This window comes from Canis lupus, chromosome 5 (genome assembly GCF_011100685.1).
Source record: "Canis lupus familiaris isolate Mischka breed German Shepherd chromosome 5, alternate assembly UU_Cfam_GSD_1.0, whole genome shotgun sequence".
Classification (NCBI taxonomy): domain Eukaryota; kingdom Metazoa; phylum Chordata; class Mammalia; order Carnivora; family Canidae; genus Canis; species Canis lupus.
Window position 1 is genome coordinate 43,640,860 of NC_049226.1, and position 144,179 is coordinate 43,785,038.

The 144,179-nt window shown below is 36.8% G+C and overlaps 2 protein-coding genes, 3 long non-coding RNA genes and 2 other non-coding genes across 21 annotated transcripts in view; 4 read left to right on the top strand and 3 right to left on the bottom strand.

Annotated features, from left to right (window-relative positions):
* Window positions 1-941: 941 nt before the first annotated feature.
* Window positions 942-66,386, bottom strand: IL23R (interleukin 23 receptor). Its single transcript, XM_038537159.1, has 11 exons — window positions 66,165-66,386; window positions 64,952-65,054; window positions 61,197-61,493; window positions 53,711-53,834; window positions 39,887-40,047; window positions 34,980-35,125; window positions 27,736-27,892; window positions 15,207-15,296; window positions 12,379-12,484; window positions 9,817-9,907; window positions 942-6,196 (listed from the first exon to the last, which is right to left on the bottom strand). Exons 2-11 carry the CDS (start codon window positions 65,019-65,021, stop codon window positions 5,543-5,545), a joined length of 1,896 nt encoding a protein of 631 aa, XP_038393087.1. The 5' UTR covers window positions 65,022-65,054; window positions 66,165-66,386; the 3' UTR covers window positions 942-5,542.
* LOC111095914 lies at window positions 12,072-50,246 on the top strand. The gene is made up of 3 exons (XR_005359623.1): window positions 12,072-12,146; window positions 16,453-16,519; window positions 49,971-50,246. It is a non-coding gene; the product is annotated as an uncharacterized LOC111095914 (long non-coding RNA).
* Window positions 43,906-44,012, bottom strand: LOC119872047. Its single transcript, XR_005360250.1, has one exon. It is a non-coding gene; the product is annotated as a U6 spliceosomal RNA (small nuclear RNA).
* On the top strand, window positions 54,981-55,122 carry LOC119872093. The gene has a single exon (XR_005360278.1). It is a non-coding gene; the product is annotated as a U4 spliceosomal RNA (small nuclear RNA).
* Window positions 66,387-96,981: 30,595 nt separating the features above from the next.
* Window positions 96,982-101,348, top strand: LOC119872018. The gene is made up of 3 exons (XR_005358886.1): window positions 96,982-97,039; window positions 99,971-100,143; window positions 100,297-101,348. It is a non-coding gene; the product is annotated as an uncharacterized LOC119872018 (long non-coding RNA).
* An 8,168-nt stretch (window positions 101,349-109,516) lies between these two features.
* LOC119871871 overlaps window positions 109,517-144,179 on the bottom strand; it is a 47,456-nt gene continuing 12,793 nt past the window's right edge. The window contains exons 3-7 of one of the 2 annotated variants that reach the window (XR_005359624.1): window positions 131,238-131,384; window positions 130,746-130,809; window positions 129,767-129,834; window positions 122,685-123,007; window positions 109,517-109,910 (exon numbers count right to left, since the gene is read on the bottom strand). This is a non-coding gene — a long non-coding RNA (uncharacterized LOC119871871). The remainder of the gene's footprint in view (window positions 109,911-122,684; window positions 123,008-129,766; window positions 129,835-130,745; window positions 130,810-131,237; window positions 131,385-144,179) is intronic. The other variant, XR_005359625.1, reaches the window with a different exon arrangement.
* Window positions 113,359-144,179, top strand: part of C5H1orf141 (chromosome 5 C1orf141 homolog) — a 36,184-nt gene continuing 5,363 nt past the window's right edge. The window contains exons 1-8 of one of the 14 annotated variants that reach the window (XM_038537164.1): window positions 113,359-113,502; window positions 116,437-116,548; window positions 119,631-119,722; window positions 124,029-124,092; window positions 124,904-125,061; window positions 133,467-133,579; window positions 137,968-138,035; window positions 143,188-143,293. In XM_038537164.1, the coding sequence (XP_038393092.1) occupies window positions 119,685-119,722; window positions 124,029-124,092; window positions 124,904-125,061; window positions 133,467-133,579; window positions 137,968-138,035; window positions 143,188-143,293 (547 nt within the window). In that variant the 5' untranslated portion in view covers window positions 113,359-113,502; window positions 116,437-116,548; window positions 119,631-119,684. Of the gene's footprint in view, window positions 113,503-114,092; window positions 114,199-116,436; window positions 116,549-116,795; window positions 116,983-119,630; window positions 119,723-124,028; window positions 124,093-124,903; window positions 125,062-133,466; window positions 133,580-137,967; window positions 138,036-143,187; window positions 143,294-144,179 lie in introns of those variants that run through there. The other 13 variants (XM_038537160.1, XM_038537165.1, XM_038537162.1 and 10 more) reach the window with 13 other exon arrangements.

Below are 144,179 nucleotides of genomic sequence, written 5' to 3' on the forward strand. Positions count from 1 at the left end.
GTTTGTCTTTTTTTTTTTTTTTTTTTTTTTGTGCATTACAATTGCTTTTCCACGTTGCTCAGGGCTTTAGTAAGCTCCCTCCCATCTCTCACAGGGTTCTGCATAGGCTTCCTCTATTCAATCAAATGCAATCTCCAAAGTGGCACATTGAAGGGAATGTGCAATGAATACTAAAAAAGGAAAAATGAACCTGCAAATACGTGGCAGCTGGCAGCTTCTTAAAATCCTAATCTCATTTAATGAAATACAAATGATTTTCAGTTTCAGCAACAGAGACCAAAAAAAAAAAAAAAAAAAACACAACTTCTATATTGAATACCAAAGGGCCAAAATGAGGGCCAAACTTCATTTAAATCCAGATAAGAAGAGGTTTGGGGTGAGTATCACATCCTTTAGTATCTAGTGAATATCAAATTTTGCATGTTTACTAGGAAGTCCTAAACACCGAAACAAAAGCAGATGTACAGTGGGAATTGAGGGTCAGTGCTGCTTAGTAGGTGGACAGCACTGGTCCTGCACTCCCTCCCTAACAGTGAGTTTTGACCTTTGCAGGTCCTCTAGTGCTCTTTCCTCACCTCCTCTTTACTCCACACGTCTACCAGCTACCAACATTCCTTGCCTCTCTCTACTGTCCCATACCTCATATTCCCATTCTTGCTGAATCCATTTAGGCATCTATCTCTCCCTCCCCCACCCTAACCGCCAACTGGTTTTCATGTGTCTATAAGGATTTATATACAAAAGGAATTATTACAGGAATTTTTTAAAAAGATTTTATTTATTTATTCATGAGAGACAGAGAGAGAGGCAGAGACATAGGCAGAGGGGGAAGCAGGCTTTCTGCAGGGAGCCTGTTGTGGGACTTGGTCTGCAGAACCAGGATCATGACCTGAGCCAAAGGCAGACCCTCAACCACTGAGCCACTCAGGTGCCCCCAGGAATGGGTTTAATAGTGAAAAATTGGAAACAATCTAAATGTCCATTAACAGAATAGGAAAATATATTAAAACACATTTATTCTATGGAATACTATTCAACTGCTGAAAAGAATAAGACAAAGCTATATATAACAACATGTGAGGATTTCTAACATATATTGCTAGGTGAAAATAGCAAGTCACAGAGCAATACCATATGTTAACCATTTGGGTTAAAAAAAAAGGAAAGAAAAACATTAACTTGTTGAGAGTCACTACTTGAGATGAAGGGGGTGGGGCACAGGAAGCAGGGGTGTGAAGAAGTACTGTCACTTTTCATCCCATTTACAGTTTTTTAAAGTGTTTTTTCATGAATTACCATGTAGCTTAAAAATTAAGTTTAGAAATGTCACTGTTGTATTCTTTCTCACTTCTAATAATATTCTCAAACAGGATATGAACAGAAAGAAAACGGTCAGGTTTATTGACTTCCGTATCTCACACTTGGGTTCCAGGGCTTGACTACGATTTCCTTCCTGTGCTCTGATAGAATCACTAGCTTTAGGTATGCCTTTATGGTAGAAACAGCATTTTGTTTTGCTTGAATTTTTGACCCAATAATCTCGGGAGAGAGCTATGTTTCTGTAATACTTGTGTAGTATCGTGGGCTTTGTTTTTTTCTTTTCGTAAAGTTAGGCCAGAATCCTCTTACCAACCCAAACAAAAAATAGACCATTTAAGAAAAAGTTCTTAATGTGCTGCTAAATGCTAATTATAAATATTAGAGAATAGGTTGTTTTCCTGAATATAAGCATAAAGGAAATGCAGCTTCAGAAAATTGATGGAAATACGAGATATAAAAGATGCAGAGTATTTATCCTAAATTAAGTTGAAAAGTGAAATTAGCACAATGGCTAAAGGAGTTTTAACATGAAACATTAATTGGGATTTAATGATGTAATTTTAGCAGTGAGGAAGAGACATAATAACATTCCGTCAATCCTTTGTTGGAGCTCCTTGTAATATTGCCTTAACTGTAGCTTCCAGGAACGAGGTACACAATCCATTCTATGAATCAGAATCCAATTATTTTATATTGGTTTCATGCTTTTACCCAAGAGAAATCCATAAATTGTTTTTAATCACTTCTTTTATTTTAAATCAATAGTGTCTGCCAAGTGGATAACATTTCCCATTAAAACATCACCTTCTGTAATTGGTATAATTACTTTGTAAAGAGATAAACTGCAACACTTTGACAATCTTTGGGTTTATAAAATCTAATTATGTTCACTACACAATATTTTATTCTCAGTGATCACAAAAAGAGCATAAACTTGAACAAAACCCAAACATTTATGGTAAAATAATTGGAAAGAAACAAGTTAATTATTACATGTAGAACTGGCTCCATTACTCTCTGAGAGGAGCTCCTTTTTATGCAACTGTTCAGGAAGGTTGTTTGAGGGTGTTCTGATCCCTTTCACCTAGGCTGGCAGTCTTGTGGTTGGAGATGGAGGGTACAATTCCAAGATACGGGCCTTTCAAGAAGGGCCAGAGCCCAGGTCACCCAGGTTTGGAAGAGAGAATCCCCAGACTGGGATTTTCATCCTACAAGCATAGGCTGATGCAAAAAAAGGTTGTTGGGGACAGGCATGACCTTCAACGTCTGTTTCAGCAGATTTGCTTTCACCTATTTTACATTTTGTGCTTCTGCAACAGATTTCATTTGGAGAAAGGGTATGAGTTGCTAAAATTAATTTTTGAAAACCTCTGCTCTATGCCAAAGTCACGTGCTGCCTCTATGTCAAAGGGAGGATGACTGAAAAAATAAAAAAAAGGGGGGGGGGAAAGCTGGAAAAACCCTTTGATTGAACCAGCAGGGCAAACAGCAGCCCACATTACATGAGAACCACATGCTAAAACTCAAAAGCCTTTTTATATCATCAATTGTTCTCTAACTTTGGCAAAAACACATCCCTAATTTTAAAAAATGATAAAACACACATGTAAACCAAGAAAACACCCCCAAACTATACCTCACTTGTGCCTACCCCTATTGCTTCAAGATAAGAAAAGGGAGGTCAGATGTGAAGAAGATACTAGAACAGGAGGGAATTGGATGTCCCTTAATCAGCTTTAGCATTGTCTGAAACTGGGGTTCCATTTTGCTTCAGCATCATTGAGGATTAATCTGCTTTTCTTTCTTTGCATTTCTCTCCCCTTCTTCCTTCTTCCTTTTCAACGGTTTCTTAAGGGACTTTTCCTGCCTCTTTCTCTCTTCCTCCTGCTCCTTAACCCATATACCAATAAGCATGACATCTCCATTTGGGAAGCAACAATTTACAAACTCAGAGACTCAGAGAAAGAAAGTTAATAATAAGCAGAATGGAAAGATAAAAAGATTTACACACTTGTCCTCAAGTCTACAGAAGATTCTGGGTGAGAAAGGCAGGTCACGGAGGGGTGGGATGAGAGCCAACTTGTACAGGAGACAAAGAAGTAGAGATATTAGGTACTGGAGAATTTTTCCATAGAAGGAATTTAAAGTGGCAAGCTGATTCTCGCACACTGGCTCCTACCTGTGATTCAGATGGCAATGTCAGTGTCCCTTCCTGGGAGAAAGCTTCCCTGACTGCCCAGCAAAAAGTGGCCACCAAATCACTCTCCACTATATTACCTCATTTTACCTCTCTACACAGATTTATTTATCTGGAATTTTTCTTCTTTATTTTTTTATGCCTCTTTCCAGCCCATTCTTATCCCCTTCCCCTAAAATATAAGCTCCTTGAGGAGCATATATTGTCTGTTTCTTGCTCCTAGAATATAAGCCCCAAGGCTTCAGGGACTTGGCTGATTTTATTAACATCTGTATTGCTCAAAGTGCCTTGCACATTCAATACTTCAATGGATAGTTGTTGAGAAAAAAAAAATCATAGATAGAGGGACACCTGAGTGGCTCAGTGGTTGAACATCTACCTTTGGTTTGGGGCATGGTCCTAGGGTTCTGGGATCGAGTTCCTCATCGGGCTCCCTGCAGGCAGGGAGCCTGCTTCTCCCTCTGCCTATGCCTCTGCCTCTCTCTTTCTGTCTTTCGTGAATAAATAAGTAAAATCTTAAAAAAAAATCATATAAAGAAAACCCTTTCTCACTGATGATGTTGCATTGTGATGAAGCAATGGAAATTTTCCCTGAGTTGGAGCAATGGCAGGCACATTGCTTCCACGATAGGTATAGCCCCAGTTTTTAGTCCATTGGGACCAACAAGAGCTAATGGCAAAGATGGAACTAGAAGTATCTTCTCTGTACTGAACAGTAATGTGGGTATGGAAAAGACACCATAGGAAGAGAAAGGAGCCTCCTATCTCCAGGAGACAAGAAGAGTTCTAAAGGAGGTGCTCACTGCAACGGAAGCATACATAGATCAATTAATGCTGCAATCCCTTAAGCTTAACAGAAACTTTTTTTGTCTTCATCAGGTTGATAAACATCAAAGATTTGTCTCCATCTTTTGCTGTTTCTTTTCATTTTTTTTGGAAGATTTTATTTATTTTATTCATGAGAGATACACAGAGAGAGGCAGAGGAAGAAACAGACTCCCCATAGGGAGCCCGATGTGGGACTCAATCCCAGGATTCCAGGATCACGACTTGAGCCCTGAGCTGGAGGCAGATGCTTAACCACTGAGCTACCCAGGCGTCCCTCTTTTGCTATATCTATACCAAGTACTACCTGCCTTTTTGCTTCACTCTATTCCCCATTCAAAGAAACTAAAGGAAAGGCATATGATCATTTACAAGTCAAGATATTTGATATTAACATTTCATTAGTGATTTAAAATATACTTTTAGAATATGTAAAGTACAATAAACACACATATTTTAAGGTAAACAATAGAAATTCATAGCAAGGAGTACGTGTTTTAGACTGTGAATAGTAATGTTTCATTTTGGAAATGATGACTTTAGTAAATGATTAAAGTAAAGTAAAGATTGTTAACGCAAAAAAAAAAAGTGAATTATAACAAATTGTTATACCCTGGACATTAAAGTCTTCATAAATAGAGTGACTATATGATTTATCATCCAAATGGGATGGTTCTAAGAGTGAAAGCATGCACTGGTTATAATTAACACTCTAACAACGGACCATAAACCAGCATAAACCAGAGTGTATGGTCATCTTCTTCATGGGGACACTTAATGATAACAAAACTGCTTTTAGGTTTTTTTTTTAATTTTTGAAAAAACAAAGCAAAATAGTTATGAAAATTAAACTTGCTTCTCTCCTTGCAAACAAACACTAATGTCTCAATTTTTAAGAAGTATTCTCAATGTTTATTTCACCACCACATGCCATGTATTATTTATCTTTCGTACAATAGAGAGATCTGTTCTGTGCCCTGTAATGAGGGGAAATAAAAAGGATATAATTATTGATACTTTTTTAAAATATAGAAGGTGTACCTAATATTAGTGCTTCCTTTGTGACTGTGAAGTATGTTCTATCTTTGGATCTTAGCTCTCTAACTTTAAAAAATAGGATAGAATTAAATTTATGTTGAGCAGGAGATCCAGCTACAGATTGCAAGGCAGCTTTCCCATGTTAGCTTTGACTATGCAGCTTTACTTTTCCAAGAGTGAAATTGTATTGAAGTGGTTTTCCAAAATGTTTTGTGGAAAATAAGAATTAATAGATGGCAACTCCTCATTCATGATCCCCAAACAGGAAACAAATTCATCAGGCAAAAGGGTCTGTTCTGGAATAGTTTCGTTGGGTGAAGCATTTTCCAAGAGCATGGTTGTTTCTCCCTCAACTGAATTTTGCATGTCCAGAGGACTTCTTTCTCCTTGATTTAAAATGAGGCTTAATTCTTCAAGAAATAGTGTGTTGCTTAGCGAATTCATACTTGAGACAGAAAAAGCAAAATTAGGGTATTTTTTAAACCTGGCATTTCCCCCCAGGTCTGAGGAATCAGCCAGTGGTTTGAGAGTTGAGGAAGATGTTTCATCTTTTTTGCTGAGATGGTTTCCTCCAGTGAGAAAATTCGAAATCTGGGGTTTATACCCAGTGCTGAGACCAGGAATATACACAACTGTAGTGTTGGTGAGTAGTGAGTTTTGCAGGCAGTCTCTTGTCTCCAGGGATCCTGTATTCTTTTCCGCCTTGTAGTCTGTGGGTTTGTGTTCTTCTGGGAGAAAGATTTCTATCTCTGTAATCACTGGATCAGCATATAGGACCTGTTCACTGGAATTATTATTCATAAATTCACTTTGTTTCTAGGAAGAAAGATTTTGTTTTTATTGTACAAAAGGCATTTAAAGGAGCTAACTGGATAATTAAATAAAGACTGGAATTCTGTTTTTTTTTCCCCTCCCTCTTCTGATATTGTTTCTCTTCCCATACAATTTCCTCCTTTTGTTATCCTGCTCAATTCCAAATCTTTATTAAATGTTCCCACAATAAGACTAAAGAGAGAAATAATAAAAATAGTCTCTGTTTTAAGAACGTGTCTTGGTTTAAAAATTTTAAAGAGAAAGACATATCTTGCACATTAACTTGCATATTTTTTCAGTACCTTTTAATATTTGGAAGTTTAATAAGTTGGAATATTTCTTAATATCATGGAGCCTTACTATGAGAAAATATCTCTGCTTAAATAAAAAAAAGGAACATGGGATAATCTTGTTTTGTTTCTATTTTCAAATAATGTAGTAATAAATGCTTGGTGCTGAGGTTCTCACAGTGTGCAGCTACTCACACTTCAGATATGAACAGGAGGGTTGGTAAAGAAAGTTTTTATCTGTTTAAAACCCTGATGACTCTTCTGGGTGAGAAAATGACTCAAGGCCTTGCAGCTGGTGGCTGGCAAATAACTCCCACCCAATGCTGTTATAAAATTATAGCCACTTGCCATGGACTGAGTGTTTGTGTTCCTCCAGAATTTCTGTTGAAGCCCTAATCCCTAGTGTGATGATAGTAAGAGGTGGAGCCTTTGATGAGTAATTAGGTCATGACTGTGGAACTTTCATGAATAGAATTAGTGCCCTTCCAAGAAGACACATGAGATTGTGATGTCTCCTGCCCTGTGAGGATACTGCAAGATGGTGGCCATCTGCAGGAGAGCTCTCACCAGGAACTCAGCCTGCCAGTGTCTTAATCTTGGACTTAACAGCCTTCAGGACTGTGAGAAATAATGTTTGTTGCTTAAGCCATCCAGTCTCTGGTATTCTGTTATAGCAGTCCAAGCTGACTAGAACACTACCCCCTTAGTCTTTGGGCAGAAAACAAAACTTCATCTGAAGGTTCATTTCTAATTCCTAGGAGCCCAGAATGGGAAGGAAGTTTGGCAAAAAGGAAGAGCTTGACTAAAGCAGAATGAAGTGTTGTTCAAATTTTCTTCAGGCTCAGCCTCCTTTGGGAACATGTCAGGTTTGGGTTGGAAAGGGCAGACAGGTAGTCAAAGGTCAGATAAAAGCCAAAGAAACTAGATATGTTATAAGAAATGAAGAATGCAAGGTGGCTGTGTTCCATAGAAGGAGGCGTTTTCCATACTTGGGACTGGCCACTGAGTGATGTCGGTGGAAGTCAGAACACAGTGAGGGACACAGAAGAGCAACAGGGACCATTCCAGAGTGAAGACAATAAAGGAAGAAGAGGATCTGACTATCACAAGGTCAGGGACCATTCTCTGAGCCACAGATAATCCCCAGTTCCCTTGGATAATAGTGGGGGAACAAGATAGAACTACCAAGTGGAAAGAATATCAAGATTACAGTATTTATTATCTGTAGTTTGATGAATATATGCTTGTCCTTCAGTTACTTGATAACTATGTACTTTGTTACATATGTCGGTCCGGTTGTTCTAGATCATGCCTCCACTACTGGTAGGCAACATTACCTCCTTCAAAATCAGCCACGTGCACACCCTTTCTCATCTTCAAGTATCCAGAAACAGGAATCCTCCCTTTGCCTAAGACAACCCTTTCTACTTCATCCCTTTTGACCATCCCCTCCCCTCTTCTTCACAGTCTTGTTTGATCAATATTCCCTCTTTCTCTGTAGTCGTAGCTGTTCTTAAGCCTGTCCAATTTAGTATAAACATACTTCTGACTCACATCCCTCTGAAGCTACTGTTGTTCCTTCATTGCATAAGGATACAAGAGCTGACCATGTGTCAGCGTAGCTTTTCTACTTCCCTTTTAGAAGAATGTTTTCATTCTCAGCTTCTGCTTCCTCACTTCCTAAGCATTTCTGAATTCACCAGTAACCTCCCCCTTGTTACATTCCGTGGAATATAGACCCTCTACAAAGTGGCCAGCACCATGGATCCTTGCTTCTTGATGCATTGCTCATTCTCTGACCCTCTTCTTCTGCCTCTCTTGTAGATCCTGGTCTATTCCAATGGAAAAGCCCTTAGTTAACTCCTCATTGTCATTAGCAGTAGTTTTCAACCCCTTAACAGTGTTCTCAACCTCAGCTGCATAGTGGAATCACTTGGAAAACTTTGGATAATACCGATGCCTGCATCTCCCCATGCCCTCCCTCCCCTAGAGATCCTGGGATGTGACTGGGGCATCAGGATTCCAATAGGCAACCAAGGCTGAGAACTACTACCTTAGGGACTTCTCTGGAGTTTGGTAAGGAATTGGATAACAGGCTCATCAGAGTCTCAAACAAAACCACTTTTATTTGTTTTATAAATACTTGTCTTTCTCACATCTTTAGAACAAAGGGTTAAGTGTCCAACTCTTGGTTTTGGCTCATGATCTCAGGGTTGTAAGATTGAGCCCCATCTCATTGAGCTCATCTCATTGAGCTCAGCTCTGTGCTGAGCGTGGACCCTGCTTAAGATCCTCTCCCTCTCTCTCTGCCCCTTCCCCTCCACTCATGAAAAAAGAAAAGAACAAAGGGTTTCTAGGCTGAAAAAAACTTTTTAAAAGTTTGAACACTGTTGTTAACAGAATGAAGCCTGGGTTCTATAATGAGACCTTCTGTGATCTGATCACCACTCCAGCAACATACCAGTCACTCCTCATATCAAGCGTTTCAGTAAAGCAACACCTAACATGCTCTTCTCGCTCTGTGCTTTTGCTCATGCTGTCCTCTCTTTTGAATGTTTTTTGTTTCTCCTAAGCAACTCCTCATTTTTCTATATGCTTCCTCTATATCCCTATCATGTTTGGTCACCGCAGTTACATCACTGCACTGCAATGCTTGGGTGATGAGTCTGTCCCATCAACTGGGTTTTGAGCCCCTTAATGGTGAAAGCAGAGTACCAAAAAGTAGAAAGAGCACACAGAGCAGAATCTTTCCCCTCCTCCATAATCAGCAGCAGTTCCTCCATATTTGGAAAAGTCCCCTGTAGTCTCCAGTATTTCCAGAACATCTTTCTCTTCATTTTGTGTTGGAAACCTGGCCCAGCCCTGGTAACATTATCTCCCACAGTCCTCTCACACTTATTTTCTCCAATCCTTTGAACCTCAGGACTGAAGCAGATCTCACCTGATTCTCCAATCTTATGTAAAACAGAAGCCCCTTTGTGTCTTTGAGCCTCATTTTATTGAACTTTTCTGCCCTTCTCCTTCTGTCTCTCCCTGAAGTCATCTATCAACTATTGGCCAGCAGGTGACTGACACCTGGCCCACAAACTTCCCCTCCTCTTTTCCCTTTTCGATAACATTGTTTCTTTCTTCCTTCTCTTTCTTTCCCTAAACTTTATTCCCTCATCTCTCTTAAGTATAATTTGAAATGTGTATAATTCTGTTTTGACATATGTTTATACAATTATACTAAAATGTACACACATTTATTTAAACAGAAATTCTATTCTAATTATTGGATTGCACTCTTAGTCTTAGCAGCCACTTAGGTTTTATGTGATGTTGTTTGGTTACCTGTAACATTTCTACAACTTTACTATTTTCCATATTAGGAATATCTTCATGAAGCCACTTTGGTATTAGCAATAAGATTCTTCTTTTAATTCTAGGAAATAAAAATGACACATTAGAAGAAACATTTTACTTAAAGATTGGTACAGGCAATCACATAAGAGACCAGGAAATCAACTGGAATGGAATGCATAATAAAGATTAAACTTCCTGAGGCAGATTTCCACCTCTTACTTTAGAAAGTTAAGTGGGAAGTTGACTAAATATCTTTTCAGATTTTCCTCCTCTCTCTATTGCTCTGCTTTTCTCTAATGAGCCAGAACATTTCAAAACACTCACACTAGATTCAAGGTAAGTGGGAGAACCACCCGGGAAGTAAAACTGTATGCCTGTTACATATGGCTAACCATTATGAGCAGATATCACTGTGGAAAGGTTTGGAAAATGTAGGGGATATTTTATAGAGCTTTCCAAGTCGACCATAGCCACAGAAGAATATTGAAGAAGAGAATACCATATAATAAAACTGTATAATTCTAGCTCCTCTAATTCTGAATTTGTACTGATTCCATATAGGGTTGAAGGGATTAGGGGTAGCTCCAAACATTATGTGGTTAGAGTAGGAAGCTGGAGAAGTTGTCCTGCAGTTGTATGGCACAGTGAGAATACTGGTTTTTACTTAGGCTTGTGTGCTTAGTAAGGACCACTGGTTTGTGGTGATGTAAAGAAAAGAAAGAAGCCGTGAGCACCCCACTTCTTCCCCAAGCTACCCTTGGCACTGCCACTGTGTTAGGAGCACGTCCTGCATTTATAGTACAAATTGATTTGGGCAGAGGTTGTAATAGGGACTTAGACTACACTGATCTCTGGCACATTTTTACCCGTAAACAACGTGAACAGCCTTGTTTATCTGTATAAGCAGGTTTTCTAAGGACTTTTACTGAGTAAAAACCAAAATGCTAACTGAACTTTGCTCACTCAATTTGACCTTGAACTGTAGGGTAAAAATAATTTCTTAACACATATTTATACAATGTTTTATGATTCAGCTTTTTTACTAATTCACACTCTCCTTCTATACCTAAAATTAGACCAAATTAGTAAGTTCATGCTGTTACAGAAAAGTTTTTATACAGCATGCTGATATAGTGAGAACATTTATGTATACACACACACACACACACACACACACACACACATATATGTCTACCCATTCTTGGTTTCATTTTAAAACATTTTGCCCTTGGTTTTCCAGTTTTGTTTCTGAAGTAAGGCATTTATAAGTAATGTATAATTATAGTAAATAACAGTGTCTGCTTATATATAAAATAGTTGCATTCAAATTATCTCGTTTCATTTATCTTTTTAAAAGGAATGCTTATTTAAATAATTAGCAAAAAATGGTCCTATTTTCATTGTCCTATTTGTCATTGCCAACTGAAAATTAATTTTTAGGTTATTAATAACAAACTTAATGCTATTTAAAATTTCAAAGTATCTTTGAATAATAACAAATTTAATATTTTTATGTCATACAAGTTCAAACATTAAGATGTTGGTAGGGGCCTTATAATCAAGTATATTTTTAAAACAGAGTTTTGTATTAGTTTGCCCATCTCATAATGATATCAGGGATATATTTATTAATGGGTAAGTTAATTTTGAAATATTACTAACTTCTGAGAAAAAGCCTAATTTTAAAGCCTAATTTTAAAAAAATCACAAGTGTACCTTACTTAGACTTGCTCATTCTATATCTTATTGCATTTTGATTATACATTTAAAAGAAAGAAAGAGTATCCTCATGAAGCAAGTAATGGCAAAAAAAGAGAAACTCAGTGCCGGTTAGGCAAAGAAATTTGTATGATTAAAATTTGTGAGTCATTAGCTTACAGTTGTTTGCCACATCAAACAACTCCAGTCTATTAACAGATTAGAAATACTCAACACATCTAATAAACTTAGGAAATTGAAGGCAAGGTCTCATTTATCTATAGTAGGCATAGATCTTTACTAATTCCATATTGGAAAACAGCGATTGAAAGAGGCCAACGAGAATGGACCTGGGAGCTGAATGCTAAAACACCCACACAACTGGTATCAAAGTGACAAATTCAGAGGTTGCCACACTTCTCTTCATTCATGCTGATTCAGAGGATTTGTTTGGGTAGAATTTGAGGCCGGTTATGACCTAACCATTTAAAAGAATCCAGGCACAGTGAGCAGGCTGTGTAGTGAAGGAGAGAACATGGGTTGTGATGTCAGCTGGGTCTAGGTTCCTGGCTTAATGCTTAGTGACCATGGGCTGACCAGTTAACCTCTTGAAGCCTAAAGTAAGTGATCTGTAAAATAGGCCTTTGGGTTTTCCTGGAGGTCATCAGGAGGATTAAACGAACAACATGGGTCAGGTGGTTGGCATAAATTGGTAATCATTGAACACTGTTCCTTTAATTTTTTTCTTTCTCTGATTAAAAATGTTGATGGGTTTTCCTAATAAATAACTGAATTGACTAGATTGGCTACATGTGGTCTAAGTCAGAAAACAGAAATTCTACAGAAACCTACCCAGTTCGGATTGATCTGTTAAATATCCCAATCAAAGAAAGAATTGACAACATAGCAGCAAAGAAGATCATTCCCAATAAAAGTCCAATGTCTTGTTGCCTGTTGTCTGAAGAAAAAAAAATAACTTTAGCTAAGGATTAGTGTCCATGGGATGTCAGAATCATTGTTTCCTCTACTCCTCACAAAGCAAAAGTCATTAATCTCAAAGGAAAAAGGGAAGGGGAGAACATATTTAGCTTTTATGTTGGGTTGTGTTTACAGTGACTGTCCTTCCAAACTGCACAACAATACCTTTTTCCTGAGAAAATTGGGCCGTATGTATTTGGTATCAGTGGGTTTCTAGAAATGCAGCTCTGGCAAATGTGGTTAACATCTCCCACTTTTTCTGAGCTTGTGCATGCATATTTTATATAAAAGGGTTTAGTGATGTACCTCATTTGTTTTGTCTGACACAAGTGAGAATTCCCAGTTGCTGGTAACAGAGTCTAAAACTGGCCACAATCACAACTGAGGGTTTTTTTGGGGGTTTTCTTTTTAACCTTTTGAGTAAGATAGAAGTTATATAGAACTTGTCACCATTCTTCAAAATTTATTGTTCATGAATTTTCTTCTGCTGAGAAAGGATATTTGCTCTACTTAAAACAATATATAAGAAGGAAATTTAAATTGCTATATAACTTGCACTTACATTTTATCTTAAAAACAATTCTTGCATTTTGAAGCATCAATTAATCACCTCTAATCTTTAAATAATTAACATGATCTATTCAACACATGTTACCTATGAGTCTCCCTAGTACATGAAAAAAAATCTTGTTTTCTATTTTCAAATATAGACTATCATTGAGACGTAACTATCATGCTGGAGTTTGTTCTGAGTGATGATGGGTATTGGCCTCCTTTCCATCCTTATTCCTTTCTTTCTCACTCCCTTTACCAAATGTTTATCGGATACTTACCATGTGGCAGACACTTCACTGGCTCTACCCTCATTATTTCCCACCTGTACCCGACAGACACTTGGGGGTCTCCAAGCTGCCTGGTCCCTCTACTAAAGCCAACTGATGTGCACGGACCAGGCTACTGTAGCTTAGCTTACACCAAAGTCCAGGGGCCAGGGATGGGGAGTGGGGACTGGGTGCCTCAGTCGGTTAAGCATCTGACTTTGGTTCAGGTCCTGGGATCTCAGGGTCCTGGGATCAAGCCCCACAACCAGCCCACATCCAGCCTGCACATTGGACTCTGGACTCCGTGCTCAGCAGGGAGTCTGTTTGAGGATTTTCTCTTTCTCTCTCCCTCTGCTCCTCCTTCAGCTCACACTCCTCAGCATGTTCTCTCTCTCTCTCTCTCTCAAATAATTAAGACTTAAAAAAAAAAATCACCAAAGTCCCAAGGGAGATATGGAATTAGTGTTTTTCTAGAACTAAAACTCTATTGCTAAAGATTTCACACAACTAATGGGAGGTAGGGGGTGTCACATATCTTTGGGTATTAATGCCTGGGAGAGAATAGAGAATTCCCACAATAAAATGGGGCCAGGAGGCCAGGCATAGGGGTATAAAGATAGATACAGCAGAGTGATCAAGAGACAACTGGAGATACGTGGGTTCATATTGGGTTCTGCTCTTTAACAGCCCTGTAGCCCCAAGGCATAATTATAAGCTTGCTGAAACTCAAGTTTCCTCTTCTGTAAAATAGAGATCATAGCACCTATCTAATAGAGCTGCTGTAAGCTCCTGGCCTCCCTAGTTCCCACAGAAATATCAAGGTGCAGGCCTGGGTAGGCATCTGTAATTAAGGATCTGAACTGGGCCTAAGTATTTGGTTCATTGATTTTCATGTACACATTCAGAGCGGCCTCACCTTGCTTCATGTTTCTTTATAATACTTAACTTCCACCTGATTCTTGTCTTCTTGTTCTGTTTATTGTTTTTCTCCCCATCTGTCTAAAATGGAAGCTCCATGAAGATAGGGGCCATATTCTTTTTTTTTTTTTCACTGCTGATTCCCCACCCAAAACAGTGCCTGGCACACAGTAGTTGTTTAATGAATATTTGTTGAATAAGTGAATGAAAGTCTGAAGAATGTCAATGTAGTCTTCAAAGATTCTGATACTATTCCTCCCAGATTTCTATGCAGGGAGATAAATGGTCTACCAGTGGTCAGAGGTGAAATAGTTATACCTAAAGTTTTTCAATTTGAAATTTCTATTTATTTTTTTTTGAAATTTCTATTTAGAGTTATATTTGTCCATTGCACAACCTGATCTCATAATTTTTTATGCCTAAAACATTTAGGTAAGATCATCAAAGGAAAATACTGAATCCTACTAACAAAACAGGAACTGATTTGTACAAGAGAAAGAACACAGATTTCAGGATTTGAAAAACAGGATTTGAATTTTAGTCTGTCACTTAGTGTGACCTTGGACAAGTTTCTCAGCCTCTCTGAGCTCCAGTTTTCCTATCTATAAAATAGATATATAATACTTTTCTCCCTTGGTTGTTTTGAAAATTGAACAAATGATGTATACAACTTCCTAGTACATGGTACATACTCAAATAATGTTTTTTAAGAAGGAGTTTTGGGGTCTTGAACCTCAGCACCCATTGAAATGAAAATGTATCTACCCCATATCAAAAGCTGGCAAAGTCCACCTAAACCATTCCTGACATTCAGTTTTAAGTGGATCTTTATTATTTCTCTATAGTAAGCATACGGCATATCTTATTATCAAGAAGTTTATGCCTGACATGATTTTTCAGTTGGAAGATTCAAATGGATAATTAGTAAAGACTACTCAGAAAACCTAAGTAGCATTTTCTTACCAGAAGTAAGATGTCCTTTAAAGATGGAAGCAATCAGAAGCTCAGAATTCTGAGTATCATGTTGGAATGATTTCACTGTAACCTGGGGAACTTAAACAAAAAGAAAATAGGGTGAGCTTCTTCATTTTGCATTCAGGTTACCCAAATTCCTAAAAGAGTTTCTTCACTTGTTTGGAGATGATTAAAGTATACTTTAATAGGCTTGAAAGTGGAATAAAAGGAAAGGCCTTCGAGTATGTGTGTCTTTTCATCTTTTTATTTAATTGGGAAAATCCTAAAGAAGGAAACACTGAAAGGACAATAAAAACTACCTAGAGTTTGTTAAACTTCATGGTGTATCCTCTAATTTCATGAGGCTTCTAGGCAAAGAATACCAAGGAGCTTTATTTAATTCACTGACCAAAAAAATGCACAACAGGTCTCTACTTGATTCCTTCCAATAAATGATGCAATAAAGTTTAGGTTTCCTTAAGAGCCTCCAAGATACGTCACTTTTGCCTTTGAATAATCTTTGAGATACTGCTGGCGAACAGTATCTTGGCTCTATATAAGAAGCCCAATTTTGATTAGCAGACACTTTGAGGTTATAGCACAGGGGTGGAATGCTATTAATGACTTCCCTCTGCTCCTTTCCCACTGGCGAAGATCCTGGCCAGCCCTGTCTAGTCATAAAGACTGTCAGGACATGGCTAATGAAAGCTTCTGACCAGGGTGTGGTGAGCAGTCTTGGCAGCTAACTCACTTTCAGTCTGAACCCAAGAGACCTGGAGCTTTCATACCCATTTCCTCCCTCCTGATAATTAAAAGCTCCCAGAGGTGACTTCAAGGATACTGTTCTTCCAGCTGACAAAAGATATTCCTGAAAACAGTTCTAAGCTCTGAATTCCCAAGAATGCCTCAAACCCTATTTGTTCAGTTATTCTGATTTCAGTGTTCACATTTTTTCTTTTTGAAGAATTACTTGGGGGGGGGCAGGGAGAAATCATATCTTGAGGGAGCCTTGATCGCCACCGTGATATCACGGCTTATATAATAGGCTGTGTGGCCCAGATAACTCTCTTTGAGAAAAAGATCATGGGGTTTCAATACAAAGGTTCCTATGGTCTTTGGAAACTTTTGGAAAAGGTCCATCTGGGTGCAGGCACAGGCTCAGTAGTTTTCTAAGACAACGGGTAGAGAATTTTAGAAGGTGAAAACGCAAGAAGAACCAAAAGTTCTTTCCTGTGTTTTATTGTCTTCTTTACAGCAAGAGGAAGATGTTGCACTGTGAATTGTGACAGATTGGAAATTCTTTCTGGCTTCTTAATGCTTCAGTAAGTCTCTTTTGTTCCCAAGTATTTGGTTCCATCAAACTCTGGGAGCAAGCTTATGCCCCAATGGTCACTGCCAGATTCATTCATCTAAATTAGTATTTTGTAGGCTGAGGTTCATTCTTGGGGAGCCCCAGCAGGAGTCTGCATCTGAAATTTTAAGACTAGAAATATTATATTAAAATGTACATGATTTTCAACTTGGCAAGATCTTGGTTTTATATCAATGTTGCTAGATTATTTTTGTTTTCACTTTCATTATTTTAAAATTAGCATTTTTATTTAAAAGTAATATGTGGTGCTGTGGCTTTTAATGCAGGTTAACTCTGTTGTATAAACTACAGGTGATTATTTAGCAATGAAACTTCAGTTATTAATTTGCTTCATATAAAAATAATGTTCATATCTAACTAGGGCTTTATTAGCCCTAATAGGAGAATAAACACAATCACCCTTCAGGGTCTTTTTGTTATAGTTTCAAATCAACCAGGTGCATTAATTTAAATTAGATTAAAGTCATTTAAAAGGAGATGGTTAATTGTTAGAGAGTAATTTCCCAAAGAATCAGATATCTGAAGTGAGACAATTTATAAACAAGATTGTCAGAGAAGAAATCAAGCCAATGACAAAATTTTTAAACATAGGACTGGAATGAAACCATGTAGACTATATTCTTCATGGTATACTGCCTCCAAGTGGCTAGGTCATTTGTTTTAAATCATATGTAATATTTATCATTATAAAAGCAGTAACCTTAAGAGAGAAAAGTATTTTAAGAGGAAAAATGGTGAGAAAAAGAACCATCCCTAATTCTATCCCCTTAAGCCACTTGCTGTTACTATTTTATAGTATTTCCAAGTATTTTGACACAGAAAAGCGTTCACAAACACAGAATGATGTACACACACTCAGAACCTTTATAACTAAAAAAAAAATGGTTTCTATTAGCTCTAATCATCAGTGTGTTGCCTAATGTGCTAGAAAAATCTCATAATATTTTCATTATTAAATTAATATCTGTGGCCTATCTCCATAATGAGACAATTCTATCCCTGTTTCTCTCACAGCATATACCTCCTGAAGATACTCAGAAACTCAAATATCTCTAATTTGAGATATCTCTAATAAGAATTTTTATATACCATATATAAACTGGTATTGGACTTTAGAATTAGTCTTTCCAAAGATAATGTGTTTAAACAAAATTTAGAGGGAATTTAAAATAGTTTTAAACAAAAAAAGTAGTTTCCATTCTTGAACAAGACTAGAAACATATAACATAACTACATTCTGTGCCCTATCAGATGCCAGCCTATTTTAATCAAATCTGTTCAAAAGTGCTTGGTTTTAGTCATAATGTATTTCATCTGTTTCTGAGGGATGATACCAAATCTGTCTCCTGAGTCTTTCCTTCTATGCCTATACCATGGGGCAAAGTGTGTTTTATCATTCTTTTTTTTTTAAAGATTTTTATTTATTTATTCATGAGACACACAGACACACACACACACACACACAGAGAGAGAGAGAGAGAGAGAGAGAGAGACCCAGGCAGAGGGAGAAGCAGGAACTTAGGCTTAATAGTAATAATAGCAATAACTAATGCTTCATGCAGGGAGCCCGACGTGGGACTCAATCCCAGGTCTTCAGGATCACACCCTGGGCTGAAGGCAGCGCTAAACTGCTGAGCCACCCGGGTTGCCCTTATTATTCTTTTTAAGTGACCATTCATTGAGTACTGATTATGCTCCAGGTAATGTACTAGACTTTACATGCTTTCTGTCATTTAACGCTAAACAGGTAAAAAATACTATTGTCCACATTTCATGGATGAAGAAACAAAGGCGTAAAAAGGATAGATGACTCAAAGAGTGAAAATTCCCATCCAGTCCTGACACTTAGCTTGTACTAGTCACTGGCTCTATTAATTAATGACCTCACTTCTGCAGCAGCATGGCCTCAGATGGGACAACTCAGTCAGCCCTGCAACCAGCTGCTCCCATGGTAAGACTTAGCCATTGCTCCTCCAGGGGCTGGCCACGGTTTATTAGAGCTGCCTGGCCTTGCAGGACTCCAGCCCACACCACAGTGGGCTATAGTTGGCCTGACCCATTTAGCGCTGATTCGTAGAATCTTCCAGCCCACAGTTATTTCCTTCTACAAGTCAACTATTTTCTTTGATTTTACAAGCAAGGCACACTAATTATAGGATGCTTGAAAAGTATGGAAGAGTATGGAGAAGAAAGTACAATTTTATATTTGTTCACAAACTAGAAGCAATCATTTTTTTGTTAACAGTCTTGTGTGTATATATTTGTACCTAGTGGAAATCGTGCTCTTTATTAAATGTTGTGTCTTAGTTTTTCTTTCTTTCAATATTATGTCATGAATATTTCCTCATTTTATTAAAAATTGTTCAAAACTGTCATACTGATAGCAATTTAATATTTCATCATGTTTGTACTATATTTGTATTTCATTTGTTTGTACTATATTTGTCCTATTGAGAAACTGTATAGCTTAGTGGTTTCAAATGCCATCTTTAGATTCAGATAAGACTCAGTTCAAATCCTGGCTCTACCACTTGGAGTTGCATGGCTCTAGGTCAGTTGCTTAACCCCTCTTCATTTGTAAAATGGGATAGTAACAGCACTTCCCCCCTGAGATCTAATGGGATAGTTCATATTAAGCACTTAGTACTGTGCCTTACACAAATTAAAAGCTTAACAAGCATTAGTTATTGCTATTATTACTATTATTAGATTGTTTCCAAATTCTTACTACTATAATTAGTTTTTGGATAAATATCATTGTACATAAATCTTTTTTTCCATATCTCTCTTTATTTCCTAAGGCTAGATTTCTGTTAGTGGAATTACTGGTCTAAAGGGTATGAACATTTATAAGTCTTCTTTATTTACTTTTGCTTTTACCAGTCTTGGTGTCATGCTACCTGAAGCCTACATCTTAAAGGCTTTGACCAAAGTTGGTACAGAGATCTTTCTAGATCTTTCTTTCACTAGGTTCTAGATACAGGAGGAGTCATATTAAAAGAGACAAAGGGTATGTTTTTCAAGATATTTTTCTTAAAACATAAACATCTCCTTAGGTTCTCTCTTTCTAATCTCCTTCTTCTAATAATCTCAGCTGTTTCACAGTGTTTATGTGCTATCTCCCCAGATTAATTTGGTTCTAGGATTGGAATTCAACATTATTGGGCTAAGGGTAAGGATTTGACACTAGTCTGAGTCAGTTGGCAAAAACAGAAGAGAGTGGCCAGACCTATCAAATAGGCACCCAAAGCCCAGGGCAGGGAAAATGATATGTCAGAACAAACTCATTACCACACTAGAAAAACAAGTTAGACGATGAATCATTTCATGAGTTACAGTGTCATCCTTGTATATTAAGGATAGGAGGGTGCGCCTAGGTGTATTCAAGGGATTATCTTCTTGCTTATGTTCCTCAGCTCTAAGTACTTGGTATGTACAGGGAGAAGGTAAGGAAGATAAATATATGTATTGTGACCACATGTTTTAAAAAAAAGATTAAGAAGAGGTAAGAGTAAAAAAGCAGCAGCCAACCCAGGAAATTTTCCTAAGGCACATGGAATACATAGAGGAAGGGGGTCTGAAGGGGGTCTAAAAAACTATGTGCACGGGCAGCTTCCAAGTCCTACTCAGTAGTTTAAGATTCTTCAAAAGTGCAACTTTGCTCTCAAGCATAGCACATGCCTATTCCTCAGTCTGAATAGTCTAGTAGACATTTGCCATTTTTAAGTTGTCCAACACCAGGACGTACTTCTTTGTGGGCATTCTAAAACAGGGAAGAAGCAGGTAAGGCTTCCCACTGTAGAAGCCTCAATGGAACAAAGACTTCTCTTCATTGCCAGAAAGTAGCTACAAGTGGATGACCTAAACCTACCTGCTCAGATGCTTTCCTTCCTCCACTGGCACAGAACACTCAGCTCCAGGAAATTACTTATAGTAGCAGTTATATCCAGAGTCTGGTAACAGTTGCACCACGGGGCATCCAGGCAGGGCAGGGCAGGCAGTGGCGTGACCACAGTGCCAGCTGCAGTGTCCTCACCGGATTCTTTCCAGGCTCCAATTTTGGCTGTGGTTCTGGCTTCTGCTGTCCCTTGTATCCTACTCATGAACATTTTGCTGGCCCTCCTACTGATTTTTATCTATTTTTCCAATAATTCATTTTTTGCTTAAGAGAAACAGTTTGATTTCTTTGCTGGCATCAAATCACAATGATTAGTAAAAATTGCAATAATAGGTAGTGGGGTAGATAGGTGAGGAGATGTGGTAGGACAAATAGTGACCTCTCTACCCCCAAAAAATGTCCATGTCCCAATCCTTGGAACCTTTGAGTTTATATGTATTTATATAATTTATATAGCAAATATTTGCTACATTTATATTTAGCTATATTTATATGTAATTGTTATAATTATATTAAATTCACAAAGGAATATTTATGTATGAATTATATTTATATAGCAAATATACATTTATATATATTTATATAATTTATATAGCAAAAGGGACTTGATTGAGATAGGGAAATTGTCCTAGATTATAGGGGTAGGTCCAAATGAAATCCTAAGAGTCCTTACAAGAAGGCAGGAGGGTCAAAGTCAGAGAAAGAGATTGGAAGATACTATGCTTCTGGCTTTGAAAATGGAAGATGGAGCCACAAGCCAAGAAATGAGGGCAACCTCTAGAATCTGGGAAAGGCAGTGAAGCTGATTCTTTCCTAGAGCCTCCAGAAAGAACATAGCCTTGCTGATATCTTAACTTTAGCCCAGTGATACTAATTTTGGATTTCCCACCTCCAGAATTATAAAATAATAAATTGTATTGTTTTAAGCCACATGCTATGTGGCTCAAGTTTGTAATAACTTGTTAAAGTAACAATAAGAAAAAAAGTAACAATAGGAAACTAACACAGAAGATTATTACTTCCTCACAGAAAAGCATAATCTTTATTCTTTATTAGTGAATATTGTGAATCTCAGAGAGATTATAAAACTCTTACACATTATTGTTTTATTCTACAGAGCTATGATACTTTATTAGGAATAGGACATGAGGAAGATTAAAAGGATCCAGAGGACAACTTGAAACTAATTAGTATTTCAGGGAACATTGTGTGTCTGTTTAACCTGGTTTAGTAACCATGAATCTACACATTTATAATTCATCTAAATGTGAAGGAATCAGAAACCCCTAATTACAAGTAATGGAATTTTTGAAAAGTACAGTTCTGTGTACCAGCCTTTAATCTGCATTCTTTTTAATATCACTGATATTTAGTTCCACTGACATAACATTTGTTTTTTCTCTTGTACTCCCTAAAAGTTCTGAAAAATTAATGTGAATCTTTAAAGTCATTGGTAGTACAACAGCCAATGGTGATTTGTGAGAACAAAACACACTGTGGTTTAAAATCTTGCTCATACTTGCCTTCCTCTGGAGAATTGTCAAAAAAAGAATAATATGATTTCTCTGGGAATCTTTCCTACTTCAAGTAGCAATTCAAGCAAGTTAATTAATCATTATGAAATGTGACTGCCCTTCCCTCAGGCCTCTGACTTGTCATTAAAGGGATTATGGAGACTGGGCCTTTCTTTCATTGCAAAGAGACTTGTATTACAGCAAAGTTGGACAACACCCTGATCAGAAGTCATCTTTTCACTTTTTTTGGTATCAGTAGTAGTGAATTTAGGAAACTGACTTTCACATGTTCAGTGTTGGTTTTCTATACTCACAAATTATCTTTTCGTCTTTGGGGCTTTTTCTGTACTGCTTAAAGACCCCAGGAATTTTTTTTATAGTGACTTTCCAGGTTGGTGGTTTAGAAGCTCCAACTTTAGCAGCCCTTAGTGGTTCTCATAGCCTCATCCAAAGCTTTACATCCAGAAGCAGGGCAGGGTCTAGGCAGAGGGGGTCATGTGGGACATGATGGCACAGTGGTCCTACATCCTGTGATTCTGGGAATCCGGGGCTGCTCAGCAGACTCAGGGTGGGTGGGGTGCTCAGCAACTTCAGGAAGCGGTGGGCAGGAGGAAGAGGAAGCCAAGAGGTGACCAGATAGCACTAGAGATAACAGCCTGAAATTCTCATGTACCCACCCTGTTCTGATCCCCAAAACCACTATTACTAAGGCTATGGCTTCGGCAATCAGGTCTCCCCGATTCTGTTCACATTTCCTGCCCACACCCTATGTCATTTTTCATGACACTTCTCTCTCTTAAAGGGTGTGTCTAACCCCTAGAGCAGTGGTTCTTACACTTTGTTTCAGAAATATCACTTGACTGGAGGCTCAGCAATCTGCATTTTAAACTAATATCCAAGTTTTTCTAGTGCAGTTGGGCCACAGACCCCACTCTGAGAAGTACTGCTTTCTAGACATTTTATTGAACCAAGACCAGCTGGAAAAACACATTATGAATTTCCCAGTGGAGGTCCTGTCCTTAAGAGAATCACCTTTTCCACTTATACTTTGTCTTCATCTCAGATTGTCCCATCCTATTCCCTATTCTCCTCTCTCCTGTGGTTTTATTTTCATTGCCATAACCCAAACCTGCTTCCATACCTTATATTCAGGCCCATATAAAATTAGTCAATAGCATCCTGTGATTCCCTCTTTTCTCATGTTTTTGCATTTTCCTAACAGACATTACATTAAAAGTGAAGTTCTCCTGGTGTTGTTTTATTATTAGCTAATGTATAAAGGAGGATTTGGTTCCATGGCTGAGGGGAGGTTGACACAGGGCCCAATTAGTCTCTGAGGAAGACCAGCAAAGTTATAGCGAGGTTGCTGGTATCTCACAGGATGTGTTTTGCCCTGGCTTTACTGTTACCAGCTTTGTAACATTTGGCAAAATTGCTTAATGCCCCTGGGCCTCATCTTCTTAATCTGTACAATTGGAATAAAACTTTTATAGGGCTTTAGTGATGAGTAAAGAACAATATGTACATATGTAAAACATGTACATTTTATATATAAAATGCTTACCACAGTACCAAACACATAGTAAACATCCAATAAATGTTAGCTATTGTTTATTTATATTATTTATATTTATATATTTTATATATAACATAATACAATTTATGTAATATATTAAATTATGTGTACTATGTAAATTATATTTAATATAAGTTATTTTATGTGCTATTATTTGCATACACTATTTATACCAGGATAAAAAATATGGATCTCCAAACTAGAGAAACTTCTTCAGTGTGTTTCCTAAGCCTGATATTATATTCTGAGGTTTATTATTTTCCTTTTTTAGTATAAGACTTTGCTTTCCATTAAAGTCCAAATACTCTAAGGAAGGAAAACAGAATAAGTTTAATAAATCACCTAATTCTTATTATAAATGGGTTTGTTCAGGTTATTTGTTTTTTTGGAGATCAGGTTTTTATTTTTTATTTTTTTTAAAGACTTTATCTATCTATTTATTTGAGACAGAGAGAGACAGACAGACAGACAGACAGACAGAGACACACAGGCAGAGGGAGAAGCAGGCTCCATGCAGGGAGCCCGATGTGGGACTCCATCCCAGGTCTCCAGGATCAGGCCCTGGGCTGAAGGTGGCGCTAAAACCACTGAGCCACCCAGGCTGCCCGAGATCAGGTTTTTAAAGACCAAGGAAAGTGATACAGAAGAATGCTGGGGTCTGCAGGGGAAGCCATATCTACTGCATGATTTGTCCAGCAGTACTATCTAGGCATAATTTTGAAAACACATTGCTTTGAGATAAATCACTTCAGTGAAACATCCATAAGGATTTTAGAGAGTAAAATAGCAAATTCCTGCATGAAGGGATCATTGTTGCCTGAATTGTCTTCATAAATAAATGAAACTTTAATTAGTGGAAAAAATTGGCTGGCCAAAAGCCCCATTATCAAACAAGTTGGTTAACTGAAGTATTATAGAAATTGTATATCTTTTAATTCTTTTGATTATGACACAATTCAAACAGTTGTGAGGTTTGATTCTTACTGCCTTTATATTTATAGTGCTGGCATTTATTTTTTTATGATTGCTTTTATCGACTGTCTTCTCTAAAAGTCAGAGATCTTTGTCTCCTTTGTTAACAGAGATTCTGTGAGTACGTAGCAAGTGGCTGGTGCATGGTAGAGGCTATTTGAATATTTCATGTATGACTAAATGAATGGCTGTCTTTTCCTAGATATCTTTTTAAAAAGCAATTAATATTAAAGATTTATTAAAAAGCAATTTGGCAACTTGCATCAAGCATTTTAAAATGTGCTTAAGTCTTGATTCAATAAGATCTAAACCCTTAAGGAGAGTTTATATAAAGAGCTATTTCAAGAAGTTTATTGAAAATGGAAAAAAATGGATAAACCTAGATATTGTTGAAATAGGGAAATGACTCAATGTTTTACAGTACATCCATACACTGTGTAGCCATTAAATAGGTTTTTTAACTCAACAAGATAGACTAAGTAAGAAAATCAGGATATAAAACAATATACACATCACAACATCAATCATTTAAAAAATGACAAAGATAAGATACCTATGATTTTACTTATATGTGGAATAAAAAAAAACAAAACAAATGAACAAACAAACGACTTCTCTTAAATACAAAGAACTGGTGGTTGCCAGAGGGGAGTTGGGGGGGATGGGTGAAATAGATAAAGGAATTAAGAGGTACAAACTTCCAGCTATAAAATGAATAAGTCATTGAGATGAAAAGTATAAGATAGGGAATATAGTAAATAATATTGTAATAACATATCATGACATACTAACTACTTATCATGGTGAGCACTGAGTAATGTATAGAATTTTGAATCAGTGCTGTACACCTGAAACTAATATATCACTGTATGTTAATTATACTTTAATAATAAAAAATATGTGAATAGGAAAAAAACTAGTGTTAAATTCATTAAAATGTAAACAGCAGTTATTTCTAGGTTGTATACTGCAATAAATTTGCATTGCTTTTACAAACAAAAAAAGATAAATCTTTCTTTCTTTCTTTTTTAAGATTTTATTTATTTACTCATGAGAGACACAGAGAGAGAGAGAGAGAGAGAGAGGCAGAGACACAGGCAGAGGGAGAAACAGGCAGAGGGAGGAGCAGGCTCGGTGCAGGGAGCCCAACGTGGGACTCGATCCCGGGCCTCCAGGATCACGCCCTGGACTGAAGGTGGCGCTAAACCGCTAAGCCACCCGGGCTGCCCCCCCAAAAAGATAAATTTTCAAAAAAATTTAAGAATAGCACTTTTCCTACACATAGTCACCGTTTCTCATTTAATGTGTCTCGGAAGAAATTTGTACCAGAAGAAAAATTTCAGGTTCCTCTTAGCTAACATATTGAATTTGGATAGATGCAAGTTTTCAGGGATATTAAATTTTAACTAGCATTTTTTGCCCTTAAGTGATTTATTTTTCCCTTAGGCAACAAAGACTTTCATTTATACACATTGTAGGGTGGCTATGGTTTCTATTTTCTTCTGAGGTTTAAGACATTTGGCTTTAAAAGAGAACATTTGTGGTCCTATACTTGTAGAATACTTTAGGAAGCTGCTCCTCCACTTTGAGGTAACTGGTTAAAGAAAGAAATTGATAAAATTGCTAAGAGCTGGTGATGACTAGGAAAACCTATGTTCTTGTTTAGGTGCTGTTAGCCACTAGCAATGGGCTATTTAGCAAGTCATGCCTCAGTTTTCTCATTTATAAAATAATACCAAGTAGACTACCAAATATTGGTTGTGTAATGATAAACAAGCCTTTACATAGTAGTACTTTGCAAGTGGTAAGTAAATATTAGTTATCTACTTGAATCCTCTTGCTAGACGATTCTAAATTTCATTTAAAAATAACTGAGTTATCAACTAAATTCTGTTTATAAAATGGTATCTAAAGTCCTAAGTATTTTTAGCAGCATGAGCTTAAGAAAGAATATCTTAATTTAAAAACTAACTTTTAAAAAGGAACTGATAGGGGCAACTGGGTGGCTCAGTTGTTTGGTTAAGTGTATGCCTTCGGCTTGGGTCATGATCCCAGGGTCCTAGGATGGAGCCCCGTGGAGCCCCACATCGAGCTTCCGGCTCAGCCGGGAGCCTGCTTCTCTCTCTCCTCCTTGCTCGTGCTATTACTCTTTCTCTTTCTCTCTCGAATAAATAAAATCTTTTAAAAATTTAATTAAAAGGAACTGATAGCATTGCAATTAATTCCCTTGGTAACGCATTTCTAAAATTTGGACATTAGGGGGCGCCAAAAGAACTGTTTCGTTAGTCTGCCATTTTCACTCCCTCTGCTTGTGTTGCAGCCATCAACATTTATAATGTATGCTAAAGTGCTCTAAAAAAAAAAAAAAACTCAGTTCCAAGATCCTATATTATAATAAAGATGGTATTAACACTCGTGTAATTATAATTAAGTGCTTCAGCTCTGAAAAGAAAAATTTCAATCTAGGATATAAGCTACCTACAATAGGGAGACATCAGGAGGTTAATGGGAGCTTATTATGAAGTTTGCTATTTACAATAGATTCACTTTATTTGCTTACTGTTGAAGTCTATTTAGCCAAGATTTTATTGAATGGCATGTGTAAATGGATGGAAAATTAAACTAATAATCTTAAGAGCAGGGAAATATCTAAAGATAAACAATAGGTCAACTAGATTTTGCTGAGAAGAGAATTAAATAATCCCATGTTTAAGTGTTTTAGCTTTCTGATTGCATACAGTAGGTAATCAATATTTATTGATATGATTTGATTTGTAGCTGTCTTAGAAGAATATATTTTATCAAAATGGCCTAAAGAGCTTAACATAACTCTTAATAATGTGTTTCAAAACCAGGTCTTAGATAATTATATGCCTCACCATCAGTCCAGATGGTTGTAAGAAAGGCTTACTCTTGAGCACCTCCCACTCCCACTACCTTAGACCCATGGACACAGACCTTCTGGGAGCAGAGACAATGAACATGCATACCAGGTGGTTTTAATTGGCTTTTATGCCCAAGAATGTTTGAGAACCATTACATAAATTGTAGTCAGCCTTAACAAAATCTAAGCAAAATGACAATTTAAATGTAACCACCTGCTCTATGATAGTTTTGTCAATTTTGATACAAGAAACAAATATATATATAGAAGAGACACAGGTCAAAAGAAAAGCCTCAGAGATTAAATATATAAATATACTCACCTGTTTCAGCTGTTTTATGAAAAAATGGTGAACTCCAGGGCTGCCAGTACCTTTTACCTGTTTCTTGGCATCTCACTTGAAATATATACTTAGTGTTTGGCTCCAAGTAGAATTCTGACTGTTGCTCATATGGAAAATTGGTGTCAAATTCTTTAACCTAAAATGAATGAATAACAATGATGAAACAATACAGTGTGCTTTGAAAACAATTATTCTATTTAGGCACATTAGGCATATGCCTATTATGTTCCAGGTGCTCCTCTAGACCCTGGGAAAACAAAAAAGAATAGGGTACTTTATATAAAACATGACCATAAATAATCAAATACATGTTATTTAACATTAAAAGTGAAATACACATCGCTTTGTGTTTGACAGTACTCTCAGGGTTTTATATCTCAAGGTCCAAAATGTAATATATTCTTAATGTTAGAGTAGCTGATTTTAATGGGATGGAAGAAAAGGGGGACCTGAGAGCAATTGTTTTAATCCAGACTTTCTTCCACTGCACCTCCTCAATCTCTCTCTTGCTCTCTCTGCAGTTGGATATTTAGATCAATAATTCTTCATGAATGATGAAATAATTTCACTTGCTAATGATGACTTCTGGAAAAATTATTCATAAATTAAGCTGTTAAATTGATCCTTATTGCAGACTTTCACCAATTCTACATAGCCTATTATTATATATAGGTTTGTATGAGAGAGAAAATAGAACATTTAAGAATGTAGAGCCATGAAAACCCAATGGAAGATAAGCATGCACACAGCTGATGTCTAAACATACAAATCATTTTCTGGGGCACTATGACTTGCTATAAAACAATGAAAAATGACCCTCTAATAAGCTGGTTAAATGGGAGAGAGAAACCAAGGCAATTACATACCTTCAGTATGTTGTGATACTGATTGACTGAAAAAAAAGTGAAGTATGATTGAAAATAACTATAAAACATGCCTTGAAATGCACTTGGGCAACAACCAGGAGGAAACAGTTACCAGACACTTAGGAAAAAAGAAAGTTAAAACTGTCAAGGTTAAAAAAAAGAGAGAAAGCAAAGTATAAAGGCCACTGAGGGATTCTTTTGTGAAAACCCAATCTTAACATAAATCTTTAAAATGTTCAATGTATTGAAAATGTAAGATCCATGAAAATATGTGCTTGGGGGATGTCATGAGCCATCTAAAGTATCATTCAGAGTTTCCATAATCTGTGTCTCCACCCTTGGCCCTTGGTATTTTCTGCCATGTAAATATGACCAACAGGCATCTGGGGTCTCCTGGGATCCAGGAAAGATTTTACTTGTAGTCAAAATTTGACTTTCAAATGCACTTAGCTTCTATTTGCTTCTCTTGGAAGGCATTTGTTATTCTCTAGTATTTCTCTTGCCATTACATGTAAAGATAAGTCCCTTTGTTTTTGTTTTTTTTTTTGGTTTTTTTTGTTTTTTTTAGATAAGTCCCTTTGAAGAAGAGGAATACACTCAAGCACAGCTAGAATTCTAAAATGGAAGAATTTTACAGAATTGTTATCAGACTTGTCTCTACCATGAGGCAAGCCAGGTGACTGCTTAGGGTCTTGTAAGCATATAAGATGATACCTCAAGGTATTTTCAGAGGCTAAAACAAACATTGAGAGGTAATTGAGTACCTATGTGAAGGGTATGATCTCAAGAACAAGAAATATGACTTTTTTTTTATAGTAGTTAATTTCTTTTTTTTTAATGTTTTATAATTTTATTTTTTTTAATGTATTTATTTATGATAGTCACAGAGAGAGAGAGAGGCAGAGACACAGGCAGAGGGAGAAGCAGGCTCCATGCACCGGGAGCCGGACGTGGGACTCGACCCTGGGTCTCCAGGATCGCGCCCTGGGCCAAAGGCAGGCGCCAAACTGCTGCACCACCCAGGGATCCCAATATAGTAGTTAATTTCTATTTAAAGCTTCAATTAAGGAGCACCTGGGTGGCTTAGTGGTTGAGCAACTGCCTTTGGCTCGGGTCGTGATCCCAGGGTCCTGGGATGGAGTCCTGTATCCGGCTCCCCGTGGGGAGCCTGCTTCTCCCTCTGCCTATGTCTCTGCCTCTCTCTGTGTCTCTCATGAATAAATAAATAAAATCTTAAAAAAAAATAAAGCCTCAATTCTGAAAGGAGGTGAGGCATGGGAACTTAATCTCCATCAATCTGAGTTTCCTCTTCTTTTAGAGTAACATTAAGTTTCCAGGAGCATCCTTGGGTGGAGGGAAGGAACCTCCCTCCTTGGGTGGAACCAGCCTAGTCAGGCAGTTCTCTAATCCCCACTTCCTCCAACTCCCTACCTGGGGCAAGACCCGGGGTGCAGGGGCCCTTCTCAGGGACCTACCACTGTCTAAACTCTTTTGGTTCCTCTTCCTTTTTTTTTTTTTTTTTTTTTTTGCTTTTTGCTTTTATTTTATTTATTTATTTATTTATTTATTTATTTATTTATTTATTTATTTATGTTTTAAATAATAAATTTATTTTTTATTGGTGTTCAATTTGCCAGCATACAGAATAACACCCAGTGCTCATTCCGTCAAGTGCCCCCCTCAGTGCCCGTCACCCATTCACCCCCACCCTCCGCCCTCCTCCCTTCCACCACCCCTAGTTCGTTTCCCAGAGTTAGGAGTCTTTATGTTCTGTCTCCCTTTCTGATATTTCCACCCATTTCTTCTCCCTTCCCTTCTATTCCCTTTCACTATTATCTATATTCCCCAAATGAATGAGAACATATAATGTTTGTCCTTCTCCGATTGACTTATTTCACTCAGCATAAAACTGTGGAAGGAGCCTTGGCGTCCATGGAAAGATGAATGGATAAAGAAGATGTGGTTTATGTATACAATCGGTTCCTCTTCCTAACTCTCTTCACCCTCCTACTTACCCCTCTCTCTTCCCAGTTAATCTTTACCTAGTGTTTGGTGGAGGACAAGTGGGGTGATGATTGAGAAACTCAGTCCTGACTAATCACAATTCTTCCAAGTCTTCTATCTTATACCAGCATTTACACTTTTGAAATGCAAAGGTCAAGGGTTTGACCCTTTGCTATCTGTGTGCTGTGTACTGTGTACTGTACTATTCACACTCTATACTGTGTACCTTTACCTGGAAAAGAATAAATGCTTGGTTTTATGTACTCCATGAACTAAGAATCATTTTTACATTTTTAAATTATTGTATGAGAGTCAAAAGAATACTTTGTGATGCATGGAAATTATGTGAAATTCAAATTTAAGTTTCCAAAATTCAAATTTTACCATGCCCGTTCATTTATACATTGTCTATGGCTCCTTTCACACTACAAATGTAAAGTTGAGGAGTTGGGTCAGAGGCCTGTGGCCTGCAAAGTCTAAAATGTTTACTCTCTGGCCCTTGAATAAAAAGTTTGCCACTTTCCATGCTGATAATATCTTGCAAACATGGTGAATGTTTCTAAAACCCACGGAATTTTCTGTAAGAAGTATTGCAAGCACCAACCCCACAAAGTGACACAGTACAAGAAGGGCAAGGATTCTCTTTACACCCAGGGAAAGTGGCATTATGACAGGAAGTAGAGTGGCTATAGTGGGTAGATGAAGCCAATTTTTTTGGAAAAGACTTAAAACTTCAAAGAAGATTGTGCTGAGACTTGAATATTTTGAGCCCAACTGCAGATCTAAGAAAAAGCTGGCTATCAAGAGATGCAAGCATTTTGAACTGGGAGGAAGGGCCAAGTGATCCAGTTCTGTTTCACACTGTTTTATTATGAAGACAATAAAATCTTGAGGTTATGTCACAAAAAAAAAAAAAAAAGGTTGCCAGTGCTCTAGCTTAATTACAGAAATAAATCACCATTAATCCACGTTCTTAAATTTACAGCAAAGACTTCTCTGCTTTATCATCACTACTGTTGGGCACTTATTAAAGGCTAAGGTTTCAGATGTTATCCACATGAGCCACATATTGTAAAAATCAACAGAGATACAAAAAAAAAATGATTATAGAACACCCTGTTTTCCAGGGGCTTATGGTTAAAGGATAGAGACACAGAGGTGTAAACAGGTAAATAGATAAGCAACGTGGTAATACTCCTGAGAGGGGGTAGGCAGAAATGTGCAAGGATTGCTGGTGAAGATTGTTGGTGGTGAAGAAGCTCAATTTTTAACACTAGTTTGAGGTGCCAAGGAGCTAGCCCATGAAGATAACCAACAAGTAGATAACTATTTTCCCCATGGTGTCAGCCTTCAGGATTACCTGCAGGACTGGCTGGTTCCCTTCACTGCCTCAAAGTCTAGATAGCTTAGTTAAAGCGGTATGAAAAGCAACACTAATTCAATAATTTTGATTTTTCAGGGGGGTTTTCTCTGCTCTACCAGACTCATTGCATGGCTCTCCTGGAGGTTAAAATGAAGAATAAGGGCAGCCCGGGTGGCTCAGCAGTTTAGTGCCGTCTTCAGCCCAGGGCCTGATCCTGGAGACCTGGGATCGAGTTCCATGTCAGGCTCCTTGCATGGAACTGCCCCTCTCCCTGTCTCTGTGTGTCTCTCATGAATAAATAAATAAAATCTTAAAAAAAAATAAAACGAAGAATAACAACAGCCAGTAATTGCTGAACTTGAGCTCTATTTCAGGCTCTGCACTAACTTCTTACATTGTTTGATCATCCCCACAACCACATGAGGTAGGTGGTTGTCTTATTCCTACTTTAGGCATGGGAATACTGAGATACAGAGAAGATAAGGAAGTTGCCCGTTACTAGAAAGTGGCAGAACCAGGCTTTAAATTCTAGAGCCTGTGCTCTCAGCTCATGGCTTTGCTGCATAGCTGCCTGTCTCTTTGAAGTAAAGAACCTCCCTCAAGAAATATTGATGGAGGCCGAGGGGAGGTAAAAGATCAAATCTGTAGTTCTTTATAGCTTCTCCTCTTCTTGCCTCTATATTCCTGTCTCCCTACAAGGAGGCAAAGACAACACTTTATGGATGGTCCAGATGAAACTGATAAGGTAACAAATGTTAAAAAAAAATCGAAGTTTCATTCTGAATCTTACTAACTGGACTCGGGTCATCTGGATAGAAATGGGAATTCATGCTTTTCTGTGTGAATGGCTGTATTTAGAGGAAGCATGGTGGAAGGGATAGGATACAGATTTCAGATTGAAACCTGTTCTTTAATTTCTCAGATATTCTTTGGGTGCCCAAAGTGATATAGGGTCTGTGAAAGGCATTTAGTTACTAACAGTGTAAGTTTGAAAAACCCAGCTTGAGGTCTTTTGAGCTCTATGTCCTCATTTCTGTAACAGAGCTGATACTTACCTATCCCAAAGGATTGTTATGAAAGTTAGATAACATACTCTTTCAGCAACTTCATTTGCCTGCTTCTGAATTACCAAATCTCACAATGGCATAATAGCACCAGCAGGGGGAGCAGAAAACAAGAGTTTCAACCAGAAAACGGTTTCTGAAAACCTATTCAGAGATACTGATAGTATAATTACCTTCTATTTTCTAAACATTCTCATAGCCTATAATCTCCTCCTAATGATGCCAATAAGGGAGTTCTGTATTATCAATATCATTCTATGATCATGACCCTAACCAAAAGGCCCCAGGTGTCCTATTAGAATAAAAGCCTATTGACTCAATATCTAAGACTTGAAAGATTTCACTTGGGTTATTATCCAATTTACCTAATTTCCACATTTGCGAGAGGGTTGACTGTGGAGTTGTGTTTTGTTTGTATCCTGCTTGTCCCAGGCTTTAAGCATAGAGCTGCTGGCCACACAGATGCCATAACTATTTAGTCAGTGAGTCCAGCAGGTAATTGGCCAAATGATGTGGAACATGGGCTCACATCTAAATGTAATCTAAACCATAAAGTTCATATCACATTTCTGATTTAAATGAGCAGGGGTAAATAAGCAAGTTAATGTCAGGAATTTATTTTTAGAATACATTTTTAAAGTATGTCATAAAATCAGTATAGTTTTATCCTCATCTTCTTGACACTAACACATTGCTCTGCAGCAAAATTGATATTCAGGATGATGAAGGAGTAGAAAGCTTTGGAGTCACACTAACCATCAAAGATTAATGTTAAATACATATCATTGTATTTAACTCTCTGAAAACAGATAATGTTATTCACGATACATAACTCTTAATTAAGCAAAGCCAGAAAATCCACTCCTTGATTAGTTTGACTAAATGGCAGTTTATTGTACTTGAAAATAATAAAATGACATTTCTTTTCAAATACACCAAAAACTGGAACTTTTTCTCCAGTGAGACTAGTATCCTTCCATAATTCAAATTAGTTTTTATTATAATGTTCACAGGTGCTATGACATGATGTGATTTCATTAATGAACCTTCTACCTATGCCTCTCCATATCAGATAGTAACTTATCATTGATATTTAAAAATGGTTAGTTTGTCTAGACATTCACTTTTTACCTTAGCCTCATAAGACTGAGGTCTATATTAGTAACAAATCTTATATTTTGAGTTGCATTTTTAATTTAAAAAGAGACTCATAATACTTAAGTTCTTCTTTTTGAAGTTATTACCCTAGATGCCTTTAAATTTCAGCATAGAATCCTCACATTTTATATATCATCACTGATGTAAATTTCACCCTAGGAGGTACTGAATTACAAGGACCCAAATAGTTGGGTCCCTCTTAGTTGGACATTTGTCTTCTTAGCAACTTACAAAAGGTAAGAAGACATTTCAGGAAACATCTCTCTTTTGGGACGCATATGATAATGATGATTAAAACTAGTCATTTAGGGCATCTGGGTGACTCAGTCAGTTAAGCCTTGACTCTTTGCTTTGGCTTAGGTTATGATCTCAGGGTTGTGGGATTGAGCCCTGTGTCTGGCTTGCACTCAAGGCAAGAGGCTACTTGAGATTCTCTCTCCTTCTGCCCCTCCCCCAGTTGCATGCGTGTATGCACTCACTCTCACTCTCTCAAATAAACAAACAAATAAAATCTTTAAAAAAAACAAAACACAGAGTGGTATAAGGAGTGCCTGGCTGGTTGTTGGTAGAGCATACAACTCTTGATCTCGGGGCCTTGAGTTGGAGCCCCAACGTTGGGCATAGAGATTACATAAACCCAACAAGCTAGAGTGGTTTGAGTATCAGACAAATAGATAAAAACACGTAAAATAGATCATCATGAATCCACTGTGGGTTGGCTTTTATTCCATTCACTTACATGCTAAAGAATAGTGAAAGTTAGCTTACCTTCCACGTTTGGTTTGTTGTAGTCTTATGTCTCATTTCACAGGAAACGTTTTCAATTGTTGTTTGACTATTCCAGTGGATTATGGTCTTGGGAATTGTAGTATTTATATCCTCAGCCCTGGAGATGATAGCTGCAGAAGGTATCACTAGAAAAATAAATAAGTTAAAAATCAGCAGTTTAAAACTTGCCTTGAGAGAAATCAATATATTTTCATCAATATATAGACATGTTAAAACTCAAAATACTAAAAAACAATTTCATGATCCAATTAACAATTAAAATGAATTTTTTCTTACCTTTTAAGCTATTATATAGGAGAAAACTGCTGCTAAGTGAAATTCTATTCAACCTATTTTCCATTTCTTTTAAATGAGATTCTTAGAGTCTACCTTTCCCCTACCCCCTCTTCCCTTATAATCCTAGCTAATGAAATTCCAAAGCCTGGCCTAATTAACAAAAGAGAGTGAAAAAGAGACAAAGGAAATGTCTCTTCCTGCATTTGTTTAGGGGAAAATGATGTGTTGCATTCTAAATTTAGTTCAGGGAGTCTGATTTGATAAAATATTAAATTGAGACATTTCACAATAATATTTTTATTCTCTTATATCATAGGGAAACATATGAATAATTAAATCTATTGCTAACTTATTTTGTTATCTATTAAAATAAATCTGTACTTGCAAGTATGATTGAACAAAGCAAGTAAGCAAGTCTCACAAGACTCTAAGACTTTACAAATTATTGCCATGCTCTGTGATAATAATTTTCAAAAGGAAACTGAAATTCTGATAGGTTATCTTACTATTGGTTTTGTTATACTAGGAATAATGATGTAACTGGGATCCCTGTATTTCTAAATTGTATTAATTCTTGTATGTTTGTTCTGTCTGAACAGAATAAAATCATTGGCACTTCCCATTTCTCCTATGTGCATGACAGAACAATGAAAGCCTATGACTTTGGGGATGCCTGGGTGGCTCAGCGGTTAAGCACCTGCCTTGGGCCCAGGGTGTGGTCCTGGAGTCCCAGGATCGAGTCCTATATTAGGCTTCCTACATGGAGCCTGCTTCTCTCTCTGCCTGTGTCTCTGCCTCTCTTTCTCTGTGTCTCTCATGAATAAATAAGTAGAATCTTAAAAGAAGAAAGTCTATGACTTTGTGAGACATATTATTTAACAAAGAACTAAGGAGCCTATGTATGTGTTTTTAAGGACTATTATTATAGCTTAATATTCTCTATGAATTAGTTTCCTTTTCATTTATTCTAGGTGGCTAAGTATTCTTTAGGAATATGATTATTTTATTATTAATGATTTATTATCTAAATTATATGCCCAGGTATATGATTTATAGAGAAATACAAAAATTAAAGACTTGCTATTTAGTAGTACAGTCCTATAATAGTATCATTGGGCTAAAGCTAACATCAGAAGAAGTAGTAGCAAAATCAGTTTAATCAAAGAGCTTACTGAACTTTTATCATCTGGATGTCACAGTTGATTTCCTTTGCTAGTGTAAGCTTCTTGTAATAAGGATCAATATTGCAGATTTCTATAGTCAGAGAAGTGTTTCCCAGGGCTCTGAGACCACTTGGGACCATTTAAGCACCCTCAGGCTAAATTACCCACCCACTCTTCACTCTCATCTCAGAGTCCAGCCTGCCATTGGTAGAGTAGCACAAGCGTTCCTGAGAAAGAAATATTCTGGAACAGAAACAAAAGTCTGTTTAGGCCTATGAGAAATGTAGATGGAACAGTAAGTCAGATTTAAGATAGAGTCTTAGCACAGGGCAGGTCAATGCAGCAGAGAGCTAAGCCTTTACGTTTGTATGACCTCATATGATTTCAAATAAACATGTTATATAATAAATACCTGACTATGTACTTTGTTAAATGACTCAAATGTTAAATGTTTGCTCTCATTGCTTAGGTTTCAAATGTTCCCATCATATCTTAGGTTTTTAAAAAGCTGTCATATCGTCATGGAGGCCATGTGTTTAGTTTTCACTTGTATTGAAATGAAGAACCAGATCTGTTGTCATTTGGTATCTTTCCAACAACATATTTTTCCCTATGTGAGAATTAACATTCAAAATGCAGCTGGAAGGCACTGCACTTTCTGCACTGGCATTTATTTCTTCACAGGAGAAGCCGAAGCATCCATCTCACAGCCACTTGGGCACAGTATTACTGCACTATTAACTCAGGCTTGCCTTTCAGCATAACCTCCCTAACTTAATTAAAGCCCAATCCTGTAGTTGTTCTCAGGAGGGTCCTCTATCCTCAGTTTCATAGAACAGTTCATTTATCTAACTTGCAATATCTCATTCTTAAAGTGTCATAAATGAGTGTAACTCATCCGTTAATTATCTGGTGCTTTATTGGGTGGAGCCTCCTACATAGTCAACCTGTGTTTTTCTACCTGAGTTTCTAAGAATCTGTTTTGAGATTTAAAAAAGAAAGGAAAAGAAAAGAAAAAAAGAAAGAAAAGAAAAGAAAATGGGTGCCTGGATGGCTCATTCCGTTAAGTGTCTGCCTTTGGCTTAGGTCATGATCCCAGAGTCCTGGGATCAAGCCCTCCATCCCCCCCCCCCCCCGCTCAGCGGGGAGTCTGCTTCTCCGTCTGCCCTTCCCTGCCGCCCTGCTCATGCTTTCTCTCTCTCTCTCTCTCATAAATAAATAAATAAATAAATAAATAAATAAATAAATAAATAAATAAAATATTTTTAAAAAAGAGAGAGAGAGAAAGAAAGAAATGAAGGAAAAGAAAAGAAGAGAAAAAGGAAAAGAAAAAAAAAGGACATGAAATAACAACTCCAAACAAGAGGTTCTGTGGTTCACAGTGTGAGAAGTCAGATCTGCTGGTGATGGCCAGAGGAGATTTTTCCCTTTGTGGGAGGTGGGATGGTGATTAACCTTTGCAAGTTAGCAGGCCTGGAATAAAATCTAGCTCTCCTCCTTACTAGCTGTGTGACCTTGAGCAAATTATTTTCTCTTTCTTCTTTATCTGTAAAATGGGCATAGTAGTACCATGTATGATTGTTTCCAGAATTAAGTGTGATTTGCATGTTAATTGTCTGGAACACTGTAGGCATTTGATAAATGGTGATGATAGTAAGATCATAAGATCACAAAGATAACAATAGCAGTAATACTACTAATAATTTAGTTCTAAAAATGATATTGCCAAATGATACAGGTAGACTTTAAACATCATTAATCCACTGAGAGAAAACTGTTTTAAGAAAAGACATTTTATGACATCCTACCTCAAACTGTAAATTTACAAAAACACATGTAACATGGTCAAGAGAACTATAACTCCAAAAATATATAACACAGTGAAATGCATCACCAGAGTCAGCAGTGTTTGTTTTCAAATCACGTATTCAGAGCATAAGGACAGACTTTTTGGACCAATCCAGTTAGTTGGAATAGTTGAGTTTAGCTGAAACAAAAGTTGAGAACTGAGATATTAGTTTCAATAAAAGACCCCAGTTGTCCCCAAAGGAAATCCATATTCAACTTCAAGAGAAGGTGTCACATCACCTTCTGTTGAAGTCCCTACATCATTAATCAGCAGGGAAGTTATCAGACACATAGCAACATACTTTTAAATAAAGACGGAAGATAAAAGTTGATATTGGAATTAGAGCTCCCTAGCTCCCCAATCTCAAAATTTTTAATGCCACCTAGTTTTGGCTCCTTTAAGTAGAAATTATAATCTCTTCTACAAAGTAGGTTTGTCGTGGTCATGTAAAAGCAGTTAGCACTGAAGAAAGTGCTCCATAACTGTGAGCTTACTGAAATCATCCTTAATAATAAAAACAGAAATAATTGTCACTAGGATATCCAAATAGAGGATAATTCACTTGGTGCTCTTTGGATAAACTTTGGCTTTAGGACTGAGATGTAGCTGCTGTCAAAGGCTCAGGGGCAATTACCTTTTGGAATTTATCTTAAGGAAAATTTTATCTTATCTTAAGGGGCACCTGGGTGGCTCAGTTGGTTGAGCATTTGCCTTTGGCTCAGGTCATGATTTCAGAGTCCTGGGATTGAGCTGCATTGGGCTCCCTGCTCAGTGGGGAGTCTGCTTCTTCAGCTCCCTCTGCTCCTCCCTACCCCATACTCCTGCACATACTCTCTCTCAAATAAATAAATAAAATCTTAAAAAAAAAAAAAGGAAAAAGAAGACAACTACTATGAAAAAATTTATCCAAAAGGTTGTTTATGGCAGTGTAGTTTATGTTGGTAAAAATTTGAAAACAGCCTAAATCCACAACAATAAGGGACTAATTAAAGATATTCATTAAAAATAATATTGTAGATTAAATCAATAGTAATATTTATTCTATATTATATGTTTTAGAAGGCAAGTTCTAAAATTTCTGAAGCAAAAAATGTTAACATTTGTGAAACCTGGCTGGTAAAAATAGAGATGTCTACATAATTCAGCATTTTTTATGTTTTTTTGTTAAATTAAAAAAAAAACCCATAACTTCCAAAATAGTATATATGTAGAATTCTTTAGTATGCTCTACTTCTCGCAATGTAAGACTCATCACAGCTTATTATAATCTTTCTTTAATTCCATTTTCCCTGGTAATTTGAAAGATATTTAGGGCACCAGATACCTTGCTTATCTTATTCTCCTTATGCTTGAACATAAGAAGGTCTCAAAAAATATGTATAAAACCAGATGCACCCATGTAGAAATAAGACTGGAAGGATATGCAAAAAAGTGGTAGCAGTACTTATCTTTGAGTTGTCTCAGGCTGGTCAATTATAGGTAATTCTTGTTTTCTGTATCATGACCTACAGGAACTTCAGGGGAACTCAGATCTTCATTTGACTAGGTCAGCATAAATTAGCTGTTTAGTTGTAAAGATACTATTTCTCATCCTTTACCTATATCATCCAGATTAATTTGCAGTTGTTTTGACTTCTCCATGCCCAATGCATTTGCAGCTTGAACCCAAACCAAATATTTCTTGCCACCTTGCAATGAATCAGTGGAGATGTTAATATAACTTGAAGAAAGATATTGTTGCTCTTCTTCTTTCTCTAAACTTAAAAAAAAAAAGATTATGATGACTAGTTATGTTTGGTTTGAATTGGTTCTTCCTCAATTTTTTGATGCTACTTTTTTAGCCTGCTTTTGAATACAAAATTGGTCATTTGAAATTTTTTTTTAAAATAAATTCAAGACTTTTCAGGGCCAGATTATGACTTTCATGGGCCTTAAGCCCCTTTCCCTTCATGGACTTATTCTTCTGTCAAGAGAAAAATAGTATCTATGTGTGTGGGTGTGTATATGTTTATATAGATACATACATATTCATATAGATTATGTTTTACAACTGTTGATATAAGAGTAAATATATTATTACATATTAAAACATTTTTTGGCCTAATGGTTTATTTTTTATGTATAATACAATTTTTTAATAAATATGATCATTTATATTAGTATATATCAGAAATCTCAAATACAAAAACAATTGCATTCCTGTAGTTAAAATTCTATCTGTAGCTCCCTCCTTTGTACACTTTCTTTAAATGCAGTTTCCTTTCTGCCTTTTAACTTTTAGAATACTTCATTTTCTTTTTCTATTTTTATTTACTTATTTATTTACTTAATTTTTTAAGAACAGAAATGCAGACTTTTTTTAAAATTTTTTCTCCCAGCTCCCCTACCCACCTCCCCTCCAGCAACCCTTAGTTTGTTTCCTACGATTAAGTACCTCTTAGGGTTTGTCTCCCTCTCTCTCTGATTTAGTCCTGTTTTATTTTTTCCTTTCTTTCCCTATGATCCTCTGTTTTATTTCTTAAATTCCACATATGAGTGAGATCATATAATTGTCTTTCTCTGACTGACTTATTTCACTTAGCATAATATCCTCTGGTTCCATCCATGTCATTACGAATGGCAAGATTTCTTTCTTTCTTTCTTTCTTTCTTTCTTTCTTTCTTTCTTTCTTTCTTTCTTTCTTTCTTTCTTTCTTTCTGGCTGAATAGTAGTCTATCTAATAGTTTATTTTTTCTTTTGATTTAAAATGAAATTAAACATTTTCATGGACTCCTGAAAGTATCATGGGCCCTGGGCACTGTGCCCACTATGCCTACTGGATAAGTCAGCTCTAGACAGAGCTTGAAATAAATGAATACCTTCTGGGAAAGAGCATTGCATAGCAGCTTGGTACAAGAGCTTTGAGTCAGATATTTCTACCAGATATAGTGAGGGGTAAGGATGGCATGAACCATCAGGATAGAATGAGAGATCTGGATGCGAAGAGAAAGACCAACCTTCCAGAAAAAAAAAACAAAACCAAAAACAAAACTAACAACAACAACAAAAAACCCACCCAGAATGTTCTAAAACAAATGGTGAGCCACTTTCACGAAACTTCAGCAAGTTCATACTCTGGAGCATGAACGTGCAAGAAGTAAAGTAAAGCAGACAAAATCATTAAGACTTCCTGTGGACTTTGAAAACAGAACTCACTGGATCTGGTGGCCGATTAGGTAAGGGGAATGGAAATAATTTACTGCCAAAGAAGCTGGAGAAGATAGAGGGGAGAGGCACACTTTGGAGTGCAGATAGAGCTATTAAATCATCACTTCAAATTATGTTTATCTAAGTTTTTATAGTTGAATGAGTGAGGATTGCTAATCAGCCAATTTAACTTTGTGGAATTTCAAATGTTATTTTTTAAGGCTAAAATTTTAAATCTTATGAATTTCCAATTTCCACTGGCTTTGGTCAGCAAGTTTGAGCCTCTCTATTATGTTTGGCAAAAATTTCTGGGGTGCCTAGCTGGCTCAGTCGGTAGAGCATGTGACTCTTGATCTGGGGTTCCTGAGTTGGAGTCCCATGTTGGGTGGAGAGATTACTTAATCAATTAATTAATCAATCTTAAACAATTCTACTCCACAATATTTTGGGGGGAGATTGGAGGTAGTGGTGAGGAGGAATACTGGGAAATGTCCCCCCCCCCCTTTTCTGATTTCTGTGAGGAGAAACTGTCCTCAAAACTCCCCCATTCTGGGCAGCCTGGGTGGCTTAGCGGTTTAGCGCTGCCTTCAGCCCACTGCGGGATCCTGGAGTCCCGAGATCGAGTCCCACGTCTGGCTCTCTTGCATGGAGCCTGCTTCTCCCTCTGCCTGTGTCTCTGCCTCTCTCTCTCTCTCTCTCTCTCTCTCTGTCTCTCATGAATAAATAAATAAAATCTTAAAAAAAAAAAACCCAAAAAACAAAAACCTCTCCCATTCTGTCTTCCCCGCCCTTCTTCAAGTCTCTTGAAGGTGGGAGTGATTCTACTTACTAAGAACTGGACTGTGCACCTCTGTCCCTTTCTCTCTCCCACTTTCCCTTGGGGAGTCAGAAGACCAGAGAAATGATATTGTTTGGTCTTCTCCAATAAGATATAAGATTTAAGGAGTTGTCCCCTAGGTGGGGATGTGCAGCTGTCTATACTGGATGTGATTGAGGGCAAGGGCAGTAAATCTGTTTATTCTGGGAAGAGCAGTATTAAAATGTTTACTCTTGCCACATAACAAAGCCATGCTCTCCATTAACAAGCTTCATCAGTAATATTATAAAATATTTTAAATGTTTAATTATTTAAATAAAGATTTTAAAATATTTAAACATAGCTATTTTATATATTTTTAAAAATATTTTATTTATTTATTCTTGAGAGACACAGAGAGAGGCAGAGAGGCAGAGTCACAGGCAGGGGGAAGAGAAGCAGGCTTCATGCAAGGAGCCTAATGGCGGGATTCAATCCTGGGACTCCAGGATCACATCCTGAGCCGAAGGGAGATGCTCAACCACTAAGCCACCCAGGCATCCTGCTATTTTATATTTCTATTTTCACCTGTTGGCTTTTTGATTTCTCTTAGTTGGTTTAGAACTCTTCAGAGATAAATACTGAGCCACCTCAGACTCTTACACCCCATTATCTCTACTCTGATCTATTCATAACATGAAAGTGGTTTTCACTAGACTTCACTAAGCTTACATTTCTTGATCCCTTTGAACTACCAACTCTTTTTATTTCCTTTTCTTAAGCTTCTCAGTCAGATTTTCTACATCCTTGGTAACTACATCCAAATTACCATTTCCACTTGTTCTTTAAGCTTTTTGTTGTGATTTCTGTCTTTACTTTTCCCATGAATCTACTCTTCTAAAATGACATCCTTTCCAAGGTGAAGTCCTCTGAATCCTCTTTGTAGCATCTGTTCCTCCTAGTAACTTACAAGTCTTACTTCCTTTGCTACCCAGACCCTGTCTTCTGAGTGGGAAGACATCTTTTTCTCACACCTGCTTAGTGACACCTTTTCTCCTCCTGCCCTCCACTTGGATTGCCCTCCCTACTCCTCTAACCCCACCACAGTGATGGTCAGCTCTTGGTGCTTGCCTTTTCCCTCAGCTTACTCACATTCCTGGCTTCAATCACTATTCCACACGTACAGCTACTGACTATCTGAATTCTCACTGGGAGCTGCATTTGGATATCTGCCGGAGACCAAAACTGTAGCATATTTACAACTGAATTGTCTTCCCATGCGCATCGGGGGCATCGGGCGCTTCTTGCCAGTTTCTCCATTGTTGTCAACAGCATGCTGCCTTTCTGATGTCCTCTCTTTGCCATTTTTAACAATTTTTTCTCTATCATTTAAGAACCAACCAAAGAAGGTGGAAACATTTAACTATTATTTTTTTATTTTATCTTTTGTTCCTATAGCTGTGGACATGGTCTAGGCCTTATCTCTATGTTATCTGTTTGGTATATTACTTGTAAATTTCTACATTAATTGTAGTACATTGTGGAAACTAATAATATAGATCTGCTAATTTGGAGAGAAATAAGCTCAGAATTTGAACAAAGGTGAAAAAACAAATACCTTACAATCTTATATTTAACAAACAGAAATGCTTCACAAATTTGGGTGTCATCTTTGACTAGGGGTCATATTCATTTTCTCTGCACTGTTCCATTTATAGTATTTGTGCTACTGAGACAAGCACCGCTTGGTTTCTTTATCTAATACCATCAATTTTTTTCCTGTCCTGGGGGGAATGACTTGATAGAATTGGTGGGAAAGGAAGAGTTTAAAGATCATGATCATTTCATCTCTACAGCTGTACTTCAGGTCCTGTTACTACTATGCATCTCTTCAGCAACTCCCCAAATTTCTCCAGCCCCACAATACCCCAGCTAGGATTATAACTTGCCAGCCATTACAATCTATTAGAATCCAGAGTGGCATGCTTCCTGAGACAAAGAACTCCAGGGAGGAAAAGAGGAACCAGCCTCATTCTACCAAGCAATAAATGCATTTTTAAAATCAAAATACTACAGAAATTAAATATCTGTATTTTAAACTTATTGCCACGACCAGAGCAGGTAATCTCACCAGGCAACCAAGGAATCTCTCAAAGGCTGACAGAGATACATGGGTAAGGGTGAGAGGTCTACATGGCATGCAGGTGGTAGCAATTACTTTAGTTCAGCTCAGGTTTTTAACCTTCAGTGCATATTTTCCAGTGCTGCCTCTTTCCTCTCAGCACCAGGCAGATCACTATGAACACCATGAGAGGATAAGGACATGTCATACTGATGAAAAGCAGAAATTTTAGAAAAAACCTGGATTCAAATTCCAGCTCTGCCCCTTGATGAAATGTGGGAGTTGGAGCCAGTTACTTAACCTCTATGTACTTCAGTTTACTCATCTGTACAACAGAAAGAATAGCATCATTGTGATCATGAGTAATTAAGATAAGTGAATAAATGAGATTAGGAAGCATGGAACAGGTGGCTTCATAGGCAAAAAAGGGCTTATTAAAACACACAATTATTATTATGAATTAAAAGGTATTTATGATGACTTTTACACATTCTAAAGATTACAACTGAAACCTTAAAAGGGACATCTGGGTGGTTCAGTGGTTGAGCATCTACCTTCAGCTCAGTGCGTGATCCCAGAGTCCTGACATCGAGTCCCACATCAGACTCCTCATGGGGAGCCTGCTTCTCCCTCTATCTATGTCTCTGCCTCTCACTCTGTGTCTCATGAGTAAATAAGTAAAATCCTTAAAAAAAAAGAGAGAGAAACCTTAAAAATTGTTATATTTCAACAAGCAAAATTTCTTTTATATCACATATATCTGGAATCAAATCATTCCATTAAATTCAGGTGTTTACATAGTTCCCTTATATTTCTTTTGAAATAAGACAGAATGTAAACAAATTACAAAGAATGTGTTTTAAGTTATGCTAACCTCATGCTCAATAAGAATTCAAATGTGAAAATAAGAGAATGGCAAATATGGGTAAGTAGCAAGTAGGGCATCTCTGAGAATTTTCCAGTTAGAGAAAACCACATGCATGTCCTTAATTGATTTGTGGTTTATTCTTTTACCACATTCATTGAGACCACAGTCAAAATGGAAATATATTCTTAAATCAACATTAACCATAGTTATTAGGTAATTTAATTGTGCTTTTAAAGTCTACCTTCATAGTAGCACCTAGATCACAAACCCTTTTAGATGAAGAACCAGTAATAATGAATGAATGACTATAACTTTTGGACTATTTTTATATAAAACTGTATATTACAAAGTTTTCAAATTTCTTATTTCTATTTCTGGTTTTGGTGTGCTTATAATACATAACGGATGTTTGCTGAAGGGAGTCAGCATGATTTATATGCCTCTGAAGTTACCCATGCACCTCACACTAGTTATATTTATTTTTTTTAAGATTTTATTTATTCATGAGAGACACAGAGAGAGAGGCAGAAACATAGGCAGAGGCAGAAGCAGGCTCCCTGCAGGGAGCTCAATGTGGGACTCAATTCCAGAACCCCGCTGAGCCATCCAGGCATCCCACACTAGTTATATTTAATAGATTTTCAGTAAACACTGCCAATTTATAGTGATAATGGTGAATAGTGTTTTCCATTTACTTAGCCACTCATTCAACAAATATTTATTTAACATCCACTATGTTCCAAGCACTGCTACTTTAGACATTGCGGCTACAACAATGGACAAAGCAGATAAAGTCCCAACCTTCATGGAGCACACATTCTGGTAGAAGCAAATAAATATATAATATGCCCTATGGTGATAAATGTTTAGAAGAAAAATAAAGCAAAATGGGTTGTTAGGAAGTGCTAGAGGTAGGAGTGGGATTTTTTTTTTTTTTTTTTTTAAGGAAGATGAAGATGAGGAAAGCCTAAGAAGGTGACTTTTCTCCTCTCTGGAGAAAAAGCATTCTAGAGGTATGCAAAGACTCTGAAGCAGAATCTTGCTTGTCCTGTTCAAAGAACAACAAGGAGATCAGTGATGATTGGTATAGGTGAGGCAGAAAGAGATTGAAGATGAGATCAGAGAGTCTGGAGGAGGGAGAGATTTAGAAGACACTATAAGGTCACATAGAGCCATTGAAGGATTCTGACTTTGATCTGTGAGTGAAATGACAGGTTTTGAGCAGAAGAGTGACATGATCAAGGTGCATGTGAAAAGGATTACTCTGGCTACTTGTGAGCAACTGTAGGAGGGCAAAAATGGAAGCTAGATCACCAGTTAGGAAGTTCTTATACTAACCAGAGGAAAGATGATATGGCTTGACCCAGCATTCCAAAGTGGGTAGTGATAAGAGGTCAAATCCAATAGGTTTTGCTGATTAATGTTGTTTAAGACATGGTAGGGAGGAATCTGGGAGGACTCCAGTGACTATCACCTAAATAATATGAAGATGTATTTGCCATTTACTGATAAGGGGAATACAAATGTAGGGAAAGGAAACACAGGGTGTTTGGTTTTGAACACGTTAGCTTTGAGATAACTTTTGGATGTCTAAGAGGAAGTGCTGAATAAGATGTTAGATACATGGTAGCTATGAACAGAAATGTCTAGACTCAAGATAGATAAACTAGGGAGTTTTACAGTATAAATTTGGATCATATCTTTTAGGTAATGACTATAGATTGAGATAAAAGGAGACCCTAGTATAAAGCTAATAGGAAGTAAACACTTCTTATTTACTGGAAATGAAGAGGCATCAGTTAATGAGCCTGAGAAAAAGCATCCAGGAAGGTAGGAGGAGAATCGAAAGGGAGTGGTGTCCTCAAAGCCAAAAAAAGGAAGTGAAAAGCTTAATTAAGTGCTCCCAATAAGGAAGATAAAGACTGAGAAGAAACCATTGGATTTGGTCATGGGGAATTGATCAGTGACACTGATAAGACCTGTCTCAGTGGACAGCAAAAATTTGACTAAACTAGATTTTAAAAAGATGAGAGGGGAAGTAGAGACAGAAAGTATAGACGACTCTTGAGTTTTGCCATAAAGAGGAGCAAAGAAATAGGGTAGTGGAGAGGGGAAGTGTATTTTTCAAGAGGGCAAATGCTGTAACATGTTTGAAAGCTGGTAGGAATGATCCAATAAAGATAGAAAAAGTGATCATGCAGAAAAGAGAGAGAAAAATTGTTGGAACAATGTTATCCAGGAGGCAGGAGGAGTAAGATCTAGCACACGAAGTGGAGGGTTGGCCTCAGGGCCTCAGGGAACTACAACTATTGTAGTTCATCCACAATAGTAGAATGGAAGACCAAGTATATGGGTACAGATGTCAGTGCATCAGTAGTTGGGGGAAGCTTATGGTTTTTCTGATTGCTCCTATTTTCTCAGTGAAATTAGAAAGTCATCAATAGAGAATGAGGAGGGAGAAAGTACGCTGGAAACTAGAAATGAGAGAAGAAGTAATAAAATAATTATCGGCTTAGTGGAGGAGTAACTTGGGCAGTGATATGTAGCAGGATACTGGGTGGCTATCTGGACCCAAATGGGATTAATGGTCATGAATATAAAGTAACATCAAGTTAGTAAGTTTGTGTTTGTCCCCAGCCACCATCAGCTTTCCTAGTTCAGGCATAGAATTGGTGGGGAAATGGATTTAAAAATATGAACTGCTTATTAAGTCCTAAAGGAATTACTGAAATATAACATCTGGCCTTAAAAATATTTGGAGTCATGCCTAAGAACGCTTTCTGGTTATTAGGAATATGCATATGGAGGAGAAGAAGAAATGGTAAAAACAAGCCAGCCTTCTGAATTGACAGAAGGCAACTGATCCTAGGAGATCTAAAATGATATCTAATCGAAAAATAATTGCTCTACTAGTCTTTCACAGTGCCTGAAAATTCTATCATTGGTGTTATTCTAATAAGTTTATGATGTCACAGAGATGATACCTAGCCACCAAAAAAAAAAAAATCTCTAGAGTTAAACATAGTAATAAGAAAACACAAAATGCTAAATAAATATTTGGTAAATTGTCTTGAATGGAATAGAATGAGAGGCCATCATGCATTCATTTTTACTCAACAAGTATTTATTGAGTAGAAGACATTTCAACAGACATTGCAAGAGTTTCCAGGATAAAGAAAGAACATATTTACATGAAGCTGTTTGTGGGTAATAGACAATAGTAGGTAGATATTTATTAGCAGAGTTTCTTCTTCTTTGGTTTTTCCTATCACCACTTATTGACACATAGCAAAATACAGAGAGGAGGGGAGGTTGTGTCACCACAAAGATACTAAGGGAAAGAAAGCTCTTGAAGCAACACAGGTACAATATTCCTCTATTTTACAACTTCAACCCAACACCAGAAGGAAGTCCTGATGACCCCTAGGCTGCAATAGAGGGAATGCTACCTTTCTGCCACTAGTGGAACAAGTGGGTGGACTGGGGTAAAATACCTCTCCGTATATATGATTTTACTGGAAAACAGAAACACATGAATTGGAAGTGAAACCTTGCAAATGCTGATCTCTATACCTATCTGCCAAAGTGGAAAATACCCTAAGAACCAAGGATCTAGAATGACCTTTTTAAATTACCTCAACCATAAAATTCATAAGTCAGCTGTTTCCTGGGGGGAAAGATCTTATTGATAGTTAGAAAATTAACTTTCTTTTCTCTAATTTTTTTCAACTCATTGGTGTGTTTTTAATTAATTGTAAGATGAATAGATGTTTAGTCTCTTTTCCAATTTGTGCTTATTTATAAGAGCTCATTTTTTGAATTTGCTACAGGAGAACATTCATTTTTATGCTAATCCTTCATATCTTTTAGGTCTTTCTAAAATATAACATTCCATTAATCTGGACTTAGTAAAGAATTTGGGTTAGGCTTGTCTGAGTTTGACTGTAATTTACTGTTGGATTTCAGAAAATATGGTAAAAAAAAGTTTTTCTAAGAGGTAATACTTTGTATTATTATTATTTAGACTGTGAGGGGACAATGCAGGAAATGTTTATTTCTACTTATCAGAATAACCACTCAATAAATATTGAGCAGTTACAATGTATCCCATTCTAGGAGCAAGTGATGTATCAGTGAACAAAACAAAAATTCTTGCCCATATTGAGTTAACATTTCTAGTCTGAATGAATGAGTTTACTATTGACATATGCACAACAGCTAAAAAATTAGTCTTACTTGTATTTTTTTAGTTTTTTTCCCCCAGGAAGGTCTTACTTTTAGAGCACATCTGACATCTCTTTCTAGATTTTCATCTGTCTAAAATTACTGTCACTTGAAAATAATGTAAGTAAAATTGTTTACAATATCCTGTAAATGATCATTTTTAACGGCCTTATATTAATCTACTCACCCAAATCAGGTTTGATGTAAGAACAAATCACAGCCTAGGATGTCAGCTTTGAGTGTCACCATTATACTCTGCCTTTTTGTTGTTTTTAAGCATTTCCTATTTGCAAGTCATTTTTTATAGTTTGTGTTCTCATAAACTTTGGAACATCCAGTATAGTATTACTTATCTTCATTTCCCAAGTTATGTAAGGAAACATAAGGCTTAGTCACAGGAACTTTTCCAAGATCATAAAGCTAGAAATTATGGCAGATACTGTTAAATGACAGTACTGGATTCTATCAACATTGCTCTTCTCTTAGGTTCCCACCCAGAGTAGACAAACATGTAACCCAAGTTCCAGTCAATGAGATGCAAATGGAAGGCCATGGGAGGACGTTTCTTTTCCTTCACTACTTTTCCTGCCTGAGACTTGGATGAGAAGCCTAGAGGTGCAGCTTCTGAGGATTAAGGCCGACACACTAAAGCTTATAGAAGAGAAAGGTAGAAAAACCTTTGAGATGTCAGTGAGTAATCATGCCAACTCTGTAATTCTTACCACTATGGATTGATATAAATAAAGCCCCATCTGTTTAAGTCACTGCACTTTGGTTTTCTGATATTTGGATCATAAAAGACATCCAACTGATAAATCTCAGAACTGGAAATCAAAAGTAAAACTCAAAAACCCCCATTTTTTCCAATGGATAGTTCTGAAAGCATGCTTTTTTAATAAGTGTATTCTTAACACTTTCAAGGTGACTTTTTGAGTACTGAGAACAATCTCAATACTCATAACTACTACAGATATTTCTCACTTTATAAGCTAGATATATTTCTTAAAAGAAGCCATTTGTAAATAATTTAAACATTTGTAACTGAACACATTGATGGATTTTAAAAGAAATCTATAATAAATAGTTAAGATATTTGGAGAACATTTTTTATGATACTAAATAGGAAATCAGGTGGTGGTTGGCAAGTTTTTGTTCAACAAATACATCTTTTCAAATTGTGGTATGTCTGTTCTAAATTTACAATGCAATTTTATTGTCAGGAACCTGAGAAGGCAAATAAGTAGGACCTGAAAGAATTAACTCATACCCACTAGGTTAACTAATAAGATAATAATAAGTGTTGGAAAGAATTTGGAGAATTTATAATCTTCATATACTCCTAGTGGGAATATAAAATGGTGCAGTTGTTTTAGAAAACAGTATGGCAGTTCCTCAAAAATTTGAATAGAATTAATGTATGACCAAGCAATTCTCTTCCAAAGTATATACCCAAGAGAAATGAAAACCTGTGTCTACCCAAAATCTTGCACATGAATATCCCAGAAGCATTACTCATAATAGCCAAAAAGAGGAAACAACCCAAGTGTCCATCAACTAATTAATGGATAAAGTAAATGTGATATATTCATATAATGGAGCATTATTTGGCCATAAAAAAGGAATGAAGTACTTATATATGCTAGACTACAGATAAAGAACCTTGAAATCCTTGTACTAAGTGAAAGAGCCAGTTACAAAAGACCACGTGTTGTATGACTACTTTTATATGAAGTGTCCAGAGTAGGCAAATCCCCAGAGGATGCCTCCAGATGAGAAAGTTGAGGGAAATGGAATGACTACCAATGGATACACTGTTTCCTTTTGGCATGAGAAAATATTCTAAAATTGTGATGATGGTTGCATAACTCTGTAAATATACTAAAGCCATTGAATGCTATACTTTAAATGAGGTGAATTGTACAGTTTGTGAATTATACTCTATAAAGCTGTTATATTAAAAAAAAAAATAAGCAACCAGAAAAGATCAGTGGGCCCATGAGGTAGTAAAAGTTCCAGGAAATAGCAAAAATCCTTAAGGCTCTATACTTTCTCTGTCAATCTGGCACTATCTAGCTTTTCTGTGAACTTGCACTATGAAGGCTACTCCCATACTGCCTTCACTTTCAAATTCCTAAAGCTGACTTTACAAAGGAGATTCTTAAGTTTTCTTGTCCTCTTTTCATCTTTAAAGGACTACTTTGCCTTAGAGGCAAAGGGTAGAGGTTAAACCTTATGCCTGTGTTAGAACCCTGGCTCTCTTACCATCTTAGCTAAGTGACTTGGGAGAGATAATATGAGCACTGTAAAATGCGGACAGTAATAATAGTTCACAAAGTGAAGCTGAGGATTGAAGATGTAGTATGGAGTGCACCTGACAATACAACCTATGCCTAATCTCAGTGTTTCCATCATCTTTTTGATCCTGACCTTGCCTCTGTTTAACCCCTGCTTAGAATGAAAGGTGTGAGCTTCTTGCCCACGGCATGTAGCTGGTAACTGTTGGCTTAGCAGTGTATTAATAAAATCTGTCCAGGTTTTACACAGAATTTCTTGAATGAAGAGGTGTTACTTTTCATGTTTCACTTAATTAAAATTATTCTGAGTATGCCACAAGTGGAGAAAGAGAGCAAAATTGGAAGATTATTCTCCTCTACTGTGATGAGACCTGGTTATTGTCTTTCAAACATGCCCTGTGATCTGGTTTCCACAGAAAGCGTCACAGAAAATACTAAATTGTGAAGAAGGCAGGCCATCCCAAGTTCAAATACTGCTTTTCCCTCTCTTAGCTATGTGACCCTGGAAGCATCCCCTAACCCCACTGAGCCTCAAACAGTTTGTTTACAAAAATCAGAAAAATAATCATATGTACCTCACAAGGCTGTGTGAAGAATTAAATGAGTAGCACATATAAAGCTTTTGGCTAAATGTTTGGCAAATAGTAAGGGTCCCATAAATGCTTTTTAAAAAATGAATAGTTTGGGAAACTTTTTTGAGAGTTACAAACAGAAAAAAGTATACTTCAAATACTCATTGAAGGCATTCCTTAAAAAAAAAAAAAAAGCACTGGGTGTCATATATATGTTATATGTTAGCAAATCAAACTTCCATAAAAGTATATAAAATAAAAATTAAAAAATTAAAAATAAATAAATAAACTAACCTAAATGGGAAACATGGGTGGGTGACCAACTCAGTCCAGTTTGCTCATACCTTTTTTTTAATTGTTTTATTTCCATCTTTAATACTAACAGAGGATTTCAAAACAGACCAACAGATGTGGATATAGTTTAAATGTAACAAAGAAAGAATTCAGCTATGGACACTAGAGGGAAAGGGATTTTTTCATATCAACTTTTTCCTATTTTGCAGTTTCTAAATTAGTACACACGTTTTCCCAATTTAATTTAGTACAATGTAGTACAACTTTTATGATCAACCATTTGTCCATAAGCATAAAACTTTAGAGATTTTGGTTGCATGGTCATCTTGGCTCCTGAAGTCTTATTATTTATTGTAAGAATGTAATGAAAGAGTATTTCCTCAAAGTCCTCCTAGACACCAGGTAGAAAATTATCACTTTCACTCAGTTATTACTTTCAGTTTTAAAATTGAAAGTCCTGTGTCCTGGTAACTTAGTCTCAAACAAACTACGAAAGATGGTCAGCCTGTACAGACATCAAATTTAAGATTTGGAGAACATTATTAGCAACTAACAGCTTCCATGAATTTAGTGCTAATGGTGGACCTGGCACTGTGCTACATGCTTTAAAAGCCAAATTTGACTTAAATAATTAGAATGAAACTGTGCATTAGGTTCTATTCTTATACCCATTTTAAAGACAAAATAAAGGTAATTTGGAGAGGTTGACCAAGTTGCCTAAACCCTAGAAAGAGGATAGAGCTGGGATTAAAACAAAGGTCCTTTAAAAACTGTTGTGTGTTATATTGCCATTAGGTCCCTGCCCCCAGGTACATACTAATGAATTAAAGGGCAGAAAGTTTATAGAACACATTGTCACAGAAGGTGAAAATATTAATGGCCCAAAAAAGGTTTCGGTGGCTTCACTGACGATAATTAGGGAATTGGTACATTTAATGTTTACGTGTACATTTAATGTTTACGTGTACATTTAATGTTTACGACTTATTTTTTGGATCTCTGCTGGAGCAGAACACTAGCTGGACTGGAGTAGAATTGCTCATGTTAAACTGTTGAAGGAACCTACCTCTTCACATACACCACATACTTTGTGTCTATGTAGGTAGGCTTCCCAGAATTCCAGGTACAAGTCATGTTGCCTGAATATTCATAAATGACACAGGTTACCTTGTCAGGAACATCTGGTGGATCTGCAACAAAATGTTATCACTTAGGAGCCACCATATAAACATAAAGCTCTTTATAAAGTAGTTAGTTGAAAAACTTTCCATTTTATTTAGGAAACCAGCCCTAACAGCACTCAGTACCTCCCTCATTCCATCCCTACCACCTCACCTTACAACCTACTTTGCCATTAAGCATCTCTACTCTCCTTTGTAATACTTTACTGTATTCTCCATTTCTCTTGGGATATTAATATGATCAAGTTTCTCCCTTCAGAAGAAAAAAACCTTACTCCTCAAATTCTCACTCCTCAGCTACCACCGTATCTCCTCTTCTTAACAGCTGAACTAAGAATCCTATGTTATTCTAGTTTTTTATTTTATCTCCTATTTGCTCTTGAACTCCAGACAATTAAGATTCGGACCACAGAGATCCTTGAGTGGAGCAGCGGTTTGGCACCTGCCTTTGGCCCGGGGTGCGATCCTGGAGACCCGGGATCGAATCCCACATCGGGCTCCCGGTGCATGGAGCCTGCTTCTCCCTCTGCCTGTGTCTCTGCCTCTCTCTTTCTCTCTCTCTCTCTCTCTCTCTCTCTCTGTGACTATCATAAATAAATAAAAGTTAAAATAAATAAATAAAGATTGGTTGTTAGACTTTAAAAAAAAAAGATTCGGACCACAATTCTACCAAAACTATTATTGATAAGGTCATTAATGACTTTCTAATGAACCAATTCTAAGATATCTGTGCAATCCCCACTGAACTTGACTTGTGCAGCATTTGCTATTTTGGTCACTTTCCCCTTGAAACCTTTGCATTTTGGCTCTTGTGAAAGGATTCCCCAAAGTGTTCTTTCACTCTGGCATACTATTTCCTCTTCTGGCACCTATTTCACTACTCACTTTAAAGTTTGGTGCTCATACATACAATGGAATATTACACATCCTTAAAGAGAAAGGGAATTCTGATACATGCTATAACATTGATGAAAATAGAATGATGGTTGCCAAGACAGTGGGGGAGGGGGAAGGGGGGAAATGAGCATTGTTTAATGGGTTCAGAGTTCCAATTTTGAAGATGAAAATAAATCTGGAAATGGGTGATGGTGATAGTTGCACAATAGTATGAATGTACTTAAATGCCTCAGAACTGTACACTTAAGAATAAAATATAGCTTTGCGCAGTGGCAGTATAATAGCCAATGAGGTTTATCCGAGGTGCGACTATTGCTAATAGTTGAAATACATGTTTTATGTTATATATATTTTACCACAATAAAAAAATGATTAAAAAATTTTGGCATTGGGGCACCTGGGTGGCCTAGTTGGTTAAGTGTCTGGCTCTTGATTTCGGCTCAGGTCATGATCTCAGGGTTGTGAGATCAAGCCCCACATTGGGCTCCGTACTGCTGAGCATGGAGCCTGCTTAAGATTCTCTTTCCCTTTCCCTCTGCTCCTCCCCCACTCACAATCTCTCTTAAAAAAATTAATATTCACAGAATTCTATTTCAAGTTTCTCTTTCTCCCTTCCTGCATCCCCTTTAGCTCTTTTTCTCAGTGACCATAAAAAATGAGAACATTATTTAGTTTTTGTTTGTTAGCATCTTTCCCTTTTGAGAACTGATATCTCCCTCCTTCCCAACCTCATCCCCACTCTATCCCTACCCCAAGGGCTGTCACTCAGGAGGCTTCACTCAGAAGTATATCCTTGACAGAGGCTAACTAATCAGAATATTTCTCTTGGGAATGAACACACGACTCAAAAATGAACCAACCAGAATTTTCCAAGGGACTTTTCGGGAGCCATTGTAAACAAGGTACTTTCTTCTCCCCTGAAACAGCGGTCTCTGACTAACATGTGAGCCATTAGCTGCTAGTGGCCATATTGCATTTAAGAATGAAGACAACACGGGGTGGGGGGCATATATCCCAAAAGATGGGAAAAGATGGGAGTTCTGATGATATTTTTGGAGCCCTTGTGATCTCTGAAGTCTATGAAACACCGAAACTATAGAATGACATCTAAAATTTTCAGTTACATCACCCAATAATAAATGACCAAGATCAAGATAAAAGTATAGAAATATAGAGTGTTTATCATGTCACTTTTCAGGTATGGCTCTCTCAACTTGTCCCTACATGCACAGCAAATAACAAGAAAAATGGAAGAATGGGGGTTCAAAAAGAATAAAGTGTATACATCTGTGTATGTGAAGTTATACCTAAGATTTATCTTTTTTTTTTTTTTAAAGTAGGCTCCATGCCCAGCATGAAGCCCACCTGGAGCTTGAACTCACCACCCTGAGATCAATACCTGAGCTGAGATCAAGAGTCAGTTGACTAACCAACTGAGCACCAGGCACTCTTATTTATCTTAAATACAAATATATTCCTGCACTTCACTTGCAAATCATCCACCAAGAATCTTACTTATAAAATAAAAATAAATATGTGAAAAAGTTTTCTCATTGCAAATTGAAACAGTAATAGATATCGTTTAGACCTATAAAATTGGCAAGGATTTTGAAATATAGTAAACCACAGTGTTAGAATGGATTCAGGGAAATCCTCTAATACCCCTGTTGGTGAGAGTACAAACTGGTAAAACCTTTATGGAGAACACTTTACATATCACAGTTTTGGGGGGTTTTGTTTTTTGTTTTCATTTTTTAAAGGTTTTATTTATTCATGAGCTACACAGAAAGAGAGGGAGTCAGGGGCAGAGGGAGAGACAGACTTCCTTCATAGTGGGGAGCTGGATGCAGGACTCGATCCCAGGATTCTGGTTCATGACCTGAGCTGAAGGCAGACACTTAACCGACTGAGCCATCCCAATGCCCTACATATCACAGTTTTTAAAATCTAGAGCAATATCTTGCAACCCCACAGTTTTACACCTAGGAATCCATCTTTAATGAAATGTTCAAAGATATACGAAAATATTTGGCTAAAAGTGTGTGCCTCTTTCTTTTTTTAAGATTTTTTTTTTAAATTTATTTTAGAGAAACAGAGAGTGTGCGTGGTGGGGAGGGGCAGAGAGAGGGAGAAAGAGAATCTCAAGTAGACTCCCCACTGAACGAGGAGCCCCATGCCCAGGGCTCGATCTCACAACCCCAAGATCATGACTTGAGCCAAAGCCAAGAGTCGATCACTATCTGACTAAGCTATCTAGGCACTCCAAGTGTGTGCCTCTTAAAATATTGTTTATAGTAATGAATAAATTGGAAACAACCTAATGCCCCAAAATCAGTTAAGTAAATTATCAAACACTCCTAAAATGTATCCAAAAACAAAGTTGCAGGTGATAATCTAGTGTCTGGTCTCTGGAAAGCACTAGAAATATGTTAATTAAGGAAATTCTAGCTACAGGATAAAGTGAAAAATGCAGTTTGCAAAATAGCATACTATAGTGATATCATTTCAAAGAGAGACAGACAGAGAGAGGGAGAGGGGTTGGGGAGGAGGAAAGAGAAGGAGAAAGGGGAAGGAGAGAGAAACTAAAACCTGAAAGATATAGTTAAAATTATTATTATTATTTTTTAAAGATTTTACTTATTCATGAGAGGCACAGAGAGAGAGAGAGAGAGAGAGAGGCAGAGACACAGGCAGATGGAGAAACAGGCTCCATACAAGGAGGCCAATGTGGGACTTGGTCCAGAGTCCTGGGATCACGCCCTGAGCCAAAGGCAGATGCTCAACTGCTGAGCCACCCAGGTGTCCCATAGCTCAAATTATTAAAGAGGGATTGTTAGTAGTGAGATTATAGGATTATAGAGATCATGGGTGTTTCCTTTTTGCTGGTCTTAATTTTTAAAAACTTCCTATGTTGTATGCAATTTGATTTTACAATTAAAAATGATTTCAAGCAGTAAGAACATACTAAAGTATTTTAAAACATTTTGGTAAGTTGTAGCATTGAATTATAATGGGAAGAAACTGGACTTCAAATATGTGAAAAGAAAGTTTTATGTGAGTCTTAAAGGAGGTAGGTTTAGAAACATAAATTTAAGACATTTTGAATATTGATTGAGTTGTGGTCCCTCACTGATTACAATGATTTGTGCTGGAGTTATTTTTCCCCTCTGGTTTTAGACAGAATACCGTTGATTTGGCCATAAAAGACACTGGTCAATCTTTTGGGCTATGTTATTCCACAGCATTCTATATAAAGTGAATGCTCAGGGTTATAAATACCTGGTGGTTAGTTAACTTTGCAAAAGATCAAATAGGTTATATACACAGGTGCAAATAAGCTCAATATTTGTTAATGTGAAGTTTGTACAGATGGGAGTGTGATTACGGTTATGAGAGTAAGACCGGGCTGTTAATCACATTGCCAATCTATCCACTGTCAAGGATAGAAACTGACCATACAGCCAGGTACCAGGGAATACCCTGAAGTATACACAGATGAGGCTTATGTTTTTGCTTGTTCCTCCTAATCCCATCCCTTGCCCCATTATTGGAGCACTTACTAATCACAGGCCAGATTTCTTATTAATTTAGAGTCTAACCAAGGATCATTTTCTACTGAGAGTTTCTTGAAGATAGAGTCTGTCTTCTTTGAGTTTCTAGCATTTAACATGTTTTTGGTGCATGGCAAACACTCAGTAAAGTTTATCTCATAATTAGATTGGCTTGATTAATAAAATAATAATGAGGAGAATTTAAAATAACAGAAGCACACAATGCTTCTGGCAATGATCACAGCAATTCCTTCCTCACGGAGAGCATAGGCCAGCCTATTGTGTCAGTAATGATACTAGATAGTAATGTTAAAGACAAATATCCAGGGGCTTTTACTGGATAAAAAAATAATCTGCTTTGTTCACAATAAGTAGAGATCAAAGATGGTTAAAATTTAAGTCAAAGATATTTAAACTTTTAAATAAATGGTTAAGTGGAAACGGACTGTTCCATGTATGGTATATTTTAATTTGGTATTTTTGAATGAATAAAGAAATCTTATTTTACCCCATGATTGGTATGAAACAAACTTCTCATAATATGTGTGCATTCATTCACATGTGAGATTCTAAGAAGTGTTTAAAATGATGGCTAAAAATGGAAATTTAGATAATAATAGTTTATATTTCATAAATTACATATTAAAGTACAGAAGATTTTATATATATTTGGATTTCTTTTCAGGGAAAGCGCTGACTCATTTATTTTCTCTCTCTTTTATGATTTGTTTCCAGTCTAAAAAAAATACACATCATCATTTTATTCAAAACGTTGATATAAGTTAACATAGTAAAGTTCACAGGACAAATATCCTGTGATCAAAGTAACCCAGTGAAAGCAATGTGATTTCTAGAGTACCACAAAAACCCTCAAAAATCTTTTTTTGACCTACTTAAATAGGAAGTTTTGTTTGCTAAGAATGCAGAGCCCAAGAACACACGGGTTCTTGAGTCTAAGAGTTAGAGTAAATTCTTTCCTGGCAGTTACAATTTCACACTCATAACCAGAAACCTAGGTAAGGAGTTACAACTCACAAAGTAAATAAATGGAAAGAGTGATGTTCTTTCTAAGCAGCCAGCAGCAGAAAATCTAAAGTCTTCTATGATATTGTCCCAGAAGGGAGCAAAAACCATTCTCTGACTCTAAACATGGCCTGGTGGTTGTGTTCATGGGCAGAGGCCCTCAGCCAACACTGGAAGGGCTTTTGGAGATAATTTGTCACTCAAATTGCAACACAAGGAAAGAGGCCATACATCTTTTGCCTCCTCTGGCTTAAATTAAAAACCAATCTTCCATAACTGTGAAAGTTGCTTATTTCCCCTCCAAAGAAATTGTACCTTCTCGTAACCCCTTACCCCTACCCACAAAGTATAAATAGTAAAATATTTAAGCATGAACTATTTATGTTTCCTGAGGATGTGGACAAGCTAAGCAGTCCTTAAACATCAGATAAGATATCTGCCTGTGACCTCATTTCTTATAATTTGGGGCAAGTTTAGTATGTTATTATCAATTTAAGGCATGAGTTTGCCAACTTTATTCCTTCACCCCAAAACTTACTATTTTCCTTCCTCAATTTACCTCTACCACCTGCCATAGCTCTTTTTTCTTTTGAAAATCATGCAAGATCAAGTTCCCTGAATTAAGTAGGACAATGGCCTTATTTAGAAGAAGGAAGCCTCTTGCTTTTCAGGTGTCCATTCTAGGGACAAGTGGTTACCACCAGGTGGTCTTGCTCTTGCTACATAAGGTCTGGAGATGAGGAAGACTAAGAAATCAAATTTGATTGTTAAGAGGTATAGAGGAAAGGAACATGACAAAGATTCCAACCCCTCTATCTTTCTTCACCGAAATTGGGTCCAGGTGCTCTAGGGAATGAAACTCTGGGTTAAAACAGTGCTGAATTTATTGATCTACTTCTCATAACAGTAGAATCAAGAATTAAGTATATAATTATACAAGTCACCTCATATTACTGTAATAACTTATACATCTTTAGAATATCATAAATACAAATTGAATTTAGCAAGTATTTTTAAGATGAGTGTGATTAATTTTTTTCTTAATAATTACAGTAACAATGATTCACATTTGGTGCAGTAGGAGTAGGAGCAGGGAACTATATCAGAATCTCCTCATGTTTTATCAAAAGCACGTAATTTTAAGGGTTTGGGAACACTGGCATAGCACTTTAAAGTGTGTCATATGCTTTCAAATAGTTTATTAAAATTTGGTGCTTACTAAAGCTGGTATAACTGGCCTCATTTTATAGACATGGCATCAAGGTTCACACACGTGGTTAACTGGCCCAAGGTCACACAGCTTATAAGAGGTATAGCAGGAACATAATGCTAGTTTTGCAACTATTTTTTCTTCCTAAATCTTAGCCTCAAAACTTCTTGATGGGATCTTCTTCAAGGTTGATGATATCAGTTTTAAAGCGAATAAACAAAAAACAGAAGTGTAAAGCAGATGAAAAGAACAACACTTAAAATCTGAGGATGCTGCCCTTTGTGTATGCTGTGTTTGGACAGGCTAGTGTTAAAATTTTGTTTTAAGAATGCATCAGCAACACTTAAAAACTTTTAGAGATCACAATGAAAATTTGTGTTTCTGTCTTCTTTCAAAGAGTCAAAAGATTTAGGAATACAGGATCCTCATAAATGATGCAGCTGGGCAGTGGCTGTCCCAGTAGATCCAATAGACCAACTATGTGCTTTCTTCTCTGCACACCTCCTACCAGCTTCCTTGATTCCTATCTTCTCAACCTGGCCCCTGGAAGTATTTGAGTTTGCAGTTTCTATATTCAACTAAAATAAGAAGTAAACTATATTAATTTATCTCTATTTTTAGACAGGATTTTAGGCTAGTTAATTGCTAGGTTAGCTTTCATTTGAATTTTGAATGTACCTCAACACTTACATCCAGAAGAAATGTCTTTTCCACATATCAGTGTCTCTTGAAAATATCCAGGACATTCAGCAGTACAGTACATAGAGGCATGTGGCTCCAGAAAGTTGCTATACCAAAGCCGAGCTGTTGTTTTGTTAATTCTTGTGATTTGAAATCTTTCTTTGATGCCATTTTTATAAAAATAAAGTTTCCTTGGTTGGCAATTCTTAATTGCTGCTTGGCAATATATAGAGATATTCATACCCATCTTAAAAATTGTGGCTGGTTCTACCCAGATGTGGCCAGAGCAGTTTATATTTGTAATTCCTGGAAATGAATAGATAAACATTTTTAAATTCCATGTAAACCATTAAAATAAGAGATTCAAAAGATAAGCTGTTGCATTTAAATTTTATTCTTTCCTATTCACTAAATGATTTCCACTAGAAGTTTTAGGACTGTCTTTTAACGGATTTGTTTATTATAATGTACTTTTACCATACTTCCTTTGATGCTTGGCAACATAGTACAAAACTAGAGTTAGCCTTTAAGCTACTCTGTCTAAAGTTCAGATGTAATTACTCTCCTGTTTTAGAGAACTGAGACATTATAAGGCTATGCCTTTTTTCAAAAGTAAGATTACAAATAGCACTTGGCACTACAGAATCCAAACCGCATTTTCTAGCTACTCAATCAATCTTTCATTGTTCTATTGTGGATAATGGCTACTTTTATCAGAAAATTATACATTTAGGGGCACCTGGGTGGCTCAATTGGTTAAGAGTCTGCCTTTAGCTCCCGTTATGATCTCAGGGTCCCAGGACTGAGCCTCACGTCAGACTCTCTGCTTAGTGTGGAATTTACTCCTCCCTCTCCCTCTGCCTTTCCCCCCTGCTTGTGCTCTCCTTCCCTCTCTCTCAAATAAATAAAAAAAATCTTAAAAGAAATTTATGAGTTTAATGAATGACAAAAATTACTAATTTTTACTAATTACTAATTACTAATTTTTTACTAATAACAAACATCTATTGCATGATAATCACTAAAAATTCATCATTAATTTAATAACAGGAAAATGTTCAGAATATATTTTGTTAAAAAGCAATTGCAGAACAAGATATTTAATATGGGCTCAATATCAGAAATAAATAGATGAATGGATAAAAGAAATGCACTAAGATATTAACAATGATAATCTCTGTGGGTTAGACTAATTTTATTTATTTATTTATATTTATTTATTTATTTATTTATTTATTTATTTATTTATTTATTTATTTAAATATTTTATTTATTTATTCATAGAGACAGAGAGAGAGAGAGGCAGAGACACAGGCAGAGGGAGAAGCAGGCATCATACAGAGAGCCTGACGTAGGACTCGATCCAGGGTCTCCAGGATCACACCCTGGGCTGCAGGCGGCGCTAAACTGCTGCGCCACCGGGGCTGCCCTAGACTAATTTTTAAATTTTTAATTGCATACTTCTGTTTTAAAAATTATATGGTTAACAATGTATTAATTTTATAACCCAAAATAATAAAGTCATTTTCAATAACTCAAATGAGAGTGCAATGGAGTATCAGTTAAATTAAATTCACATCAAGGAAAATTTATTATTGTCTTTTTCTGGAAATACTTGCATTAAAATACCTTAAAACCTTATCAAAATAGTGAAAAAGATAAGTATTTGATTTTAAGAGGTCTTTATGTTTGGACCATAATCTTAAAGAATTAATTCTTTTTGTAATACAAATGTAATTGAATATTTCCATGTACACAATGAACATTTATGTATAAATCATGAATATTTAAATGTTCAAGTAGTGATAAAAATAATTCCATCATTATTAGCAGGAAATTGAAGCCAAAGGCATGAAAAGGAAGTTTTAAGAAAGCACCTGACTGCTTTAAATAAGGTAAAAAATTCAGGTTCAGACAAACTGCATCTCCAGGACCTTTTAAAAAATATGTCAATATTATCATGGAATTATCATGGGTAGTGTTTGAAAATACATAGAAAATATTTAAAAATGTCAGAAGACTTCAGATTTAGACAAACGTTGTCTTGGTTTTCAAAAATAAAATAAAGAAGAACCCTAGAAATTTTGAACCACTGAGCTTTACAACATTCAGGAATGAATTAGTAAGTCAGTGATTTCTCAATACCTAAAAAAAAAATCAGTAATTGGTGAGGACACAGATTGTGTAAGAATAAGTTATACAAAAATATGTTAACATCTTTTTAAAATAGGGATAGTAGATTGGTCCAAGGAATGTTAATTTTTGTTTTTAATTTCAGCAGAGCTATTGCAAAGGGGGAACATAACATGCTAATAGGAAACTTGGAAAAAATGTAGTGTGCATGATATTGAAACTATTCATAGATTGAACAATATATAAAATAATTTCTAATGGACAGTTTGAGGGTCTCTAATAACATATCGGGGGGGGCTTGACTTATTTCTTTCTCTTTTTTAATGATTTTTTTTAAATTTATTCATGAGAGACAGAGAGAGAGAGAGAGAGAAAGAGACTGGCAGAGACACAGGCAGAGGGAGAAGCAGCAGGCCCCATGCAGGGAGCCCGATATGGGACTCGATCCCAGGACTCCAGGATCACGCCCTGGGCTGAAGGCAGCGCTAAACTGCTGAGCCACCCAGGGATCCCCTTGACTTATTTCTCAACCCTATATTAATTACTTGAATACATAAACAGAAATCCTACTTATCATTTGCATATTTTAAGAAGTCAGAAAAAGTTAGCTAGTGTCTTATTTCTTCTAATTCTCCCTGGATAGGGATGCCTGGGTGGGTCAGCAGTTGAGTGTCTGCCTTTGGCTCAAGTCGTGACCCCGGGGTCATGGGATCTGTCCCGCATCAGGCTCCCCTGCATGGAGCCTGCTTCTCCTTCTGCCTAAGTCTCTGCCTCTCTCTTTCTCTGTCTCTCATGAATAAATAAGTAAAATCTATTAAAAAAAATCTCTTTGGATAGCTGTCAATTTGACTCTGGGAGCGTCTGATATCCTGCTGGAGGTTATTCTAGTTCTGATGATAGGGCCACCTCTATCTCCATTACAATTGTGTTCCAATCTACAGAATCCAGTTTTCCTTTTGTCATCACTCCAAGTAACTTGCATGATTTGCAAAGCATTCCTCAAGGTCTAAAACTCTACCTTGTTGTCACTTCTCTCCGAGTAAATGAATTTCTACCACCTGCCCAGGACACAAAGCCCCAGTAGAAATTCTCAAATGCCAACAGCTATCCTGCCTGAATTTCTGACGATTCCTCAAAGCTGCTTATGCCTGTATCTGTAATGTAAGTGCCAGATGTTTGTGTGAATTATAAGATGGGAATAATAATAGCACAATATTGTTGCACAAGTTGTGAGGAATAAAAGGCTTAGCACAGTGCCTGATACATAGTAACTGTCAACAAAGGGCTTGTGGAGTTGAATTAAATTTAAATGTTTGTTGGATTGTCATGTAACAGTTATATAACAGTTCAAAGATAGAACGTGCCAACTCAGAATAATAAGCTTCTTCATAGAAATGTTCATATATGAGTTAGAGATTTGTTCATTAGGGATACTTGAAAAAAGAATCCTGCTGTTAGGAGGGAGGTTGGACTCTTTTATTTCATTCATGCACATAATTTTTATGTGCATATAGTTTTTCCCAATCTAATAATATTTGATTCTTCAAAGATCCTAACACAATGCCCTAAAAATAACACTCAAGATTTTTTTAAAAAATAAAGGATAACAATAGGTACTAAAAATACAATACCTCCATGACACCAGTTGAAGAATATGTAAAGAGCTATTACCACATCCCATTGAATTGTGATCTGATTCATGCCTGAAAGCAGGAAAAAGTTCTATGTTGCCCTCTAGGAAAAAAATATGAAAAATGTTTAAGTTGTAGTATTTTAATGAAATAACAATAATAAAAAAGGCATTACATTTTTTTCTAACAGTTATTATTGCCTTTGATGAGAACATTTCAATAGGAAGAAAAGAAGGAAGGTGGGAAGGAAGGAAAAAAGAGGAAGAAAAGAGAGAACAGAAGGGAGGAGGAAACAGGGCAAAGAAAAGTCAGTGGTGTGTGAGGAAGTATGATAAAATGGTCTTTTATACCCTTCAAAAGTCACTCTGATTTACCTTAGTAGGACATTTTGACCCTTGATAAAATGTACTTTCTTCTGATCTGATCTCTCTCATCAGAGATTTCTGCTCTAACTCCTGATGATAAATTCCCCCGGCCAGATTTCTGTACCTATGAAGCTCCAAAAATATCAGTCTTTGATGAGTTAAACTTGGGAAAAGCCAAAAATTGCAGAACTTCCAGAAAGAAAGCACCCAAAATGAAGAAAGATGAGGTGAGACAAAGGCATATGTGCTCTCACCAGTTAAACTTAGAAAAAAAAAACAAAACCTTTTCATCTGTAGACAGCTAAAAAAACCACATTATATAAATTCCAAACAATATTGCTATTAGTTTACAACTAGAGTTGCATTATTTAGTTGGTTATTTACATTATTGAATAATTCAGTTATTCAATAATCAACATTATTAAGTTATTTTTAGCTGTTTAATAAGGCCCGAGCCTTTCAAATAAAACAACAAAACAAAATCATGACTCGTCGTATAGCATAACATATCTGATAACATTTCTAAAAACTGGGGTCCCCATGGCCCCCGTGAATATAGGAATCCCTTTCATAATTTGTTAGCAATATTAGGTCTTCTCTTTATAAATAAGAGGCAAAACAAGGCCTAAAATGCTCCTGGTTAGAAGTTAAATACTCCCCCAGTAGAATATATGCAATAATTATTGTTTAAAGTGACACAATGTTAGACAATATTTTAGATCCAACTTTCATCAGTAACCACTATATGAAATATCACAAGAACTTACAAGAAAAAATAACCTGGCCCAAGTATTTCCAAAAGAAAATATAGCTGTTTTTGAGTATTTGGGTGATCATTGTCTCTTTACCTTTCAACTTGTTGGAAGCACAAAATTCCTCTTCAGAGTCAGGCTGCTATCTTGTTGCCTGTGTCATGTCCTCTTTCCCCGCTGCCCGCTTGTCAATAATCACTTTAGATTTTCAGCAACGAGGCAAATGGAAATGTCAGCAAAGCCCTGACCTACATTTCAGATTCTTGAAGAGGAACTCAAAAACTGTCCAATTCAAAATGACTGGCTCTCATGTCACTATTTGGGAAAACCCAGATTACTGAAAGTGAACTGCTTTGTCAGTACTTTTTTTTCTCAGTTTAATTTAAAATGGTCTGTCTCATTCAAGAAGTAGAACATATATATCGACTCTGCCTATCAAAATATAACACCATAATATACAAAACGATAATGCTTAGTTTTAATTTGCAATTAACATTGATGTCTATTATAAACCAATTTCTTAAGACAGTTTAAATGCTACTGCTGACCATTCATTTATTTACCAAGAAATTTTGAGTATCTAATATGCATCAGGTATTGTTCTGGGCATAAAAGATACAATGGTGATTAATTACTGAATAGCTCTTTTGCTGTATTGTTTAAAGTGATTTAATTGCGGATCAGTTGAACTATCACTCAGGCTTTAACAGGATTCTACAAGCAAATAAAAAATTACCAGATATTCGGTACATTTATAGTAGGCATCACCAGGGGCTTTCCCTGGCATACTTTCTCCTCCCACGTCCTCTATTACTTCTACATGAATATCTTTTCACTCCGTGTATTCCTTTTTATCGTAAATGACAGTTACTTGTTGCAATAAACTTCTTAAAGCCAGAAACTCCATCTCACCTTTTAAATTTTTATATTTTTGGTACCTAGTACATTAGAATAGTCTGGGGAAATACTGGAAATATTTCTATGCTCAGATTTATCCTAGACAATGAAAATTAGAATTTCTGTGAAGTCTGGGCACCGTTATTTTTTAATTCCAAGTGGTTATAATGAAGAGTCAGGGTTGAGAACTTTTAGACTATAAGAATAAGAGTGTCTTTGAAGACCACACAGAAGAAAGGACTGTCAACTGGGTTTGAATGATTAATAACAATTTTCAAGGCTGTGAAAGAGACAGTGTGGGAAACATTTCCCATACAAGAACAGAATGTGCAAGTAATAGAGATGTTTTAGGACTGACTAGTTGTTTCTCCAGGTTGAAGGGAATAGGGTGTGAGCTGGAAAATTAAGGTCAGTGGCAGAATGTAATCACTGGGCTTTGTATTCCTGCCAAGTAGCTTAAACCTTTGTCTTGAAGTCAGTTAGAGATAGCCAAGATTGGTAAACAAAGAAATAACATAATCAGATTGGACTTTTAAAAGATAATTCTAATTATTGGGTGGAGAATTGAATGAAGATGAAGAGCCCAGTTAAAAGGCTATTAAAACCCAAAAGCTGGGGGCACCTGAATCGCTCAGTTGGTTAAGCATCTGCCTTTAGCTCAGGTCATGATCCCAGGGTCCTGGGGTGAAGTCACACAGCAGGGCTCCCTGCTTCTGCCTGCTTCTCCCTCTGCCTCTGCCTCCCGCTCCCCCTGCTTGTGCTCTCTCTCTTTCTCTGTCAAATAAATAAATAACATCTTTAAGAAAAAAAAAAAGAAAGAAAATCAAAAGCTCATGAAGGTCCAAAGCAAACCAGGGGCAGCAAGAACTGAGAGGAAGAAACAAAAGGGAGAGCTATACTGAGGAAGATTAGATAGGCCATTGTGACTAGCCAGGGAATGGCGACCCCTGGAGTTGTGCAGTGAACAATATATGCGTGTGAGAGGGGATAAGAATTCAGGAACATGAAGAGTGACTCTGGTATGGTTTTTGCTGACCCAGTAGATAACAACGTTAATCGAATACACAAAAGGAGGAGTGATGGGGAAGTGATAAGTTTTGTTCTGGTCATGTTAATTTGGAGGACCTTACAACATGTGCAGAAAGAACTGTCTGGAGGGCTGTTATAGACATGGGTAAACCTGGGAGAGAAGTTTGGGCTGGAGATCTAAATTTGGAAGATTTCAGCATATCAGTAGCATTAAAACTAAGATTAGAATAAGAAAACTGAGAGAGCACATCCAGAATGATAAGGGAAGGAAGCAGATGGTCAGAATCAGGAAATCTTGACCAAAGAACAAGGAAAGATACAAGGAATGTATGGCCAGCATCAAATGATCAGAGATTAAATTTGATAAGAACTAAAAGAAAGTATTGGATTTGACAGTATTTTTCCTAGAACAGTTTCAGAAAAGAAATAGAGATAGAAAGGGGATCGAAAAAAAAAAAAAAAAAGAATGAAAGAAAGGGGATTGAAGTGAGTTAGAATAAAAAATAAGAGAACATTGACTAATCTTTCAGGGATCTGGATAATCAAGATGAGATCTTTTATCCATTTCATCGGTTGGTTGTTTTTCTTATTATTGATTTTGAGAGTTCTTTATATAGTTTGTTTTTTTTTTTTTTTTTTTTTTTATTGGTGTTCAATTTACTAACATACAGAATAACACCCAGTGCCCGTCACCCATTCACTCCCACCCCCCGCCCTCCTCCCCTTCTACCACCCCTAGTTCGTTTCCCAGAGTTAGCAGTCTTTACGTTCTGTCTCCCTTTCTGATATTTCCCACACATTTCTTCTCCCTTCCCTTATTTTCCCTTTCACTATTATTTATATTCCCCAAATGAATGAGAACATATAATGTTTGTCCTTCTCCGACTGACTTACTTCACTCAGCATAATACCCTCCAGTTCCATCCACGTTGAAGCAAATGGTGGGTATTTGTCATTTCTAATAGCTGAGTAATATTCCATTGTATACATAAACCACATCTTCTTTATCCATTCATCTTTCGTTGGACACCGAGGCTCCTTCCACAGTTTGGCTATAGTGGCCATTGCTGCTAGAAACATCGGGGTGCAGGTGTCCCAGCGTTTCATTGCATTTGTATCTTTGGGGTAAATCCCCAACAGTGCAATTGCTGGGTCGTAGGGCAGGTCTATTTTTAACTGTTTGAGGAACCTCCACACAGTTTTCCAGAGTGGCTGCACCAGTTCACATTCCCACCAACAGTGTAGGAGGGTTCCCTTTTCTCCGCATCCTCTCCAACATTTGTTGTTTCCTGCCTTGTTAATTTTCCCCATTCTCACTGGTGTGAGGTGGTATCTCATTGTAGTTTTGATTTGTATTTCCCTGATGGCAAGTGATGCAGAGCATTTTCTCATATGCATGTTGGCCATGTCTATGTCTTCCTCTGTGAGATTTCTGTTCATGTCTTTTGCCCATTTCATGATTGGATTGTTTGTTTCTTTGGTGTTGAGTTTAATAAGTTCTTTATAGATCTTGGAAACTAGCCCTTTATCTGATATGTCATTTGCAAATATCTTCTCCCATTCTGTAGGTTGTCTTTGAGTTTTGTTGACTGTATCCTTTGCTGTGCAAAAGCTTCTTATCTTGATGAAGTCCCAATAGTTCATTTTTGCTTTTGTTTCTTTTGCCTTTGTGGATGTATCTTGCAAGAAGTTACTATGGCCGAGTTCAAAAAGGGTGTTGCCTGTGTTCTTCTCTAGGATTTTGATGGAATCTTGTCTCACATTTAGATCTTTCATCCATTTTGAGTTTATCTTTGTGTATGGTGAAAGAGAGTGGTCTAGTTTCATTCTTCTGCATGTGGATGTCCAATTTTCCCAGCACCATTTATTGAAGAGACTGTCTTTCTTCCAATGGATAGTCTTTCCTCCTTTATCGAATATTAGTTGCCCATAAAGTTCAGGGTCCACTTCTGGATTCTCTATTCTGTTCCACTGATCTATGTGTCTGTTTTTGTGCCAGTACCACACTGTCTTGATGACCACAGCTTTGTAGTACAACCTGAAATCTGGCATTGTGATGCCCCCAGATATGGTTTTCTTTTTTAAACTTCCCCTGGCTATTCGGGGTCTTTTCTGATTCCACACAAATCTTAAAATAATTTGTTCTAACTCTCTGAAGAAAGTCCATGGTATTTTGATAGGGATTGCATTAAACGTGTATATTGCCCTGGGTAACATTGACATTTTCACAATATTAATTCTGCCAATCTATGAGCATGGAATATTTTTCCATCTCTTTGTGTCTTCCTCAATTTCTTTCAGAAGTGTTCTATAGTTTTGAGGGTATAAATCCTTTACATCTTTGGTGAGGTTTATTCCTAGGTATCTTATGCTTTTGGGTGCAATTGTAAATGGGATTGACTCCTTAATTTCTCTTTCTTCAGTCTCATTGTTAGTGTATAGAAATGCCACTGACTTCTGGGCATTGATTTTGTATCCTGCCACGCTACCGAATTGCTGTATGAGTTCTAGCAATCTTGGGGTGGAGACTTTTGGGTTTTCTATGTAGAGTATCATGTCATCGGCGAAGAGAGAGAGTTTGACTTCTTCTTTGCCAATTTGAATGCCTTTAATGTCTTTTTGTTGTCTGATTGCTGAGGCTAGGACTTCCAGTACTATGTTGAATAGCAGTGGTGAGAGTGGACATCCCTGTCTTGTTCCTGATCTTAGGGGAAAGGCTCCCAGTGCTTCCCCATTGAGAATGATATTTGCTGTGGGCTTTTCATAGATGGCTTTTAAGATGTCGAGGAATGTTCCCTCTATCCCTACACTCTGAAGAGTTTTAATCAGGAATGGATGCTGTATTTTGTCAAATGCTTTCTCTGCATCCAATGCGAGGATCATATGGTTCTTGGTTTTTCTCTTGCTGATATGATGAATCACATTGATTGTTTTACGGGTGTTGAACCAGCCTTGTGTCCCAGGGATAAATCCTACTTGGTCATGGTGAATAATTTTCTTAATGTACTGTTGGATCCTATTGGCCAGTATCTTGTTGAGAATTTTTGCATCCATGTTCATCAGGGATATTGGTCTGTAATTCTCCTTTTTGGCGGGGTCTTTGTCTGGCTTTGGAATTAAGGTGATGCTGGCTTCATAGAACGAATTTGGAAGTACTCCATCTCTTTCTATCTTTCCAAACAGCTTTAGGAGAATAGGTATGATTTCTTCTTTAAACGTTTGATAAAATTCTCCTGGGAAGCCATCTGGCCCTGGACTCTTGTGTCTTGGGAGGTTTTTGATGACTGCTTCAATTTCCTCCCTGGTTATTGGCCTGTTCAGGTTTTCTATTTCTTCCTGTTCCAGTTTTGGTAGTTTGTGGCTTTCCAGGAATGCGTCCATTTCTTCTAGATTGCCTAATTTATTGGCGTATAGCTGTTCATAATATGTTTTTAAAATCGTTTGTATTTCCTTGGTGTTGGTAGTGATCTCTCCTTTCTCATTCATGATTTTATTAATTTGAGTCTTCTCTCTCTTCTTTTTAATAAGGCTGGCTAATGGTTTATCTATCTTATTAATTCTTTCAAAGAACCAACTCCTGGTTCTGTTGATCTGTTCCACAGTTCTTCTGGTCTCGATTTCGTTGAGTTCTGCTCGAATCTTTATTAACTCCCTTCTTCTCTTGGGTGTAGGATCTATTTGCTGTTTTTTCTCTAGCTCCTTTATGTGTAAGGTTAGCTTTTGTATTTGAGTTCTTTCCAGTTTTTGAATGGATGCTTGTATTGCGATGTATTTCCCCCTTAGGACTGCTTTTGCTGCATCCCAAAGATTTTGAACGGTTGTATCTTCATTCTCATTAGTTTCCATGAATCTTTTTAATTCTTCCTTAATTTCCTGGTTGACCCTTTTATCTTTTAGCAGGATGGTCCTTAACCTCCATGTGTTTGAGGTCCTTCCAAACTTCTTGTTGTGATTTAGTTCTAATTTCAAGGCATTATGGTCCGAGAATATGCAGGGGACAATCCCAATTTTTTGGTATCGGTTCAGACCCGATTTGTGACCCAATATGTGGTCTATTCTGGAGAAAGTTCCATGTGCGCTTGAGAAGAATGTGTATTCAGTTGAGTTTGGATGTAAAGTTCTGTAGATATCTGTGAAATCCATCTGGTCTAGTGTATCATTTAAAGCTCTCGTTTCTTTGGAGATGTTTTGCTTAGAAGACCTATCGAGTATAGAAAGAGCTAGATTGAAGTCACCAAGTATAAGTGTATTATTATCTAAGTATTTCTTCACTTTGGTTAATAATTGATTTATATATTTGGCAGCTCCCACATTCGGGGCATATATATTGAGGATTGTTAAGTCCTCTTGTTGAATAGATCCTTTAAGTATGATATAGTGTCCCTCTTCATCTCTCACTACAGTCTTTGGGGTAAATTTTAGTTTATCTGATATAAGGATGGCTACCCCTGCTTTCTTTTGAGGACCATTCGAATGGTAAATGGTTCTCCAACCTTTTATTTTCAGGCTGTAGGTGTCCTTCTGTCTAAAATGAGTCTCTTGTAGACAGCAAATAGATGGGTCCTGCTTTTTTATCCAGTCTGAAACCCTGCACCTTTTGATGGGGTCATTAAGCCCGTTCACATTCAGAGTTACTATTGAGAGATATGAGTTTAGTGTCATCATGATATCTATTCAGTCTTTGTTTTTGTGGACTGTTCCACTGAACTTCTTCTTAAAGGGGAATTTTAAGAGGCCCCCTTAAAATTTCTTGCAGAGCTGGTTTGGAGGTCACATATTCTTTTAGTTGCTGCCTGTCTTGGAAGCTCTTTATCTCTCCTTCCATTTTGAATGAGAGCCTTGCTGGATAAAGTATTCTTGGTTGCATGTTCTTCTCATTTAGGACCCTGAATATATCCTGCCAGCCCTTTCTGGCCTGCCAGGTCTCTGTGGAGAGGTCTGCTGTTACCCTAATACTCCTCCCCATAAAAGTCAGGGATTTCTTGTCTCTTGCTGCTTTAAGGATCTTCTCCTTATCTTTGGAATTTGCAAGCTTCACAATTAAATGTCGAGGTGTTGAACGGTTTTTATTGATTTTAGGGGGGGATCTCTCTATTTCCTGGATCTGAATGCCTGTTTCCCTTCCCAGATTAGGAAAGTTTTCAGCTAGGATTTGTTCAAATACATATTCTGGCCCTCTGTCCCTTTCGGCGCCCTCGGGAACCCCAATTAAACGTAGGTTTTTCTTCCTCAGGCTGTCGTTTATTTCCCTTAATCTATCTTCATGGTCTTTTAATTGTTTGTCTCTTTTTTCCTCAGTTTCCCTCTTTGCTATCAACTTGTCTTCTAGGTCACTCACTCGTTCTTCCACCTCGTTAACCCTCGTCGTTAGGACTTCTAGTTTGGATTGCATCTCATTCAATTGATTTTTAATTTCTGCCTGATTAGCTCTAAATTCTGCAGTCATGAAGTCTCTTGAGTCCTTTATACTTTTTTCTAGAGCCACCAGTAGCTGTATAATAGTGCTTCTGAATTGGCTTTCTGACATTGAATTGTAATCCAGATTTTGTAACTCTGTGGGAGAGAGGACTGTTTCTGATTCTTTCTTTTGAGGTGAGGTTTTCCTTCTAGTCATTTTGCTCAGTGCAGAGTGGCCAAAAGCAAGTTGTATTGGGAAAAAGAGAAAAAGAGAGGAGAGAAAGAAGGAAAGAAAAGAGAAAGAGAAAAAAAAAGGGAAGAAAAAGAAAAAAAAAAAAACGAAAAAAAAAAAAAGAAGAAAAAGAGAAAGAAAAAGAAAGGAGAAAAAAAGGGGGTGGTGGAAGGAAACAAATCAAAAAGCAAAACAAAATAAAAACAAAAACAAAAACAAACAAACAAAAAAAGAACCACCGGGGAGTATCTTCTGATTCTGTGTTAAGTCCCTTGGCTTCTCCTGGAAGTTGTCCGTCTAGCTGGTGTTCTGGGGGAGGGGCCTGTTGTGCTGATTTTCAGGTGTTAGCAGTTGGGGGAGCTGCTGTGCCCCTGCCTGGTGCAGGGCTCGGTGGGGGTTGTTTACCCCGTGAGGCCGCAGGAGGAACAGCCCCAGTGGCGGGGCAGCTCTGGGAACCTGGATTCAGCTCCGGCAGGAACTCCGAGCTCTCCGTCTGCAGGGCCTGGAGGCTCCGGGCGGGGCCGCTGATCTGCTCAGCTGGGGCAGGAGCGTCCTTGGTGTCCTGGGCCCTCCCGGCCTCTGCCTGTCCCGGGGGAGGCCGGATCCTGGGCTGTGTCCCGGCGCCCTGTGCTCCGGGGCCTGCGCTGTTGGATTCGCGCTCCCGGGCCGCGCAACCCCCTCCGCGGAGCCGCCGCCCGAGCCCCTCCGAGCTGCTCCTGGAACCGCGCAGCCCCCTCCGCACGGAGCCTCTTCCTCTGCCCGAGCCCCTCCGAGCTGCTCCCGGGGCCGCGCAGCCCCCTCCGCGGAGCCGCCGCCCGAGCCCCTTCAGCTGCTCCGGGTCCCGCCGGGTCCCGCCGTGCGCGCTGCAGCCCTTAGGGAGCTCGGCGCACTCTCCTGGGCGCGCAGTTGCTGTTACTGTCCCGGGGAGCCCGAGGGCATCCCCGCCCTCCTGGGTCCTGCTCCACCTCCCCGCGAGCCCCTTTCCGCCCGGGGAGATGGTGCAGCTCCTGCTCCTCCGGGACGGGGCTCTCCTGTCCTGGGGACACTCGCCCCGGCCTCAGCCCGGCTCCTCGCGGGGCCCCTCCCCCTCGGAGGCCTTTGTTCCTTTATTTCTTTTTCCCCGTCTTCCTACCTTGATAGAAGCGCGAACTCTTCTCACTGTAGCATTCCAGCTGGTCTCTCTTTAAATCTCAGGCCGAATTCATAGATTTTCAGGATAATTTGAAGGTTTTCTAGGTAGTTTGGTGGAGACAGGTGATTTGGAGACCCTGCTCTTCCGCCATCTTGCTCCTCCTCCTCTTTATATAGTTTGGAAACTAGTCCTTTATCATATACATTTTAAAAATATTTTGTCCTACTCTGTGGTTTATCTTTTCATTTTCTTACCAATGTCTTTTGAGAGCAGAAATTTTTAACTTTGATCAAGTCTAATTCATTAATGATTCTATTGTTTCACTTGTTTTGTCCTGCTTACATTTTCATCAATGGATTAATACATAAACCTGTTTTATATATGTTTCTGTTTTAAAGACACTTTACTTAATCTATATTGTTGATTCATTAACATTCACCTCAGCGCCAACAACATTATAACTCATGCCTGAACAAAGATCATCTAACACGTGGAGTTTCTTTGTAATGTACATTGTGGCCTTTCTTTACTTAAGAACACTAGATTGTACTTCAGAACTATGCTCGGGGGCCATTTTAAATGGTGAAATGGGAAAAATGTGGCACTAAGAAATGTCCTCCAAAAGGACACTTGTTTGTAGTACTAGAGCCAAAATAATTTTTTTTTTTTAAGCTGGGAACTTGCACATTGGGTGACTTGAATTTTTCACCGCTCTGCACATGTCTGCAAATTACTGATAAATGCTATAAGTATCGATTTGGGGGTTACAAGTACATTTTAGTTGGTAAAAGAATTCACAAATTGGAATCAGGGAATGATGAGGATCAACTATATCAAATCTCAAATATAAGTGGTTTGACTTCATTTTTAATCAGAAATCATGAAGACCCACTGTCTTGGCTTTTTCCCCATAGGCAGAGTTGCCATAGGGGTATATCTAGGACAGTTTAATTTAAACTTGTCCCAGGGAATTATAAATAACACTCCATTTTATTTTCAAAATTATTCCCGTTTGTAAGATATATTGTCATACTCTTACAGGCCTACAAGAATAAACTGTGTTTCTTTCCTAAAAGTCATAATATTTCAAGTTTTCTCTGGTATTTGGTAAGAGTTTGGAATGATTGTTGGTTGAGGGGAATGAAAAGGATGATTGAGTATAAAATGTGTGATCCTGAAAAACATCATATTAAATTAGTAAGCATATTTTGAGTTAGCACATCATCAAGGCAAATATATCACAATGCAGCATTTCAGATTTTTTTCCAAATTAAAAAAAATCCTCTTTAAAGAACTTAAAGCTAAAGCTTAAGGAAACAGGTAGAACTGGAGTATTTATGTATTTGTGCTTTTCTAGAAATTGACCTGCCTATTGTGGATTGAAAGTATCTTCCTTTTCCCTGTCCAGAGGCAACAAACATTGTCATAAACTAATTGGCTACTAGAAGGAACTCCTTGAAGTAGATTAGTTAGAATCTGCCAGTTTAAGAAGTATAGCTGAACCAAGACATGGAATGTTAAATTGGCTGCCTAGCAACGCTGGTCTACCTGTAGGGAAGCAGGCCTAGAAGGCTCTATGTTGCCTCAGGACACAGATGCCTTATGTTGGTGGGAATGAGCAGAACGGGATAGACTGTTGATCCCTGAAATGGGAACCTACTGACTTTTGACTTTTTTTGTTGTTGTTGTTGTTGCAGTTCTGCCGTTTTATTTTTCCTGGGATACTCAAGGGGATGTGGGAACAGCCACAGGTGTGGTGAGGGGAAGCCCCATCTCCCCCCCTTGACTTTAAAGAGAATAGAAAAATTTACCACCTCTATATGGGGAAGTGATACAGCACCCTGTGTTTTCAATATGCTGACTTAGGGCTGGTAATCTGATTAGAAAAGGGGAGTAGGAAACTAGTCCTGAGTTTGTGCTTACATAAAGGGTACACTGTTTTTACTTAGATTATTACATTTCTTTGTGGTAACTTTAGTAGGGATGAGTGACTGTATATTAACAGTGTGTAAAGCTCCTCAGAGGGGATTCCTGGGTGGCTCAGCGGTTTAGCGCCTGCCTTCGGCCCAGGGCATGATCCTGGAGTCCCGGGATCGAGTCCCACATCAGGCTCCCTGCATGGAGCCCGCCTGTGTCTCTGCGTCTCTTTCTCTCTGTGTCTCTCATGAATAAATAAAATCTTAAAAAAAAAAAAAAAAGCTCCTCAGACATTCCATTAGAGGTACCACTAAAAATGCAAATCCCATTAGGTAGACTTGATTTCGGAGGCTTAAGATTTTGTATAGTGATCTAGTAATTCTGTATGAAATGAAGAAATTAATATTATGAGAGGGTGGAGAAACTGATGAGTGGTTGGTTGAGTTGTTTTTTGAAGTAAGGGAGATGGCAGTGGCTACCCATAGGGGCAAGAGGAAGCACCTTGGGTATGCACAGGGAAGATGCTTTGTACATATCTCTGCAATTCTTGGTAGGTAGAGTACAGTGGTACAGCCTAGTCTGTTTCTGTACTTGGGAAGAAAATAGGTGTCCCCATCTGAGATCGCTTACAGTACTATAATGCGTAAAGTGTGACAGGATCCCTCTTCACATCTTGACCAGGACAAGACACGTAGCCACCCCCCTTTCTGGCAGGCACAAATGGAACCAAGATGACAGAAGAGGGCCTTTCGAAATGCAACACCAATAAAGGCAAGACAGGATGGATTTTTTTGTTGTTTTTCCTAAAGCATACCGCAGCTCTGAAACAACTCCCTAGTTTTTGATAGAATAAAAGTCTTAATTGTTTAACAGACGTTCAACTAGGAAAGTGGCTCCTATCACCCAATTTCTTCTTTAAAGAACAAAAAGAGAGACAACTGCATCCTCATGTTTGGGTCCCCAGGAATTGAGGATAAAAGCAGAAAAGCCCAGTGTGATTGTGGACAGACCCGTACAGTGAGCCACCCTTCATAGCATAGTTAAGGTCATTTCTGTATATACTGCACTAAGGGGCTTGATCCTGGGGTAAAGAACTCTTCTGCACTTTCCAATATACGGTAGACTGTATATGTAATTGAAGCAAAGATTTATTTTCTAATTTATTGTGACATTCTGCCTTTCTGTATTATAGGCTCAATGAAAGTGCTGCATATGCTTGAGAGTCTTTCATGTACCATCATACATTGTACTTGGGGCCGTGACTACAGAGGGGATGTTAACGGCTTTCAAGGACCCTTCAGTGGGAAAGAAGATTGTATTTAAAAATTAAAGTGCCAAAGAATAAAGTGCTAATGGGAAGGTATGAAAACAGTTAAGGGAGCAGAGAGGAATATACAGCAGCCTCAGGTCCACAATTTTGCAAAGTTCAGGCTGGAATGCCAACTCCTATAAGATAAAATTGACCTGACCTGGGTCAAGGACTCAGGCTCAGTTTGTGTGTTCTCTCCAGTTTGATCACACTTGTGCCTCTGAACTGGATTTTTATGGTACCTCTTTCAACTGCCTCTCCTGCTGCCCCATCACCCTCCAGTGGGTTGGTACTGTACCGTGTCCACTTTGCTTCACTGGTGGTGTCCAACTCAGTGTCTGTGCCTGCCCTACTTTTCAACACTCACAACTCTGAGTTATTATGAAAAGTACAATTTTAGTTTTGTAGTCTTTATTTAAGAAGGTAACAGAAAATGTTATTCATTTCAGAAAACATTTCATGAAAAATATTGGACTTGTTTTTCTAACTTCATGGCCTTGAAGTTATGTTTTAGTTATCTTGAGGGTAGTCTTACTGGAAGAACTCATTCTTTAAATGTGCCAGATAAATTAGGTATCATTTTATTAATTTTCTCAACCACTGAATTAATAACTCCATTATTCATAAGAGATATGTAGACTTTTAAAAGAGAAATAAATACCATAAATCTTATGACTCATCCAGAGGATGGTACCTACATGCAGCTGTTCCACTCCTCTCAGCATCAAACACCTGATGGCAAGTTCAGCTGTGTCAGAGGAAGGTGCTACAGGCTGAATCATAGCTATTTCCTGTGAGGTATGCATTAAAGGTCAACTTTACCTTATTTCCTGTGAGAGTGTTAGAGACTTAAAAATGGTTAGAAGTAGAGATGATTTTAAAATCTGGTGCACATCCCTAGCTTTTGGACAGTATATACACTTTTAAGGAGGTCAACTTCCTGAGTCTCAATTTCTATCACATTCAATTTCCTAAATTTGATTCCTCTGAGAATGAGCCTGGGTATAAATAGCTGCAGGTGCTTCAAAGACTTAAGGCTTCTCTAGTTTTTGCCTGCATTGTATATACATTTTTAGAAACATGAAGCTTACCAAAATATTTATATTTCAGCCCATGTTGAGATACTTTGAACTTTAGCCAGTTTGGGGATATTTGGATCCATTTTGGAATAGTCTGAATGCCAGGCATCAGAAGTAATGTGGGAGAACTTATGATTCCCTTTTTTTTTTTTTTTAAGATTTCATTTATTTACTTTAGAGAAAGACAGTGTGAGTAAGGGGAAAGAAGAGGGAAAGGGAGAAGGAAATTCAAGCAGACTCCGCACTGAATACAGAGCCTGATGGGGGCTTGATCTCATGACCCCAAGATCATGAACTGAGCCAAAATCAAGAGTCTGACACTTAAACTACTGAGCCACTCAGGCATTCCAGTTATTTTCTTAAATGTAAATGAAAATTTTGATAGACTATCGCATTTTTTCTAGACACACTGGATAAAATTCATGTGTTAAAATCATACTTGATTTTTTTCAGATTTAGTATATTTCATTCCATAAGGTAGCTTGTGGCATATTTATTCCTATTGTAGCTTAGTTGAACTGATATCATCTAAAATGTTTAATAATTTCTATTGTCTATTTAAAAAGAAATAAACATATTTAGACTTATGTTTAATATTTTAGATGTTAATTAAAAATATGCAAGTGGGTACATATTTTTAAAAGCTTCTTCTAAGAGTATTTAAGGAAAATATTTGGAAGACCACTGTACTAGAGCTCTGCTATACAAGCCAATAAAATATCATGGTGGAAAAAATACATCAAAATATCAATAGTGGTTTCTTTGGATTATTGAGTTATGGTTATTTTTTCTTCAATTTGCTTTTCTATAACTTTCCATTTTTTAGGATGAGTATATTATATATGATAATTTTAAAACATTGAAAAATTACTAAACACATTAAGGACAAGGAAAATTTTATTTATTTATTTATTTTTAAATTTTATTTATTCATGAGAGACACAGAGAGAGAGGCAGAGACACAGGCAGAGGGAGAAGCAGGCTCCATGCAGGAAGCCCGATGTGGGACTCGATCCTGGGACCCGGGGATCATGCCCTGAGCTAAAGGTGGATGCTCAAGTGCTGAGCCACTCAGGTGTCCCAGGACAAGGAAAACTTTAAATGAAGGGATCTAAAGGGGATGATATATGTCTACTGATGTACACATTTCATTTTGCAAATGAATTCATTTGCACAATTTTTGCACAAATTTCATTTATGCAAACTTAACTATAAGGGGCAGGAATGTGGAGAGTTTTTGTTCTCATAGAAGAAAAATGAATTCTTTTACATTTTTAAATATAGACCTTATGCCTTTGTGACTCAAGGAAAGTAAGGCCAATGAAAAATGCAACAATATAATTACTTTTTAAATTGAAGTAAAATCAACAAATAAAATTATATATATTTATATATATTTCAAGTGTACAACATAATGGTTTTATATATATATATGTGTGTGTATACATATTTATATAGTGGATGATGAAATGATTACCAAAATCAAATTATAAACACATCCATAACTTCATATGGTAACTTTTTTTTGGTGAGAACACTTCAGATCTATCCTCTTAGCAAATTTCAAGTGTGTTATACATTATTATTAACTATAGTCACCATTCTGTACATTCAATCCTTAGAACTTACAACTAAAAGTTTGCACTCTTTAACCAAGATCTCCCCATTTCCTTTACCCCATAGTCCCTGGCAATTACCATTTTACTCTGTTTCTATGAGTTTGACTTTTTCTTGGATTCCTTATATAAGTGATACCATACAGTATTAGTCTTTCTCTTTCTGGCTTATCTCATTTAGCATAATGTCCTCCAGATTCATCTATGTTGCAAAGGACAGAATTTCCTTCTTTCTCATGGCTGAATAATATTCTGGTGTGTGTTTCTGTGTGTGTGTATGCTCAGGTGCATCATATCTTCTTTATCTCATCAGACATTTAGGTTGTTTCCATATCTTGCTTATTGTATATAATGCTGCAACAAATATGGGTGTATAGGTATCTTTTCAAGATAGTGATTTCAATTCTTTTGGATATATACCCAGGAGTAGGATTGCTGGATTATATGGTAGTTCAATTTTTAATTTTTTGAGTATACTTCATAATGTTTTCCATAACAACTACATTCCCACTATAAGGGATCCCTTTCTCCATATCCATAACAACATTTTTTTTCTGTTGTCTTTTTATATAAGCCATCCTAACAGGTGTGAAGTGATAGCTTATTGTGGTTTAGAGTTGCATTTCCTTGACAATTAGTGATGTTGAACACCTTTTCATGTACCTGTTGCCATTTGTATATATTTTCTAGAAAAATAACTTTTCAGTTCCTTTGTCATTTTTTAATCAGATTAGTCCTGGTAGGTTGTCTAGGAATTTATTTTTTCTAGGTTATCTATTTTGTTGGCATCTAATTGTTCATGGTAGTCTTTCACAATTCTTTGTATTTCTGCAGTATCACTTAAAATGTTTCCTCCTTCATTTCTGATTTCATTTGAGTTTCTTTTTTCATTGTCTAGCTAAAGTTTTGTCAATTTTGTTGATCTTTTCCAAAATCATTTCTTAGTTTCACTTTTGATCTTTTCTATTTTTCTAGTCTGTATTTCATTTATTTCTATTTTGATCTTTGTTATTTCCTTCCCTTTGCTAACTTCAGGCTTAGTTTGTTTTCTTTTCTAGTTCCCTGAAATGTATAGTTAGGTTGTTTACTTGTGATCTGTCCTTTTTCTTAATGTAGGCGCTTATTGCTATAATAATTATTATTAACAATGAAGCTTGTTATCATTAATTCTTATTAATAATATTGGCTTTGATGGAAAATTTATGTCATTTGCTAAAAAATAGAAGTTATTAGAAGAAAAAAGTTTTTCTCATCCATTCATTACTGTCAGTTGATGGGAAAAATATTTATGAATTCTTTCATGATGTTCAAGATAATTTCAGAGAATTTTTCAGATAGAGAACAATAGAACTCAGCATGATCACAGCACACATTCATCACTCTGTTGCAGAAGCAGATCCTCTCCTTCTCCTGGCCTTCACATAATATTCTAATGGAGGTTCACATTGTAAGGGTGATTTTAGGCTGTTTCAATTAGCAAAGATATCAAAAAGATATTTTACTGTTCAAATTCATTCATGAAAACAGTTTTGAAAGTTGAAAGAGTGAGGATCCCATTACATGAACGCTAATGATTTTCAGTGGTTTTCATTGCCACTGCTCATCTCTATGAAAGAAAAAATCTGAGACTTAAGAGGACTTTAGAATAATTCAATTAACATTAAAAAAGCATCATTTAAATACTCATCTTCAATTTGCAAGTGTGTGCTCAGAGTTTTTTGTTTGTTTGTTCTGCTGGTGCACCCAACAGTGATTATATTATGCTTTCAGGGAAACCATTTTAATTCTTCACACTTACTAGCTTCTCAAAGTGACATTTCAATTTAGTGCTAAAAAGAATTCAGGAAAGGTCTTGAAAATTCAGTGTGTAAGAAAACATACTAATGAACAACATCATCTGAGACACATTCCATGAACAGTTCCAGGAGAAAATTAAGTCATGGAGGTTCATGGGCAGGCCTAAATCCTGCTCCTGTGATTCATGTAGTATTCAGATTACCATTACTTTAGCTTTATCTGAAAAAGTCACATCCAAAAAAATCACATTTCTTATATGCTAGTTTTACTTTTCCTAATACACACTAAAATAAGCAGATAACTATTGAATGAAAGTATTTGTGTACAATTATATACATATTATTATACATCATTATTTATATATATATATAAATATATAAACATCTATATATATATATATAATTGGAGTTCGATTTCCCAACATATAGTATAACACTCAGTGCTCATCCCATCAAGTGCCCCCCTCAGTGCCCATCACCCAGTCACCCCATCGCCCTGACCACCTCCCCTTCCACTACTCCTTGTTTCTTTCCCAGAGTTAGGAGTCTCTCATATGTTGTCAACCTCTATAATTTTTCCCACTCATTTTCTCTCCTTTCCCCTATAATCCCTTTCCTACTTTTTATATTCCCCATATGAATGAAACCACATAATGTTTGTCCTCTTCTGATTGACTTACTTCACTCAGCATAATATCCTCCAGTTCCATCCACGTCAAAGGAAACGGTAGGTATTCATAATTTCTAATGGCTGAGTAATATTCCATTGTATATATATAGAGAGAGATAGAGACCAAACTTTCTTTATCCATTCATCTTTCGATGGACGCCGAGGCTTCTTCCACAGTTGGCTATTGTGGACATTGCCGCTATAAACATCGGGGTGCAGGAGTGCTGGTGTTTCACTGCATCTGTATCTTTGGGGTAAATCCCCCGTAGGGTAGTTCTATTTTTAACTCTGAGGAACCTCCACACAGTTTTCCAGAGTGGCTGCACCAGTTCCCATTCCCACCAACAATGCAAGAGGGTTCCCCTTTCTTCACATCCTCTCCAACATTTGTTATTTCCTGCCTTGTTAATTTTCACCATTTTCACTGGTGTGAGTTGGTATCTCATTGTGGTTTTGATTTGTATCTCCCTGATGGCAAGAGATGCGGAGCATTTTCTCATGTGCTTGTTGGCCATGTCTGTGTCTTCCTCTGGGAAATTTCTGTTCATGTCTTTTGCCCATTTCATGATTGGATTGTTTGTTTCTTTGCTGTTGAGTTTAATAAGTTCTTTATAGATCTTGGATACTAGCCCTTTATCTGATAGGTCATTTGCAAATATCTTCTCCCATTCTGGAGGTTGTCTTTTAGTTTTGTTGACTGTTTCTTTTGCTGTGCAGAAGCTCTTTATCTTGACGAAGTCCCAGTAATTCATTTTTGCTTTTGTTTCTCTTGCCTTCATGGATGTATCTTGCAAAAAGTTGCTGTGGCCAAGTTCAAAAAGGGTGTTGCCTGTGTTCTCCTCTAGGATTTTGATGGATTCTTGTCTCACATCTAGATCTTTCGTCCATTTTGAGGTTATCTTTGTGTGTGGTGTAAGAGAATGGTCTAGTTTCATTCTTCTGCACGTGGCTGTCCAATGTTCCCAGCACCATTTATTGAAGAGATTTTCTTTTTTCCAGTGGATTGTCTTTCCTGCTTTGTCAAATATTAGTTGACCACAGAGCTAAGGGCCCATTTCTGGGTTCTCTATTCTGTTCCATTGATCTATGTGTCTGTTTTGTGCCAGTACCACACTGTCTTGATGACCACAGCTTTGTAGTACAACTTGAAATCCAGGATTGTGATGCCCCCGACTCTGGTTTTCTTTTTCAATATTCCCCCTGGCTATTCGGGGTGTTTTTGGATTCCACACAAATCTTGAGATGATTTGTTCAACTCTCTGAAGAAACTCCATGGTATTTTGATAGGGATTGCATTAAATGTGTAAACTGCCCTGGGTAACATTGACATTTTCACAATATTAATTCTTCCAATCCATGAGCATGGAATATTTTTCCATCTCTTTGTGTCTTCCTCAATTTCTTTCAGAAGTGTTCTGTAGTTTTTAGGGTATAGATCCTTTACCTCTTTGGTTAAGGTATCTTTACCTCCTAGGTATCTTATGCTTTTGGGTGCAGTTGTAAATGGGATTGACTCCTTAATCTCTCTTTCTTCAGTCTCATTGTTAGTGTATAGAAATGCCACTGATTTCTGGGCATTGATTTTGTATCCTGCCACACTGCCGAATTGCTGTATGAGTTCTAGCAATCTTGGGGTGGAGTCTTTTGGGTTCTCTATGTACACTATCATGTCATCTGCGAAGAGGGAGAGTTTGACTTCTTCTTTGCCAATTTGAATGCCTTTTATTTCTTTTTGTTGCCTGATTGCTGAGGTTAGGACTTCTAGTACTATGTTGAATAGCAGTGGTGAGAGTGGACATCCCTGTCATGTTCCTGATCTTAGGAGAAAGGCTCCCAGTGTTTCCCCATTGAGAATGATATTTGCTGTGGGCTTTTCATAGATGGCTTTTAAGATGCTGAGGAATGTCCCCTCTCTCCCTACAGTCTGAAGAGTTTTGATCAGGAATGGATGCCATATTTTGTCAAATGCTTTCTCTGCATCTATTGAGAGGATCATATGGTTCTTGTTTTTTTTCTTGTTGATATGATCAATCACATTGGTTGCTTTATGAGTGTTGAACCAGCCTTGCATCCCACGGATAAATCCCACTTGGTCATGATGAATAATCTACTTAATGTATTGTTGGATCCTATTGGCTAGTATCTTGTTGAGAATTTTTGCATCTGTGTTCATCAGGGATATTGGTCTGTAATTCTCCTTTTTTGTGGGGTCTTTGTCTGGTTTTGGAATTAAGGTGATGCTGCCCTCATAGAACGAGTTTGGAAGTACTCCATCTCTTTCTTATTTCCAAACAGCTTTAGTAGAATAGGTATGGTTTCTTCTTTAAACGTTTGATAGAATTCCCTGGGAAGCCATCTGTCCCTGGACTTTTGTGTCTTGGGAGGTTTTTGATGATTGCTTCAATTTCCTCCCTGGTTATTCGCCTGTTCAGGTTTTCTATTTATTCCTGTTCCAGTTTTGGTAGTTTGTGATTTTCCAGAAATGCATCCATTTCTTCTAGATTGCCTAATTTATTGGCGTATAGCTGCTCATAATAAGTTTTTAAAATCGTTTGTATCTCCTTGGTGTTGGTGGTGATCTCTCCTTTCTCATTCATGATTTTATTAATTTGAGTCTTTTCTCTCTTCTTTTTAATAAGGCTGCCTAATGTTTTATCTATCTTATTAATTCTCTCAAAGAACCAACTCCTGGTTTTGTTGATCTGTTCCACAGTTCTTCTGGTCTCTATTTCATTGAGTTCTGCTCGAATCTTTATTAATTCTCTTCTTCTGCTGGGTGAAGGATCTAATTGCTGTTTTTTCTCCAGCTCCCTTAGGTTCAAGGTTAGCTTTTGTATTTGAGTTCTTTCCAGTTTTTGTATGGATGCTTGTATCGCGATGTATTTCCCCCTCAGGACTGCTTTTGCTGTATCCCAAAGATTTTGAACGGTTCTATCTTCATTCTCATTAGTTTCCATGAATCTTTTAAATTATTCCCTAATTTCCTGGCTGACCCTTTCATCTTTTAGCAGGATGGTCCTTAACCTCCACTTCTTTGAAATCCTTCCAAACTTCTTCTTGTGATTTGGTTCTAGTTTCAAAGCATTATGGTCTGAAAATATGCAGGAGACGATCCCAATCTTTTGGTATCACTTAAGACCTGATTTGTGACCTGGTATGTGGTCTATTCTGGAGAAAGTTCAATATGCACTTGAGAAGAATGTGTATTCAGTTGCATTTGGACGTAAAGTCTGTAAATATCTGTGAAATCCATGTGGTCCAGTGTATCATTTAAAGCTCTTGTTTCTTTGGAGATGTTGTGCTTAGAAGATCTGTCAATTGTAGAAAGCGCTACATTCAAGTCACCAAGTATAAGTGTATTATTATCTTAGTATGTCTTAACTTTGGTTATTAATTGATTGATATATTGGCAGGTCCCACATTTGGGAAATAAATATTCATGATTGTTAGATCCTCTTGTTGCATAGATCTTTTAAGTATGATATAGTGCCCCTCTTCATCTCTTACTACAGTCTTTGCGATAAACTTTAATTTATCTGATATAAAGATGGCTACCCTTGCTTTCTTTTGAGGACCATTTGAATGTTAAATGGTTCTCCAACCTTTTATTTTCAGACTGTAGGTGTCCTTATGTCTAAAATGAGTCTCTTGTAGACAGCAAATAGATGGGTCTTGCTTTTTTATCCAGTTTGAAACCCTGCGCCTTTTGATGGGGTCATTAAGCCCATTCACATTCAGTTACTATTGAAAGATATGAATTTAGTGTCATCATGATACCTATTCAGTCCCTATTTTTGTGGATTGTTTCCTTGGACTCCCTCTTTCTATTACAGAGTCCCCCTTAATATTTCTTGCAGAGCTGGTTTGGTGGTCACATATTCTTCTAGTTTCTGTCCATCTTGGAAGCTCTTTATCTCTCCTTCTATTCTTTTTTTTTTTTAAATGTTTTATAATTTTATTTATTTATTTATTTATTTATTTATTTATTTATTTATGATAGTCACAGAGAGAGAGAGAGAGAGAGAGAGAGGCAGAGACACAGGCAGAGGGAGAAGCAGGCTCCATGCACCGGGAGCCCGACGTGAGATTCGATCCCGGGCCTCCAGGATCGTGCCCTGGGCCAAAGGCAGGCGCCAAACCGCTGCGCCACCCAGGGATCCCTCTCTCCTTCTATTCTGAATGAGAGCCTTGCTGGATAAAGTATTCTTGGCTGTATGTTATTCTCATTTAGGACCCTAAATATATTCTGCCAGTCCTTTCTGGCCTGCCGGGAGTCTGTGGAGAGGTCGGCTATTAACCTAATACTTCTCCCCATAAAGGTTAGGGATCTCTTGTCTCTTCCTGCTTTAAGGATCTTCTCTTTATCTTTGGAATTTGCAAGTTTCACTATTAAATGTCAAGGTGTTGAGCCATTTTTATTGATTTTAGGAGATAGAGATCTCTCTATCTCCTGGATCTGAATGCCTGTTTCCCTTCCAAAGTTAGGGAAGTTTTCAGCTATGTTTTGTTCAAATACACTTTCTGGTCCTCTGTCTCTTTCCACACCCTATGGAACCCCAATTAAACGTAGATTTGTTTTTCCTTCTAAGGCTGTCATTTATTTCCCTTAACCTATCCTCATGATCTTTTAATTGTTTTTCTCTTTTTTCTTCCGCTTCCTTCCTTGCCATCAACTTGTTTTCTAGGTCACTCACTCGTTCTTCTACCTTGTTAACCCTCGTTGTTAGGACCTCTGGTTTGTATTGCATCTCATTTAATTGATTTTTAATTTCTGCCTGATTAGATCTAAATTCATGAAGTCTCTTGAATCCTTAATGCTTTTTTCTAGAGCCACCAGTTGCTTTATAATTGTGCTTCTGAATTGGCTTTCTGACATTAAATTGTAATCCAAATTTTGTAACTGGGAGAGAAGACCGTTTCTGATTCTTTTTTTTGTGGTGAGTTTTTCCGTCTAGTCATTTTGCTCAGTGCAGAGTGACCAAAAACAAGTTGTACTGGAAAAAGGAGAAAAACAGAGAAAAAAAGCGGGGGAGAAGCATACAGAAAACAAAAACACAAGGGGGAGTATCCTCTGATTCTATATACTGTAAATCCCTCGACTTCCCCTGGAGCTTTCCAGCACTGCTTTGTCAATAACTTGCTCTTCCCCTGCCCTTCCAGCTGGTCTTTTGGGGGAGGGGCCTGCTGTGCTGATTCTCAGGTGTGTGCACCCAGGGGAGCTGCCCAGCCCCCTGCTAGGTGCACGGCTCAGTGGGAGCTGTTTATCCTGTGAGGCCCCTGCTCAGTCCCAGGCACAAGGTGACACCAGGAGGAACAACAACAGTGGTGGCGGCCAGCTCTCCAGCTCTGGAGTCTGCCCCCGCAGTAACTACCACAGCTCTCAGTCCACAGGGGCCTGGATGCTCCGGGGGCGGTAGCCGCCCATCTGCACAGCTCTGGGGCGCCCAGCGGCAGGAATGTGTGCTCCCGGCCTCCACCTGTCCCGGGGGAGCGCCGATCCTGGGCTGTGTCCCCGGCGCCCTGTGCTCCCGGGCCTGAGCTGCTGGAATCGGGCTCCGGGGCCGCTCAGCCCCCTCTGCGGAGCCGCCGCCCAAGCTGCTCCCGGGGCCCCGCCGGGCGCGGGCTGCAGCCCATTAGGGAGCTCGGCCAGGTGTGTGGCGCACTCTTCCCCCGGGGGGGCAGGTGCTCTATTAGTGCCCCTGGGAGCCTGAGGGCATCCCCGCCCCTCCTGGGATCCTGCTCCAACTCCCTGCAAGCGCCTTTCAGTCCGGGAAGATTGGTGAAACTCCTGCTTCTCCAGTCCGGGGCTTTCGTGTCCTGGGTGCACTCGCCGCAGGGCCTTAGCCCGGCTCCTCGCGGGGCCCCTCCCCCTTGGATGCTTTTTTTATTTCTTTATTTTTTTCCGTCTTCCCACCTTGATAGAGAGCGAACTCTTCTCACTGTAGCATTCCAGCTGTTCTCTCTTTAAATCTCAGGCCGAATTCGTAGGTTTTCAGGATGATTTGAAAGTTATCTAGGTAAGTTGGTGGGGACAGGTGACTTGGGGACCCTATTCTTCCGCCGTCTTGCCACGCCTCCCAAGATTTCATTTCTTTTTTTTTTTTTCCAAGATTTCATTTCTTGATGGTTGACTAGTATTCCATTGTATATCTATATCTATATCTATATCTATCTAGATATATATACTACATCTTCTTTATCCATTCATCTATCTGTGAACATCTTGCCTCTTTCCATAGTTTGGCTATTGTGGACATTGCTGCTATAAACATTGGGGTGCAGGTGCCCCTTCAGATCACTACATTTGTATCTTTGGGGTAAATGTTCAGTAGTGCAATTGCAAGGTCATAGGGTAGCTTTATTTTCAACTTTTTGAGGAACATCCATACTGTTTTCCAGAGTGGTTGCACCAGCTTGCATTCCCATCAACATTGTAGGTGGTTCCTCTTTCTCTGCATCCTCACCAACATCTGTCATTCCCTGACTTGTTAATTTTAGCTATTCTGACTGGTGTGAGGTGGTAACTCATTGTGGTTTTGATTTGTATTTCCCTGATGGCGAGTGATGTAGAGCATTTTTTCATGCTTCTTGGCCATTTATAGGTCTTTGCAGAAATGTCTGTTCATGTCTTCTGCCCATTTCTTGATTGGATTATTTGTTCTGTGGGTGTTGAGTTTGTAATAAGTTCTCTATAGATTTTGGATACTAGCCTTTTATCTGATAAGGCATTTGTAAATATCTTCTCCCATTCTGTCAGTTGTCTTTTGGTTTTGTCCACTGTTTCCTTTGCTATGCAAAAGCTTTTTAGCTTGATGAAGTCCCAATAGTTCATTTTTGCCTTTGTTTTGTCTTGTCTTTGGAGACATGCCTAGTAAGAATTTTCTGTGGCCAAGGTCACAAAGTATGCTGCCTGTGTTTGCCTCTAGGATTGATTGATTCATGTCTCACATTTAGGTCTTTCATCCATTTTGAATCTAGTTTTGTGTATCGTGTGAGGAAATGGTTCAGTTTCATTCTTCTGCATGTGGCTGTCCAATTTTACCAACACCATTTATTGAAGAGATTGTCCTTTTTCCAGTGGATAGTCTTTCCTGCTTTGTCAAAGAGCAGTTGACCATAGAGTTGAGGGCCCATTTCTGGGTTCTCTATTCTGTTCCATTGATCTTTGTCTGTTTTTGTGCCAGTACCATACTGTTTTGATGATGACAGCTTTGCAATAGAGCTTGAAGTCTGGAATTGTGATGCCACAACCTTTGGTTTTCTTTTTCAACATTCCTTTGGCTATTTGGGGTCTTGTTTCAAACAAATCTTAGGATTATTTGTTCCAGTTCTGTGAAAAAAGTTGATGGCATTTTGATAGGGATAGTATTGAATGTATAGATTGCTCTAGATAGCATAAACATTTTAACAATATTTGTTCTTCTAATCCATAAGCATGGAACATTTTGCCATTTCTCTGTATCTTCCACAATTTCTTTCATGAGTGTCTATAGTTTTCTGAGCACAAATCCTTTGCCTCTTTGGTTGTTTATTCCTAGATATCTCATGGTTTGGGGTGCAACTGTAAATGGGATTGACCCCTTAATTTCTCTTTCTTCTGTCTCATTGTTAGTGTACAGAAATTCAACTTATTTCTGTGCACTGATTTTATATCCTGCCATGTTGCTGAATTTTTGTATGAGTTCTAGCAATTTTGGGGTGGAGTCTTTCAGGTTTTACACATAGAGTATCATTTCATCTGTGAAGAGTGAGAGTTTGACTTCTTTACCAATTTGGATGCCTTTTATTTCTTTTTGTTGTCTGATTGCTGAGGCTAGGACTTCTAGTACTATGTTGAACAACAGTGCTGAAAGTGGGCACCCTTGCCCTGTTCCTGACATTAGGGGAAAAGCTCTAAGTTTTTCCCCATTGAGAATGATATTCACTGGGGGCTTTTTATATATGGCATTTATGATATTGAGCTATGTTTCCACTATCCCTACACTGAGGTGTTTTTTAAAGATTTTATTTATTGGGGCAGCCCAGGTGGCTCAGCGGTTTAGTGCCACCTTTAGCCCAAGGTGTGATCGGGCTCCCTGCAGGAAGCCTGCTACTCCCTGCAGGGAGCTCAATGTGGGACTAGAACTCCAGGATCATGCTCTGAGATGAAGGCAGACTCTCAACTGCCGAGCCACCTAGGAGTCCCTGTGAAAAGTTTTAACCCGGAAAGGATGTTATACTTTCTCAAATGCTTTTTTTTTGCATCTATTAAGAGGATCATATGGTTCTTGTCCTTTATTTATGTAATGTATCACATTGATTAAATTGTGGATGTTGAATCACCCCTGCATCCCAGGAATAAATCCCACTTGGTTGTGGTGACTAATCCTTTTAATGTACTGTTGGATACTATTGGCTGATATTTCGGTGAGAATTTCTGTGTCCATGTTCATCAGGGATATTGGTCTGTAATTCTCCTTTTTTGGTGGAGTCTTTGTCTAGTTTTGGGATCAAAGTAATGCTAGCCTCATAGAAAGAGTTTAGAAGTTGTCCTTCCATTTCTATTTTTTGGACCAGCTTCAGAAAAACAGGTATTAATTCCTCTTTAAATGTTTAATCCACCTACATTAGACTGGAAGTTCATATTTCAGTCATTGTCCATCATTTGACTGAAATTAAACCCCTAAGTTAGAATGTGACGAATGACTCGGTGAGCTAGCATTTTAAAGGTCAAGGTACTTGTTGCCAAAATGTCCTCAGATTGAATGTCAACATCTGTTAAGGTCTATTTTAGCTTCAAGATTCTTTAACTTTGTGATATTAGCATTAATTATTTTTCCAGTCACAAATAAATGCATTCCCTGGTAATCTTTTTTTTGATAGTTGATAGAAAACTTGCCTTGGTTTATTTTTTTCTGATATCTGCATAAAAATGTTCTGTGCACAGTCCTAGGGCTTCTCCCCATTTCGATAAAGAGTTTATATCTACTTTCTTGGTACTCTCACTCATATTTGTGGCTTTGAATTCCATCTGTTTTCAGGTGACACTCAAAATGTTATATTCCACCTGCTTCTCTCTCCTCTGAATTTCAGCTTGATGTGACCACCTGCCTATTGAACATCTGTCTGGAGGCATATAAGGCACTCTATACATAACATGTCCCAAAACAAATTCCTAATTCCCATCCCCATTGCTCTGCAAAATATCTTCCTTTTCAAGTTTTACCCCATTTCAGTTAATAGCCACTTTACTCAACCTTTCTAGTTGCTTAGGCCAGACCCCCGGAGTCAAATCATTGTCATTCCTCTACTTAAAACCTTCCAATGACTTCTCATCTCCATCATCAAAAGAGCTGAAGGCCTTCCAGAGCCTTACACTATTGCCCATCACCCCTCACTGCAGTTACTTTTCAGATTTCATTTCCTTCTATTTTCATCTCTCACTGTTCTCCCCCTTACTTCCTTGCTCTTCCCAATCTGGCCTCCCCTGGTCCTCAAATGAACCCAGAGCCTTACACTATTGCCCATCACCCCTCACTGCAGTTACTTTTCAGATTTCATTTCCTTCTATTTTCATCTCTCACTGTTCTCCCCCTTACTTCCTTGCTCTTCCCAATCTGGCCTCCCCCTGGTCCTCAAATGAACCCAGAGCTTTTTCACCCCTCTCCTGTCTTCTACTGTTCTTTGTACCTTAAGCACATTCCTCAAATTAACTCTGTAGCCTCTCACTCATTTCTAGTAGATCTTTGCTGAAATGATATATCCCAGCAAGATCTTTGAGCACATTGAACTAACTCTGTCTGCCTTCCCTACTTGATTTCTCACTAAATGCTATCATCTAAAGCTATCCTTTACTTATTTATTTTACTTACTGTCTATCTCCTTACACTAGAAGGTAAGTAAGATCCATGAGGACTAGAGTTTTTTCCTGTTCTGTTTACCCCTTTATTCTTAGGAGTAGAATAATTACTGGAACATAGGAAACACTCAATAAATATCTATTCAATAAAAGAATGTTCTAAAAATAGATAAGTATATAAGGTCAGAACAAACATGGGTAGAACAAAATGAAGAAGAATAATTTTCCTTTCCCTTGAATTAACCTTACAATGAGTAAGGGATAGGCAGGGCTATGTAGAGAGAGATAGACAGGGGTCTATGGGATCAGGCTCACAGAAATCCCCAAAATGCTGAGATATAAAGAAATGAGAGGTAAAGGGACAAACCAGACCACCCTTCCCTAGGTGTGAATGGGGATGGTGTCTTTTTTATGACAACCATCTGTGACCAACAAAGAGTAACCAGACCTAAAAAAGAAGCCATTAAAGATGTTATTCCCAGTCCTTCTTCAAACCAAGACATCACAAGAAAGATAAGGCCACAAGCTCTCTGGTCAGTTCTAAATAAAAGACTGTTAGTGGAAGCTCACATTGGCAACCCTGTAGGGACCCCTCTCACTCTCAAGAGCTTTTTATGTATCCTTGTTTAGTAAACGTCTATTGCTTTACTCACTCTCTTTTGTCCACAACATTCATTCTTCAACTCTGTGAGACAAGAACCTCGCTCTCCTACTTCATCAATAAATTTACAAGGCAAGAATGATTCCATAGTATATTTTACATTGTTAATAAAAAACCCACTATCATTCAGTTATTATATATTGTATATATTTAATATTTAATATATAAATAATATATTATTTAATATATAATACATTATATATATATATATATATATATATATATATATATATATATATATATATATGATGAAGTTTTGGAATATAGATGAGATCCAGAGCTGACAACCAAGAAAGAATTCTTGAGATGTCTTTGGTGCAAAATGGTGGTTTTATTAAGCATGAGGCAGGACCCATGGGCAGGAAGAGCTGCTGCCCTCTGCCTGTGAGATGTGGCTGATTATATACCTGGGAGTTGGGAGGGATTTGAGGAGAGCATACTCTCTAAGGAATTTTGGAAGCAAGGTTTCCAGGACCTTGAGGGGACTAGGTATTGTTGGGGAAAGGTCACATACTACTGTCTAATAAAACCTGAGACATGAGACCCTTCAGATGTGTATCAGTGGGCCATGTGCTTGGAGGATGGTTGCTAACAAGTATCTTGGGGGTTTAGAGATAAAGGAAATTTCTAAAGGAATTTTTATATGTTATAGTAGGCTTACAGGCTCCTGGGGGTAGGACTAAGATTGCCTTCTGCTCTTAGTAAAGTATGAACATCGAAGCAGTTGAGTCCGTAGAGGAATGTCCCTCTCCCTGTTTCAAGGACTTGTCAATGTGCTGCCCCAGGCTCATGTCTTGTCCTCAGCTAGTCCTCTGTTCTCACATCATATATATTGGAAGACAAAATATGCCAAAGTAAAGCAATTTTTTTAAAAAAGGTCTTTCTGGTTGTCTAAAATAATTCGGTTTGTGATAGGGAATACTCAACAAGTTTCTTTAGTGAAGTGTGTGTATTTCTGGTGATAATGAGTAATTTTAAATTGTACACAGATAAATTGAAACAGTCATCAAAAACATCCCAAGACACAAAAGTCCAGGGACAGATGGCTTCCCAGGGGAATTCTATCAGACGTTTAAAAAAGAAATAATACCTATTTTACTAAAGCTGTTCTGAAGGATAGAAAGGGACGGAATACTTAAAACTTGTTTTATGAGGCAAGCATCACCTTAATTCCAAAACCAGACAAAGACCCCACAAAAAAGGAGAATTACAGACCAATATCCCTGATGAACACAGATGCAAAAATTCTCAACAAGATACTAGCCAATAGGATCCAACAATACATTAAGTAGATTATTCATCATGACCAAGTGGGATTTATCCGTGGGATGCAAGGCTGGTTCAACACTCATAAAGCAACCAATGTGATTGATCATATCAACAAGAAAAAAAACAAGAACCATATGATCCTCTCAATAGATGCAGAGAAAGCATTTGACAAAATATGGCATCCATTCCTGATCAAAACTCTTCAGACTGTAGGGAGAGAGGGGACATTCCTCAGCATCTTAAAAGCCATCTATGAAAAGCCCACAGCAAATATCATTCTCAATGGGGAAACACTGGGAGCCTTTCTCCTAAGATCAGGAACATGACAGGGATGTCCACTCTCACCACTGCTATTCAACATAGTACTAGAAGTCCTAACCTCAGCAATCAGGCAACAAAAAGAAATAAAAGGCATTCAAATTGGCAAAGAAGAAGTCAAACTCTCCCTCTTCGCAGATGACATGATAGTGTACATAGAGAACCCAAAAGACTCCACCCCAAGATTGCTAGAACTCATACAGCAATTCGGCAGTGTGGCAGGATACAAAATCAATGCCCAGAAATCAGTGGCATTTCTATACACTAACAATGAGACTGAAGAAAGAGAGATTAAGGAGTCAATCCCATTTACAACTGCACCCAAAAGCATAAGATACCTAGGAGGTAAAGATACCTTAACCAAAGAGGTAAAGGATCTATACCCTAAAAACTACAGAACACTTCTGAAAGAAATTGAGGAAGACACAAAGAGATGGAAAAATATTCCATGCTCATGGATTGGAAGAATTAATATTGTGAAAATGTCAATGTTACCCAGGGCAGTTTACACATTTAATGCAATCCCTATCAAAATACCATGGAGTTTCTTCAGAGAGTTGGAACAAATCATCTCAAGATTTGTGTGGAATCCAAAAACACCCCGAATAGCCAGGGGAATATTGAAAAAGAAAACCAGAGTCGGGGGCATCACAATCCTGGATTTCAAGTTGTACTACAAAGCTGTGGTCATCAAGACAGTGTGGTACTGGCACAAAAACAGACACATAGATCAGTGGAACAGAATAGAGAATCCAGAAGTGGACCCTGAACTTTATGGGCAACTAATATTCGATAAAGGAGGAAAGACTATCCATTGGAAGAAAGACAGTCTCTTCAATAAATGGTGCTGGGAAAATTGGACATCCACATGCAGAAGAATGAAACTAGACCACTCTCTTTCACCATACACAAAGATAAACTCAAAATGGATGAAAGATCTAAATGTGAGACAAGATTCCATCAAAATCCTAGAGAAGAACACAGGCAACACCCTTTTTGAACTCGGCCATAGTAACTTCTTGCAAGATACATCCACGAAGGCAAAAGAAACAAAAGCAAAAATGAACTATTGGGACTTCATCAAGATAAGAAGCTTTTGCACAGCAAAGGATACAGTCAACAAAACTCAAAGACAACCTACAGAATGGGAGAAGATATTTGCAAATGACATATCAGATAAAGGGCTAGTTTCCAAGATCTATAAAGAACTTATTAAACTCAACACCAAAGAAACAAACAATCCAATCATGAAATGGGCAAAAGACATGAACAGAAATCTCACAGAGGAAGACATAGACATGGCCAACAAGCACATGAGAAAATGCTCTGCATCACTTGCCATCAGGGAAATACAAATCAAAACCACAATGAGATACCACCTCACACCAGTGAGAATGGTGAAAATTAACAAGGCAGGAAACAACAAATGTTGGAGAGGATGTGGAGAAAAGGGAACCCTCTTACACTGTTGGTGGGAATGTGAACTGGTGCAGCCACTCTGGAAAACTGTGTGGAGGTTCCTCAAACAGTTAGAAATATACCTGCCCTACGACCCAGCAATTGCACTGTTGGGGATTTACCCCAAAGATACAAATGCAATGAAACGCTGGGACACCTGCACCCCGATGTTTATAGCAGCAATGGCCACGATAGCCAAACTGTGGAAGGAGCCTCGGTGTCCAACGAAAGATGAATGGATAAAGAAGATGTGGTTTATGTATACAATGGAATATTACTCAGCTATTAGAAATGACAAATACCCACCATTTGCTTCAACGTGGATGGAACTGGAGGGTATTATGCTGAGTGAAGTAAGCCAGTCGGAGAAGGACAAACATTATATGTTCTCATTCATTTGGGGAATATAAATAATAGTGAAAGGGAATATAAGGGAAGGGGGAAGAAAAGTGTGGGAAATAACAGAAAGGGAGACAGAACGTAAAGACTGCTAACTCTGGGAAACGAACTAGGGGTGGTAAAGGGGAGGAGGGCGGGGGGTGGGAGTGAATGGGTGACGGGCACTGGGGGTTATTCTGTATGTTAGTAAATTGAACACCAATAAAAAATAAATTAAAAAAAAAAAGATAAAGAGCTTCTGCACAGCAAAAGAAACAGTCAACAAAACTAAAAGACAACCTCCAGAATGGGAGAAGATATTTGCAAATGACGTATCAGATAAAGGGCTAGTATCCAAGATCTATAAAGAACTTATTAAACTCAACAGCAAAGAAACAAACAATCCAATCATGAAATGGGCAAAAGACATGAACAGAAATTTCCCAGAGGAAGACACAGACATGGCCAACAAGCACATGAGAAAATGCTCCGCATCACTTGCCATCAGGGAGATACAAATCAAAACCACAATGAGATACCAACTCACACCAGTGAAAATGGTGAAAATTAACAAGGCAGGAAATAACAAATGTTGGAGAGGATGTGAAGAAAGGGGAACCCTCTTGCACTGTTGGTGGGAATGGGAACTGGTGCAGCCACTCTGGAAAACTGTGTGGAGGTTCCTCAGAGTTAAAAATAGAACTACTCTATGACCCAGCAATTCCACTGCTGGGGATTTACCCCAAAGATACAGATGCAGTGAAACACCAGGACTCCTGCACCCCGACGTTTATAGCAGCAATGTCCACAAGAGCCAAACTGTGGAAGGAGCCTCGGTGTCCACCAAAAGATGAGTGGATAAAGAAGATGTGGTCTATGTATACAATGCAATATTACTCAGCCATTACAAATGATAAATATCCACCATTTGCTTCGACGTGGATGGACTTGGAGGGTATTATGCTCAGTGCAATAAGTCCATTGGAAAAGGACAAACATTATGTGGTTTCATTCATATGGGGAATATAAAAATTAGTAAAAGGGATTAAAGAGAAAAGAGAGAAAATGAGTGAAAATATCAGTGAGGGTGACAAAACATGAGAGACACCTAACTCTGGGAAATGAACAAGGGGTGGTGGAAGGGGAGGTGGGTGGGCGGTTGGGGTGACTGGGTGATGGGCACTGAGGGGGGCACTTGGTGGGATGAGCACTGGTTATGCTATATGTTGGCAAATTGAACTCCAATAAAAAAAATTTTTTTTTAAAAAGGGAAGAAGTATAGCAGAATTAAAATAAAATTTAAAAAATTTAAAAAAGAAATGAAATCTTGACATTTGCCATGATGTAGATGGAACTAGAGGATATTATGCTAAGTGAAATATGTCATAGAATGACAATTATCATATGATCTCATTCATATGTGGAATTTTTTTTAAAGCTTTTATTTATTTATTCATGAGAGACAGAGAAGAAAGAGAGAGAGAGAGAGAGGCAGAGACACAGGCAGAGAAAGAAGCAGGCTCCATGCAGGGAGCCTGATGTGGGACTTGATCCCGGGTCTCCAGGATCACGCCCAGGCCAAAGGCAGGCGCTAAACCGCCCAGCCATCCAGGGATCCCTCATATGTGAAATTTAAGAAACAAATCAGAGGATCATAGGGGAGGAGAGGGAAAAATAAAACAAGATGAAATCAGAGAAGGAGACAAACCATAACAGACTCTTAATCACAGTAAACAGACTGAGGATTGCTGGAGGTGAGAGAGATAAGGGGATGGGGTAACTGGGTGATGGACATTAAGGAGGGTGTGTGATGTAATGAGCACTGGGTATTATATAAGTGATGAATCACTGACCTCTACCTCTGAATTATATGTTAATTAATTGAATTTAAATTAAAAAGAAAAATAGATGGATTAGAATAAATATGGACTTACTTCAACAACAACAAAAGAGATCTAGTTTTAATTCAGAGGTTTGGAGGGGGAACCACACAATTTCACAAATATTTATTCAGTGACTATTATCACTTGAAAGGATAATTTGGGAAATACAGATATATATAAATAAGACACTCTTTCGTCAGGAAGATTGCATTAGAAAAATGGACAATGAGCTAAGTAAAACATGATAAGAGACAGAAGTCCAGAAGCAGAGATTGTATAAATAATTATTAGCTTGAATCCACTGAGAAAATAAGTGTATATTTGCACAGCTATGTTCATTGCAGCATTATTCACAATAGCCAAGAGGTAGAAGCAATCTAAATGTCCATCAATGGATGAATGAATAAAGAAATTGTGGTATATACATGTAATGGGACATTTTGCATCTAAAGAGAAGAAAATTCCATCAGACGTTACAACATGGATTAACTTTGAGGACATTATGCTAAGTGAAATAAACTGGTCACAAAAAGATACGGAATGATTCCACTTATGTGAGATATCTAAAGTAGTTAAACTCACAGAAACTTAGAGTAGAATGGTAGTGCCAGGGGCAGAGAGGAGATGGGAAAGAAGAATTGTTGTTTCGTGGATATAGCATTTCAGTTTTGCAAGAAAAAAATGTTCTAGAGTTCTGTTTGTACAACAATATGCTTATAGTTAACACTACTGCACTCCATTATTAAAAATTGTTAAGATGGTAAATTTTATGCTATGTTTTTACCACAATAAAGAAAAAAAAATAAAGAATAAATGTGTATATGCTGATATTCATTTGATTTAATTAAACCCAATGCAAATAACTTAGTCAAAAAAGGAGAATTTATTGGTTCAGAGAACCTAAGGAAGGGAAAGAATGCAGCAGAGCCTTAATAAAAACTACAACCAGGGACTCTAAAAACCCCTTTGCTCTTTGCCTCCTGACTCATTTTCTTTCTCACTGCAAATGTACTTTCTCCACAGGCTGATGATAACTCCCAACTTTCGCACCTTAGATTTTCTGCCATAGAAAGATCACATGATGTTCTCCCTCCAAGTTCAAAGCATTGAGAAGAGTTCTAAGTAGCCCAGTCAACCTCTGGACCAACTGATGACAGGATCTTGTAAGAAGATATTATAGATCTTATAAGAACTTGGTAAGTCCTATGGGAACTATATGATTGGGAGTGGTGAGGTGACAGGTGTGTCAGCTAGCTATTTTCTCTTTAATGCTGTATAACAAATATCCCAAACTAGTGGTTTAAAATAACTGTCATTTACTTCCATCATGTGCTGATTGACTGCTGCAGCTCTACTTCAGACTGTGTTGACCAGGATGTCTGTATTCCATACCTTGGTCATCCTCCCAGGAGCCGGTAAGCTAGCCAGGGATCATAGGAGGCTTCTGAAGTTTAGACTCAGAACCATCCTAACACTGCCACTGCTACTCATATGCCACTGGTCAATGTAAATCACATGGCTAAAAAGTGAGTAAAAGGACAGAGAAATACTTTCTGCCCACAGTGAAGCTATAGTCAGAGTGGGATACAGAGGATTGGGAAGGATGGGGCTCAATCATTTCATCCATCATAAGGGGTAAATGTGAGAAACAGCTGACAGAGAAAGATTGGATGTTGGGCAAATGAGACAATAGGTATCCAGCATAGTAATATCACATAGATACAAACATAAGAAAACCAGGTAGTATATTTTATCAATCCCAAAATGCTAAAGTAGAAAGTAATCGGAAGAGAACTGTCTTACAATGTAACAAGTACTGTACTAAGAATTTTACAGATAGAATCTCAAAGGAGGAACAGAAAAGCTATATTTAATCTGAAACAATGTCATTTTGCCTATAAACTCTCACAGGTTCCAAAGAAAGTGTCCTAGAAGATTCCAAGTTAATGTCTGTTTTCCAGTTGCTGCTTCTTTAGGAGTACGTCCTGCCTTGGTGTAATCTTTATGTTTATAAGAGAAAGGCACCAGCACGGTGCTTCCTTTTCTTCCCAGTATTGGGAAATCAAAGTGTTCACAGTTGTAAACACATTTAAAAAGACAATATCTAGTATAAATTAGGTTGTCAAATTTTTACTCTCTCATTTGAGAGAATAAATCTTGATTGATGAATTTAAGTAATATGTCTTCTATATGCACATTTATACTGTACACATTTCACACAGCCTTGCTTATAGGAAATTTTATATTTTGCTGAGATATCCTTCTTTAGTTAATACTGATCAGTTGTTTAAAAAAAAGAATGATTTAATGTGGTAGAGTTAAATCTTTATTCATGCTTCACTATAAAATTAATAGGAAGCTATTAAATCCAGAGCGTAGTAAAGAACTCTAAGAGTTTCATTACTTCATGTTGTATATAATACCTCTTATTTTCTGGATGGCAAAATTATAAATACTTTTTTTATTTTTATTTTTTTATTTTTTTTTTTATTTTTTATTTTTTTTATAAATACTTTTTTTAAACCAAAATTTCACATTGGAGTTGCAAGAGATAATAGTAAAGCTGAGTAACTTTTAAAGTTGCTTATATTTTATATTCCAACAAAGCATATATTTTCCATAAATTTTTCCCATTATAAAAAAACTCTAAAAATCTAATTTCCTTTTCTTGAACAATCTGTGAACCATAGTAGATCATAGTAACCACAAGTTATATATAGCACATTGATTTCTTACTGGATAATCCTAAATATGTGCAACTTCATATCTTTTTACTTTAAGTTATTTTCCCATTATGAATAAAAGGCAGATCACTTAGAGAAACAAAAAAGATATTTTTATCGGTTTGGCATGCTTGTATTTGCAATAGTCAGAATTTTATTTACTATACCTGATAGAAATCTAACTTAAACTACCACCTAAGTTAAAAATGAAAATTAATGGGAGAAGAATGGGAGCATGTTATACAACTAATGGGAGCAGACCGTTTCAGGTATCTCAGGGAGAGAACCTCCAGCTTGACACGACCAGGACTCATTCTCTTTCATATTTCTCATCTCTCATCTGCTTAATTCTTCTAGACTCTGTTCTCTCCAAGTCCCTTTCACACAGAAGCCCAGATTACAACCTTATTCTATGCCTCAAGAATGAAGGCGTGGTCTTCCTGAAGAAAATCTCACGGAAGGATTCATGGGGACTTTACTCATTCCTTAGAACAATCTCTTTTCTAGAGAGATGAAAACTCTGGATGACCAAAACAGTCATGTCCCTATTCCTGTGGGCTAGTAATCCCTGTACTATAGTTGACAGTTCAGCCACAGCTAATTGGGAAGAGGGAAGGGCAATTTCCCCAAGCAGAAAGGTGGCTGTTGTTAAATGAAGATGAGTAGAAGAGATTCCTCTGCACTGATTAAACAAATAAACAACAACAACAATAAAATGTCTCTAGTCTTGGGCAGCCCCGGTGGCTCAGCGGTTTAGCGCTGCCTACAGCCCAGGGCGTGATCCTGGAGACCCAGGGTCGAGTCCCCACATCAGGCTCCCTGCATGAAGCCTGCTTCTCCTTCTGCCTTTTTCTCTGCCTCTCTCTCTCTCTCTCTCTCCTCTCTGTGTATTCTCATGAATAAATAAAATCTTTAAAAAAAAAATGTCTCTAGTCTTAATTCACTAGAATCTGAACATGTTGAGCCTCTTGGTTTTGGCCTTCTCTAAATATGCCTGAAGATCTGGTGAGCTTCTATCTTAGTACTGTTTATATGAAGGACCTTGGTGCCTCTTTGGAAAGATTTCAATCCAAGGGAAGGGAATGTCATGGCACAGAAGTATGGTTAAGGACAACAGTCAGGATAAAGGAAGAGAAATGGTTATGAATGTAGCACTATTTCTATCTATCACCCAGATTGGTTTTGGGCCACACCCCCATAGATGCATGCCTGAGCACTACAGTGAAAGAGGTACAGTAAAAAGTTGAGTCAATCAGAAGAGCTGTTTTACAGTGGTCTCTGTGGGACACCAAAGTACAAGAAGTCAGCAGTATCCATGGCAAAACTGTAGTGACCTGAGACCACACCCGAGTACAGACATCTGCAATCTCAACATTAAGTATCAGCAGCATTAGTGAAGACATTGGCAGGCACTGAAAAGGAAAAGGTTACAAATTGGGAAAGGTTACAAATTGCCTTGTATATGTGTTGAATTTGTAGTGTATGGAACCTCCAGTGGAGATGTTTAACAGGCAATCACAAAATAAAACTGGAGCTTCAGGGAGAGATGGGGCTAGGGATATAAGTCTAGGAATTGTTAGTAAGTGGGAGGAGATGACGAATTTTAGACATGGGTAAGATTGCTTATGGGAAGTGACTGGATTGAGGGAAAATACAGTTTGAACACAGAAGCCTGGATAATACCAAAATTTTAAAAATTAGGAGGGTAAGAAGAGCCCACTACAGAAACAATCTAATCAGTAGGAGGAAACCTAAAAGGAAGTAGAAGGGGAGTGTGAGAACATATCAATCCTTTTAGAACTAATAACAATTTACCACCTGGGTGGCTCAGCAGTTGAGCGTCTTCCTTTGGCTAAGGACATGATTCCAGAGTCCCAGGATTGAGTCCCGTATCAGGTTCCTTGTGGAGAGTCTGCTTCTCCCTCTGCCTGTGTCTCTGCCTCTCTCTCTCTCTCTCTCTCTCTCTCTCTGTGTGTCTCATGAATAAATAAAATCTTTAAAAAAATTGGTTTCAGTATTAATTCAACAGTTTCACTGCGCTGTAATGGTTATTTCATGACTATAAATTCTATGTGCAAATCAGCATTAGAGATTCTATTTTAATTCAATTGAATGTATCCTCACTAGTTTTGAGCAATAAAAATATTTACATATGATTTCCAGTCATAGGAACAACTAATCTATTGTTTCCACTCTAGGATACAATCTGAACTTAGGAGTCTTGAAGTCAAAGTTAAAAAGTCTTGCTCATTTCAGAGTTTTCCTGCCTTAGGATCAAAACAAATTGCTGCATTGTATTTATAAACTATCTTGGAGAGCAGGTCAATTGTAGAGGCTCCAGCTCTTATTCACACAAAAGTGTTTTGGCACCTCCTTCAGGAAAAAGTGTCTCAGACTGAAACAGAGAACAGGATTTAAAAGGGGTTTGCTTGCAAATTATCAACAATCTTTCTTTTATCTACTTTCAGCTTTTCTATTTTTCATTGGTTTATCCTTTATTTTATATGAAATCATTAAGTTATTGTATTTAGCTTTGTGTACTTTTGTAAAAACTTTGGGTGTTAAATGGAAAGACATTTTAAACTTCTTATTTTTAAAAAACTTTTGACTTTTCAAATCTCATAAGAAGAAAACTTTTGCACATATTGAACTTTTTGGCTGTGAAAATAATATATATTCTTATGTATTCTCTATGTGTTAGTCTTTGTGCATTTAGAAAATACAATAGTACAAAGCAGTAAAAATATTCTAAGATACAATTTTACCACCCTACGATAACCATCTTTTTAGACATTTTATCATAGATCCTTTTCTGTGAACAGGGACCCATACTTTATTTTGTTAAAAAGAAAATAATTCTATATGTAAGGTCTTACAATATGTTTTTTTTCATTTAACACAAATACCATAAACATTTTCCTATGTCATTAATATTCCTTTATATCACTTTTAATAGCTGCATCATATATAACATCACATGGCTACAAATTTAGACAAGAAAATCTAAAAATAGTAGTAAAGATCATAGATTTTAACTGGGCTTAAATTCTGATTCTGCCACTTATTAGCCTCATGACTTTGACCAAGATACTTAATGTCTCTGAATTCAATGTTTAAATCTATAAAGTAAAGAATAAGTGAGACAATTTGTGAGAAATTTAGTATACCATTTGGCAATAAGTAAATTAACAATAGATGCCACTATTTTATTTTTATTTTTCACAGTTATTAAGACTGTCATTACATTTATATCATTATTTCTAATTCTTTGCAGATTCCTATGATTAATTTCTAAATATAAATTTTTGGAAGTGGATTGTGGGGCCAAAGGTTATGTATTTTTAAAGATTTTCAGTAAATTGTAAATTACTGTCCTAACAATTTACATTTGTACCAGCAGAACATATGTATATATATTCCCCTGCTCCTTTCTCCAACTTGCCAACATAAGGGAGACAGTCATATTTTGTTTATTTAATGCATATATGTCTTCGAATAGTTTGTTGATATTAAAAATATAATTAATGGGATCCCTGGGTGGCGCAGCGGTTTGGTGCCTGCCTTTGGCCCAGGGCACGATCCTGGAGACCCGGGATCGAATCCCACATCAGGCTCCCGGTGCATGGAGCCTGCTTCTCCCTCTGCCTGTGTCTCTGCCTCTCTCTCTCTCTCTCTCTGTGACTATCATAAATAAATAAAAAATTAAAAAAAAATAAATCTAAAAAAAAAATAAAAAAAATAAAAATATAATTAATGGTCATTTGTAGTTTTTTTGCAAATGTACAGTTTATATGCAACACATATTTTGTTTTCATTATGATGTTTGTCCCTTTCTTAATGATTTGTAAGATTTTTCAGATACTCTGTGTTTACACATGTTGGGCAGTTTCCCAAGTTCAGTATGTTTTAAAATTTTGTTATGTTTTTTGACATGCAGAAATTGTAAATATAAAATCAGATCTAATAATCTTTTACTTTAAATATTCTTTTTTGCATGGAGAGCAGGCAAGACCTTTTAAGATGCTATACAAGGGAATGGGTTTAAGGTTGTGGTCTTCAATAGGAGGAAAGGATTTATGGAGGAAAAAGTCTAGGATTTAATAATTGAAATATTTGAGAATATGTATTTTCTTAGTACTAGAAAATCAAGTGCAGGTAGTAATTTTGAATTGTGTTGTGTGGATTTTGTGGGGAAAGGGAGAGGGCTAGGGGTGCAGAAACATAAGGAAAGTTTTGAGTATCTGCCTTTTGCTGTGCTCAGTGCTTCAGATTGGTAAATCATTTAATTCTCAGATCAGTCCTATGAGATCATTAATCTCCTAACTTTACCATTTCCATTTATTTTACAAATACTTGTTGAGCACAGTATCAGTTTTTAGACTTTGTCTTATAGAAAGTGAAAAAAATAAATCCAAACTAGTTTATACACAAAGAGAATTTATTTCATGATGTAAGCTGACAAGGTCTAGCAGTAGCTCTAGCATCAGTAGTAGTTTCACCCTGGGCTCAGATGATACCATCAATATTTATCTCTCAAGTTGTTTCCTCTGGATCAGCTCCATTCTCAGGCTATTAGGTTGGCCCCCAAAGGCAAAAACAAACTAGAAGAAGAGAGAAAATCTGCTTTCCCAGAGGCTCAATGTCCCAGAATTTTCTGGGTCCTAATTGACCTCCCCTAAATCATTTGCCTTTTCCTGAGCTAATCATTATGGTCAGAGGGTTGTGGCCAGTGGTCTCATTGGCAGTGCATAGATAAAGTGCTCCTTCTTTGGAGCCACAGGGTTGAATAAGTTCTTTAAAAGTGCCTGTGCAGAAGGAACAGCATGAACAAAGACATACAGTTAGGAAAAACCTGAAATATCTGAAAAATTTACAATACTTGACGAGGTTGTCACTTTGTATATGATAGGTTGGTAGGGCAAAGCTGGAAAGAAAATCAGAACTCAGTTCCACATAGACAAGACTCAAATGATATAAGGTTCCATATTCTAAGATATGTAATTTTGACTGTATTCTGAAGGCAGTGTCAAGCCCAAGAAATGAATGAAGGGGGAAGAAAACAGGAAAGGATCCCAGGGAGTGAGCAGAGGAAAAGGAGTTCATTAAGGAGGGTAAGAAGGAAATTATCAGTAAGGAAGAAGTAGGAGATAGTGGGATCCTTGAAGTGAAGGGATGAGAACATTTCAAAGAACCAGAATTAAAGTATCAAATTCAAAACAAAGATCAAATAACAGAGTCTGAAGATGTCCATTGGATTTGCTAATGAAAGAGATGGAATTAAGGGGTGATTAAGGGACCAAAGAACCTATTACCTGGTAGGAAGAGAAGTAATGAAGTGAAGAGATGATCCATCAGAGCTCAAGATTTTAGAGTCCTAATTTTAGAGGATAAAGAAGTGAAGGTAGCTTTAACCTGGGAAGTTGAGTTTAGAGGCAAAACTTTTGTCTTCATGGATTTATTTTTTATTATTTTTTTTAATTTATTTATTTCTAAGAGACAGAGTGAGAGAGAAACAGACATAGGCAGAGGGAGGAGCAGTCTTTCTGGGGTGGCCAGCCCCCTGAACCAAAGGCAGATGCTCAACCATTGAGCCACCCAAGCGCCCCTGTCTTCTTGGATTTAATATGGAAAGGAAGACTGAGAACATTCCCATATTAGTACAAGTAGGAAATGGCTAACAATTTGTTAGTGAGTAGATGTGGAGAGATGGTTGGCATGAACCTCATAAAAGGAGCCCTCTCTGAAGGAAGAGGAATAATAACAGTATGAAAGGGACAATGGGAAGGCTGAAGAATATCAACATATCACAGGCCTCATGGTTTATGTGAGAGTACAGAAGATGGAGGTAGGGAATCACAGGCTTTTCACCATTTCAGAATGGGTAAATAAAAATTTGGATACTTTCTAAACCAAATATAGTAGATGTGTAGGAAAGAATTTATAGTAAAGAATCTCTTGCCCAAAGAGAAGTTCTGGTCTTTGCCCTTGGCTTCTAGGGGGTAATCTTTGGGTTCTAGGGATGTTATGCCTGAGAGAATATCTTTATTTGCTTTAGGGCCATGGGTCATACTGAATAGTCTAATGGTGTGACTTAGGGTAGAGGGCTGGCCACACCCATATGTCTTAAGTTGGGGACTGGCCACCCCAGAAAGACTGATAATGTGACTTAAGGTGAGTGACCATGAGTCAACATGGAAACTGAGATTAACCATGCAGGCAACCAATGAGTCAAACATCTCTATATGATGAAGCCTCATTAAAAACTCTAGACACAAAGCTTAGGTGAGCTTCCCTTGTTGGCAGTACTCCTTATATATTGTCATACATCCATACTGGGACAGTAACCTGTCCTGACTCCACAGGAGACAACAGAAGCTCTGCATTTAGTCCTTCTCCTAGACTCTGCCCTATGTACTTTTTCCCTTGGTTTAGTCTAATCTATATAGTTTCCCAGTAATAAGCATAATCCTGAGTATAATGGCTTTCAGTAAGTCTGTGAGTCCTAGCTAATTATTGAACACAAGGGTTTGACTTGGTGTCAGAAGTGAGAGTGGTCTTGGGAATGTGCCCTCTAACTTTTTGGTTGGTCTAAACTCTTGGCAGGAAGGCCTGCAGGTATTACTTTCTTTGCTATCTTATAGAATACAATTTATATTTTAAGAAGTTGTATAATTTGGCCTCCCCCCCCCTTTTTTAAAGAGTGTGCACATAGGGGGAGGGGCAAAAGGAGAGGGAGAGAGACATTCTGAAGCATATTCCATGCTCAGTGCAGAATCAGGTACTTAACTGGCTGAACCACCCAAGCCCCCCCAAGAAACTGTATACTTTTAAAATAAAACATTCATTAAGCTCTTTTATTCAATATTTATCTATAATACGTTCATGATCTCATTTAGTAATTTTTTATTGAACTGAGACTCCATTTCAATTTAGTGTACGTTTTACCAAATGTTTTTTATCAAAAAGAAAATACTTTTCATTATATTAATAGTTAATAATTGTATGATATTGGGAAAACCATGTAATTTTTTGAGTTTTATCATTTCTAAAACTGAAGATAATACCTTTCCCATAGATACTAATTAAAGATTACAGATTAATAAAAGATGGAGGATGAAATATGTCATTAGAAGTTTCTAGTGTAGCATCTGGCACATAATACACTTCCCATAAATATTAACTGAGATACTGGTAGTATTCTAAGAATTTTATATGATTCATGCTTTATAAATTTTATTGATTATAAATTGGTGAGTAGGTAACATTTCTGAAATCAATTCCCCTTTATTTAAGAAGCTAATGTCACCTTTGTGCAAACCTATGAGCTGAAGGCATTATAATAATCTTAGGCAAAACTCCACAATCAATTAGATTCTAGTTACCGATTCCCTACCTGAATGTACATGGATTTAAAATATGATAGAACCGGCATGTCTGGGTGGCTCTTAGTACCCAGCGGTTAAGCATCTGCCTTTGGCTCAGGGCGTGATCCCAGAGTCCCGGGTGGAGTTCCACAGTGGGCTTCCTGCAAGGAGCCTGCTTCTCCCTCTGCCTGTGTCTCTGCTTCTCTCTGTGTGTCTCTCATGAATAAATAAAATCTTTTAAAAAATGATAGAATTAAACCACTGTATACTTTTTATTATTGTATTTCTCATATTTTAAATATGTGAAATAAATTGATTCCAGTGTTTTCATGCGTTGGCTATGAATAACAATGTCTAGTTAAATTTTGATTACTACATAGCAACAAGAACATTTTTTGCTAAATTTCTCCCATTGCCACTAGCATGGATTTGTATTGGGATGTTAATGCTATTTTTTAAAACTTTTATTTCTATTTTGCTTTGCATGATGAGGTGAATTCCTGAAATGCTTACCAACATAACTCTTGACTAACAGTTTAATTAATGTTGTAGAAACGCTCCATTATTCTTGATCAAATCAAGAATATTTTTAAATCAGTCATTTTTTAATTATGATTCTGTGGTTTGTGTATGAATAATGTGTGTGTGTGGGGGGGGGTACCCAAACCTGCTATCTAACATAAAATACAAGGGTGATATTACTAATCATATGGGCAGTTTCTTGATATTAGGAATAAGAATTTTGTTGTTGTTGCTATACTGTTTTTTTATGTCCTAAGTCAGGAAAGCAGTCTTTCAACAAATATTCAAATATAGGCTGTTGACTTCCACTCAGACCTGCAAGCTGCATGGAGAAGTTCTTTTCTTTTCAGAATTCTGTGTTTCCAGGAAAGTTCAAAAGGAAGAAAGAAAGAAATAAAAGCAAAGTTACTATTCTCAGTCCTTTTATACTTGATCTTTTCCTTAACCTCTTTATTATTCTGCTTATTCAGCATAATTGTTTTTATATCTATAATATGTGGTAAATCACTTTAACTTTTTATGACATAATTATGTGGGTGAAACCTCTTCCTGGGGAGAGAAAGCCAACCTTTTCAAGTTAGGGAAAGTTCTGGAAACTTTCAATGGATATAAGATGTGTTGTAATAGAGCTGGAGCAGCATAGTGGGGAGAAAAGGACTACCAGAGCCAGAAGAGAAAAGAAGGAAGTAGAGGTAGAGGTATTGGAAAGCCAGAAATTAAAATTTGTATGGATATAGGAGATGAAATAAAAACCACATAGTTTTATTAAATCTTAGGCCCTTTTCTACCCCCTAGTCAGAGGAATTATCTCCAGCTGGGTCTGGTTCGGGAGAAAGATTGAATGGATGCGAAAAACAGCATGTATAAAACTGGGCTGCTGAATTCCTCGCCACCAGGTGAGTATGGGATGGAGGTGGGAGGCAGATCTGGGGCTCTTCCAGGTTCCTTGAAAACATCCTTTGCCTCTTCTATACTTAAGGACCTTCCTCTTTTGTTCCTAGTTTTGACTTTCCATTAAAGGAGAAAGGCATAGAGCATCTAAGTTGGGCTCTAACTAAATGTTCCAGCTCCCCTCACATACTCCTGTGCAGGCCAGTTGGGAGTGGAGGAGCTACCTGGAAAATGAACCTGGGGACAGGGTCAGGGGTGAGACTGGGATGTGCACAAGGTGTGAATCGGCTTGAGGGGACTTAATTGGTACATTCCAAACTTGCCAGACAGAACCAACCAGAAGTGGGATGTTGGGAATTGATCACTCTTGCAACAATTGTGAAATTTCGAGATTCTTCCAATTGTTATCTGATTGGTTATCAAAATAATACTCCTCAGATCTTGTACATCATACTTTTAAAACATCCTTGAGGGATCCCTGGGTGGCGCAGCGGTTTGGCGCCTGCCTTTGGCCCAGGGCGCGATCCTGGAGACCCGGGATCGAATCCCACATCGGGCTCCCGGTGCATGGAGCCTGCTTCTCCCTCTGCCTGTGTCTCTGCCTCTCTCTCTCTCACTGTGTGCCTATCATAAATAAATTAAAAAAAAAAAAAAAAAAAAAAAAAAAAAAACATCCTTGATATTTTTTCTTAGAAGCTTCCTAGCCAACTTCAACTTGATCATAGGTAAATTTTAGTAAAGTTTCAAAATTAAAAGTAAATTTTCTCTCCCTCTCTAGTAACAAAAAGACAAGAAAATGTGTGATGTAGATCTAAGCAAATGGGCCAGATTTAATAGTTAAATCTTCTAATAGTGTGCTTTTAAATTAGTACTCATGATTTATGGGCTGTATTAGTTAGACTAGGGCTCTCATAACAAAATACCTCAGACTGAGGAGCTTCAACAACAGAAATTTATTTCTCACAGTCCTGGAGGAGGCTAGAAGTTCAAGATCAAAGTGTCTACAGGTTTGGTTTCTTCTTAGGCCTCTTCCTTTGGCTTGGGGATGGCTACCTTGCTGTGTCTTCACCTGGGCTTTCCTCTGTGCATAATGTCTACCTAATTCCTTCTTCTTGCATGCTAATGACCCCATTTTTCACTTAGTTACTTCTTAAAATAAAGGCTCTGCCTCCAGGCACATTCTGAGGTACAAGGGGTTAGGGCTTCTACCTAGGAATTTTGGTGAGGCATAATTCAGCTCCTAATTATGGATCATTTATCAATATTTTTAGACTTAAAAGAAAAAGATTTCCTTGTGTCTAAACTTGGAGTGTGAGATAGGGAAATTCAGCCTTTTATCTCATTATTAAGTAAAAGGTAATCATTGAACAATGAGTGCATACTATGTGCTCAATACAGTGTTTAGTGGATGTGTAAGACAAAAACGTAAGACAGATGCCTTGCCTTCAAGGAGTAAATGTTTGAACCGACAAAACAGATAATATGAGTAAATTTTAATTTAAACTTCCATTTTCTCGATAATTACTCAGTCCTACTCTATGGTTTTTGAGTTTGAGGCTCTTTTGGTTTTCCTGAATTCCTCCCTTAATAGGAGACATTTAGAACTTGCTAAAGAAGACTACTTAGCAGAGCCTATTATTTGGGCAACATTGGGGTTTTTTGTTTGCGTGTTTTTTGAATTTTTTTTCAGTCCCAAAGGTGCTATTAAAAATGAAGTGTGCTCTTAAAAGCAACTTTTTAGTTTAATATTGTTATTTTTAGTATGACTCAGCCTCTGATGTGCTTATAACATTGGCCCTGCAACCTTGAAATTGTTTGTTATGCAGCCAAGTCTTCACAGTAAGGTCTGTGGGTGATTTACTGTAAGAGGGACTGGGAATTTCATGCTGCCCTAGTTGGCAAGTTCTCTGTTTCATTTTGTTCTTTTTCAAAAAAACTGTCATTACTGAGCCAGTGATTAAGAACGTAAATCCAAGTTTCCTTTGAAAATAATTTTATTGAGTTTAGATTTGGTAAGAACCATATTTTATAATCATTCATTCAACTTTATGTTTCATCCCCCAGTAAATCATCCTGAATTAGCCTCATCTATTATAGGTAAACTGGGATTACTCCCAGTTTAAAATGATATAATCCGAGACATCTCCAAATTAAATTGTAATTTTCAGGCCCCAGTTAAGTATAAAATCCTTTGCCTGGTGCTGAGATTCAGAGATGGGTGATCATTGTTTTAAATGAGCTTTCAACACAGTGAGGAAGCAATTTGTCAAAGAGTGAATTTCTATAGCACAATGTACCAAGTTTTGTGGTGTAGGGCAAAATACAATACGAGCACATATGAAGAAGAGACTGTCACCAAGATAAGGAATGCGAGGATGTCAAGGAAAAGTTTCACAGAAGAGGTGTCCTTCATACTAGGATTTGATAAAAGAGTAGGCTTTTGACTGGAAGACAGTCAAGGAGAGAACATTGCCAGCGAAAGGAAAAGAATGAGTGAAGTACATGCTTGGGGAAAAGACAGGATGCATGCTTGGAATAAGAATCATAGAGTTTGGTTGAAGAAGACTGGATGTGGTAGGAGATTAACTCAAATGTGAACTGAGCCTGATCCTGGACTGCCTCTTCTTGAAACATCTCATATGTCATCTGAAGATTTTTCATGTTATTCTGTAGGTAATTAGGAGCTAGTTAAGGTTTGTGGCCTGGAGCCAGACTTGGTCAGCAATTCAGTATTATCAAAAAGATAGTTCTGACAGAATTATGAAGAATCATTATTTGAGAGATGAGGAAAAAATTGAGGCAGGCAAATAAGGGGCAGTACAGTGCAGTAACCAACTGGAAGGAAAAGTGAAACCTGAAGGTCTGGGAAAGACAATGACAATGAAATAAAAGTGAGTATCAGAAAGGTCTTGTCCAATTGGGATCAATGTTGCTTCACTGCTCATGGAATTATGTGAGAAACTATTGACTCATTCTAATCCCAAGATTCTGTGAGTTAGGCATCCATGACCACATGAGAATCCTACATTCCAGAGTAGAGCATTTCTCCACACATGTAAGTACATATAAGAACACTTCAGATGTATCTATATGTATTTAAGACATGAAATCATCTCTCCCACTCCAGTTAACATATTGGTTGAAAGTGGGATGATCAAATCTATTTACTTGACTACAAACTAATTATGTGTTTTTGATGCATCTCCAGTATGAAGACATGGTAGTACTTACCAGGGTCATTTCCCTAAATAGTTGTTATATATTCAGGGCCTTCATTTGTGCTTTATAAGACACTGAGTTTTAGTTTCTTTTCACTGAACACAGAATAAGATTTTAAAAGAAAGTTGAAAAATGAAACTATGAAAGAATAGGGAAGGAAAGGAAACCATATAATCAGATGACATGGTACAGAAGATACTGAATTGCTGGATTAAAATAGAAGATACCATATTGCTGAATAAATTCTCATTGTTTATCAAGTTCCAAGGAGTTTGTGTAGGTATAATTAAAGAAATATACTATGGAAGAAGTAGGCAGATAGTTAGTTAGACATATGGAGACCATTGGTGATTGCATGATGGCAAGTATGGCAAAAAGAAAGAAAGAAAGAAAGAAAGAAAGAAAGAAAGAAAGAAAGAAAGAAAGAAAGAAAGAAAGAAAGAAAGAAAGAAAGGAAGGAAGAAAGAGTATGCAAGTGAGAATATGCATTTTGCAACTTTTATAGATATCCCACACATCTTATCCCTGACAGGTAAGTGCATCATTACTTGTATTATTTTATTTACCAACTATTATATGTCACTTATATTCATTCAACTGAACCTTGTAACAACCCATGAAGCAGGTGCTTGTCTTATTTCCATTTTACAGATGGAAAAACACAGAAAAGGGGCAACACAGAGAAGTTAAGCAATTAGCCCATAGTCATACAGCTGATAAGTAGCAGAGCCAAGGACTCCAGGCAGTCCGACTCCAGAGTCCATGTTCTTAACACATTATGCTGCATTTCTAAAGTTGAAGGTGGGAGAGAAAGTAATGTTTTTTAATGCTATAGATTTATCTAGAAGAACCTCAATAGTATTTTGACATTACTTGTGAAACTCATAAATGTAAATGCCAGCTAAAAGCTGTCATAACATTTATAGTTGTTCATTTCCTTTATGGCTGATAGTTAATTCATTCAGATTGTTAGGTAACAAGGATGCAAAGATGAATTAGAAATGGTTGCTGCTTTCAAGAAACACATAGTCTAAAGGAAGAATAAAACTATACCAAATGGTTTAATAGAGAACAATAAGGACTGGGGTAACAATATACACAGGCTAGCATGTGAGCACATTGAACAATTAAATCATAGGGTAACAAAGAAAGCTTCTCTGCATAAGTGTTATTTGTGTTGGATCTTGATGGATGAATAGAATTTAGAAATACAGGGAATGGCAGAAGCCAAGCAACAAATAAAGGAGAATGCAACACATTTGGGGAATTGCCAATTTTTCATTAGGACTGGGTTATCATGTATACACAAGGAAGAAGTAGATGAGGTTAGAGACTTAGAGGCTAAACCCTGATTCTTACATGATAAATTGAGGAGCTTGACCCTTTCTCCTAAGCTGTAGGGAAGAGAATGAAACCTTAATCAGGGAGGGGTGTGTGTGTTTTCTTGAGAAAATATGTCGACAAATATGAAGGACAGAATAGAGGATAAATGGATCAAATATATAGACATATTTTGAAAATATGCCAATAAATAATCCAGGCAACAAATTATGGAACTCTAAATGGAGGCAATGGCAATGTAAATGAATAAGAGGAGAAAAACTGAGAGGATATGTAGGATGTAGCATAGACAAGATAAAGATCGCATTGTTAGGGAGGGCATGACAGTGAGTTGTCCAGCAGAGTGGTGACCAAATCCTAGTTCAAGAACTAGCTGCATCAAAATGGCTTTTAAAAATAGATTCCTCATCTTCACCTCCATAAATTCTGACTTAGCAGGCCTGTAATAGCAACTAAAAATCTGTATACCTTGGAGGTATATGAGTTTATTCTACAGTAAAAAGGATTGAGAACCATTACAATGCCTAAGTTTATGGGCTGGATGCCTAAGAGATAACTAATGTGATAATAAAAATTGCAAGAGATTTTTGGCTGAGGGGGAAAAAAAGATGTGGATGAATTTACCTTTGAATCAAATTTGGGCTACCTAGGGGAAATCTGGATTGATCTAGGAATAAAGATTTGGAACTCAAAAGAGATATTTTGTTTGAAAATAAATAGTGGTAGATAAAGCTATGAGTTTGGGAAGTCATTCCATAGAATATACGGAATAATGAAAAAGATGGCCTGAGGATGAGTAACACTAAGGATGAGGAACACTGTTATTTTTCACAAGCATTTAAGGAGTGATTGGAGGAAGGAGTCTTCAGAGAGAGTTAAGAAGACAGGACTATTGTCATAGAAACCAGAGAGGGCAGAATTTCCATAGAAAGGAGAGGCCAACATGAACATATTGTAGACATTCAAATAAAGTAAATAAGAGCAGAAAAGTGCTCACTGATTTTTAAGATGGTGACCCTGGTGGCCTACAAGAGTAGATTTCGTTCCATAGTATAGAAGGAAGCCAAATGATGGTAAAATAAGAAGGAAAATGGGACACCTGGGTGGCTCAGCGATTGAGTGTCTGCCTTTGGCCCAGGGCATGATCCCAGAGTTCCGGGATCGAGTCCTGCATCGGGCTTCCTGCATGGAGCCTGCTTCTCCCTCTGCCTGTGTCTCTGCCTCTCTCTCTCTCTCTCTCTCTCTCTCTCTCTGTCTCTCATGAATAAATAAATGAATAAATCTTTAAAAAGAGAAGGAAAGAAATGTAAGAAATTAGAAACCCTAAGTAAAGATGAATATTTTAAGAAACTTGTCAATCAAATTTCTTAATAACAGAAGAGAATAACAGCTACTAGGTTTAAGGGAAGAATTTTTTTTTCTTTTTTAGAACTAGAAGAGGCATGAGCATGCTAAGTAGAAGAAATTGGTGAAGAAAAGAGATTGACAGATACCGGAGAGAGAGGACAATTAATGGGAGTAATTCTTTTAGGAAGACCGAGGTAATAGAGTCTAGAGTACAGTGGGAGGGATTAGCTTTAGATCGGAGAGGCAATACTTCCATTAAAATTAAAATACAGGTGAGATGAGAATGGATGCAAGTAAGACTTTGGCATGAGAGATAAAAGTTGAAGAAGTTCTTGATGGTTCTGCTTGTTTTTTTTTTTAAGATTTTATTTATTTTATTATTTTAGAAAGAGCAAGAGAGTGTGCATGAGCAGGGGCAGGGGAGGAGCAGAGGGAGAGAATCTCAAGAAGAAACTGTGCTGAGTGTGAAGCCCATGTAGGGCTCTATCTCCTGACCCTGAGATCATGACCTGAGCCCAAACCAAGAATCCATCATTTAACAACTGAGCCACCCAGGAGCCTGATGGTCTGTTTTCTTAGTGATAGAGGAGAGCCTGTCTGCCTTGCTCAGGAAGATAATATCTAACAGGTACCAACTTCCTCAGTAGATTTGATGGAATGCTTAGAGCAATATCTCTCATGTATACGGTTAAGTAGCCAAATGAAGAAATAGACAATTAAGTGTTTATCATCAGATGATAATATATGCTCACAGAAGTAGAATAATGAAGTAGAATATGTGCTCATAGAAATAGAAATATGCTGGAGGGTATTATGCTGAGTGAAGTAAGTCAGTCGGAGAAGGACAAACATTATATGTTCTCATTCATTTGGGGAATATAAATAATAGTGAAAGGGAAAATAAGGGAAGGGAGAAGAAATGTGTGGGAAATATCAGAAAGGGAGACAGAACGTAAAGACTGCTAACTCTGGGAGGAGGGCGGGGGGTGGGAGTGAATGGGTGACGGGCACTGGGTGTTATTCTGTATGTTAGTAAATTGAACACCAATAAAAATAAAAAAAAAAAAAAAAAGAAATAGAAATATGAAGTAGAAGTATGAAACCAATGTTCTGGTTTAAAGTGGACATTACAATGAAAAGATTGAATCAAAAAAGGCTGAAACACATTTATATTGAGGAACACATAATACAGTATTTTGCATTAAAGGATTAGTTTTTAGTTTATGCATAGCAGTTGAGATATACCATTGTATTAGACGTGTCTGATGTTTCTTTGCTCTCAGTGTTTATTTGAAGAGATACAGCTAAGCCTTTGGTACACTTGATATAATGATAAAAGCAAGCAAGGTAGTCTGTAATGTTTCCTGACCTCTACTTTGTCCCAGGGCCATTTATCCATTAGAAACCACTGGCGCACTGCCAAAGACCTATGAAAACATTTGCAAACTGAAAAAAGTAGAAGCTTCAAAATATGTAAATGAATCTACAAAACTAAAATTAATAACATTCAGTCAATTTCATTAACAGTCAAATTTAGTATTCATAAAACTGTCATTGACACATAAAAATAATTTGTTGCTTCGGTTTTCTCACTTAAAAAAATCTCATGATATGCACAGTGATTTGCTAGAAATCATATCATAGGCTAAGTAATTTACTTTATCAAAATAATTTTAAATAAAAAATGTAATTCCTCTAAATTGCCGCTGTGTGTGTGTGTAAAATGTGATGATATGGTGAATCCTAAAATGTCTGATGTGATGTTGAAGATGTGTGACAAGTGAGAGGTGTAGGAATCTTACTCTTTAAAAAGACCTGCTTTCTGGTCCCTCTCACAAGTAAGCCATGTACCCCAGTAGTCCCTTGTATAACTTATCCCTTCTTCAAAATGGCAAACCCACTCACTTCAACAAGCTGGTTCTTACAGTTATTTGCTTTTCTATCCCTTATTGAGAAATAGAAACTTTTGTTCCCAATAAAAGAAATTTTGGTGAAAATATGGAAGCCTTCTCCACCCCCCTTGAACTCATATTATGCTTAAGGAAAACACAGAAACTAAAATTCCTTTAGTTGTTTTTAGGATATACGAGAGGAATGGTTCCTGGATTGGAAAAGACAACACGTAGTGCCCAGATAATCTAGATTCTCTTCTAAAATCTGTCCCGTACTCTTCAATAGGAGACCCAGAAAGTCTGAGATACTCATAATTGTGCTAACACCCTTGCCTACATATCCCCTCTCCAATCTGCAACGTCAGGGTATATGGTTTGTAACAAGAAACATTCTGCCTACAGGTCAATGGCCCAGAAGAGTCCAAGAGTAGAAAAGACTGCTAAAAGAAACCAAGTGCTAAATATAATGAGCTTTTGGCATAGAGTCCTTGACCCTTGTCTTTGCATGTATTATTGCCTTTGTGAGATAATGATCGAATTATATAATATGGGAGAAATAGCATAGACATTTTTGAGCTCGAAAAAGAACCTTAGCGTTGACATTAGTGTTACTTAGAAATATTGATGAATTCAGTACTTTCTGTGAACCATACAATGTTTACATCTAAATGCCACCAAAGCCCATTCAAATCACTAAGCAAAAATATGGAGGGAGCTTTGGGTTAACATTCTGATTTTTGCCTCTACTCTGCTCCTAGCTATTTGTGGTGCATTGAAAAGGTACTTTGTGTCCTGATGTATAACATTCAGGACCTCAAGCCTAATATGGACTGCCTGACCCCAGATGTAATTTTCAGCAATATTAATTGGCTAGAGAATATGGATTATTATGACAATAGGACTCAACCAGCTTGGCAACTGCTCCTTCTGTGTGACTGATCACATTCTAAGTGCTGTATTAAGAGTCTTGGATCATTGACCAATTTATCTTGAATGCAATTAACTATGCAAATGTAAACTCTTCACACTTACTTTCATTAAAATTATATCACAACAAAAAGAAAATAGATATAAATCAAGCCAGTGCCCTTGCTTCAAGTCTGAGTCACATCTGGTTCAACTCCCCCTTTATCATGCATTTAAACATTCCTAAGGTCCACACATATCTGGGAGTTCTGATCATGTGAACTTCTGTCTAAAAACAACTTGGATTCTCTATAATCCCGTGATTTATTCCATGATCTATACAGTTCTATTTTGTACCCCAAATAGTAATAAAAATGTGGGTCTCTTAACTTATACCTAAATAATCAATTTTATGTTTAAAATTTAATTATTTTGGAGATCTTTTTACTTTTTTTTTTCTTTTTTGCTTTTTAAATAGGAATTTACTGACTGAAAATGACAGAAAAAATCTTAGAGAAGTTAGATATTCTGGATGAGCAGGAAAAGATACTCTTGGCCAGAAGAACAAAGGTTTGTAAATGAAAGCTTGAATTAAATTTAATCATTAAACTGTTATCATTTCAAATGTGAATGATTATCTTTACTTTTTAGTTAATGACACAGTAATATGGAGATATAAGCTAATTTGAAAAAAGTAAATAATTATATTAGTTCAAAAATTATCTATGTAAGTGTACACTAAGAATTAATTAGATATACAAGGTAACTTTTGGATAGCTGCCATATTTTTTTCCTTCAAGATCTTATTTAAATTCAAGTTAGTTAACATATAGTGTATTATTAGTTTCACAATATGGTTCAGTGATTCATCGGTTGCATATAACACCCAGTACTCATTACAACAAGTGCCCTCATTAGTGCCCATCACCCACTTACCCCATCCACCTCCACCTCCCCTTCAGCAACCCTTAGTTTGTTCCCTATAGTTAAGATTCTCTTATGGTTTGCCTCCCTCTCTGTTTTTCTTATTTTATTTTTCCTTCCCTCCCCTTATGCTCATCTGTTTTGTTTCTTAAATTCCACATATGAGTGAAATCATATTTGTTTTTCTCTGACTTATTTTGCTTAGCATAATATACACTCTAGCTCCATTTGCATCATTGCAAATGGTAAGATCTCATTCTTTTTGATGGCTGGGTAATATTCCTTTGTGTGTGTGTGTGTGTGTGTGTGTATCACATCTTTTTTTCTTTTTAAAGATTTTATTTATTCATTCATGAGACACACACACACAGAGGCAGAGACAGAGAGAGAGAGAGAGAGAGAGAGGAGAGAGAGAGAAAGGCAGAGACACAGGCAGAGGGAGAAGCAGGCTCCTTTCAGGAAGCCCACTGTGGGACTTGATCCCGGAACTCTGGGATCATGCCCTGAGCCAAAGGCAGATGCTCAACCCCTGAGCCACCCAGGCATGCCAGTTCTATCATATTTTAAATCCATGTACATTCAGGTAGGGAATTGGTAACTAGAATCTAATTGATTGTGGAGTTTTGCCTAAGATTATTATAATGCCTTCAGCTCATAGGTTTGCACAAAGGTGACATTAGCTTCTTAAATAAAGGGGAATTGATTTCAGAAATGTTACCTACTCACCAATTTATAATCAATAAAATTTATAAAGCATGAATCATATAAAATTCTTAGAATACTACCAGTATCTCAGTTAATATTTATGGGAAGCTTACTATGTGCCAGATGCTATACTAGAAACTTCTAATGACATATCTCATTTCATCCTTCATCTTTTATTAATCTGTAATCTTTAATTAGTATCTATGGGAAAGGTATTATCTTCAGTTTTAGAAATGATAAAACTCAAAAAATTACATGATTTTCCCAATATCATACAATTATTAACTATTAATAAAATGAAAAACATTTTCTCTTTGATAAAAAACATTTGGTAAAATATACACTAAATTGAAATGGAGTCTCTAATTGAAATGGAGTTAAATTCAATAAGAAATTACTAAATGAGATCATGAACCTATTATAGATAAATATCGAATAAAAGAGCTTAATGAATGTTTTATTTTAAAAGTATACAGTTTGGGATCCCTGGCTGGCGCAGCGGTTTGGCTCCTGCCTTTGGCCCAGGGCGCGATCCTGGAGACCCAGGATCGAATCCCACATCGGGCTCCCGGTGCATGGAGCCTGCTTCTCCTTCTGCCTGTGTCTCTGCCTCTCTCTCTCTCTCTCTCTCTCTCTCTGTGACTATCATAAATAAATAAAAAAAAATTTTAAAAAAAGTATACAGTTTCTTGGGGGGCTTGGGTGGTTCAGCCGGTTAAGTACCTGATTCTGCACTGAGCATGGAATCTGCTTCAGATTGTCTCTCTCCCTCTCCTTTTGCCCCTCCCCCTGTGTGCACACTTTTAAAAAAAAGGCAAAAAAAGGGCAGACGCTTAACCTCTGAGCAGCCCAGGCGTCCCTCACATCTTTATCCATTCATCAGTTGATGGGTCTTTGGGCTCTTTCCATATTTTGGCCCTTGGATAGAGGTCAAATTATATTAGGTTATAATATATCTAAGGTGATTAAGATAAAAAAAAATACGCAGTCAAATAGTAAATGTGACTCCTATAGTTGTCACTAATATGATAAACATAAAAAGTTATTTAATTGGTTTATTAAAAGGAAAAAAGTTGGTATAGTTAGCAAATTAAAAATAAAGGTCATAAAAATTTAAGTAAAAAAGGTGAGAGTTTCATAAAATTCAATATAAAATATTAATGAAGAATATAGTTTTGGGGGCACCTGGGTGGCTCAGCTGGTTGAGTGTCCAACTCTTGGTTTCAGCTCAGGTCATGACCCCGGGGTGGGGGGATCTAGCCCCACAGCTGGGCTTCCTGCTTGGTGAGGAATCTTTTTCCCTTCTCCCTCTGCTTCTCCCCCTCCTCCTGCTTGCATTCTCTCTCTCTCTCTCTCTCTCTCTCTCTCTCAAATAAATAAGTCTTTTTAAAAAAGAATGTAGTTTTCAAAAATAAGATTCTTAGCACATATGAGCACTTTAATTTGGTTACACAAAGACTTGCAAAATAATATAACAATGTGAGTTAATCAGGCATAAAGAGCTTAGAGTCTGAGAGATCATGGAAAATAGCAGAGAGGAGCTCTGAAGTGATTGAACATATTTGTGAACCTGAAAATGAAAATGTTGATGCTTGAATAATAACTTGATTTTCAGTGTTTTTCATAATCGTTTTCTTTTATTCAGAAAATAAAGTTGAGCAATATTGGGAAAAACAATAAATTAATTATTGTTACCCAAATTTTGAAATTGCAAACCAGGAGTAACATACTGAAGCGACCATATTGGACTTACGCACCTGAAAGTTCATTCCTTTTTAATTTTTTGTTTAAAATGAAATGAAACGTACTTTAGGAAATATAGTTTGAGATAAATCTGTTTAATTTCTCCTGAAATTTCCTTTTATATGAATTTTAAGTTATTATTAGTCATAATAATTCTTACCTTTTACTAAGAGCTTCCTTTGTGCAAAGCGTTTCCATACATTTTCTCATTTTGTGTTACTATGCCAACTTTATGTGTTACTGATCAAGTGTTCTCTGGAAATTCTTTTGAAAGGATATATAATCAAAATTTAAAACTTTTCTTATTTTTAAATTATAATAATTAAAACATGCTTTTGGAAATAACATACAGATATGTATAAAAATTATACTTAAAGAAAATTAAATAAAGGAAAATTGTCTTTGGCCTCTTCAGCTGTTTCCTCTTGAAGCAAACAACATTTAGCAGTTTGGGTTTATCCATCCACATCTTATTTCATGCTCCTACAAAGATATACAAATATTGTATATGTGTGTATAAATTTATTTATCTTTACATATACTCATACATAAATATGCAGGTACACATATGAGCATATACGTATATTTATGAAGGTGAATTGTCTCTATTTGCTTTTTTGATTACCAAAAGATAACAATATATAAATCACTTTGGTAATTGTCTCTTTATTTTTAAAAATTTTTATTTTGAAATAATTATCAATTCATAGGAAGTTGCAGAAGTACTACAGAGAGTCCCAATTCCTTTTCAGGTGCCTCCAGTGCTGACATCTTATATGGGTAGTGTACAATATCAAAATTAGTTTGAATCCCAACCTATGTTAACATTGGTATATTACTGTTAACCGGTCTACAGAGTGTATTTAGTTTTCACCATTTTTAACCTGTATTCATCTGTGTGTAGAGTTTTATTGGTTTCATCCCATAGTAGATTTGTGTGATCACTACCAAAATCAAGGTCAGCATATCTCCATCACCAAAAAAGAACTTCCTCAGGTTACTTCTCCGTATCTGTATCTATACCCCCACACCATTCCCCATCTGTCCTTGGCAATGGCTAATCTGTTCTCCATCTTTATAACAGTAGTTTTGAGAATATTATATAAATGAAATCATTCAGTATGTGAAATTTTGAGATTGACTTTTCACTAAGCATAATGCCCTTGAGGCACATCTAAGTTTCTACATGAATCAATAGCTTTATTATTATAAATAATACATAAATTTTATTGCTGAGTAGTATGCCATTATATGGATGTACAGAGTTTCAACCACTCACCCATTGACAGACACTGGGGTTGTTTTCAATATTTTGCTTTAAAAAATAAAGCTGCTTGTAAAAAAGTTGTAAATTGAACCCCAATTTAAAAAAAAAGCTGCAAATATGCAGCTGCTTTGCATATTGGTATACAGGTTTTTGTATGAATGTAAGTTTTCATTTCTCTGGGGTGAATGCCCAAGAATGTAATTGTTGGTGCAATTTCTGTCTCTTAAACTCAACAAGGTTAAGGCCACAAGGCTTGATGGGAGTTCTCCCTCCCTGTGTCTCCATGTGGAAACTGCCTCCAGTAAGTAAGCTGAGCTATTGTGGGATTTACCTCATTTGTTTCCATTTTCTTGGGGATTATGGTTCCTTTCCACCCCATTCCTGTTTTCTAATGCCTAATTACAGTAGTTTTCATATGTTTTGTCTGATTTTCTAGTTGTTTACAGCAGGAGGGCAATTCCTGTAAGTGCTTAATCTTTCACTGGCAGAAGCAGAAGTTCCTATCCTTTGACTTGCTTTCAAATTTTTCATCACTTTATTCCTCTGTGCAGTGCTGACAGATTTTTTTTTGAAAAGATTTTTGGCTCCTTAGCTAACTCTTTAGCTATACCACTTTTCCCTCTTCAGTCCATCTATATAAATATTTGAACAAAGTCTTTTGATTGCTTTCTTAACTCTATTTCTGGCTCATGCAGCTAGACAAATGTTGGAGTGATTTACCACATTTGTGGAAACAGCAAGAGTAGCAGGTTGGAGACCATCTTGCTCTCCTTCCAATAACTCTATGTATCAGTATTGTCTTTGCCTAATTTATAGGTCATTCTTAAATTCTAAATTTTAGAATTAGGAGGGAACTTCATAGTCATCTAGTTCAAAGTCCCCTCATTTCATGGATGGGAAAAGAGCAGCTCAGGTCAGACAGCAACGGCATAAAAAATGTTGGTACACAAGGCCCCTAGTTTTCAATCTGTAATATTTCTCCATTATTGACTGGCACATAGATTCTCTGTGAGTGCATAAAATGAGACTAATTTTCTTCCTTTCCACACAGGATTTTCCCGATATGAATAGTGCTCATTTTTTCACAATGTTGTACTTTGGTTTTACCACAGAAAAACAGGCTTCAGAGTCAAGGAAAAAAAAAGACTTTGGTTACACCCCTGACATTTGACTTTCAGTTGGAATTTAAAGAGGATATTGTTCCATCCACATCTAAGAAAGTACCCAGGATCACAGAAGACAAGTCATATAGTATTAAAAAAACAAAAAGGTAACCATCCTAACTACTTTCCATTTGGAGTTTTTAAAGCATTGCTGTAGATTTGTCTTAGATTATGTAGTCTGTATTTAATGTAAGCTTGGTCAAACACAGGTATGTTTCATAGTGCTTCTGAGTTGCAATATATTTAATCAGCATTCTGATTATTCATATTTTGTAAAATATTTATTATAGTATTTTACTATTATAGTAAAATATATAATATTTTATAATTTATAATATATAAAAGTATAATTTATAATATATAATATAAAAGTATAATTAGATGCTAATTACAATTCTCAATTTTTAAAGAAAGACTTTTCTTGAATGCTATTACATTGCCCCAAATTAATGTCAAGATTTATTTCAAACTTTAGATCAATAGACTGACAAAAGAAGTCCACCTAGAAAACCAAGTAAGTCAGTTTCTCTGAGTACTTACAAGGGGTAGCCTGAATATGTCCTACTTGGTTTTTCACTGGTATTTGTGTACGTAATGCCATATGATTTTTCCAAGCATCAGAAATGGAGATGAGAGCCCAGACAAAAGAAATAATAAGATGTAGAATCAGTAGAATTTCAGTCATACATTGGTGCTAAAGTGGACACTGTTCTTACCCCCACTTATTCTGCGTAACCATTCAGTGTGTTCAGTGCAGTTTTACAGATGAAAGTTCATCTTGGTGAGGTTAAATATCTTGCCCAAGGTCACACAGATAAGTGGCCCAAACAGGATTTAAACTCCAGCAGTGCCATTTCAGAGCCTGTGCTCTTTAACACCATCACCCCATTCTTAATGTAGAATGACTTGTGGCTTTGGGGCTTGGTGACTAGGTACATTATGACATTTTGTACTTAGAGAACATAGGATGCGAAGCAGATTGAGGTGGATAAGAGGATTAGAGTAAGAAGAGCTGAGTTTTATTTGGATATATTAAGCTTTAGATGTCTGTGGAATATTCAGGAGGGGGACATTCTTCTTTCAGGAAGCAACCCATTCTTGCAATGAGTCCTCTTTAGCTGTTACAAAATGATTTGCTTAAATAACAGCATGAGGCAGAAAGTTTCTGTCCTTGTGTCAACAATGATATCCTGGTTACATTGGTTATATTGGATAGTTTCAGTTCTTCCATATCTTGAGATGCAGTTCCTGGTCTCATAAATTATGGTAATTATAATTTAGGCTACTGATCTCCACCAGTAGCTCGCAAACTTCATTCCTACACCCAGCCAACATGTCAGCTCTAATTAACACATCTTTCACCTTAGCCTAAGCTTTATGTCAAAACCTATCTGACCTGAACCAGTGACTTTCTGGCTACTGCAGGCTTCTTTCATTTTTTACCTCTAGCCCCTTTCCTATTCAAAGTGTGGTCTTCTATCCAGTGTGGTCTTCTATCCAACATCTTGTTGGAAATGCAGAATGTCTGACCCCCCTCTCAGACAGAAGCTGCAATTAGCAAGATCCCTTAGGTGATTCCTGTGAACACTAGTGATAGAGATGCACTGCTTTAGCCCAATGGGTCTCAAACATGGAGAGCTCCTTAAAACACTGATTTCTGGGCTGCACTTGCAGAGTTTTTGATTCAGTAGGTCTGGCTGAGGCAGGCCTGATAATTTGCACATCTAGTAAGTCTCCAGGTAATGCTGGTACTTCTGGTCCCAGGACCATCCTTTGTGTCTCTGCTCTAGCTTATGTGCTACTCTAATCTTGCTGCCCAACAACAATATCTGTTCATTCTGGCTTTTTCCTTGGTTTGCTGAATATCATATCAACTCTCAGTCTGGTGCTGTGAGCACCTAATTGGTGAAATCTGCCCAGGTTTATTTGTAGCTGAGCTTTGCTTTCAGAGTAGTAGGTGTTTGGGTTTGTTTGTTTGTTTGTTTGTTTGTTTGTTTTAAGATTTTATTTATTTACTCATGTGAGAGACACAGACAGAGAGGCAGAGATACACGCAGAGGGAGAAGCAGACTCCATGCAGGGGAGCCTGATGCAGGACAGATCCCAGGACTCCACAGACATCTAAAGCTTAATGGCAATCATCTGAGCTGAAAGCAGAGGCTGAGCCACCCAGGTGCCACTCAGAGTAGTAGTTTTTAACACACCTACATACTAGTATTGCCTGGGGAGCTTTAAAATAATTGGATTTTACTTTAATTAGTTTGGAATGCAGCCCAGGCTTGACTATTCTTAAGATTCCCCAGATGATTCTTACATAAAGCTAAAATTGAGAACCATTCAAATTCTTAGGGCTTCTTTCTCAGTTACTCCCAGAGACATGTTTTCCATGTTACTATTAGTTCAGGATTTTTGCATTTTTCTTGGGTAAAAGGGAATTGATAAAATATTAAAAATATCTCTTGATTAATCTGTATGTCATCTCTAAGATTTCTCCGTAAACACCAAACCTACTCTTCTCTGCAATTTTTCATAATTGGACCTTTTACAGAAGAGTCATACTCATTTTAGCAAAAATAGTAATCCCTTTAAAAAATCATCTCTCAAATAAATAAATCTGAAATAATAAATAAATATATGTTTTTAAATAAAAAATTGAATAGGAAAACAAAAATAGAATACAAATGAAAATTGGATTGATAATCTAGAAGGTCAGGTAGTGGGATCCCTGGGTGGCGCAGCGGTTTGGCGCCTGCCTTTGGCCCAGGGCGCGATCCTGGAGACCCGGGATCGAGTCCCACGTCAGGCTCCCGGTGCATGGAGCCTGCTTCTCCCTCTGCCTGTGTCTCTGCCCCTCTCTCTCTCTCTGTGACTATCATAAATAAATAAAATTAAAAAAAAAATTTTTAGAAGGTCAGGTAGAGGCATAATCTTGAGAAAATACAAAAAAAATGAAATGGAAATCAGATTGAAAAGAGATACATAGTAGGGTTTCAGAATATTTGGCCTGTAAATATATACTTAATAAATAAGTACTTAATACATAAATATATACTTAATACATACTAGGGTTTCATGATATTTGACCCATAAACATACACTACATAATAAGGAAATAAAGAAATATTAGGAAAAAATTCTCTTTTTAAAAAGACATACTTGAATTTTCCAATCAAAAGGGTTACCAAGTGTGACTTAAAGTAAAATTATTTGATTATTTAATTCCAAAGGCAGAAAAAAATTGGTTAATTACAAAGGAAAGGAAATCAAATGAATTTCATATGTCTCATCTACATCTAGAAAATAACCACCTTCAAGTTTTGAACAGAAAAGTAATCCAGGAATCCTGTATCTGGATGAATCATCATTTATTGATTTTTATTTTTTATTTTTTGAATCATCGTTTATTTATGAGAACAAAAGATAGACAAATTTGGGGGTAAGAAAAACTTTAGAAGGTAATATGCCTATGTATTCTTTCTGAGGGATTTACCTGGAAAAAATATTTTATCCAAATTAAAATTAAATATAATTAAAATAAAGAAAATTTTGAGAAAGTAGTCAACTATCTTTTACAAAAGTACCACCTTTAAGCTGTGTCAGAGGTTAGTTTCTTCAAAGTTTCAAAGAACTATTTAAGTGGTTTCTCAGCATAGACAAAGGTGAAATAGTTTCAAAACATGTCTTTGATTCTCAAGTCTGAGCACAAGGACATAAAACCATTGCTGAATCTCACAAATATAGATTTTTTTAAAGCTTAAAATATAAAATAGTAGCTTAATTGGTTCATTTGTCTATTTTCAAATCAGGAACATGTAACATAAAACAATTTTATATTTTTCCAATTTTACTCTGATCACTTTTGGTTATTAAAAGTCTATCCAAAAAATAATAATAATAAAATTAACAAAAGTCTGTCCAATTTGGTATTTTGATCCACATGCTACTTGAAGCTTTCTCTACCCTGTCTAGCCAGTCTATTGACATCACAGGAGCTGAGCTAGCACACCTCCCCTTCTTTCTTCTTCTAATCTTTTCTGCTTCTTGCATGGGAAAATCGGTGTACTAGAACCAGCTCCTACCAATTTGTTAAAGCTGACTATTGAATTTTCAGGAATTTTGTGAAATGACTAAGTTATTAAAAGTTAAACGAAGTAAACTAAAATTTCAGTGACATAATAAAAACAAAGACATACTCAAACACATCCCTTTCTAATTCTTTTACTACATTTTACTATTATCTGTGTTTTAAATCATTTTCATTTATTATATCCATATGGTGGAACTACTGTATAATATCACATTACTACATATTTCTTTCCAATTCCACATTCAGCAATGTCCCATCAGTAGCTTGAAATCAATTATGTGTGTATTTATGCCACAAATATTAACAAAAATTACAAATGGGGGCTTGACTTTTTATTTGTCTAGATTTAAGAAAGTGAGGAAGAAAATGTTGATGAAGACTAAACTTCAAAGTTTGTCTTGCCTATAGCCATTATACTCTGAATAGCACACAAAATTGAGGATATATTCTAATATTCAAAAATTATCTGGCTCAGAAAAAAGTAGCTTATGTCTTTGATGAATGAGTGAAGTTCCAATATGTCTTTACTTTTTCATTTTCATGTTATTCTTTAAAGTAAATAAAACTATCAATCAACATTTATGTTGGAACTACACTTGGAGAAAAGGTTATTAAACATTTAATAACCATGCCGTATAAACAGAACCATGCCTCCCAACATCACCCCCAGCCCTCTATGGGAGCAAGAGAGGAGGGAGAAGGAAAAGACAATGTTTCTTACTTACCTATCTACTGCTACCATCTTCTTTCTCAGTTGTCATCCTCCAGCCTATTCTAGTCAAAAAAAGCCTTCCTGGTGAAATGGGTGAAGATGGTCAAAAGAAACTTCCAGTTTACAAGATAAATAATTACTGAGGATATAATGTACAGCATGGTGACTATAGTCAACAATACTATATTGCATATTTGAAAATTGCTAAAGGAGTAGAACTTAAAAGTTCTCACCATAAGAAAGAAAAGTTTTTAACTCTGTATCATGATGGATATTAACTAGACTTACTGTGGTGTTCATTTTACAATATATACATATATCAAATAATTATGTTGTATACATAAAACAAATACAATGTTATATGTCAAATATATCTTAATTGAAAAAAAAGCTTTTCCTATGTGCTTATATAGTAAGCACTGTGTTAGGCACTTGGTGGTGGCATGGGAGGTGGTGTTTGTCCCAAGGGAAGAAGAGCCACAGAATTTTTATATTAGACATAGAGCTTGCCCTCCAGAAATTGTAATCCTTACAGTCCTTACAATCATCTGGTTGCAAGAAGACAAAAAAGAGCCTAGCTCTTTAATGAGGCACAGGTGACAGTGGCTCAGACAGACCAGTTTCCTAACCAAAGAGAGCTTCCTTCAGCCACACCTTTTCAAATTCATCCTCAGCTCTTACTTTTTGTTTTCATCCTCAACTCTTACACTCTCTCGTATATGTCACAACTTCTTTTGTTAAGGATCACTAGCCTGCCAGTCAGCAATCTATGTGAGGTACCAACAAAATGGCCCAAGTCCAGTTACAACCTCAATGTCCATTTCCCCCTCAGAAACTCAAGCATCCTTGCCATGCCACACAATGGGATACAGTGTGCTGTGATTTCTCCTCCTCACTCCACTCTGCAAATTTGTTTTTATATAGATAGACATAGGCAAATCCATAAGTGTACTAACAGATGTGCAGCTGAGAAATGAGATGTCAGCCTCTACCTTTTGAAGGAGTCAGTCTTTGTGATTCCTTGGGAAACCCTAAGCATCTCTGCTCACTCTGACACTGAAAAGAGAGGGGAAAGCCACAGCCAACTCTATGAGGCCAATGAGATAATTCTGATATGCACCCCCTACCCCACTACAGTTTTCTGCTCCCTGGGAGAAGAGGAGAATGGCCCCAAATATTGGTGGGTTTTGTAGAATACAGGCTATTTTTTGTTCCTTTTACTCAGCCTTAGATAAAAAATCATCTGGTCACCCATTCTAAAACAATAGGATAAGTGCCTTTCAATAACTTACTATATTAACAAAGTAGAATCTAACACTATATTAAATAAACATTACTCTACTATGACTAAGTGGAGTAAATTTCGGGAATAGTAAAAAGTACTACTCACTGACCTCTTACTATATCACGAACACTTGCTAAGCACTTTCTAGACTTCATTTTACATAATTCTTACACTAACCTGTAAGATAGTTATTACCCACATTTGGCCTGTGAAGGACTGAGATTCAGAGGAAACCAATATTCTGCAGAAGTTCACATAGAGTCAAGATGCAAGTAAGGTCCAACTCTGAAGTCCATGCTCTTTGGTTCACCATAAGGATATCCATATCCAAACAACTCTATATATTCTGCAAATGTATTTGAAAAATGCCTTAGTAAGATAAGGCTTAAAAAAATATCTTCTTAATGAGAGTGTATAGCCAACATCATGCTTGGGGTGGAACACTTGACACATTCCCTTTTAAATAAGAAGCAGAAGGATGCCCATTCTCACTAGTATCCTATACTCTTCTAGAAGCACTTGCCAATGATATTAAATTAGAATATAAGACAAAAATATAAATGTTTTGAAAAGAACAGATAAATTATTTTATGAAGATTAAATAATTGTTTACTGAAAAACCCAAAGAGAATAAACTAAAATTTCATTGGAATTATAAGATTATAAGAAAGTTTAATAAAATTTACCAGAACAATTTGTGCACTCAACACATTTATTACACATGTACTGTACACCAGTCACTGTTCTAGGTGCTGAGTATGCAACAGTGAACAAAACAAACTCTGCCCTCAATTTATCTTTTAGGATAAGGTGAGGAGACAGATATTAAACTAAATGAACAAATGAATATATAATATAAATCCACTAGTGATAGATGCTGTGAAGAAAAATAGAGTAAATTAATGGAATTAAGATTGATAGGGATTACTATTTTAGATAGAGAAGTGGACAGAAAAGACCTTTCTGAAGAGATGGAAATTTGAGTACTCTTAACAAAATACTCTTATAACTTAAGGGAGTAACCCTTGGCAATAGCTAGAGGAAGAGTATTACAGGCAGAGGGATGAGCAAGTACTATGGTCCTGAAATGTGAGCTTAAGTTGCTTTCCTTAAACCAAACAGCACTTTGCTTCCAGGGCAGGGCAGGGCGGGGCGGGGGGGGGGGGGTTAGTGCACAGAGAGAGGCCTGGAAGGGCATTTAATGGAAGTTCCTCTACTTAGAAACATGAAAAATGGGGAAACAGTTTCTGTCTTGGAGTGAGAATTTTGAACTTTGAGTCTAGTAGGAAATAATTGGAGGGAGATGGCAATCACATTTATATTTTAAGGGTGCCACCATGGTTGCACTAGGAATAGACTATAGAGGATGAGTGATAGCAGAGAAAGCCAACAGAAGGTGAGAGACACATGGAAGTAGCTCAGATGGGAGATGAAGGTGTCTTGGACTAGAGTAGAAGTAACACGGAAAGAAATAGTTAGATTGGGATGCGTTTCTAAGAAAGATCTAGTGAGGTTTGGTGACAGTTGGGAATGGGGAATGAGAGAAAAAGAAATCAAAGATATTGTCAAGTTTTTGGCCTACACTTCTGGTTGAATGGAGCTGGGGAAGCCTCAAAGAGGAATAGATTGGGAAGGAAGCAAAAGCAAGGATGTGGTTTTGAATGTGTTTAGTTCTGCTAACTGCAGAAGTCATGTAGCAGTTGGATATATAAATCAGGAGCTCAGGGAAGAGTTTGAGGGCTTATAAATAATAATTATAAATCTGGGGACATCAGCCTATAGATAATATGTAAAGATGTGAGATGGGATATCAACTGAAGGTGAGTGTCTGAGTTTGGAAGACTGAGTCATGGGTTTTTCCAGCATTTAGTGGTCAGAATGGTATTAGACGAATAGTATTACATGAATTATATAATAGTATTAACTTCATTATATTGTCAGTTAAAGGATTTAGGGGAAATTTTTCCTTTACAATAAATAAATGCTGTGATCCTATCTAGTCTACTATTTTGGTATCTGAAATGATTGTTAACTGTGTCCCATGACTTTAACTCAGATCTGACAATGTCCCCAATATCTCATTTAATGTATTTCCAGAATATTTTTAAAGGGTTAATCAGCTTGTGAACTATGCAAGTGAGGTCCAACTCTGAAGTCCATGCTCTTTGGTTCACCATGGGTTCTAGAGTGCCCTCAATCCTATGACAACAGCAGCTTCCTATCTGTCTCTACTTCAAGTGATTATCACTAATATTCTCAGCTCTGGCTCAGTCCCCTTCTTCCACATTTTGTATTATAATATTATTAACTTCAATAGCATCTGATCTATATAACTGGGACTTAACCACATTTCTCCAAATTAATTTTTTAGATTAGTTCCATAGATTTTTCTGATTCTTTTAATTTAGATTAATTTTATTTTTTCTAGATATATCTGCTTCAAAAATGAGCCTGAACCTAGAAAGAGTGATTTTGGAAAGTTAAATTTAGGACCACACTTTGTACCAACAAATATAAGAACTCAAGAAAGCAAGTCAATAGGTAATGCTCTGTGTAACATGCTTCTTTATTAATGAGTGCTTTTATTATATACTTTATTATTAATGTGTTTCTTAAAAGTTCTCCATGATTTGATGTCTCTGTTGAAAGAGTTTGCTTGAAAGTATATGGCTTATAACTGCAGTGTGAAAGATTTCAGTAAGCTATACAGAAGAATTTCCTAAGATATGTTAAATATCAGAATGGACAATATCTAGAAGTCACAAATTAAGAATACATTTTTATGTTTATTTTTCTAGAAAGAAAATATCTGAGTTTCCTTCATGTCAACACTGAGTTTTCTTGTCACTGTTAAAAAAAGAAATCAGTTAACTATGGGCCTCTTGCTTAATAAAAACTTACTTTACAGAAATTGTAAAGTAAAGGAATTTACTTTCTTCAAAATTTAAGGAATCTGTAAGTTAGGAACTAGCCCTGCAAACGTTCAGAGAATTTTAGAGTTTTGTGTTGCCTTTGTTTTTCTTTCTCTGTGATTATCAAAGAACCACGCAATTGAATCATTCTCACTGCCCCTTTGATTGAGGCTCCTTGACTCCACATTGCCCCATATTGATTCATTTCTCTGAAACACTTCATCATCTAAATTCTCAAAGGATTTGTTTACGTACAATGTCTCTATTTCCTCAACATTTGTTCAAACCTCAGACAACTCCAGCCTGATTTCTGTCTCCACCATCTACTGAAGCTACTCTGATCAAGAGTATCAATGATCTCCACTGCTAAGTACAAATAATATTTCTGTTTTCATTTTCTTCCACTTCTCAATATAAATATATTGGTTGATCACTCCTTCCTTCTTAATCTCTTCTTTGGGATTTTGGAACTCCTTTTTTTTTTTATTTTGGAACTCCTATCTCTTGTTTTCCTACTCTATTACTCTTCAGTCTCTCCTCTTAATTTATCTTCTCCATCATTAAATAGTGTACAGTTGACCCTTGAACAACATGGGGGTTAGGGGGACTGAATCCACTGCACAGTCAAAAATCAACATGTAACTTTTGATTCCCCCAAAACTTAACAATAACTTACTGTTGACCAGAAGACTTTCCAATAACATAAACACATATTTTATATGTATTATATGCCATATTCTTATAATAAAATAAGCTAAAGAAAACACGTTATTAAGAAAATCATGGGATGCCTGGGTGGCTCAACGGTTAAGCATCTGCCTTTGGCCCAGGGCATGATCCTGGAGTCCCAGGATTGAGCCCCATGTTGGGCTCCCTACACAGAGCCTGCTTATCTCTCTGCCTGTCTCTGCCCCCCTCTCTCTGTGTCTTTCATGAATAAATAAATGAAATCTTAAAAAAAAAAAAAAGAAAATCATAAGAGTACTATACTGTATCAAAAAAATCCATGTGTAAGTGGACTCAGGTAGTTCAACCTATGTTGTTCCAGGATCAAATGTATATCACAATTTATCTATTCTACTGATGAAATTTTTGGGTTTTAGTTTGTCGACCGTTACAATGATGAATAAACATTCTTGTTTATGCATCCTGCTGTAAAATTTTCTTGAGAGTGTATATCTAGGATTTATATTGCCAAATATACTTATCTTCAACTATCATAAATACTGGCAAACTTTCCAAAGTATTTGTACCAATTTGTACTCCTATCAGATTTGTGAGAGCTTTTTTTGTTCTGCTTTCTTGTTAACATTCAAAATTGCTCAATTTTTATATTAGTATACATAATAGTATATCATTATGTTTTAATTTACATTTCCATGATTACCAATAAGTTTGAGAACTTTTTTGTAAGACTGTTGATCAATTAAATTTACACTTTTGGAAATCACCTGAGCTTTAACTCATTTTATTTTTAAAGATTCTGTTTATTTATTTCAGAGAGAGAGTGCACATGAGCAGGACGGGGGGCAGAGGGAAAAAGAGAAGCAGACACCCCACTGAGTGCAGAGCCTGAAGTAGGGCTTAACCCAGGGCTTGATCCTAGGATCCTGAGAACATGACCTAAGCCGGAGTCAGATGCTTAACTGACTGAGCCACCCATATGCCCCTTACCTCATTTTAAAAGTAGGTTTGTCCTTTTCTTTTCCGTTTTTTTTTTTTTTTTAAGATTTTATTTATTTATTCGTGAGAGATGCAGAGACATCAGCAGAGGGAGAATCAGGAGCCTGATACAGGACTCAATCCCAGCACCCCGGGATCAAGGCCTGAGCCAAAGACAGACGCTCAACCATTGAGCCACCCAGGTGTTCCAGTTTTTGTCCTTTTGTTATAGATTTCTTTATGTATTCTGGTTACTAGTTTTTTGTTGGTTTTACGTGTTGTGAATATCTTCCCTTTTCTCTGTTTTTTTTTGTTTTTTTTTTTTTTTTTGTTTTTCACTCTATGGTGCCTTTTTGATAAACAGACGTTCTTTGACTTTAATAAAGTCAAATACACCAAATCTTTCCCCATTTGATTAGTACTTTTTGTACCATATTTAAGAAATGTTGGGCAGCCCGGGTGGCTCAGCGGTTTAGCGCCGCCTTCAGCCCAGGGCCTGATCCTGGAGACCTGGGATCCAGTCCCATGTCAGGCTCCCTGCGTGGAGCCTGCTTCTCCCTCTGCCTGTGCCTCTCTCTCTCTCTCTCTCTCATGAATAAATAAATAAAATCTTAAAAAAAAAAAAAAAAAGAAATGTTTCTCTACTTTGTGGTCATGAAGACTTTCTCCTATTTATCTTATAAAATATATTAATTCTTCTTTTTATATGTAGGCCTAAAGTCTACCCAAAATTAAATTTTGAGTGAGGTAAGGGTCAAATATAATTTTTTTCATGTGAATATACAGTTATTTATGTAATTTAAAAGGCTATTCTTTTCCTAATGCTCAGGGCTCTTTGCTCTGGGGCTTTTATTCTATTTATTTGTCTATTTATCATTAATACTATACCACATTAGTTTATGTAGCTTAAAATAACTCTTGAATCTGATAGAGCAAGACTTCCAACTTTGTTATCCAAGAATATCATGGATATTTTCTATTTTCCATTATGATTTTTTTCTCTGACCCGTTCGTTATTTAGAAGCATATGTCTTCTTTCAAAACATTTGAAACTTTTCTAATTAAACTTTTCTAAATCTTTTGACTATAACTTTTTAGCACAATGACAGGGTTGTGTGAGGATATACTCCATATGATTTCAGTCCTATGTAATTAGTTAACATGACTCAATATATAGTAAATTGTTGCAAATGCTCTGATGTGCTTGAAAATACTGTATATCCTATAGTAGTTGAGTACAATGTTCTGTATATGTCTTTTAGGTCAAATTTTTTCACTGTATATTTTAACTCTTTATATCCTTATTGATTTTTCTGTTTGCTTATTCTACCAATGAGAAATTTCAGGCTTCTATTTTTCCTTGTAGTGTAAAATTTTGCTTTATGGATTTTTAAATATAGTTTAGGTGATGTTATCAGTTACATAAAATTTAGAATTATCATGTTTCTAGTAAATTGAACCCTTTTTCATTATAAAGCAATTGTCTTACTATCCAGTATTACTGTAGTTGCCCTAGCTTTCTTTTGGCTACCATATCTTTTTCCACCATTTTATTACCTTCTTGTAACACTGCAATCTAGATTTATCTCTTGTAAATATCATACTATTAAATTTTTAAATCTACTGTGGTAATCTTTGCTTTAAAATGGAGAGCTTAGTCTATTTACAGTTAATTACTGATATCTTTAGATTTAACTTTGCTATCTTATTTTGTTTTTTATTTATTCAGTTGATTTTATATTTCTATCTTCTCATGTTTTCTTTAGGATTGAATTTTTTAAGTTTCACTTTTCCTCTTTATTAATTTGGAAGTTACTCTGTTTCTATTCTTTAAATGATTACTCTAGAAATTACAATATGTAACCTTTTAAAATCTAGTGTTACCCTCATTCTAGACAATAAAAGGATCTTAGAACACTTCAATTATTTTAGTGACATCTGACTCTTATGTTATTGTTAAAACCCAGAATCTTATCTAAGTATTATCTAAATCAGACATGACTGAGACTAAAAGTATGATTCCTCCTGAGGCAAAATTCCTCTCTACCTGTAAATATCTGGAACCAAATAATATATATATTTGCAGAATGCAAAACCCAGTTCTGACTCCCGTAGTTTGATAATAGTCAGAAATAAATAACTAAAAGTTATATTCTATTAATAGAAACTCATTTTAAAAGCAAATTAGGATACATTTAGCTTTGAAAATGTAAAGGTAATATGTAAGCACCTAAGTTTATCAAGTTACATTTCTAAAAAGTTTGCTAGAAGTAGAGAAAATAGTTTATTGGTAGTAAAATTAGAAGTAGTCTAATAGTATGGAAATATCATTTATGTTTGGATTTGTTTCTTTAGAGCCAGTGAAAGAAAATCTGAAATCAAGATCTTTTAGACCTTTTCTTTATCTTAAGGACACAGCTGAGGTAGGTTAAATTTGTCCACTTAACAATTACTTGGAAGAAATTCAGATTAACACTAACAATTTTACATATACTTCTATAAATCCCAAATTCAAATGTATTTTAGGATTCAAAAACATAAAATTTTAAAGTGATTTCATCTTTGATATTACTAAAACTTTATGTACAGAGAAAATGCAGAAAATAATATATTATTTGCCTGACAGTCCATACAGCAGAAATTATTTATCGAATATGATAAGGAAGAACAGTTATCATAAAGTCAGTTAAAACAGGACATCATAAAAAAACTATGCATGCATAACAAATATTTCATTTTAATTTAAAATATGAAAATATGTATCCATTTGTAATCTTCTCATGTGTATCCAAGACCATTTTTTTTTGAGCATGCTATGGTTATTTAAAGTATATAATTACAGTAATAATTACCATAAACAGGTTTGGGACCAACAATACTGACTCTTTTTTTTTTTTACTGAAGTATAATTGAAGTATTGTACTATAATATGCAATGTTACATTAGCTTTAGGTGTACAACATAGTGGTTTGACAACATGTTTTATTTAGGTTCATGTTTAATAAAAATCTTTCAAGATATATATATATATATTGTATATATATATTGTATATAGTATATATACAATATATATATTGTAACATCACAAGTTTACTCATAATAATAAGCTTATTAGCAGGGTGCCTGGGTGGTTCAGTGGGTTAAGCATCTGCCTTTGGCTCAGGTCAGGATCTCAAGGTCCTGAGATGAAGCCCTGTATGGAGTTCCCTGCTCAGTGGGAAGTCTGCTTCTCCCTGTCCCTCTGACCCTCCTCCCCACTTATGCTTTCTCTCTCTGTCTCAAATAAATAAATACAATCTTTAAATAATAATTATTATAATAAATTTATTAGCATCTTTTAGAAAACATGCAACATTTTAATTTAAAAAATAAATTGAAATATTAATTTGACTTTTAAAAAATTAAATAATACAGGAAAGCTAATAAGAACACAAAGCACCTCCATCCCATGTTTGTTGTTCTAATTTCCCCTTTTCAAAGGTAACCATGTTTAACTTTGCCAGGGGTGAGGTGTGGGGGGTGTAATTCCTCTTATGATTAACTCCATAATTTTAAAAAATGAGCTTCTAGTACTATTTTTTATTTATCTACTTTAAATATTATCTACTGAATAATCAGTAAAACATATTTGAATTAACTTATTTATACTACTCTACACTTCTCCCCTTGATTTTCTTCTGAATCTTTGTTTTTTTTTAAGATTTTATTTATTTATTTATTTAAGAGAGAGAGCACAGAGGGAGAGGGAGAGGGAGAAGCAGACTACCCACTGAGCAGGGAGCCTAATGTGGGGCTTGATCCCAGGACTCTGGGATCATGACCTGAGCTGGAGGTAGATGCCTAACAGATCAAGCCACCCAGGTGCCCCTCCTTCTGGATCTTTGATAGTTACTTTTTTGCTTTCTCTATTGTTCACTTTTGTACTGATAAATAAAATATCTAAATATTTTTCTTTTATATTAACTTCAGTCACTAACTCCTGATTCCCCTTTACATAAGATGAAGATTTTAGCTGTCCTATCCTTTGTAATCCCGCTCTCCTCCACAGCTTTGTCCTGAAGTCAAGTATATCTTTGACATTGTTTTGAGGTCAATTTTGCAACTCTGATTAAGCCGTCATGTTTTGTCTATAGCTTAATTCTATAAGTCAAAACTACAAACAGTATCTATGCTGTTATGATATTGCAAATAATCATTCGTTGTAGAATAAAGTAATGTGCTAGGATTACGATTCTTCTCAATGGGTAAAATGTAAAAACAAAGACTCTTTTATCTTATTCTCCATCAGTTACTCAAAAACTAATGCCACTTGTCAGTCTACATCATATTGAGAACTTGACTGTCCTGTACACTTCTGTATTTTTTCCTGAATATTCTAGTTGCCTTCCTTTTTTTTCTTGTGGAGAATGGTAATAATAGCAAACATTTATGTAGTACTTAAAGTACCTGTATAGTATAAACATACACCTATACATGGATGGGTGTATATGTATGTGTATGTATAATTTACATCCCCAACGACTCAATGAAGTAAGTACTATATTTATTCCTATTTTATAGATGAGAAAAAAGAGGTACAAAGAAGATGAGTAATTTGGCTGAGTTCAATTATAAATAACAGAGCTAGGAAGAACCTAACAGTCTGATACATGTTCTTTACCTCTAAGATAGGCAGCCTCTGAAAAAGAAACGTAACTTTCTCATTGTGTGTGGATACAGAGACACCTTATTTGTTCTCTCTATTAAGTAGAACCCATTCCAATCTTCTTGGAGGAATTGTTCATTGGAGCTCAGTGACTTTTTGTTCTAAATTTGACCCATTATTTTTAAGCCTGCGCTGCAGTTATCACTGGGTCATTCCATTCCTGGTTTAGTTGCCAAATTCTAGTACTCCATGTCTTCTTATTTCTTGGATTTCATCTTTATTTTTTCTAGAATATGTCTTCAAGAAACTTCTCTAAGGATGGTACACAGATGCCTGGACATATATTTATTTTTTCCGTATATATGATTGATAGTTTAGCTAAGTAGAATTATATGTATAAAATCATTTTTTCCCCTAAACTTTGATGACATTGCCCCATTGTCCTATGCCATTCAATGCTGCTAATGAAAAGTTCTCAGTCTTTTGTAAGTGATCTTACTTTTTTCCTCTGGAAACTTTTAGGATCTTCCCTTTATCAATGTTGTTTTGAAATGTTTTGAGGATATGTCTGAGTGTTGTAATTTTACTTCAATTCATTCTGCTCAGTGTTCAACAGACCACTTTAAAGTCAAATGTCTTTCTTTAGGTCTTAAAAAAATGTTTCTGTTATTTTCTTCCCCATTTCCTTTCCACTATTTTCTCTGTTCTTTAATGATCAGGTATTAGATTTCTTGGATTGATCTTCTATATTACTATTCTCTATTTTTTGTCTCTGAAAAGTTGTTCTTTATTCTGGTCCTTTTACTTCATTTTGGTTCAGTAATGACACTTTAAATTTCTTTCTTGTTCTTAGTTTTTTTTTTCTTCTCATAGTTTCCTGTTATATTCATTCTCAACATTTTATGAAGATATTAGGGTTCATTTTCTGAAGTCATTTTCTGTTTCTTGAATTATCTCTTTTCTGGTGTTGGTGTTCCTTTTTTTAAAATCATGATAGTTGTTTTTGAAATTATTGATTTTTATCATACCTGATAAATCTTCATTTGTTCATATTTAAGAATCAAGATATGGGTTAATCTTTCTATGAAACTGCCATTAATTTTATAAATAAACATCTCTGCAGAATTGAGAACCAACTTTTCTGTGTATACATCAGCATTCTCATCCAGCTAGCTTAACTTTAGCATAAGAGGGTGGAGATCAGGTAATCTGACTGGTAGTCTGTCCTTCAGAAGAGAGTTTCACTCTGGGAACCAAACTCACATTAGCAGGAAGTTTATTAGTGGAAGAGCACTAATTTATCCTGGGGTTAATTAAATACAGTTTCCTACGGCTTTGCATGTGGGATAGGATAAGTGGGAAATAAAGGAAGTGACAACTGGTTCAGAAATTCCATTGAATATCAGTTAACCTGCTTCTTTACAACTTTTGTTTCCCTTCTCCCCCTAAATATCTGCCAAGTCTAAGTTTAGAGTTTCATCAGAAACTGTAATTATTTTAATAGCTCCAAGATTTAAAATATAATTGATAAATTCAATAACCACTATTGATAAAACTACAGAAAATACTTGATTAATATGATGAAGAATATCAGCATAATTTTAACAAGTATACCTATATAAAAGCCAATAACCAATTTCATAATTAATGATAATACATTAGTCTATGGCATGGCAAGAGTGACACATATCACCATTATTATTTATAAATAATATTGTATTGTTCCCATACAAGTATTGAACAGATACTTGATTGGAAAAGATAATGGAAGCAGTAAAAGCTCTGGAGAATTCTGATGCAGTATGGCTGAGTAAGCCCCTATTATACCAGCCTGTCTCATACAATGACTATAAACTCTGGACAAGAAACTCAGAAAACACACACACACACACACACACACACACACACACACACACACACACACATTACCTGAAGACCCCAGAGAGTGAACAAAAGCAGGTGAAAAAAAAAAAAAAACATAGAAACTTGTAGTAACTTGACTTGCATGGGGCAAAGTTGCTATTTTTATGACTTTTGGCTTGAAGGGTGGATGAAGTTGGCACTTAATGGGTCATCTGAAACTCCAACAGAAAACTGATATATTTTTTCTGGAGAGAAGAACCAGAGAGCAATGTTCAAGGCAACCCAAGCTTCCAGAAAGTGAAGGGAGGGGACTAATAGAAGAGAACTGAAGATGACAGCCAAGTCTCTCACTAACCAAGTCTCTCACTAACCCCTGAACCATGCATGTTTAGGGAGACTGCAAGTAGCCCAGCTAAGGATACAACTGAACTGAAATTTGAGCTGCTGCTCCAGAGACAGAGTATATTTTGAACCTGACCAAGTTAATTGTTAATATAAAAACATCAATAATCTTTATAGGGATATAGCAGATTCATCAAAGTCTCCCTCTATATTAGAGCCAATCTGGAATCCTAACCCTGGAAAAGTTAGATCACTTTTTCCAGTTCTCCCCCTTCATTCAGAAGTATTCTGCTGTATCTACTCTATGTATGAGTAATGTTTCTGTTTAAACAAAGAGAGTTTTTTTTTTTTGCTCAGTATTTGAACTTTAGATTTTCCCTGCATTTGGACAAATAAATTTTGCATGTGAATATAATGAGGACAAAGAAAATAAAAGTTAGCAAAAAGTGTGAACACAGTCCAATTTTTAAATTCTTGTAGATTTGTTTCCTCCTCTACAAAGTGTTATTAACATCCCTATCATAGGGGTTTTTTTGAGGATTAAATAAACATTATATTTGGAAGCATTTAAAGAACTAGACATATCATACTTAGATATGCCAAATGTGAATAATCAAATTTAAATTACTTATCAATATACACAGAAATAATTCCTAAGATAGTTTTCGTTTTCTCCTGATGTTCAGGTGAAGAATCCTAAACTTTTGCATGATCTATATTCACAGACTAAACAAGCATGTAGAAGAACACTGGGTCCTACAACCATTTATCCTGCACCCAAGATTCAATCCAGTGCTTACAAGAAGGAAAAAGACTCTACTTTATTTGCAGGTATATGTATATTACGTATTTATTTTGAAAGAGTTATGAGGCCTTTCTTTGACTAAATGCCTCCTCAAACTGAATTGCTTATTGCAAGAGAGAGGTGAAGGACTCTCACCCACATGTCACTTCACACATAGATGAACAGAGTATCCACCACCATCACTACCTCATTAGAGTCATGAAGAGGTTTCACAGAACATATAGTGCACAGAAACAAATTTCCTCATAATGTTTCAGGGCTCCAGCTCCCTCACTAGCTTGCTCAGGCAGCTGAATGCCTGAATTCGTAACATACGGTAATATCTGGATTCACCTATTAATTTCTAAGGGGAGAATTTAACAATATCCAGATAAACAGAGTGTCCAAAGATTTCCTTCTATTATTTTTGAACTAGTATCCAGCCTGGATTAAGTGTCCTGATTCAAAGATGAGTAGATGGAAAAACAAGAACATGAGACTTCTTAAATATCCTGTAGCAAATAAAGGAGATACTTTAAAAGATAGCTAATGGTCACAGTCTGACAGAAATTGTACCCCATGAAACAGGAAAAAATTTAGATAATAACTGTTTTATAAGCTCAAGAGATTAAAGAAAATAAGGATTCTGTGAAACAAGATTCAAAGATATAAAAGGTAATTGTCAAAAATGAAATGCTGCTGTCAGTGCTGAAAATATTTTTAGGGTAATGGGTAATGATAAAGCACAACCTAAATTATATCAAACGTAACGAAGAGTAGAATAAACATCCAAATCAAAGATCCGAAGGGCAGATTTAGGAAAATCACGCAGAATGCAATGTAAAGGAACAGAACTATGACTGGTTAAGAGAAGACAATACATTGAGGGAACAAAACTGGTATCCAACCCTGAGATAACCGGTGTTTGGAAGA

What these genes read in the sequence shown, in the direction of transcription:
- IL23R (XM_038537159.1), bottom strand. Translation starts at nt 65,021, where the DNA reads ATGAATCAGATCACAATTCAATGGGATGTGGTAATAGCTCTTTACATA. An exon ending in CTTCAACTGGTGTCATGGAG is followed by an intron (nt 61,494 to 64,951) that starts GTATTGTATTTT and finishes ATTCATTTCCAG; the next exon opens with GAATTACAAATATAAACTGC. An exon ending in AATTAATCTGGATGATATAG is followed by an intron (nt 35,126 to 39,886) that starts GTAAAGGATGAG and finishes TTATTTTTCTAG; the next exon opens with TGATACCTTCTGCAGCTATC.